The sequence below is a fragment of the Sorex fumeus genome, unplaced genomic scaffold (assembly GCF_029834395.1).
Source record: "Sorex fumeus unplaced genomic scaffold, SorFum_2.1 ptg000227l, whole genome shotgun sequence".
Classification (NCBI taxonomy): domain Eukaryota; kingdom Metazoa; phylum Chordata; class Mammalia; order Eulipotyphla; family Soricidae; genus Sorex; species Sorex fumeus.
In genome coordinates this window covers 293,021-433,529 of record NW_026606284.1, presented here as the reverse complement: position 1 = coordinate 433,529, position 140,509 = coordinate 293,021, and the positions used below count along the sequence as shown (strand labels likewise).

Here is a 140,509-nt window from a genome sequence, read left to right as displayed (position 1 = left end):
AACAGGTTCTTAGGGGAGGGACTGCAAGTTCTTAGGATTTGAGGCTGCATCAGGAGGAACTGCCCCACCCACCAGAGATGGGGGAGGACAGGGAGAGACCATCTCTGAGTGTCCCCCCAGGACGGGCTGCTCACTCCTAACCGAGGCCCCCCTCGCTGGTTGCTGGGCTTGCATCCTCAAAATTATTATTTTGGGACAGCCCGAGCTATAGTGCAGTGGGTAGGGCGTTTGCTTTGCATGCGGCTAACCTGGGTTCGATGCCCGGCATCCCATAGCAATCCCCGAGCACCGCCAGGAGTGATTCTGAGTGCGGAGCCAGGAGTGACCCCTGAGCATTGCCGCGTGTGACCCTCAAAAGCCAAAAAATAAATATTATTTTGGGTAGGTTAGGGATACTCTACCCCAGACACCCCCCCCATCCGTCCGTGCTCAGGGCTGACCCGTGACTCTGTGCTCTCAGGGGTCAAGCCTGGAGGGCTTGGGGCAATCCTATGGGATGCTGGGAATCGAACCCGGGCTGGTCATGTGCAAGGCAAATGCTTTACCTCCTGTATTATCTCTCTGGTCCAAGAACATTATTTTGTGTCTTGGGGCGGGGGGACTACACCTGGCAGAGCTCAGAGCTGACTCCTGTCTCTGCACTCAAGAGTTACTCCTGGGGCTGGAGCGATTGGCACAGCGGGGAGGGCGTTTGCCTTGCACGCAGCCAACATGGCTGACACAGGGTTCGATTCCCAGCATCCCATAGGGTCCCCCGAGCACCGCCCAGGAGCGATTCCTGAGTGCATGAGCCAGGAGGAACCCCTGAGCATCGCCGGGTGTGACCCAAAGAGCAAAAAAAAAAAAATAGTTACTCCTGGCAGTGCTTGGGGGGGCCCTATGGATGCCGAGAATCGAACCCGGATCAGCTGCATGTAAAGCGAGTGTCCGCCCTGGCTATCTTTGGTATATTTTGCTTGCCAAGTCTGGAGAGGTGTGAACTCAGACTTGTAGTCATTGATGTAGTCAGAGGGGAATCCTGCAGGTGTCTGAGACCTGGGTTCCTGGGCTGAGCGGAGAGGGGTGAGTCTGACGGGCTTCCTATCGGAGGTGGCGTCGCCGTGGTGTCCTGAAGGATGACATGACTGGACTGGGGAAGAAGGAGAGTGTTCGGAGCAAAAGGACCAGCTGGAACTGGTGTCTTTTCAGGAAACACAGGAGATTTTGAGCCGCTTGAAAGGGCGTGTTTGGGACCTCAAGAGTGAGGCTTCTGAAACCAGAGGAGGTACAGCGAAGACCAGGAACGGTGACTCAGAGGGGCCCAGTGGCATTTCCTTCCTCAACCAGGGTGTGAGCGCCAACCTCTGATTCATACTTAGCTTTTCCGGGAAACAGTAATAGTTTTCATCATTAACTTCCAGGTAAACAAGTACACATCTCACCGCGGCCGCGCTAGTATTAGGTTTTATTATCTATTCTTATTTTTTTTTTTAAAGCTTTGCCAGTTTCAGTCTGAAACATGGGTCTCTCACAGTATTCAGTGGAAGCGAAGACCAAAGAGTATTTCTCCTTTGCAAAGGAACACAGAGAGAGAGAGAGAAGAGAGAGAGAGAGAGAGAGAGAGAGAGAGTGTGTGTGTGTGTGTGTTGTGCGCGCGTGCCATCTATTTTCATACCTTTTCGCTGCACAAATACCACCTAAGTTCTACACCCTCTGGGGGTTGTGGTCATTTCTAGAGAGCAAAGGGAAAATACGCAAACATTTGTTATTGCTGTTCCGGTGTTTGTTTTTTGGAGTGGGGGATAACCACAGAGGGTCCCTGAGCATCATAACCAGTGGTTGGGCCGTACCTGGCGGTGCTCAGGGCTTTCTCCTGGCTCTGTCCTCAGGAATCACTCCTGGCGGTGCTCTGGGGACCCTAGGGATGCCGGAGATCGAACCTGGGTCGGCTGCGTGCAAGGTAAGTGCCCTCCCTGCTGTGCTAGCACACCCGGCGATGCACAGGGGTTGCTCCTGGCTCTGCACGCAGGAGTTACTCCTGGCGGTGCTCGGGGGACTATATGGGATGCTGGGAATCGAACCTGGGTCGGCCGCGTGCAAGGCAAACGCCCTCCCCGCTGTGCTCTCGCTCCAGCCCCCTTACCTCACTTCTTCTTTATTGTTTTTTGGTGGGGGGTGGCCTCCCAAATGGTGTTCAAGGGCTTCTGGGTCTCCTTCTTGGCCAACTGGGCTGCAGGGTCAATTGAAGATCCCCAAACCGTTGGGGTGTCCGTCCTGCAGTTTGGGGGGTTTTCCTGGGCCTCTTTGGCCATGCAGGGCCACGCTGAGGAAGACCAGGTGGTGCTGGGATCAGCTTGGTACTAGCGCTCAGGCCTCTTTTTTGTGGGGGGGAGGGGGAGGGGGAGGGCAGGAAGCCTCCCAAGTCGTGCTCAGGGATCTGGGCGCCCCCGCTGGTACTCTGGTACTCTGCCGAGCTGTGTGGGGACTCATGTGCTGTGTGGAGGGTCCCTGTGCTCTGGCGACCATCGAGGGTCAGACTTGAACTCGGGGCTTAGGAAGTGCTCCTGCCCCTCCACCAGGCGCCTGCCGGCCCGCTCTCACTCAAGAGTCTGTGAGGTCAGTATGGTGGTCAGCCTCGTTTCCCCGGGAGGCCTTCTGAGTGCAGAGAGGAGACCTGGACGCGCTCATTCCCCCTTCCCTCCCCCTCCCCATCCTCTTCTATTCTTCTTCTTTTCTTTTCTTTTCTCTCCCTTCCTTTCTTCCCTTCCTTCTTCCTTCCTTCCTTCCTCCCCTCCCCCTCCCTCCTTTCTCCTTTCTTTCTCTTTCTTTCTTTCTTCTCTCTTTCTTTCCTTCCCTCCCCTCCCTCCCTGCCTCCCTCCCCTTCCTTCCTTCCTTCCTTCCTTCCTTCCTTCCTTCCTTCCTTCCTCCCTCCCCTCCCTCCCTCCCCTCCCCTCCCTCTTTCTTTCTTTCTTTCTTTCTTTCTTTCTTCTTTCTTTCTCTATTTCCTTCTTTTCTTTCTCCCTTCCCTCCCTTCCTTTCTCTTTCTCTATCTCTCTCTTTCCTTCCTTCCTCCCTCCCTCCCTTCCTTCCTTCCTTCCTTCTTCCTTTCTTTTCTTTCTTTCTCTATTCCCTTCTTCTCTTTCTCCCTTCCTCCCCTTCCTTTCTTTTTCTCTATCTCTTTCCTCCCTTCCTCCCTCCCTTCCTCTCCCTTCCTTCCTTCCTTCCTTCCTTCCTTCCTTCCTTCCCTCCCTTCCCTCCCTCTCTCCTCCCTCTCTCTCTCTCTTTCTCTCTCTTTCTTTCTTTCTTTCTTTCTTTCTTTCTTTCTTTCTTTCTTTCTTTCTTTCCCTCCCTCCCTCCTCCCTCCCTCCCTTCCTTCCTTCCTCCCTTCCCTTTCTTTCTTTCTTTCTTTCTTTCTTTCTTTCTTTCTTCCTTTCTTCTTTCTCTATTTCCTTTCTTCTTTCTCCCTTCCTCCCTTCCTTTCTTTTTCTCGATCTCTTTCCTTCCTTCCTCCCTCCCTTCCTTCTCTTCCTTCCCTTCCTTCCTTCCTTCCTTCCTTCCTTCCTTCCTTCCTTCCTTCCCTCCCCTCCCCTCCCTCCCTCCCTCCCCTCCCTCCCTCCCTCCCTCCCCTCCCTCCCCTCTCTCTCTCTCTCTCTTTCTTTCTTTCTTTCTTTCTTTCTTTCTTTCTTTCTTTCTTTCCCTCCCTCCCTCCCTCCCTCCCTCCCTCCCTTCCTTCCTTCCTTCCTTCTTTTTTTCTTTCTTCCTTTCTTTCTTTCATTTTAGGCCACACTGGCAATGCTCAGGGCTTACTCCTGGCTCTGCGCTCAGGGACCCTCCTGGTGATGCTCAGGGACCCCATGGGTGCCAGGGATCAAACCAGTCTTGAGCGCATGCAAGGCAAAACGCCCTCCCCACTGTCTTATTGCTCTGGCCCCGCAGCTGATTTTATTTCTTTTGTCTGAGTCAGTGTCCCGACGTGCCAGGGGTCCCCTGGCGTGTTTGGGGCTGATGACTGTCCCCCCCTCCCAGCTGATGGATGAAGGAATGGGTCACAGGCTGGCAACCAGTGGCACTTTATTTAAATCTATCAGCATTATTATAGAGAAACAGTGAAGGGTTGAGGACGACTATTACACATAGTGGTTAAACATTAACGTAAATTGGTGTAATTAAAATAACCTAAACTCCCTTTGAGTAGAGAGAAGGACGGTGTGTGTGTGTGTGTGTGTGTGTGTGTGTGTGTGTGTGTGTGTGTGTGGAGAATAAGTGTTAAGTGTTAAAAGTGCTGGGAACTGTGATCCATCATTTAATTTTTAAAAAAAAAATTTTTTGGGAGGGGCTGGAGCAATAGCACAGCGGGGAGGGCATTTGCCTTGCACGCGGCCGACCCGGGTTCAATTCCCAGCATCCCATATGGTCCCCTGAGCACCGCCAGGGGAAATTCCTGAGCGCAGAGCCAGGAGGAACCCCCTGTGCATTGCCGGGTGTGACCCAAAAAGCAAAAAAAAAAATATTTTTTTGGGAGGGTCACACCCAGTGATGCACAGGGGTTACTCCTGTTTCTGCACTCAGGAATCACTCCTGGCAGTGCTCGGGGGATGAGATGGGATGCTGGGAATCCAACCCGGGTCGGCCGCAGTGCAAGGCAAAAGCCCTACCCACTGTGCTATCACTCCAGCTCCAATCCATCATTTCTTAACTGTTTTGGTTTGGGGACCACCTGCAGGGGCCTGACTCCTGGCTCCGTGCTCAGGGATCACAGTCTGGCAAAGTCTTGGAGGACCATATGAGTTGCCGGGGATCGAACCCATGTCCGCCACATGCAAGGCCAGCACCCCACATGCTGGACTATCCCCCTCTGGCCCCTTCAAGGTGTTTTTGTTGTTGTGGGGTCACACCTGGCGATGTTCAGGGCTCACTCCTGGCTCTGCACTCCAGAATAACCTCCTGGCGGTGCTCAGGGGGTGCTGGATGCTGGGGATTGAACCCGAAGCTTGCGAGGCAAACACCCTCCCTGCTGTACTGTCACTCATGCCCCAAGCTCCTAATTATTTTCAACTTTCAGTTTTGGGTGGGCTCTCTCCAACAGTGCTCAGGGAGAAGGAGAACAGTGGGGGCCAGATGGTTCGATGCTCAGGCCCACAGCGGTGCTGGGGGCTCCCTGGGTGACCCCGGGAAGCGCTGGGGTGTCTGTGTGTGGGCACTAGGCGGTGCGGCTCAGACTTGGGGATCCTGGCTCCCTGGCTCCTGTCTCAGTGCTCCCAGAGCACTGTGGCCTGGGGGCGGGGGCCGACTTCGCAGTGTGTGAGCCCTGAGGAGCCCTGGGGTACCCCAGGACGGTGGGGCACCCCCTCTGGCTCTGGGAGACTGTGGCCAGATGGGCCTCGCCTGGGCCCCCCGCCACCACCACCGCCACCACCACCCAGGGGCCCTTTTTTATTTTTATTTCTTGCTGCTTCCTCCTCCTCTTCTGCGGTGGCTGTGCAGGAATGCCCCCGCTCCCCAGCACCCCCAAACATTAACACCTTCAACCACCGGAAGGGCCGGCCCAGCTCCCCAACCCTCACGTCTTTCTCTAAATAAACTCAGTCTGGGGGAGGAGGGGCGGGCTGCGGGAGGGGGAGGAGGAACCTACTGCCTGGCTCTCTCCAGGTTCCTGTGGAGTGTTGGGGGGTCTGTGGTCAGTGGGGGGGGCTCTCGGTCAAGGCCTGAGGCCGAACAGCCTCCCCCCCACCCCGCCCACCTGCCCACCAGCCCCCACACACAACTTCCCTGGTCACCTGCTGCCTTAGACTTGGCCCTCCCCCAACCCCAATGAAGGCATTGTGGTCTTCACCCCGTGTCCAGCTCCGATGGCCTCTGCCCACTCATGCCTCCAGCGGCCACTCCACCTCTGTCCTTTCTCTCAGAGCCGGGGATGGGGGGGGGTTTGTCCCTTCTGGATGTCGCCAACCCAAGCGCTCCTCATGACCCCCACCCTTGGGTGTGTCTCTTGCCCCCACCCCCATGCTGCTGCCCAAGGCGGTCAGGGCCCCTGGACACAGCCACAAGGGGACTTTGGGACAGAGACCCCGGGTTGGGGCATGGTAGCAGCCTCTGTGGGTGGGGGGATGGGTGGTCCAAACTCGCAGCGGTCCTGCTCACCCTCCTTTTCTTTCTTTCTTTCTTTCTTTCTTTCTTTCTTTCTTTCTTTCTTTCTTTCTTTTCTTTCTTTCTTTCCTTTCTTTTTTTTTTTTGGCTTTTTGGGTCACACCCGGCGATGCACAGGGGTTACTCCTGGCTCTGTACTCAGGAGTTACTCCTGGCGGTGCTCAGGGGACCCTATGGGATGCTGGGAATCGAACCCGGGTCGGCCGCGTGCAAGGCAAACGCCCTACCCACTGTGCTATCGCTCCAGTCCTGGTTTCTTTTTCCTTCTTTCTTTCTTTCTTTCTTTCTTTCTTTCTTTCTTTCTTTCTTTCTTTTCTTTCTTTCCTTTCTTTTTTTTTTTTTGGCTTTTTGGGTCACACCCGGTGATGCACAGGGGTTCCTCCTGGCTCTGCACTCAGGAATTACTCCTGGCGGTGCTCAGGGGACCCTATGGGATGCTGGGAATCGAACCCGGGTCAGCCACGTGCAAGGCAAACGCCCTACTCGCTGTGCTATCTCTCCAGCCCCTTTCCTTCCTTTCTTTCCTTCCTTTCCCTCTTGTTTTGGGGTCCCACCCATGGGTGCTCAGGGACTGTTCCCGGCTCTGTACCCAGGGATGGTTCCTGGCCATAACGGGGGACTATGCACAGTGCGTGGGATTGAACTGAGGTTGACCAGGTGCCCTCGAGGTCTGATCGCTGTATTATCACTCTGGCTTCTCTCCTGGAGGGAGGGACCCGGGTTCGATCCCCGGCATCCCATAGGGTCCCCTGAGCACTGCCAGGAGTGATCCCTGAGTGCAGAGCCAGGAGTCGGCCCTGGGTGACTGACCATCGCCGGGTGGTCTCCCCTCTCCCAACCAAATGTTACTGAATTTAGTATATAAAGAATAGCACATAGAGTGTACACCACACACACACACACACACACACACACACACACACTTCTCTCCTTTTTTATTTTTGTTTTTTGCTTTTTTGGGTCACACCTGACATTGCTCCTGACTCTGTGCTCAGGGCTGACTCCTACTTCTGTGCTCAGAACATGGAGATCAAATCCACATCCGCCTTAAGGGCCGTGGCCGTGCTCGCTGGCTGTCCTGTGGCTGCCAGGCCCTCCCTACTTCTCTGTCTTTGTCTTGATTTTTGGGTCACCCTGGTGGCACTCAGGGGCTTCTCCTGGCTCACTGTCGGGGGGTTACTCCTAGCAGAGCTGGGCGTCCTTGGGGGCTGCGGGGATGGTCCCTGGGCCTCCACCCCTGGGGCCACCTGCCCCCACCTCTTCACCTTTCTTGCTTTCAACACAGGAAATTCTAAGGGTTTGCAGAGCTGTGATGAGCAGAACTGTGTGAAATGCCGACCGACCAAGGAGAAAATGAATTTCTGTCACCCCCAAATGACTGAATGTTTATCGCTCCCTAATCTCACTACCAGACGCCCCCTGCCCCACAGTTAGTCTTTTCTTTCTCTTCTTTTTCTTTTTTTTCTTTCTTTCTTTTTTTTCCTTTTTGGTCACACCCGGCAATGCACAGGGGTTACTCCTGGCTCTGCACTCAGGAATGACTCCTGGCGGTGCTCAGGGGGACCCTATGGGATGCTGGGAATCGAACCCGGGTCGGCCGCATGCAAGGCAAACGCCCTACCCGCTGTGCTATCACTCCAGCTCCTTCTTTTTTTTTTTTTTTTTTGTTTCATTTTTGTGACACACCCAGCGATGCTCAGGGCTGACTCCTGACTCTGCACTCAGGAATGACTCCTGGCGGTGCTCAGGGGGACCCTATGGGATGCCGGGGATTGAACCCAGGTTGGCTATGTGTGAGTCAAACACCCTCCCCGCTGTGCTATGGCTCCAGCCCCTCCTTCTTTTTTTGGGGGGGTCGGGGGGAGGGGCACACCCAGGGATGTTCAGGGCTCACTCCTGGCTCTGCACTCAGGGATCCCTCTCAGCGGGCTTGGGGAGATTGAACCCCGGTCTTCTAGGTGCAAGGCAAGCGCCCTCCCCATTAAACTCTCGCCCACACCCCCTTCCTTCGTTGTCAGCAGTTATTGTGCAGAAACTCCTCTTCCAGAGCTTGGTGGGGACACTGCAGGGTGAGAGGCCAGATAACTGTCTAACTGTGGGTCCGTAGGTTGGATGGAGGCTTGAGTGGACGGAAGGTTTAATAAAACGGTGCACACAGGGCCGGAAGGATAGGACAGCACAGTGGGAGGGCGTTGGCCTTGCACACGGCCGACCCGGGTTCGATCCCCAGCACCCCATAGGGTCCCCCAAGCACTGCCAGGAGTGATTCCCGAGCGCAGAGCCAGGAGTCAGCCCTGAGTATCTCGGGTGTGTCTCCCCTCTCAAAAATAAATGACGGTGTGTGAATGCGTCCATGTAGGGCTGGGGGTGCCAGGTAGATAGTGGACAGACAGATGGACGATTGAATAAGTGGATGGGCGCGTTGATGGATGGGTCCACGGATGGGTCCACGGATGGGTGGGTGGGGCCACACTTACAAAACAGAGGGGGCAATCTTGAGGTTCTGTCTGAATTCAGCTCAAGATTGACTCTGGACTTATTTGCAGGTCAGCTTGTGTTTTTTTTTGGGGGGGGGGGTGGTTTCTCTTTGTTTTTGGGTCACAACTGGCGATGTTCAGGGTTGATTCCTGGCTCTGTGCTCAGAGCTGACTCCTGGCTCTGTGCTCAGGGTTGACTCCAGGGATCAAAGACTCGGGGAACCCTGTGGGGTGCCGGGGATGGAACCCCGATTAACTGTGTGCAAAGTTAGCACTTTCCCTGCTGGACTGTCACTCCGGCAAGTTGGGGGAGTTGAATTCCCGGGGCACCTTCTGTCTTCCTAGGCTTCCTGCTTCCTTCTCTCGCTGGGTCCCTCCGTGCCTTATCCTGGACCTCATCCTGACCCGAGCCCTTGGCTGACTGTCTCTGAGGTAAGCACCCCCCTGCGTGGGGCCGGGTCCGAGATCCAGCTCAGCGGCTCAGACACTTCCCTTGCATCTGGCCGACTTGGGTTCGATCCCCCCGTCACCTCCAGGGGGTGATCCCTGAGTGTGAAACTAGGAGGAAGCCCTGAGCACCACTGGGTGTGACCTCATCAAACCAAACCGTGTCCATCCCCTCTCCCCAAACAAAAATCCAAAAATGATGCCTTTAGCAAAAGAAGAAAAAAAAAGCCTCAATTCCCCTGATAATTCAGTGCAATTGTGAACTCTCAGTGATATATATTTTTTAAACACAATGTTATTTATTTATTTATTTATTTTCTTTTTGGGTCACACCTGGCGATGCACAGGGTTTACTCCTGGCTCTGCACTCAGGAATTATGAGCACCTGGCGGTGCTCAGGGGACCCTATGGGATGCTGGGAATCGAACTTGGGTTGGCTGCATGCAAGGCAAACGTCCTTCCCACTGTGCTATCACTCCAGCCCCTCAGTGATATTTGTTTGGGGCTCATGGGTGACTGGCAGGGCTTGAGAGACCCTATGGGTGCTGGGTTTGAACCCTGGTCAGATGTATGCAAAGCAAAACCCCGTGGGTTGCTGGAGCCTGTTGCTACCATATTTGTGTGGGGGGGCTCAGGGCTGACTCCTGGCTCTGTGCTCAGGGATCGCTCCTGACGGGGATCGGGGACCCTATAGGGTGCCGGGGATCGAACCAGATGAGTGCCAAGCAGGCGCCCTCCCCGCTGTCCCCAGGGCTCTCCAGGATGATGCTAGAACCCGCTTAAGGTGGGGGTCCCCATTAAGCTTCCTGCTGGCTTCCTTTCTGCCCTGCTCCGCTCAGCACTGTGCCTGCACCCACCCAGACCCCAACTTTGGTGGGTTTGGGGCCGCACCCAGCAACACTCAGTGGGGACTCCTGGCTCTGCACTCAGGAATCACTCCTGGTGGGGCTTGAGGGACCCTATGGGGTGCCGGGCATTGAACCGGGGTCGGCCGCGTGCAAGGCAAACACCCTCCTCACTTCCCCGCGGTTCTCCACGATGCTACACCCTGCTTCCAGCGGGGGTCTCCATGTCCACTCTCCAGCATCCTCCTACCTTCCTTTCGGCCCTGCCCACCCCTTCAGCGCTCTGCCTGCACCTGTTTTTCCCCTGGGGGTTCTTTCTCCCCCCCCCTTGTTTGTTTTTGGTCCAATCCCGGCAATGCTCAGGGGTGACCCGTGATTCTGTGCTCAACACTCCTGGTGGTTCTTTTATTTTTTTGGCTTTTTGGGTCACACCCGGTGATGCACAGGGGATACTCCTGGCTCAGCACTCAGGAATGACTCCTGGCGGTGCTCAGGGGACCCTCTGGGAAGCCGGAGATCGAACCTGGGTGGGATGCATGCAAGGCAAACGCCCTCTCCACCGTGCTATCGCTCCGGTCCTCCTGGCGAGGTTGGAGGGACTCCCGGTGGGATGCTGGGGGATGGAACCCGGGCCAGGCAAACGCCCTCCCCGCTGTCCTGTCCTTTTTCTTTTATTGGGGGGGAGGGGGTCACACCCAGCGATGCTCGGGGGTTCCTCCTGGCTCTGCGCTCCGCACTCAGGAATCACTCCTGGCGGTGCGCGGGGGGACCCTCTGGGATGCTGGGGATGGAACCCGGGTCGGCCACGTGCAAGGCCACCACGCCCTCCCCGCTGTCCTGTCCTTTTTCTTTTATTGGGGGGGAGGGGGTCACACCCACCGATGCTCAGGGGTTCCTCCTGGCTCTGCACTCCGCACTCGGGAATCACTCCTGGCGGTGCTTGGGGGACCCTCTGGGAAGCCGGAGATGGAACCCGGGTGGGATGCGTGCGAGGCAAACGCCCTCTCCAACGTGCTATCGCTCTGGTCCTCCTGGCGAGGTTTGAGGGACTCCCGGTGGGATGCCTATGGGATGCTGGGGATGGAACCCGGGTCGGCCACGTGCAAGGCCACCACGCCCTCCCCGCTGTCCTGTCCTTTTTCTTCTATTGGGGGGGGGCGGTCACACCCAGCGATGCTCGGGGGTTCCTCCTGGCTCTGCGCTCCGCACTCGGGAATCACTCCTGACGGTGCGCGGGGGGACCCTCTGGGATGCTGGGGATGGAACCCGGGTCGGCCACGTGCAAGGCCACCACGCCCTCCCCGCTGTCCTGTCCTTTTTCTTTTATTGGGGGGGAGGGGGTCACACCCAGCGATGCTCGGGGGTTCCTCCTGGCTCTGCGCTCCGCACTCGGGAATCACTCCTGGCGGTGCGCGGGGGGACCCTCTGGGAAGCCGGAGATGGAACCCGGGTGGGATGCGTGCGAGGCAAACGCCCTCTCCACCGTGCTATCGCTCTGGTCCTCCTGGCGGGGTTTGAGGGACTCCCGGTGGGATGCCTATGGGATGCTGGGGATGGAACCCGGGTCGGCCACGTGCAAGGCCACCACGCCCTCCCCGCTGTCCTGTCCTTTTTCTTTTATGGGGGGGAGGGGGTCACACCCAGCGATGCTCGGGGGCTCCTCCTGGCTCTGCGCTCCGCACTCGGGAATCACTCCTGGCGGTGCTCGAGGGACCCTCTGGGAAGCCGGAGATGGAACCCGGGTGGGATGCGTGCAAGGCAAACGCCCTCTCCACCGTGCTATCGCTCCGGTCCTCCTGGCGGGGTTTGAGGGACTCCCGGTGGGATGCCTATGGGATGCTGGGGATGGAACCCGGGTCGGCCACGTGCAAGGCCACCACGCCCTCCCCGCTGTCCTGTCCTTTTTCTTTTATGGGGGGGAGGGGGTCACACCCAGCGATGCTCGGGGGTTCCTCCTGGCTCTGCGCTCCGCACTCGGGAATCACTCCTGGCGGTGCGCGGGGGGACCCTCTGGGAAGCCGGAGATGGAACCCGGGTGGGATGCGTGCGAGGCAAACGCCCTCTCCACCGTGCTATCGCTCTGGTCCTCCTGGCGGGGTTAGGGGGACTCCCGGTGGGATGCCCATGGGATGCTGGGGATGGAACCCGGGTCGGCCACGTGCAAGGCCACCACGCCCTCCCCGCTGTCCTGTCCTTTTTCTTTTATGGGGGGGAGGGGGTCACACCCAGCGATGCTCGGGGGTTCCTCCTGGCTCTGCGCTCCGCACTCAGGAATCACTCCTGGCGGTGCGCGGGGGGACCCTCTGGGAAGCCGGAGATGGAACCCGGGTGGGATGCGTGCGAGGCAAACGCCCTCTCCACCGTGCTATCGCTCTGGTCCTCCTGGCGGGGTTTGAGGGACTCCCGGTGGGATGCCTATGGGATGCTGGGAATCGAACCCGGGTCGGCCACGTGCAAGGCCACCACGCCCTCCCCGCTGTCCTGTCCTTTTTCTTTTATTGGGGGGGAGGGGGTCACACCCAGCGATGCTCGGGGGTTCCTCCTGGCTCTGCGCTCCGCACTCAGGAATCACTCCTGGCGGTGCGCGGGGGGACCCTCTGGGATGCTGGGGATGGAACCCGGGTCGGCCACGCGCAAGGCCACCACGCCCTCCCCGCCGTCCTGTCCTTTTCTCGGGCCCCGGCTCCGGGCTGCCCTGCCGACCCTCCCCCCGACCCCCCACCCCCCTGTCTCGCAGGCGCGCATGGACGGCGGGGTGGCCCTGCCCCAGGGGGGCGCGCGGGGCGCACAGGCGCGGCGGCAGCGCGAGTTCACGCCCGACGACCAGAAGGACTCGCAGTACTGGGAGAAGCGGCGCAAGAACAACGAGGCGGCCAAGCGCTCGCGGGAGAAGCGGCGGCTGCAGGACGCGGCGCTCGAGGGCCGCCTGGCCGCGCTGCTGCGGGAGAACGAGGCGCTGCGGGCCGAGCTGCGCGCCCTGCGCCCGCGCGCGGGGCTCGGGGCGCACGGCGGGGGCGCGCGCGCGCGGCCGCTGCAGGCGCGCCTCTGGGACCCGCCCTGGCCCGCGGAGCCCGGCGCGGGGGGCGCCGAGCCCCTGGCCCCGCTGCCCGCCGCCTCCCAGGGCTGCCTCTGGCGGGCGGCGGCGTGCCCGCTGGAGGCCGGCGTTCCGGGCTGCTGCAGCTGCCTGCTGGCACACAGATGGGCAGGCCTGGCCTCCCCCCGCCACCGCCCCCCCTGCGCGCCCCCGGGAGGCTGGACGTGGCCCTCCCCGCGACTTTCTTCAGCTGCCAGGTCCTGGACGGGCCCGGGGGCCCGGGACCCCAATTCAGGCCCTGCTGGGGGCTGTGGTCCCCCATCCCCGCGGGCTGTCCCGCCCCCCGGGGCCTCGGAGGTGTTGCTGAGCCCCGCGGTCGACCCCGTGGGGCTGCCCCTCCCCGGAGGGAAGGACCCCGAGGCCCTGGCTCAGCCGTCTCTCCCCCACAAACTGCGCCTCAAGCCCTGCGCCGCGGGCAGAGGGAGCCGAGGGTGGGAGGGGGCGCGGGGCCCCCTCTGAGCGCTGTTCCGGGCAGGGCCAGGCGCCTGGGAGGGGGCCTCGCTTGGTGGGGGTTTGTGCGCGTTCGCTTGTCCAGGCCAGACTGTTTGGACACCTGGGAGGGCTGGTTTCTGTCAGGATCGTTCTAGAGCGCCTGCTGGCTGGAAATCTGGGCCTGGGGCCATCTTCAGCCTCTCGGCCACCCAACTAGCTCTTCACGCTTCCAAGAGCGACCTGGCAAGGCAGGAATGAGGTCTGACCGAAGGAGGTGGTTTGCATTTATCCCTCCCTAACCCCTGAATCCACCATCCCTCCACCCATCCACCCACTCACCCATCCACCCATCCATCCATCCACCCATCCAACCATCCACTCACCCATCCACCCATCCATCCATCCACCCATCCAACCATCCACTCACCCATCTACCCATCCATCTATCCATCCATCCATCCATCCATCCACCCACCCATCCATCCATCCATCCACCCATCCATCCATCCACCCACTCATCCATCCACCCACCCACCCATCCACCCATCCACCCACCCACCCACCCACCCATCCACCGATCCATCCACCCACCCATCCATCCATCCATCCATCCACCCATCCATCCATCCACCCACTCATCCATCCACCCACCCACCCATCCACCCATCCACCCACCCACCCACCCATCCATCCACCCACCCACCCATCCACCCACCCATCCATCCATCCATCCATCCACCCACCCATCCACCCATCCATCCACCCACTCATCCACATCCACCCACCCATCCATCCATCCATCCATCCATCCATCTACCCATCCACCCACCCACCCATCCATCCACCCATCCATCCATCCACCCACCCACCCATCCATCCATCCACCCACCCATCCATCCATCCACCCACCCATCCATCCATCCATCCACCCATTCATCCATCCATCCATCCATCCATCCATCCATCCATCCATCCACCCACCCAATCAAACAGCCACCCACCCTCTCACTCACTAAATCACTCACTCATGTACCCAACTGTATATCATTCATTCCCCCCCCCCCCCCTCACCATTTCTTTACAACTCTTCTGCTCATCCACTGCCCCATGATGGCTGGATTCTCCTCCTTCAGTGCCCCAGTGTGAAGCTACCTTCTCAGCTCTGGGGGTCTTGCCTTCTCCCTACCTTTGGAGACTACCATGGAGACTCACCTCCCAGGAGTGACCTGGTGAAGCCAAAAGGAGGTCTGCCTGGAGGAGGTGTTCCTGTTTGTCCATCCCTCAGCAGCAAACCCCCCAGTTGTGAGGTTTGCTGGAGTGTAGCCGTGTGGCCTCCTGGGGCTGGCTTCCTCATGCATCTTCAGGAAAGGTTGGATTTGATTGGAGAAATGTGAAAAAACATATTCACGGGAGAGGGAAGAAAGCGGCGGTCCCTGTGTCACACCCACAGCTGGGAGATGTGGCTTGGGGCCTCGGCGACGTGTGTGTCCCTGATGTTTGTCTTAGCTCACAGTACCCTGTGGATTCAGGCACAGGAAGGTCTGGCCACCCTCCCTTGGGAGCCCCCCTTCCCTTTATAACACCCGTTGGCCTGCCCCGGAGAAGACTCTGTCTAAAGCCCAGCCTAGCATGCATCTGCCCACGAGTGAAGATTCACTTTCTACTTGGTTCTCTCCAAGGACGAAGAGCTCACTCCCTTCAACTCCTGCTTCCGGCAAACTGCCGCCTCTGTTGCTGGTCTGACAGTCGGGTCTGGGGGCAGGATGGGGGACGCTCCGTCCCTCCTCCACCGTCCACTCTGCTTGGAGTGGTGGCAAGGATTATTTCCGGTTCCTCCTCTCTGATAGCCAGAGGCGGCCACATCTACCTCAGATGGTTATGATGTCGGTGGGCCCCATGGGTGATTTATATGAAGCGGGGAGGAGAAAGACGGTCACTTTCTCCCCAACCGCCTCTGCCACCCGGAACCCCAGGGTTACTGGGTTCTTGTCTCGCCTCCCAGAAAGGATTTTCAGGAGTAGACAAGCAGTGAAACAAATAGATTTTATTGGGAGGATTTTTAGGTGCGGAGCGGGAGAGAGAGAGAGAGAGAGAGAGAGAGAGAGAGAGAGAGAGAGAGAGAGAGAGAGAGAACATGGGCTTCTCCAAGGGCGGAGAGAGCCCTACACACACATACCAGCATTAGACACGAAAGCATGAAAGTCCACATCTCAAGAGGGGAGATGTGGGTGACACATGGGCTCGGGCAGCATATGGCCGCCCTTCCTTCATTCAAGGTGGCCTTTATAGGGTTTCTCCAACCTGCCCCCAACGTGGGGCTTCTTCCTAGGTAAAAGTCCCTTGCTAAGGATTACCAGGGAGTTTGGGAGGGGTAATGGTCTTCTTTGAAATTTCTTCCCAGGCCTTTTGTTCCTGCAGGAGCATCTCTGGGTCTGTTCTGTAGATAGGTGAGGGTCTTTATTTTTTTAATTTTCTTTTCTTTTTGGGTCACACCTGTCGCTGCACAGGGGTTACTTCTGGCTCTGCACTCAGGAGTTACTCTTGGCGGTGCTCAGGGGACCATATGGGATGCTGGGAATCAAACCCGGGTTGGCCGCGTGCAAGGCAAATGCCCGACCCGCTGTGCTATCTCTCCTGCCCCAGGTGAGGGTCTTATCAGGCCTTAGTTCCTGGTTGTTTTTTTTTTTCTGTTTTCTCCTGGGCTGGCTTTTGCCATTCCCTTGAGAGGGGGCCTTCCCTGTCTACCTGTCGACATCAGTTGGAGCAGACGGAATCTCATTCAGGGCATGCAGAATGGCCTGGCTTGTGCCCTTTTGCCTGGGGACACCCGGCGCTCTCTCTCTCTCTCTCTCTCTCTCTCTCTCTCTCTCTCTCTCGGTGAAGCAAGATAGTTCTTTTAATTGAAACTTATTTAGGAAGATGTGAGGGGAGAGAAAGAGAGAGGTGCGTGTTTGAGAGAGAACGCGGACTTCTCCAAGTAGAAATAAAGACAGCAAAGAGACATAGAAACAAGTCGGTGAGAGGCATGTTCAAGGGGAAACACAGACTTGAAGAACAAGCTATGTAATGCCCTTGTCTTCCTTCCTTCCTTCCTCCCTCCTTCCCTCCTTCCCTCCCTCCCTCCCTCCCTTCCTTCCTTCCTTCCTTCCTCCCTCCTTCCCTTCCTTCCTTCCTTCCTTCCTTCCTTCCTTCCTTCCTTCCTCCCTCCCTCCCTCCCTCCCTTCCTTTTCTCTTCTTTTCTTTCTTTGGTTTTTGGACCACACCTCCTGTTGCTGCTCAGAGATTCCTCCTGGCTCCGCACTCAAGAACTACTCCTGGGGACCAGAGTGATAGTACAGCGGGTAGGTCACTTGGCTTGCACGCGGCCGACCCGGGTTCAATCCCCGGCATCCCATAGCATCCCCCAAGCAACCGCCAGAAGTGATTCCTGAGTGCAGAACCAGGAGTAACCCCTAGCATCGCTGGGTGTGGCCCCAACAAAGAAAAAAAAAAAAGAATTACTCCTGGCATTGGATGCAGATCCAATGGGATGTCAGGGATCAAACCCCGACCAACCTCATGCAAGGCAAACACCCTTCTTGCTGTACGATTGCTCTGACCCCGCCAAGAATTGTTTTTGTTTGTTTGTTTGTTTGGGGGACCACATCCGGCGGTGCTCCTGACTCTGTGCTCTGGGATCTCCTGGCGGTGCTTGAGCAGAGGACTCGGAATGGACTGAATTCTAGGAGATCCTGCAACTAGTTTGTTTCTTTGTCTCCCCGTTCCGGTGGCCGTGAATGCCGGAGACGCCCTCCGAGCTCCTGTTCTGGTCCTGCCAGGGGAGTGCAATGAGCAGGACGTGAACCTTTCCGCCTCCTGGGTGCTACCTGGAGCCCAGAGAGAATGAACCCAAGACGCTAAGATTTCTGTCCGGTGCCAAGAATCTCCAGACCTCCCCTGAGTGAACCCCGCTTTCCCTGCACCCTGGATTCCGGAAGTGTGGTCCACCCACCAGCGAGATCACCACCCCCCACCACACCCCCCAACCCTCATCCCCGGTGCATGCAGAATCACAGCTTCTCCCTCCACGCCTGAATCAAGACTTAGGCAGGAAGGAGATTTCCCTCCAGGAACTCTCGTGTTTGTGCTACTTTGATCCGAGCTGAGAAAAAAACTTGGGGTGAAGGGGCCGGGGAGGGGAATACACGGGGTTTAACTGTTGAAGCAGCTGGGATGCTGTGTGTGGGTTCACGGACTATTTATAAACAAGCGTGTGTCACTGTGTCCCAATAAAAGTTTATTTCCCGGAATAGAGGGGGGTCAGATTTCTGGCCACGGCTGCTGATGGCGCATGGAGACCGAGGAGCGGTCAGCTGGGCCCCAGGATCTGTTCTTAGCAGACGTGGGCGCTGCCTTTGGTTAGAATCAACTGTGTGGCCAGCACCTTGTTTGGGGGCCCCCACTCAGCGGTGCTCAGGGCTGACTCCTAGCTCTGTGCTCAGGGATTACTCCTGGCAGTCCTCGGGGGACCCTATGGGACGCTGGGGATCAAACCCAAGTTGATCCTTGCTACCTGCAAGAGAAAAATGCCTTTTTTTTCCTTTTTGGGTCACACCCAGCGATGCACAGGGGGTTCCTCCTGGCTCTGCGCTCAGGAATCACCCCTGGCGGTACTCAGGGGACCCTATGGGATGCTGGGAATCGAACCCGGGTTGGCTGCGTGCAAGGCAAACGCCCTACCCGCTGTGCTATTGCTCCAGCCCCGGGAAAAATGCCTTGACCCGTTGTACTATCTCTCCTGCCCAACACTGAATTTTATTTATGTAATTTTTTTTGGAGGGGGGCTTTGGGCCACACCCGGCAATACTCAGGGGTGTTACTCCTAGCTCTGCACTCAGGAATCACTCCTGGTGGTACACAGGGGACCACATGGGATGCCGGGGATCGAACCCCGGTCCAGCCGCATACAAGGCAAGAGTCCTACCCACTGTACTATCTCTCTGGCCACTGTCACACCCGGCGATGCTCAGGGGTTCCTCCTGGCTCTGCACTCAGGAATCACCCCTGGCGGTGCTCGGGGGACCATATGGGATGCTGGGAATCGAACCCGGGTTGGCCACATGCAAGGCAAACGCCCTACCCGCTGTGCTATCACTCTAGCCTCACCAGACCTTAATTTTTTAAAAAATGCTTTTTGGGGTCACATCTGGTGATGCTCAGGACTAACAACACTCAGGGATCACTCCTGGCAGGGCTTGGAGGACCAGATGGAGTGCCCAGGGTCGTGTTCGCAAGAGCGGAGAAGTGGGGGTGTCTTGGGAGTGGCAGGGGCGAGTGGCCTTTTGCTGTGCCAGCAGGAAGTCTGGGAAGAGCCTGGAAGAGTACCTGTGGGTAGAGACTAGAGGAAGGGAACTGCTTCTGGGCTGGAGGAAGAAGAGGCTGAGGGAAGAACGCAAAGGTCCTGGGGCAGGATCCAGGTTGTTGTATGGTAGAGGCGCCGAGAAGTCCCCAGGACTCGGGTCTTCTCTCTGAGTGAGCTGGGGGTGCTGGGGAGTTTCTGCACTTACTTTGACCATTCCGCCCACCCCCCCCAATCTCCCCCCTCCCGCCCCCCAACCTCTACTGCATCCTGTGGTGTGTGAGGCAGAGTGAAAATAGAGTCACCACACAGGAGCAGGAGGGGGCCCCCCCATCGTCTGAGAGAGCGAGCGAGTGACCACAGTGTCACCGTGAATCATCCCGCCCCACCTTCCGGGTCCCCCTCACCCACCGCCCCCCACTAACCAGAGCCCAGGCGTTCATCCCAGGCTCGCTTCTGCCCTTTCTTTGCAGAGGCGGAAGGAATCGGAGTGGCCGGGTACGGCGCATTCTCCCTCAGCCCTTCCTCGAAAAAGCCGCCTTCCAGGAAAGGAACCGAGTTCAGATGCGAGGGGGCGGGAGGGGACTGGAGGGACGATGAAACCCAGGAAAGAGGCTGAGGGAAGAATGGTCGGTGCAAAGGTCCTGGGGCAGGGGCCAGGTTGGTGGGTCTTTCAGGTGCAAAGGGCTGAATGGCAGGTGGTGTGTGGGGGGGTTGGAGGGGGAACGGTGCAGGGGGCTCTCAGGTCAACCTAGAGCTGCTGATAAACCTCAGATCGAGGCAGTTCCATGCGGTGTAGACAGCAAAGGCTTATACCAACCCACAATTACCTTCAGCCTCAGGGGCTGTCACGTCAAAACCAGGGAGACCATTTCCCGCTCACCTGGCCTGAACTTTTTTTTTCCTGTTTTGTTTTGGACCATACCTGGCTCTGTGCTCAGGACTGACTCCTGGCTCTGTGCTCAGGACTGACTCCTGGCTCTGTGCTCAGGACTGACTCCTGGCTCTGTGCTCAGGACTCACTCCTGGCTCTCTGCTCAGAACTCACTCCTGGCTCTGTGCTCAGGACTCACTCCTGGCTCTGTGCTCAGGACTGACTCCTGCCTGGCTCTATGCTCAGGACTGACTCCTGGCTCTGTGCTCAGGACTCACTCCTGGCTCTCTGCTCAGGACTGACTCCTGCCTGGCTCTGTGCTCAGGACTCACTCCTGGCTCTGTGCTCAGGACTGACTCCTGCCTGGCTCTGTGCTCAGGACTGACTCCTGGCTCTGTGCTCAGGACTGACTCCTGGCTCTCTGCTCAGGACTGACTCCTGGCTCTGTGCTCAGGACTCACTCCTGGCTCTGTGCTCAGGACTGACTCCTGCCTGGCTCTGTGCTCAGGACTCACTCCTGGCTCTGTGCTCAGGACTGACTCCTGGCTCTGTGCTCAGGACTGACTCCTGGCTCTGTGCTCAGGACTGACTCCTGCCTGGCTCTGTGCTCAGGACTGACTCCTGGCTCTGTGCTCAGGACTGACTCCTGGCTCTGTGCTCAGGACTGACTCCTGGCTCTGTGCTCAGGACTGACTCCTGGCTCTGTGCTCAGGACTCACTCCTGCCTGGCTCTGTGCTCAGGACTCACTCCTGGCTCTGTGCTCAGGACTCACTCCTGGCTCTGTGCCCAGGACTGACCCCTGCCTGGCTCTGTGCTCAGGACTGACTCCTGGCTCTGTGCTCAGAGATCACTCCTGGTGGTGCTGGGGGACCCTGTAAGGTGCAGGGGATTGAACCCGGGTTGGGGCTTTGTGCAAGGCAGACGCCCTCCCCGCTGGACTATATCCACCCACCCCCCGCCTCACTCTTCTTTTTTATTGAGTCACTGTGAATTACAGCTACACAGTTATTCATAATTGAGTTTCTGGTGTCCAACACTAATTTCCTTTCACCAGCGTCCACTTCTGTCCACTGTCTCCCCGGGCTCCCTCTCACCCCCCAGCCTGATTCTGGCAGGCACCGTATTCTTTTTTGTTTGTTTGTTTGTTTGTTTCTGGGCCACACCGGCGGTGCTCAGGGGTTCCTCCTGGCTCTGCACTCAGGGATCACTCCTGGCAGTGCTCGGGGACCCTATGGGACGATGGGGATCAAATTCGGGTCGACCACGTGCAAGGCAAACACCTTCCCTGAGGTCTATCGCTCCAGCCCAAACAGGTCTTTTATTCACTTACTTGATTACCACTTCATTTAGTCCTTCTTTCATCATTAATTCATTTGCACTTACACCAATCCACAATTCACAGTTACCTCTCCCTTCACATACTCATTCACCCCAGTTATTCATTATTCACTCATTCACTGTTCCACTCACACATCCATCCATCCATCCATCCATCCATCCATCCATCCATCCATCCACCCACCCACCCACCCACCCATCCATCCATCCATCTACCCACCCACCCATCCACCCACCCACCCATCCATCCACCCACTCATCCATCCATCCATCCATCCATCCATCCATCCACCCACCCACCCACCCATCCACCCATCCATCCATCCATCCATCCACCCACCCATCCACCCATCCATCCATCCATCCATCCATCCATCCATCCATCCACCCACCCATCCATCCACCCACCCACCCATCCATCCATCCACCCACCCACCCACCCACCCACCCATCCATCCATCCATCCATCCATCCATCCATCCACCCACCCATCCACCCACCCATCCACCCATCCATCCATCCATCCATCCATCCATCCATCCACCCACCCATCCACCCATCCATCCATCCATCCATCCATCCATCCATCCATCCACTCATTCATTCTCTTTTTCACTTATGCACCCACTCAGCCATCATCCATTCATTCTCCCAACTTTGCAAAGAGATTGAAAAAAACCAGTTCCAGGGCTCCAAGAAGGCACTAGCCTTGCATGTGGCTGACCTGCATCCGATCCCTGGTATTTTCTAGGGTCCCTTGAGCCCCTCTAGGAGTGATCCTTGAGCACAGAGCTGGGAGTCAGTCCTGAGCACTGATGGGTGTGGCTGCAAAACAAAATAGATGGGAAAAAAAAAACACCAATTTTTTGTCCTTTGGAACCTGGGCATTTGAAAAACATAGCTAAAGAATCAAACAAGCCAGTCACAGCGGGGAGGGCGTTTGCCTGGCACGCGGCCGACCCGGGTTCGATTCCCAGCATCCCATATGGTCCCCTGAGCACCGCTAGGAGTAATTCCTGAGTGCAGAGCCAGGAGGAACCCCTGTGCATCGCCGGTGTGACCCCAAAAGCAAGCAAAAAAAAAAAGCCAGTCAGATTTGTTCAGATGCTTCCCTGGGGAGTGAGCAAATGAGCCAGGAGCTGTGACACCGAGGGTCCGAGGATGGGGGGTGGGGGAACAGAGTCAGCGAGGGAAGACCCCTCTGAGGAACTGACATTCGAGCTGAGATCAGGGAAGCATGAGCGCGCGTAGGAAGGCACTGCAGGGCAGTTGTACCCACACAGAGTCTCCATAGGCCGGTTAGAGGCGACCCGGAGGCTAGAGGCAGGGGTGTTGGAGGGGGGCTGGAGTTTCCTGGGGCTGTCAGTGACAACACTTGGTGGTCACATAACACTGCGAAGCCACTGAAATCACACACTTCAAGAGACGGCTCAACCGGGAGCGCACGGGCCTTGCTCGTGGCGGGCCCACCACGTTCCGTCCCTGGCCCCGCACGAATCCCTGAGCACTGCCAGGAGAGTCCCTGAGCACGGAGAGGGGAGGGGCTGCCAAGCACCATCAGGTGGGGCTTGGAAGTCAAAAGCCAACTAACAATTAAATACGAAGAAGTGGCCAGCAAACTAAGTCGCCAACACACGTTTCTGCTGCTGTAAAGGTTGCTCTGGCCGTTTTATTTATTTATTTTTGCTTTTTTTTTTTTTTATCATACCTGGCGATGCACAGGGGTTACTCCTGGCTCTGCACTCAGGAGTTACTCCTGGCGGTGCTCAGGGGACCAGATGGGATGCTGGGAATCGAACCTGGGTCGGCCGCGTGCAAGGCAAACGCCCTCCCCGCTGTGCTATCGCTCCAGCCCCGCTCTGGCCTTGGTTTAAAATGAAGGCTCCCAAGTTCCTTGAACAGAGCCAGGCAGCTCAAATTCTGGTGCCCTATAGGGTCCCCCCGGACTTCTCCCAGAGTGACCCCTGAGCACAGAGCCAGAAGTAAATCCTGGGCTTACAGCCGGGTGTACCCCCTTGCCCCCCCAGGAAAGCTCAGGGAACTGCCAGCCAAGATCTTGGGTATGTGGAAGAACTAAAGGTCCCCCGACCTGAATTCATTCACGTTCTGATTTTTTTGGGTTTTTCTTTGGCCACACCCAGTGATGCTCAGGGATCACTCCTGGAAGGGCCGGAAGGGCGCTGTGGGATGCCGGGGTGCAAACTAGGTTGGGGACCCGGAGCGCTAGGAAGGCAGGCAAGGTTCTTGCCTTGCACGCAGCAACCTGGGTTCGATCCTCAGGCTCCCACAGGGTCCCCGGCGCCCCGCCAGGAGTGATTCCTGAGTGCAGAGCTGGGAGTAACCCCTGAGCCCTGAGCATCGCAGGGTGTGACCCCAAATGGCCCAAACAAAACAAAACAGACCGAAAAATCCCAACCCGACCAACGAGAAGGGGCCTTGTGCCGTGCAAGTGTGTCACCTACTGAACTGCTGCTCCAGCCCCCAGCCTGCATTCGCGGGGGGCTGTGGGGGGCTTCAAGGGGGGGCTGATGGTGTGGGAGCCCACACCCCTTTGTGGAAGCTAAAAGCTCAAAGAGGTACGAGATAAGGGCATCCCTTCCCCCACCGACAAGCCTGGGTAGGTGGCAGGGTGTGTGTGGGGGCGGGTCCATGCAGAGCCCATCCTCAGGGCCCCCTCCTCCCCACAGGCCTGCTGGCGGGCCCCCCAGCCCCCTTCCCCCACCCCCTGCTTCCTACTGTAAATTCTGAGAAATCTGCACCCACAGGGCTGCCCCTGGCCACTCGTTTCCTGTCTTGGACCTGGCAGGAGGGGGCGGCAGGAAGGGGAGGGCAGGCTAGGCCACCCCTCTCCCGGAGGAGGACCCTACCCTGCTTCTGAGGCTGGCCTCTCTGCGCTCTGGGCCTCAGTTTCTCTTTCTGTCAAATGGGGTTGGGGTGGGGCACATCCCCCCCTCCCGAGTCAGAGAGAGGCAGAGGAGCTGGGAAGACCCTCAACAGGATGCCTGAGCCCCCCCTTCCCGCCTTCTCCTGGCTGGCTTCTCCCACCCTCTGCCGTCAGCCCCCCCTCCGAGATTGTGCTCTGGAAGGACCCCAAAAAATCACTCCAGTTCTCCAGGAGAGAGAGGCAGGCGAAGAGGGAGCTCAGGAGAGGCTTTGAGGGGCTGGAGCAATAGCACAGCGGGGAGGGCGTTTGCCTTGCACGCGGCCGACCCGGGTTCGATTCCCGGCATCCCATATGGTCCCCCGAGCACTGCCAGGAGTAATTCTGAATGCAGAGCCAGGAATAATCCCTGTGCATCGCTGGGTGTGACCCAAAAAGAAAAAAAAAAAGAGGCTTTGAACCTCCACTCCACCACCGACATGCAGAGCCACCTGGAATACTGCTTTGCATGATCCTGGGACTCAGTTTCCTCATTTGAGCCCTGCTACTTTGGGGCGCTTAGCCTCTCCCATGAGCAACCTTTCTGGGGCTTTTAGAAGTTACCCCCCCCCACAGCAGAGAGGTTCCCTGATGCAGGTGGGGATTCAGTGATGTTAGGTGGGATCGAAGCCCACAGCCCCCATTCCGGGCGGACATCAGGAATGGCTGTATCCAGGGAAAGACCTGGAAGAAACAGGACCCAGGAGAGACCAAAGGGGTCAGGGGTGTGCAGGGCCTCTGAGCAACTCTGGGGTGGACCTGGCGTTGAACCAGCCCACCCAAATGACTGAAAGTTACCAGGAGTGGCCCTGCCCCCTTCTTGAACTCTGAGGGCCCCCTCCAAAGACAAAAGAGTTGGGGTAGGGAAGGAGCTTCTTGAGTGTTTGTGCAGAGGGTCTGGACAGGAGAAGGTGTGCTGAGCTGGAGGACAGGGGAGAAGGCACCGAAGGAAGGGGTGGGTAACCCCAGGAAGGGGCACCCCAAGGTTCTTGTTCCTCGAGCACCCTAAGCTAGGAATGTGCCCAAGTTGGGTGGGTAATTCGGAAGGGGGGCGAAGGTTTGGAGCTGGGGGCAACCTTTGCTGGTCTAGAAAGAGGTTCCCAGGTGAAACTAATATCCAAGGCCAGGGAAAACTGGCCCCTGGTTGTCAACGGTGTGTGAGACAGAGGGCAGTTAAGATAGAGGAGGGTCGGGGAGGAAGCGATAGCACAGCGGGTAGGGCGTTTGCCTTGCATGCGACCGACCCAGGTTCGATTCCCAGCATCCCATAGGGTCCCCCCGAGCACCACCAGGAGTCATTCCTGAGTGCATGAGCCAGGAGTAGCACCTGTGCGTCACCGGGTGTGACCCCAAAGCACTGTCACTGTCCTCCTGTTGTTCATCGATCTTCTCAATCAGGCCCAGGAGCGTCTCCATTGTGAGACTTGTTGTTACTGTGCTTGGCATATCGAATACGTCGCGGGGAGCTTGCCAGGCTCTGCCGCGCGGGCGAGATCCTCTCGGTAGCTGGCCGGGATAGCACAGCGGGGAGGGCGTTTGCCTTGCACGTGGCAGACCTGGGTTCGATCCCCAGCATCCCATAGGGTCCCCCCCAGCACCGCCGGGAGTGATTCCTGAGTAGGAGAGCCAGGAGTAAATCCTGAGCATCGCCGCCGGGTGTGATCCAAAAAGAAAAAAAAAAAAAAGAAAAAGCCCTGAGGCTGGAGCCATAGCACAGCGGGGAGGGCGTTTGCCTTGCACACGGCCCACCTGGGTTCAATTCCCAGCATCCCATAGGGTCCCCTGAGCACCGCCAGGAGTAATTCCTGAGTGAAGAGCCAGGAGTAACCCCTGAGCATCGCGGGGTGTGACCCAAAAAAGCAAAAAAAAAAATTTTTTTTTAAAAAAGAAAAAAAATAAAGAAAGAAATTCCAGGGGTTCGCCAGCCACCCCTGGGCCAGGCGGTGGGATTTCTATGCCGCCTGGTTTCCGGTGGCATCTGACAAGGCCTATCCCACATCCCTCTGGGGCAAGCCCTGACACCACCCTGTGGGGGCCCCCTAGAGCTCTGGCGGCCTTTCCTGCAGGTGCATCTCAATTCAATTCCAGCAGCTGAGTCGGACTTCAGCTCTTTTTTTTTTTTTTTGGCTTTTTGGGTCACACCCGGCGATGCACAGGGGTTCCTCCTGGCTCTGCACTCAGGAATCACTCCTGGTAGTGCTGGGGGACCAGATGGGATGCTGGGAATCGAACCCGGGTCGGCCGCATGCAAGGCAAACGCCCTCCCCCCTGTGCTATCTCTCCAGCCTCCTAGCCTTTTTTTTTTTTTTGCATTTTTGGGTCACACCCGGCAATGCACAGGGGTTCCTCCTGGCTCTGCACTCAGGAGTCACTCCTGGCGGTGCTCAGGGGACCCTATGGGATGCTGGGAATCGAACCCGGGTCGGCCGCGTGCAAGGCAAACGCCCTCCCCGCTGAACTGTCCCTCTGCCCCCCAAACCTCAGCCCCTTGCGCTAGGAGGTGCTGCCCCCTGGTGGGAAGAACAAAAATTTCTCTGCCCCACTAGGCTGGTAGCGGGTTCCAGAGCCTCCCCAGATGCCTTAGTTAGGGGACAGGGGCCCTGTGTGACTGTCTCTCTGCACCGGGGTCCTGCACTGATGCAGGTACGTGAACGCCCCTTTGCACACGGCCCTACACTGGTGCATGTGCGTGGCCCTTTGGCGCTTGCCTGGGCTGCACCGCCGGGTAGGGTCCCCGCTGCTGGAAGTGCAGGGCCCCGGGCAGCCAAGGTGAGCGGGTGGCCGTGGCTGGGAGGTCTTAGTAGTAGCCCTGACCACCTCTGCCTTGCCTGACCCCCCATCTTCGCTCTGGAGTTCTGGGCCCAAGAACCCTGACCCTTCCCCACTGTGACCGTGACCCCCCGGCTTCCCCTCTCTTCCCCGGGGTGGGGGCTCCAGGCACTCTTCTCCTTGCCAGGTTTGCCCGCGGGTTAAAGTTTTTCGGCAGTGCCGGGGATCCGATGGGGCTTGGCTGCGTGCAAGACCAGCGCCTTAACCCCTGTGCTGTCTCTCTGGCCCTGGTCTGTTTTGGGGGTCTTTGTTTGTTTTATGGTTTGGTTTTGGGTCACACTTGGTGGTGCTTAAGGGTAACTCCTGACTCTTCAACTCAGGAATCACTCCTGGCAGTGCTCCCATGTGCTACCATGTGGGATGGTAGGGATTGAACCTGGTTTGGTTGCGTGCAAGGCAAATGCCCTACCTGTTGTACTATCGCTCCAGCTCCGTTTTTGTTTTTTTTTATATTTAAAAATTCTTGGTGGGGCTGGAGCGGGGAGGGCGTTTGCCTTGCGTGCGGTTGACCAGAGTTCAATTCCCAGCATCCCATATGGTCCCCCGAGCACCGCCAGGAGTGATTCCTGAGTGCATGAGCCAGGACTATCCCCTGTGCAACGCTGGGTGTGACCGCCCCCAAAAAATTCTTGGTTATTGGGTCACAGAGATAGGACTGTGGGGAGGGCACTCGTCTTGCACGTGACAGACCAGGGTTTGACCCCCCCCCCCCCAATGCACCCCATGGGATCCCCTGAGCCCTGATGGGACAGATTACTGAGCAGAGTCAGGAGTCAGCCCTGAGCAGTGCCGGTGTGGCCCATAAACCAAAAACACAGGAAATATCTTCATGAAATGCTTATAAGTTCTAAGCCCACAGTAACGGATTTCTCAAACAACCTCGATTGCATCTCACTCAAAGCAGAGTGATCCTCAGGCTAATTTCTAGTCCTTTCCAGAAGGCACGTCTCAATCCCAGGAGGAATTCGTGTCAAATGCAGGAGGACGGGCATCCTGTTCTACTCTGATGAACTGTCGCGGGTGGACAGGTCTGGGGACCACTCTGTAGGGAGTTCAGGGAGTCAGGGAGATCAAGAGTCCTGCTTTTATTTGTATTTTGTTGTATGTGGTGAGTGAGCTCTTGGGCACATAGCTTTCGCAAGACATTTCCTAGAAAATATTTACAGGGTTAAGAAAGGCATTTTACAAGAACAGGACGGTTGGCCAATAGGAACTAAAAAACAGTACGTGACATTCTTGATGTCAGCCAGTGGCTTAGCGAGGAGCCTTCTGAAAAGCCCCTGCTAGTCTGTTACCTCCCCCATCCGTCCGATGACCACCCTTATCTGGCGTTGTCCCAAAGCTATGAGGAACAGAGCTTACGCTCAATGTATATAAGTGCTGTTGAATTTATGATAAAACAGCTCCGGCTCACTAGATTCTAATCCTGCTGCCTCTCTCACCCTCTCCCTGTTACCCACGTTGACTAGTCCCGTGGGACGGGATGGGTGGCGCTCAACGTGGGGCAGGGCACTGCTGAGAAGTGGCCACAATCACAGGAGTCACGAAGACTTCGGGAAAGGTGAGCGGTGGATTTCTTCATTTTCAACCTGTCAGAAAGGGACTAGGTGGTCAAAGAGTTGACCGATTCTTTTGTCGTAATATTGAATGTGGTCTACCGAGAGAGAGAGAGAGAGAGAGAGAGAGAGAGAGAGAGTAAAGTGGAAATCTGCCACACAGGCAGGGGGATGGCTGGGGGGGGGTATACTGGGGTTCTTGGTGGTGGAAAATGTTCACTGGTGAAGGGATGGGTGTTTGATCATTGTATGACCGACCTTAAATTGAAAGGCTTTGTGACTGTTCTCACGGTGATTCAATAAATAAAACTTGGGGGGAAAACAAGAGTTGACTGATTAAGCAATTGTTTCTTCTCCCGCATTTACGGGGTGACTTTCCTTCATTTCCTATACTTGTATCTTGCCACAAGATTTGAGTATTCTTCTTATTTTTTTCTTAGCATTTTAAAAAAATTTTTATTAGTGAAACACCATGAGGTACAGTTGTAGACTTACAAAGTTTTGTGCATGAGTTTCGATTATACAATGATCAAATACCCATCCCTCCACCAGTGCCCATTTTCCACCACCATGGATCCCAGTGTCCCTCCCACCCCCCATCCCCCCATCCCATCCTGCCTCTGTGGCAGGGCATTCCGTTTTGTTCTCTCTCTCTCCTTTTGGGTGTTGTGGTCTGCAAAAGGGGCATTGAGTGGCCATCATGTTCGGTCTAGAGTCTACTTTCAACATGCCTCTCCCATCCTGGGAGGATCCTCCAAACACCCTTTATTTGGTGCTCCCTTCTCTATCTGAGCTGCCCTTTCCCCTAGCATGCCCAGCTGGCCTCTAAGCCATGGGAGTAATCCTCCTGGTACTTATCTCGGCTATTCTTGGGTATTAATCTCCTATTTTTCTTAGCATTTTTTTTTTATTATTCTCACTACATGCCTTTTTGAATGCTGTTTTTCCTAGGCAACGACTGATCCCCTGTGGGCATGGTTTGGGCACTTATGCCATTAGGGCTCCTGCCACTAGAAGACTCTCGTTAAAGGATAAGGGGTCACAGTTTCAAATCCCAGATAAACTTGCGTCCCCCGCAGAAGAAAAACTGTGCATCGAGTAGGTACTTGTCACTAAGCATTCCATTCACCACGATTATAAGGAATTGTTGTTGGCTGCTTTTCTGAACCCATCCTCTCTTCCTTCTCACCTTTGCGTCTCCTTTTAGACTTTTTCCCTTTGATCATGGGTCAGGAATTATTGGTTAGAGAGAAGTTCGCTATTGATCTAAAGGAGGCACTTAAAACTAGGGGGGTTAAAGTCAAATAGAAGGGCTTAATCCAGTTTTTTACATCCCTTTATGATGTCTGCCCATGACGTCTGCCCCCAAGAGGGCACCATCGATGTAAAGCGTTGGAAAAGAGTAGGTGATGCTCTTCAGGATTTTTACAACACGTTTGGTCCTGGTAAAGTTCCTATCACATGTTTAAATTACTGGTCTCTGACCAACGAAGTCCTCTCTATTAAACAATGTCACCCAGGTGCTGAAGAGATAGCACAGTGGGTAGGGCGTTTGCCTTGCATGCGGCCAACCCGGGTTCGATTCCCAGCATCCCATAGGGTCCCCTGAGCACCGCCAGGGGTAATTCCTGAGCGCAGAGCCAGGAGTAATCCCTGTGCATTGCCGGGTGTGACCCAAAAAGCAAAAAAAAATAATAATAATAAATAAAAATTAAAAAATCTTTGGACAGGGTGGCTCTGGCCATCTGATGCCAGTCATTAGGAGTTCGCGATAAATCTCTTAAGGCCTCGAGAATGGAGAGAGTGAAGGGGGCCACAGGGCCATAGTGAGTCCCAGCAGCTTTTTAACTCTTTTAGGGTTTTAAACCCCAAACAATGATATTCTCTTTGAGCTACCTCATACCTGTCCTCGCCCTCCCCTTCCTGCTTGATAATTTCTTTTACAGGAGAAACATCGAGGGTGGAAGCCCTTGGTTGGTTGAGGCAAGATTTGCTGTCGGTTTTTCCCTGCCGTGTTGCGACCAATTTAGGGGTATTATCTGGCGCGGCAGGTGAGCCCGTTAATTCGTTAATTCGCAATCAAGGCTCCGAAGTTCAGCTACCAGAGTGTCATGTTCCTTTTTTTAACTGAATCGCCTCTCGAAGTGCCTTTATGTGGGACGAGAGACTTCTTTTGGTCTGCTGAAGGTTAGTAAAGCTAAGGCATCTGGGGAGGTGCTGAAACCCACTTCCAGCCTAGTGGGGCAGAGAAACTTTTTGTTCTTCCCACCAGGGAGCAGCACCTCCTAGCGCAAGGGGCTGAGGTTTGGGGGGCAGAGCGACAGTTCAGCGGGGAGGGCGTTTGCCTTGCAGGCCGCTGACCCATGATCCTTGGCATCCCATAGGGTCCCCTGAGCACCGCCAGGAGTGATTCCTGAGTACAGAGGCAGGAGTCAGCCCTGAGCATCACAGGGTGTGACCCAAAAAGCAAAAAAAAAAAAAAAAAAAAAAAAAAAGGGAAAGGGAGGGTTTAGGGGGCTGGAGAGATGGCACAGCGGGTAGGGTGTTTGCCTTGCACACGGTCGACCCGGGTTCGATTCCCAGCTTCCCATACGGTCCCCTGAGCACCGCCAGGAGTAACTCCTGAGTGCAGGGCCAGGAGTAACCCCTGTGCATCGCCGGGTGTGACCCAAAAAGCCAAAAAAATAAAAATAAAAAAATAATAATAAATTCTTGGGGCTGGAGAGATAGCACAGCGGGCAGGGCGTTTGCCTTGCACACGGTAAACCCGGGTTCGATTCCCAGCATCCCATAGGGTCCCCTGAGCACCGCCAGGAGTAACTCCTGAGTGCAGAGCCAGGAGTAATTCCTCAGTGCAGAGCCAAGTGTGATCCAAAAAAGCAAAAAAAAAAAAAAGGGGGGGCGGGGAGGGAGCTGAGGTCCGACTCAGCTGCTAGAATTTAATTAAGATGCGCCCCAGCAAAGGCCGTCAGAGCTCTAAGGGGTCCCCACAGGGTGGTGTCAGGGCTTGCCCCAGAGGGAAGTGGGATAGGCCTTGTCATGTGCCACCGGAAACCAGGCGGCATAGACATCCCACCCCCTGGCCCAGGGATGGCTGGCAAACCCCCGGAGTTTGTTCCTTTCTTTTTATTTATTTATTTATTTATTTATTGCTTTTTTGGGTCACACCCGGCAATGCATAGGGGTTACTCCTGGCTCTTCACTCAGGAATTACTCCTGGTGGTGCTGGGGGACCCTATGGGATGCTGGGAATCGAACCCAGGTGGGTTACATGCAAGGCAAACGCCCTCCCCCCTGTGCTATGGCTCCAGCCTCAGGGCTTATTCTTTTTTTTTTTTTTTTTTGCTTTTTTGGGTCACACCCGGCGATGCTCAGGATTTACTCCTGGCTCTGCTACTCAGGAATCACTCCCGGAGGTGCTGGGGGGGACCCTATGGGATGCTGGGGATCGAACCCGGGTCGGCCACGTGCAAGGCAAACACCCTACCCGCTGTGCTATCGCTCCAGCCCCTTAAATTTTTTTTAAATTTTTTTTTATTGAATTACTATGAGGGCATTACATAGTGATTCATGATTGCGTTTCACAACAGTTCATTTGTGCTGCCGATTATAAGAAACCCTTTTGCCTCTTCATTCTGGCCACCTCACATTCTCCTACTGGCCTTATTTGGCAGGATAACCCTGTTTCCTGGGTCCATGCCCTCGCCACTCCTCGAAGGATTGTGGTGCCTTATTATGTTTTAATAGCAGAAATAATTATCCAGGCATGTGACTTCAGCAGAAAACACTTTGGCAAAGATCCTGACTAACGGATTCAACCCTATCCTAAGGACCAGCTTGTCGCCCAAATGATCGGTCCCATATGCTTATATTGGCCACAGATGCATATGTTCATTACATGGATGGCCTATTACTAGGAACCGAGGGTGAAACTGCCCTTCTTCAATGTTGTTATAACTGTCACTGTCACTGTCCTCTCGTTGTTCATCGATTTTGGTTATTCCAAAATGAGGATCTGCGGCCCATTGCCTGTGCTTCTTTTTGCCGGCCCCGTACATAATCATTACCCCGCCAATAAGTTGTTATAATTTTTGAAAATGACGCCATTTATTTTTCCTTCTGTTTGCATACCTCACCCTACCCCTGAGGCTGCTACTATATTTACTGATGGATCTTCCACTGGAACAGCCGCGCTTGTGATCTGTTCCTTCCCTACCTCATATAAGTCAGTTAACTTGCGGAGTTATGTACCGTTCTTGCTGCTTTTTCCCATTGTAGTGATTTTTTCCTTTAATTTTTATACAAATATCGCATATGTTGCTTATTCCATCCCGTTGTTAGAAACTGTTAGTTATCTCAAACCCTCCTCTGATGCAGTTCGCTTGTTTGTGCAAATTCAAGAATCAATTAGCGTTAGAAAGTTTTCCTTTTACGTAGGACATCTTAGAGCTCACTCCAGCCTCCCGGCCCCCTTGCACAAGGAAATATTCTGACTGATCAGGCTACTAGATTTGCAGGAATGATACCACCACTGGCCCAACAAGCACACTCATTGCACCATCTCAATGCCAATACCTTGAGACAAATGTTTTCCTTAAGTCGAGAACAGGCTAGACAAATCGTTAAACAGTGTTCGGCCTGTGCGACCTCTTTGCCACACCTGGGGGTTAATCCCTGTGGCTTTTTTTTCTTTTTGGGTCACACCCGGCGATGCTCAGGGGTTACTCCTGGCTCTGCACTCAGGAATGACTCCTGGCGGTGCTCGGGGGACCATATGGGATGCTGGGAATTGAACCGGGGTCGGCCGCGTGCGAGGCAAACGCCCTACCCGCTGTGCTATCGCTCCAGCCCCCAAACCCTGTGGTTTAGTATCTAATGAAATTTGGCAGATGGATGTGACTCATGTCTCTGAATTTGGCAAATTGAAGTACCGACATGTCACCGTGGACAACTTTAGCGGATTTATCTATGGTTCGCTGCAAGCGGGAGAATCAGGAAAGAATATTCTTGTGCATACCCTTTCCTGCTTAGCTGTCATGGGAAGACCCAAAATCATTAAAACTGATAATGGACCCGGTTATACAGGAAAAGTTTTTCAGAGATTTTGCTCCTCTTTTGGAATCACTCACCGAACAGGTATGCCTTACAACCCCCGGGGTCAAGGGATTGTGGAAAGAGCACATCCCACTGTAAAAAAAACATGCTTCACAAATTAAAGAGGGGCAGCTCTACCCTGTTAAAGGGGAACCTCGTAATATCTTAGCACATGGTCTTTTCATTATTAATTTCCTAAACTTGGATTCTCAAGGACGATCCTTGGCGGATAGGCTTTGGCATCCCACCACAGAAGAGTGCTATGCCTCTGCCTTATGGAAAGACCCACTGACTGCCCAGTGGAACCGCCCCGACCCTGTACTTATATGGGGACGTGGGTCTGTGTGCATCTTTGATCTTAAAGAAGGAGCTGCTTCACACTTTACAATCGCCAGAATCTGGAAAACACCTGAGTGCCCGAGAACAGATCACTGTTTAAAGAAACTTTGGTACATTTACACAATGGAGTACTACGTAGCTGTTAGAAAAGATGAAGTCATGAAATTTACATACAAGTGGTACTACATGGAAAGTATCATGTTAAGCGAAAAGACTCAGAAAGAAAGGGATAGACATAGAAAGATTGCATTCATCTGGGGAACATAAAGTAACAAAATAGGAGACTAACACCCAAGAATGGTAGAGATTAGTACCAGGAATTTTACTCCATGGCTTGGAGGCCAGCCACACGTGCTAGGGGAAAAGGGAGCTCAGATAGAGAAGGGAGCACCAAATAAAGGTGTTGGGAGGAGCCTCCCAGGATGGGAGAAGCATGCTGAAAGTAGACTATAGACCAAACATGATTGTCACCCATTGCCTCTTTTGCAAACCACAACACCCAAAATGAGAGAGAGAACAAAAGGGAATGCACTGCCACAGAGGCAGGGGGGATGGGAGGGGATGGGGGGTGGGAGGGATACAGGGATCCGTGGTGGTGGGAAATGGGCACTGGTGGAGGGATGGGCATTTGATCATTGTATAATTGAAACCCAAGCACAAAAATGTGTAAGTCTGTAACTGTACCTCATGATGTCTCACTATCAAAAATTAAAAAAAAAAAAGGAGCTGCTAGATGGCTTCCTGAAAGATTAGTGAAGCATTTTAATGATATACCTGCTTCCAGGGATCCGGAAAGCCCTGAAACCTGTTCTCCTTCCTTCCTAAGTGAAACTGACAAAAATGGCCAAGAAGAAATCACTGACCCAAATTTTGTTCTTCTAGCCACTGGCCTTCATAACCCTGATGTGACTGGAGAACGATTCAAGGATCTAATTCGCACGTGCCTCTCAATCGCACCTGGGTGATATCCAACCCTGAAACAGGAAATTCTTTTGTGTTAGTCACCCAACTTGCTCCCAAGAACCCCTGGTTTCCTCCTTTGACCTTTGACTTGTGTTCTTTAGCCCGGGATTCTTGGACTCCTTCGGAGACCGGATTCTCTAGGCAAGATTCTTTTTTTTTGTTTTTTTTGTTTTTGTTTTTAGTCTTTAGGCTTTTTTATTAAAAAAAAAACCTGTCAGTTATATGTTCCAATTCAAAATGTCATATACATTCACTTTAGTGTGAGAATTCAAGAGATATTTTCATGAGTAAATTACATTTCACCATTTTTAGGGGTGGGGGAGATAGGGTAGGGTCAGCGGTGACCTAGGTCCAGCCCTGAACAGGGCAGGGCTGGATAAGCACCTCGTCCTCAGGCCCTAGCACTGCCCGCTGACCTGGTTGGCTGAGTGTCACTGGAAGGTCCCAGGCCCTCTGAGCACTGCTCAGAAAGCATTCCACTCCCCCTCCATTTTTATTTTTCCCACAAGCTTTAATTCAAATCAATATACTTAAAAATTTTTAAGTGCCCTTTTTTGGGAAAAAAGAACTGGCATGGACCCTTTTTCAGCTCAGTGACCAGTTCCTATTTGGAATGGAGAGTGTTATCACGAGGAAAATTAGTCTCTGCCGAGTGGGAGGGACCGGGCGCGAGGCCAGTACTGCACCCCAGGGTCGGGGGCACACTGGGGCTGCCTCAACCCACACGTCTAGGCAAGATACTTACCCTGATTGTAGATTTAGAGAATTTTGTGTATGTTACTACTGTGCTGCTTGGGGCTGTGAGACTTCTTATACTGGCAAAAATTGGAAAGCCTCTGGTCCATTGGACTTGATTATCTGCACAAAGTCTGGTGAGCACAGTACCATTTCTTTCACAGAAGCAGGGAGAAAGGCGACAGGGTGGGAGTTAGGGAAAAGTTGGGGCTTGCGCCTTTACCGTGCAGCCAAATCTCATGCTGGTATTCTTTTCGTTCTACAACTAAAAGAACACTCCTTCCTGTCTCCAATGCCCATCGGCCCAAACCCTGTTCTTAACCCCCTGCCTAAACCTGTATTTGAAGACTCCGCGTCTCATACAGTATACCTGGCAGGAATTTCATCCGTTACTGTCTCTATTCTACATGTTCCCATGTCAGCTGAACAGACTTTACTTGGAATCATTGACAGCACCTTTTTGACCTTAACTCAATCCCAACCTGATTTGACATGATCCTGTTGGTTGTGTTATAGTGCCCAACCTCCTTTTTATGAAGGAGTTGCATACTTAGGAAGTCATACCCTCTCTGCTACTCATACAGGCTGTCAGTGGTCACAAAATAAATTGCTTTATTGTCTAAAATTACAGGATGGGCTGGAGCGATAGCACAGCGGTAGGGAGTTTGCCTTGCGCGCAGCCAGCCTGGCCGAGCCGGGTTCGATTCCTCCGCCCCTCTCAGAGAGCCCAGCAAGCTACCGAGAGTATCTGCCCGCATGGCAGAGCCTGGCAAGCTACCCGTGACATACTTGATATGCCAAACACGGTAACAACAAGTCTCATGATGGAGATGTTACTGGGCCCGTTCGAGCAAATCGATGAATAACGGGAGGACCGTGACCGTGACCGTGACTTTATAGGATGTGTTGGGACTGGGTTATTGCTTAGGGACTGTTCCTCATTCTCATCAAAGTCTTTGCAACACCACTGTCCCTTTCCCCAGTCATGATTATTCCTCTATACTACGTTCCAATAATACATGGTGGGCCTGCAATGATGACCTTACCCCTTGTGGAGCCCGACGATTGATCCGGAATAATTCTACCATCTATTGTGTTATGATACAATTGATTCCTGCAGCCTGGCACCCTAGCAATGATTTGAATATTGTCAGAAAGAAGCAAGAACCTGTCACTACCATTACCATGGCGGTGCTTCTTGGTTTTGGCATAGCAGGCATCAGTGCGGTTATCACCTCTCTTGTGTTATCTAACAAATATTATTCTGATTTAAGAATATCCCTGGTCGGGGCGGGGAGGGAAACTCAACCCGCTCCCCTCCAAAGGGCCCTGGCAAGGACAGCCAGGTGTGGGGGCAGGAGACTCTGTGCTGTTCTCTTCCGGGAGCTGGGTTTTATAGTCTCTGGGTCTTGGCCGTTGATGGGATTACACGGTGCCAGGGGGCCAGTTGTTGGGTGTGACCCCTGCCTACTGGAATATGGAGGATCTGGGTGGAGGATGCTCAGCCCCGATCCGAGCAGGCTTGGAGATCTTCAGCCCCGGGACCCGCATGCCTTTGTTCCTTTGCCGGTACCTTCATGTGTGTGGAGAGTGGATGGACATCTTATTATCTTATTATCTCATTCTTACTTTGGACAAACTGGCAGGTTACTGAATGTAACCTGCCCACATGGCAGAGTCTGGCAAACTCCCCGTGGCGTACCCAATATGCCAAATACCAGTAACAATGATGAGTCTTATTCTCCTCACCCTGAAAGAGCCTTGAATATGGCATTTTAAAAAAAATATCTCAGGGCTAGGACGAAGGAGACGTTACTGGGGCCTGCTCGAGGCAATCGACGAACAACAGAATGGTCTTGATCGTGATTGTGAAGAATACCCACAGATGAGGACATCGAGATAATGGAAGCGGCCATCTCCCTTCTGCAGGATTCCATGACCTCCCTGGCTGAAATGTTGTTGCAGAATCAGAGAGGTCTTGACTCGCTGCTCCTCCGGCAAGGAGGACTATGTACTTCTCTGAAAGAAGAGTGCTGTTTCTACATGGACCACTCGGGGCGGGTGAAGGACTCTATGGCTTAAGTGCGGGAGGGCCTGGAGAAAAGCAAGAGGCAACGGGACCAGGAACAAAGCTGGTTTCAAACTTGGTTTTCTACTTCCCCTTGGCTAACCACTCTGTTACCTACTATCCTTGGTCCTCTGATCGGGCTCTTACTGTTAACTTCCTTTGGACCATGGGCTTCTTGGTGCCTGACTACTTCCATCAAGCAACAATTGGACTCCTTGTAGGCTAAACCCATACAGGTCCATTACCACTGACTGGACCTGGCAGATAGGGGATACAGCGAGGACCTCAGTGCTTCACCGGGTCCCCTATGTCCTTAACAGGTCATGTGCCCGCTGGCACCTGGGACCAGCAACCACCTCCTGGGCTAGGGCACCTTCAAAGCACGGAATGGAGTTATCTGCAGGCAAGGGGAACCCCTGAGCAGGTTCCAAGCCCTTGCCGAAGAACATGCCTATCTGCAGAGAGGTTAGACCCTGGAAATTCCTCCCCTCTATGAAGAGGGTCTAGTTTGTCGACCGGCCCCCAGTAGGGCCGTAAAGGGGGATAGGCCTCTATTCTCCTTTGCTGGTTAATGCCCTTTCAAAAACAACTTTACCTTCCTTAAAATAAAGAAAGGGAAGAGATGTGGTGAGCGGGCTCTTGGGTACATAGTTCTCGCAAGAGATTGCCTATAAAATATTTACAGGGTTAAGAAAGGCATTTTACAAGAACAGGATGGTTGGCCAATAGGAACTAAAAAACAGTACGTGACATTCTTGATGTCAGCCAGTGGCTTAGCGAGGAGCCTTCTGAAAAGCCCCTGCTAGTCTGTTATCTCCCCCATCCGTCCGATGACCACCCTTATCTGGCGTTGTCCCAAAGCTACGAGGAACAGAGCTTAAGCTCAAGGTATATAAGTGCTGTTGAACTTACAATAAAGCAGCTCCGGCTCACTAGACTCTAATTCTGCTGCCTGTCTGTTTCTTTCACTCTCTCACCCTCTCCCTGTTACCCACGTTGACTAATCCTGCGGGACGGGACAGTTATATTTAAATTTTTTAGCTTCAAATTTTATTTGACGCTTTACTAAAAGTAAACTTTTATCATTATTATTATTATTTTTAATAGGGGATTCCACGACACAAGACATCTGCTGACCACAAACTTTAGCTTAAGAGTATCCCTTTTTTAAAAAAAAAATTTTTTTTTTTTTTTTTTTGCTTTTTGGGGTCGCACCCGGCGATGCACAGGGATTACTCCTGGTTCTGCACTCAGGAGTCTCTCCTGGCGGTGCTCAGGGGACCATATGGGATGCTGGGAATCGAACCCGGGTCGGCCGCGTGCAAGGCAAACGCCCTACCTGCCGTGCTATCTCCCCAGCCCCTAAAAAAAAAAAAAAAATTTTTTTATTAGTGAAACACCATGAGGTACAGTTGTAGATTTACAAATTTTTGTGCTTGGGCTTCGATTATACAATGACCAAGTACCCATCCCTCCACCAGTGCCCACTCTCCACCACCACTGATCCCAGTATCCCTCCCACCCCCCATCCTCCCCATCCCCCCCTGCCTCTGTGGCAGGGCATTCTCTTTTGTTCTCTCTCTCCTTTTGGGTGTTGTAGTCTGCAAAAGAGGCACTGAGTGGCAATCATGTTCAGTCCATAGTCTACTTTCAGCATGCATCTCCCCTCCTGGAAGGGTATCCAACAGAGACAGCAGGATACGGCTCCCCGTTTTGGCTGAGCCTAACTCCTCCTAAGAAAGGTAGAGAACCCTGGGGCTTCTCCTCCTCAAACCAGAGACTTTCTTTGCAGATGCTCCATTCAGAGTATCCGATACTCGGATACTGAGCAAGCTGGAGCCCGGGGCCCGAACCCGTGGAGGGAGCAAGGAAGCTCCAGGACTGGGTCCTTGGACCTGAGACTCAATCGGCTTCTCGGGCCAAGGGAGTGGGAAGGAGGCGGGGGATGGAGACACGTGCTCCGAACAACATCCAATCAGAGCCTGACGGAGGGGGGCGTGTCCCGAGAACTATCCAATCCGGTCGGGGGTGGGCGGGCCTTGCAGGAAGCGTGAGCGTTGCTTTGGTCCCTTCCCTTCGGGTCCCTCCGACTTCCGGGATCCGGCTGCCAGGAGAGCGGAACCTGCACAGGGATGCGCGGGTGAGTGTGCACGCCCCTGCCCGAAGCCGGCACGAAGCATGTCTCAGCGACCCTCGCTCCCGTGCCGACCTGCGTTTCCGCTCAATTAGGCCAGGAGGGATCCCGGTGCCCTGTCTTGTTCATCCATGTGTGGGTCCCCGGCTCCAACTTCCGGAGCCTCATTCCCTTATTGGCCGGGGAGTGGAGTCCCCGCCTCTACCCTCCTTGGCTCGGTTCTCTGATTGGCCGCGCAGTGGCGTCCAGCCTCCACCTCCCTAGGCTCCGTTCTCTGATTGGCCGCGGAGTGGCGTCCCGCCTCCACCTCCCTAGGCTCCGTTCTCTGATTGGCCGCCGAGTGGCGTCCCGCCTCCACCTTCCTAGGCTCCGTTCTCCGATTGGCCGCCGAGTGGCGTCCCGCCTCCACCTTCCTAGGCTCCGTTCTCTGATTGGCCGCGGAGTGGCGTCCCGCCTCCACCTTCCTACGCTCGGTTCTCTGATTGGCCGCGGAGTGGCGTCCCGCCTCCACCTTCCTGGCTCGGGTCTCTGATTGGCCGCGGAGTGGCGTCCCGCCTCCACCTTCCTAGGCTCGGTTCTCTGATTGGCCACGGAGTGGAGTCCGCTCTCCTAGTCTGGTCCGTCCTGGGCAGCGCTGCGTGCCTTATCTCTGTTCCGCCAAGGGTCGAGTGACCTATGCGGTCCCCTCGTGGACGTCCCGGGAATCCCTGGAGGTGGGGACCGGGGCGAAACTTGACCCCAGATGCCCCGATCAGGTCGGGGCGGCCCGACTGCGTTGTTGGGGTTGCAACTGTTGCACTCGAATAGTGTATACAGTGATTGAGTGCTGGGGTTTCTTTTATTTTGGGAGGGCGATGCACACCGGCCGTGCTCAGGGCTGACTCCTGGCTCTGTGCTCAGGCATCACCCTTGGTGGGCTACTGTCCTTACCGATTTCTTTTTCTGGTTTTGGGGCCACACCTGGTGATGCTCAGGGATCACTCCTGACACAGTGCTCAGGGAACCCATGGGGTGCCTGGGATCTAATCCGTGTCATACGCCAGCAAGCAGAGCCAGTGCTCCTCTCCCCGACTTTCTCTCCGCCCCACTTCTTTCCCGATTCCTGTTGTGCCTGGTGAGAGGCGACTCTGTTAAACGGCCCCGTCTTACATCTTGGTCCCGGTGCTGCAGTTTCTGGTGCTTGTGGGGAGTCCAGACTCTCTGCTGGGTCTGGATTGCTGGAGGTCAGACTTTCCAGCCCTTTTCTTTTTTTTTTGCCTTTTGGGTCACACCCGGCGATGCACAGGGGTTACTCCTGGCTCTGAACTCAGGAATCACTCCTGGCGGTGCTCAGGGGACCATATGGGATGTTGGGACTCGAACCCGGGTCGGCCGCGTGCAAGGCAAACGCCCTACCTGCTGTGCTATCTCTCCAGCCCCCCAGCACTTTCTGACCTGCATGACCATGAATAAAAGTCAGAGGCATTCTTTATTAATCACTTTTTGTTATTGTTGTTTATATTTTGGGCTACACCTAGCACTACTCAGGGATTATTCCTGACTTTGTGCTCAGGGATCACTCCTGAATTTGCTCAGAGGACCCTCTGGAGTGCTGGGAATTGAACCCAAGTTAGTTGCATGCAAGGCAAGTGCCCTCTCTGCCTTGCATGCAGCTGAAGTGCCCTGTCTGCCTTCTGTCATTTCTTTTGCTTTTTGGGTCACACCCGGCGATGCTCAGGGGTTCCTCCTGGCTCTGCACTCAGGAATTACTCCTGGCGGTGCTTGGGGGACCCTATGGGATGCCGGGGATTGAACCCAGGTCGGCCACGTGCAAGGCAAACGCCCTATCTGCTGTATTATCACTCTGGGTTCCTGCCTTCTGTCATTTCATCCCCATAAAATTGAACTTCTTAAATATCTTAGTTTTGTCTGCAGATTAGTTCTGAAGAACCCATGCATGCTCAGGAGTAACTGCATGCGTACTAACATACATTATTTTTCTTGCAGTGAGCCTGGAAGCTCCTTCCCCCCCGCCACGCCCCAGCCGCTTCTTCATATGCTCAGACCTGCTGTGCCCTGACTTCTGACTTGCTCAAGAAAGATGGTGTGTTTGAGCTCATTCCTTGATGATGATGATGATGGTGTCGTCTTTGGGCCTCACCCAGTTGTGTTCAGCGCTAAGTCCGGACTCCATACTAGGGGGTCACTCCTGGCAAGGCTCTAAGTCACTGTCTCCATGGTCGGTTGGTAGGTGGGTGACTCCGGGCACTCTTCCCCCGACCAGCACCAGTCCTGGTGCTCTGTGCTGAGCTTCCGACCATATCCTGGCCCCGGCTAGCAGGGCTGTGAGTGGTTTCAGCTCTGTACAGGCCGTGATGCCCACCTTGGCTCAGCCTGTGTCACCCTAAGGTCCTCCCTGTGGACCAGCCAGTGGAAAGGGGCTGACCTCACCCCCCGCAGCCCCGTCTGCTGGGTGAGGATTGCAGTGGGCACTTGGGATTGTTTCGTTCACGGCACAAATGTGGTCTGGTGGCCTGTGTATTTGGATGATGTCAAATCTTTCATTGCCGTTGTTTTTTTGGGGTCACAACCGACAGTGCTCAGAGGTCACTCCTGGCATGGCTGGGGGCCCACAGGGGATGCTGAGATCGAACCCAGCGTGCTCCCCATTATCCTGACCCCCCCTTCCCCTCCTTTGCAGTTTCTATATTGCAGATAGTGGGGGAAATTACCACCCCTCCAGTCTTCTCTGGGGTGGGGTTCACCACCGTGGTGACTCCCACTCCCCCAACCCTTCCAGGCTCCAAGGCTGAGATTTGATGGCAGCCAGATAGGCTACAGCGATGACAGCCAGAGGCGAGGGGCGTGGGGTCTGTGCTCAAGGTCAAGTCCAGGTGTTTCCCTTGGAAATGGTCCCTGCCCTGCCTTTGGGGGCTCTTACGGGGACTCCTTGATGCAGACAGGAAGAATGAATCATTGACCCTTGGTGATCCACTATTTTTGGTTTGGGGACCACAACCGACAGTGTTCAGGCTCATGGCTGGTGGTTCTTGGGGGAGCCTATGGAATGTCAGGGATCCTGTGTGTGCCAGGCCGGCAACCTTCCCCCTGTGCCCTTGCTCCGACCCCATAGGCAAGTCTCTTGACGAACCTTTGTTGGCCATTTAGTCCTGCATCCACAAACAGCCCTTTTCCCCTCAAGCCTTTAGGGAATCTTGCGGGGTCACCAGGAGCAGCTGTCTGAGCAGCGAGTCTCCTGGGGTCTGAGGAGTGGCCCAGAAGCTTCTTCTTAGGCATCGGCTTATCACAGGAACCTTGGTCTTGGTCTTTGTAATGTGAAGTGGGTTTTCCCCACATGATGCATCGAGGTCCTTCCCACCAATTTTGGGGCGTGAAAGGGAAAGGCTGGTCTTTGAGCAGGCTGATGCTGGTTTGTCACGCTCCCCGGTCACCCCCTACACCTTTTTTGTTTATTGGGTCACACTTGGTGCTGCTCAGGGCTTATTCCTGGCTCTGTCCTTGGGGGATCACTCCCGGAGGTGGTGGGGAACTCCAGGGGGTGCCGGGGATCAAATTCGAGTCAGCCACATGCAAGGCAAGTGTCGTCCCTGCTGTGCTCTGCTCCAGCCCCGTCCCTCTGTCACTCTTTCGACAGACCCCTTGGAGTTGTCCATACGTGTCTGTGCCGGGCGCTGTGGTGGCTCGTGGCTCCCAACATTTGCCACTGACCATTGCATTCTGCACACATCCTGGTGTTCCCCGCAGGGGCCCTGGGGGTTTCAGGTAGATCCCAGGACCTTACTGTCACCCGCTGAGTGCCCCTGCCCCCTGGGGGGTGGGTGCAGAGGGGCCCTGGCTGATTGGCATCTGTGTGTGTTTCAGGAGTCGGTCTCCTTTGAGGACGTAGCCTTGAACTTCACCCGGGCCGAGTGGGCTTTGCTGGATCCTGCCCAGAGGCGCCTGTACAGAGACGTGATGCTGGAGGCCTGCAGGCACCTGGCCTTCGTGGGTGAGGCTGAGGCGTGACCCCTCCCCGCAGCTCAGGGCACAGAGCCCGCTGCCTGCGCTCCTGATGGGGCCACGGAATGGGGCTGCCGGGAAGGAGCGGCCTGTCTCTGGGCACCCTGGCCCAGGCACGGGACTTTCCTGGGCAGGCAGCCGGGTTCACGCCTTAACTGCCTTTTCTCTGATTCGGGGCCACACTGTGATGGAGCGGGGTGTCAGGGCCACTGCTAACACCTCTGGCCCTAGCTGTGACCCTAACGGTGCTGGTTGGTCCCCCCAGTGTTCAGGGCCTCAGGGCTGCACCCGGGGTCCAGCTGCAGGGAGGTGGTGCCCAGGATTATATTCTGGGCCATGGGCATGCCAGGCATTGTGCTACCTTGGAGCTTCTTCTTTGGGGCATATGGTCCACACCCAGAGGTTCTCGGGGCTGACCCCTAACTCTGTGCTCAGGGACACTCTTGTCCATGCTCAGGGGATGCTGTGGGTTGCGGGAATCTGACTGGCCTCATTCAAGGCAGCTGCTTCCATTTCTGTGGAAGCAAACTGGCAGCATAAGGCCTATTCCACTTCTTTTTTGTTCCCACAAAGAATCTTTTTTCTTTGGTTTACACACCTGGCGATGCTCAGGGCTGATGCCTGGCATAATTCGGAGGAGCCTATCGGGTGCCAGGGAGTGACCAGGTCAGCTGTGTCCAAGGCAAGCGCCCTCCCCGCTGTCCTATTGCTCTTCCCCTCCCCAGAGTCTCCCTGCGGGACTGAATTGTCTTCCTGCTTGTTCCAGAGGGTTTTGTTCGTGGAAAAGCCAGTGGTCCTCTTGGAGGTATCTTGGAAAATAAGTTGTTCCGTGAAGACAGCACGGTGGGGTTCATGGGCAGCGATTCCTGCGATGGGTTTGGAGAGAGGCGGATGTTCCCTGACACTGGTGACCAGCAGCAAACGCAGAAGCGGAGACAGACGTGAGTAGCGTGACCAGGGGAGGGCGGGAGGGTGAGGGGGTGACCATCTTGGGAATCTCCGCTGACTGCAAAATGCAAAACCAGTGTGTAAAACTAGTGCAGGGACTGAATAGTGTCGGCCTTTATGCTATTAATAGGGGACCTCCATTTTTATTTGGGGGGGGGCTGTCACCCTGGGAGTACTCAGGGTTGACCTTTGGCTCTCTGCTCAGCAATCCCTCCTTGTGGGCCTCCACAACCACCCTTTGTGGTGCAAGCAATTGAACCCGAGTCAGCTGCATGCAAGGCGAGTTCTTTGCTGGCAATGCTGCCACGCCTGCACCAGCTTCTTGAATGGTTCCCACCAAGCACCCTTTGTGGTGGGAAGTCCCTTCTTGCCCAAATCCCCCATGCCACCCCACCTTTTATAGGTAAAAAATGGCTTGTGAGATATTGATGAGTAAATATATATATATATATATATTTGCTGTATTGGGTCACACCCGGCAATTTACAGGGGTTCCTCCTGGCTCTGCACTCAGGAATCACTCCTGGCGGTCCTCGGGGGACCATATGAGATGCTGGGAATCGAACCCAGGTTGGCTGCGTGCAAGGCAAACGCCCTACCTGCTCTACTGTCGCTCCAGCCCCTTAAGCATTTATTTATTTAATTATTTATTTTTAATGTTTGGGCTGGAGCGATAGGACAGCGGTAGGGCGTTCGCCTTACAAGCGGCCAACATGGCCGACCCGAGTTCGATTCCTCCGCCCCTCTCGGAGAGCCCGGCAAGCTACCGAGAGTATTCGATATGCCAGACACAGGAACAACAAAGTCTCCAATGGAGACGTTACTGGGCCCGCTCGAGCAAATCGACGATCAACGGGAGGGCCTTTACCTTTACCTTTTTTACCTTATTTTTAATTTTTAAAAAATTTTTATTAGTGAGACACCATGAGGTACAGTTGCAGACTTACACATTTTTGTGCTTGGGTTTCAATTATACAATGATCAAGTACCCATCCCTCCACCAGTGCCCATTTCCCACCACCACGGATCCCAGTATCCCTCCCACCCCCCATCCCCCCCATCCCTTAAGCGTTTATTAAGAGAAATGTTCAATATAGTCTGAAGCTAGAGCACTTGTGGCTAGGGTTCCATCCCTGGCACCACATTTTTTTTTTTTTTTGCTTTTTGGGTTACATGCACAGGGGTTACTCCTGGCTCATGCACTCAGGAATTCCTCCTGGTGGTGCTTGGGGGACCATATGGGATGCTGGGAATTGAACCCGGGTTGGCAGCGTGCAAGGCAAACGCCCTCCCCGCTGTGCTATCGCTCCAGCCCCATGATGGCTCCATTTTTGTATACGTAAATGAAATACTGCTTTTCTTTTTCCTTTATGTCCTTTGTATAGTTTATTTTATTTTATTTATTTTTTTCTTTTTGGGTCACACCCGGCGATGCACAGGGGTTCCTCCTGGCTCTGCGCTCAGGAATTACCCCTGGCGGTGCTCAGGGGACCCTATGGGATGCTGGGAATCGAACCCGGGTCGGCCGCGTGCAAGGCAAACGCCCTCCCCGCTGTGCTATTGCTCCAGCCCCAGGTATAGTTTATTTCAAAGCAATCTCCTTTTTGTATAGACACTGGAAGACAGTGACTGCTCTGCTTTCGTAACATGGGAGGGAATGCACTCCAAATAATATTTCCTCCTGGGCATCTGTCATAATTACTTGATTTAAGCCTAGTTGCCTTTAGATTGCTCTTAGTTCCTGACACCCTAAAAGGCGGGTTGCACCAAGGGACTTGGATGGACCCAGGGCAAGCCGTAAGCTACCCTGGTTTCGAGAAAGGGACAGCCTAAGCGCCATAAGTAGTATGATACATTAAGAGCACGGGCGTGGAACAAACTCTGACGTGACCTAACAAGAAGTAACTGAATTAGGGCCCTCTTCGGCTTAGGAAAAACTAACCCGGCCTAAGGACTGTAGTCTGGGATATGTAGCAAGATGTCCCCAGGGAAACCACCCTTAAGCTCCGTCTAGGGTATAGGTAAAAGCCGATATCTCTCACTGGGCTCATACAAAATGATTGGGAATACTAGGCCCTCCCGTTGATCGTCGATTTGCTCGAGCGGGCCCAGTAACGTCTCCATTGGAGACTTTGTTGTTACTGTGTCTGGCATATCGAATACTCTCGGTAGCTTGCCGGGCTCTCCGAGAGGGGCGGAGGAATCGAACTCGGGTCAGCCATGTTGGCTGCGTGCAAGGCAGATGCCCTACCCGCTGTGCTATTGCTCCAGCCCTATCAAGTAAATTTAATAGGATTGTTTCAGTGGATTACCAGCAAAGGAGAGGAGAAAGCAGTGCACCCTTGGATGGATCCCACCCTTGTCGGGTCTCCTACGAGGAATCCAGAGTGGGTTCTCATGTGCTAGAGACCCCGGGTGCTTCCCTGACCTTGGGTGCATCTCCTAGAGGGACTTGCCCTGGAGTTTCTTTGCGTCGGTGCGTTGTTTCTGTGAATGTTCAGCCACACCGATGTGTAGTTGCTGCCCCAACCCTACGCTGATTTTCCATGGTAACGCGGAGAGATTAGAATTAACAGCCACGGATTACCAACTATGATTTACCAGCCATGGCCTCGTCCCTTCCGCCATTGGCCGGAGGGACAGTCATCGGCCCTGAAAACACCCGGAGACCCTCATCACCGAGGGACGGTAACAATGACATCCCCACAGCCTTGACTCAGAGTGAACCCTAAGTCCAGAGTTAGGAGTAAACCCTGAGCACCGTGGTGTCGCCCAAAAACAGGGGGAAAAAAGTTAACCCCAAACCAAAAGACAGAAATAAGAAGATCACTCATGACCAAGGGTGGTGATTGATTGATTGATATTCATTTATTTTGTTTTTGCGTGGTACCAGGCCTGACTCCTGGTCCTGTGCTCAGAGATCACTCCTGGAGGGGCTCGGGGGGCCGGATGGGGTGCAGGGGACGGATCCTGGGCAGCCTCATGCACGGTCCCTGTCCTCCCGCCGTCCTGTGGCTGTGGCAGTCAGGCTGGTCTTGCTTTTCTGCTTTGGCAGACGCTTCTTGCCGGACAGTCTCGGTGACAGTCACGGAGCTCCCGTGGAAGCCGGAGGAACCCCGAGACAGACCCGAAGCCTCCCTGCGCCCCAGAGTCCTGTTCCCGCCTCTTCTGCGGAATGTTCTCCCCCCAAGCACCCCCCAGCACCTTCCCACGGCTCTCCTCCAGGTGAACAAACTCAGGGGGTCATCTGCTGCCCAGCCACTCAGGGGACCCCCTCTCCCAACCCGGGTGCCCACAGGCGACGCCGTCGGCGGGGCACCGGCACCCGAAGACGGACGTCCCACAAGTGCAAAGTGTGTGGGGAGACCTTCCCTGTCGCCAGCCTGCTGACGCATCACGTCAGGGAGCACCACAAGGAGACGCCGTTCGTGTGTGAGCTCTGCGGGAAGGGCTTCCGCCTCCCCACGTACCTGCAGGTTCACGCCAAGACCCACACTGACCTGGAGAAGCCCTTGAAGTGCCCCGAGTGCCCCCAGAGGTTCAAGTATCCCTGCAAGCTGCGTGCCCACGCTCTGGTGCACTCGGGCGTCAGGCCTTTCGCCTGCCAGCAGTGCGGGAAAAGCTTCAGGACTGGCTCGAAACTGCGTCGGCACAGCCGGACCCACACCGGGGAGAGGCCATACGAGTGCCCCGAGTGCGGGAAGGCGTTCCGGGAGAGCCACTCGCTGGCACTGCACCAGCGCATCCACACAGGCGAGCGACCCTACACGTGCTCGCAGTGCGGGAAAGGTTTTCGAAGCCTGGACATCCTCCAGGGCCACCTGGTGACGCACACGGCCCAGAGTCCCTTCCAGTGTCCCGAGTGCGGCAAGACCTACCGCGACCGCTCCTACTTCTACGGCCACCTGCAGAGCCACCGGGAGTCCCAGCCCCTCACCTGCGGGGAGTGTGGCCGAGTCTTCAGCCACCCCAAGCACTTCCGCCGGCACGTCAGGAGCCACCAGGAGGAGAAGCCGTTTGTGTGCCACTGCGGGCAGGGGTTTGGCCAGGCTGCAGCCCTGCACAAGCACGTCCGCCGGACCCACCCTGGGGAGAAGCGCTGAACCCATCTCCCACCCTGTGCTGGGACTGTCACCTGGTCTCCCACCAGCCTGCGGGAAAGAGACCTCGGTGGTGCAGAGAGCCTGTTGGGTGCAATCCCCTGCCTCAGTTTCTCTCACCCCCCTAAAAGTCTGGGTAAATGTTGGATAACTGTTGGGCAGTCAGTCTCCTGCCCCTGCGCCTGGCTGTTCCTCACCGGGGTCCCTTGGAGGGGAGCGGGTTGAGTTTTCCTCCCCACCCCGACCAGGGCTCCAGCAGCCGAAGACCTCCAGGACCAGCCACCACCATGCTGAGACCACTCTCCGCACACATGAAGGTACTGGCAGAGGGACAAAGCCACGCGGGTTCCGGGGCCGAGATCTCCAAGCCTACTCGAATTGGAGTCGAGCATCCTTCACCCAGATCCTCCAAATTCCAGTAGGCGGGGGTCACACCCACCACCTGGCCCCCTGGCGCCGTGTAATCCCATCAGCGGCCAAGACTCAGAGACTACAAAATGCAGCTCCTGGAACCGCGCGGCCGCATTTGCGGCCACGCGTCATCTTATCAGAACATCTGGACAAACTTGCAGGCTATCGAATATAGCCTGCCCACAGGGCAGAGTCTGGCAAACTCCCCGTGGTGCACCAAATATGCCAAATACCAGTAACAATGATGGGTCTCATTCTCCTAAAAAGCCTTGAATATAATCTCAGGGCTAGGATAAAAGAGAGTTACTGGGGCCTGCTCGAGGCAATCGACGATTAACAGGATGATGAATGAATGAATGAACTGTTGGGTTGTTCTTGCCCCTCCCGCAAGGGAGCTTAGGCTTATCGAGTTACTCCCACAACAGTGCCCCTGAGGCACAACCAAGCACTCATTCATCAAGCACTAATAATCCTATATTGCTTTTGTCTCTCCTTTTTGTCACTTACATGGCTTTTAGCAAGTGTCCTTTTGGTGTAGACACAGGGAGACGGTTGATGCCGTGCTTCTGTGTGAGTTCATGAGGCAGCGCGCGGGTGCTGTGACTTGTGTGCACATTAGGTGGCCAAGGGCCGCCTCCCACCCTCCCAGCAGAGACAGAGACGGGGACCACAGCCTGATGGGGAAAATGTCTCATTTAATGCAGAGCTGCTAGCATACTTTTAGAACATCTGAATGGTTCAGAGGTGTAGGACGGCATGTCCGTGTGATTTATAGAGGGAGAACATTCCAGCTGAGGCAACCTCTGGGCGAGATAAACTCAAGGAGACACTCTGTCTCCCAGGCATATCTATACTGCTTCTCTCTGTCCCTCTAGTCGTATATGTCACACAAGTGAAACAGTCAAACAGTTCTACTTCTTACCAATACCTGCAGTCATTCGGATAAATACAATAAGAGATAAAGATCCCAACACTTAGTTCTCTGGGCTCTGAGAGGAAGCCAGGCTTTTACCATAAATCCCAGACTAAGTCCTCAGGCCAGTTCAGCTTGTCCTTCCCCACTGGGGGTCCTGTCTCTTAGGTGGTAAGAGCTTGCATCAAGACCATGCATTTATGCTTTCTGTAATGTCCCATTTCGATGCCGGGGTAGCTTTGCCACTCACCCCGGGTCCATCCCAGTCCCACGGCGGGATCTCACATTTGGGTGTTACAGCAACTGAAGTCCCAGTCAAGTGATTATGACAAAGTAAAGGTAAAGGTAAAGGTAAAGGCCCTCCCGTTGATCGTCGATTTGCTCGAGCGGGCCCAGTAACGTCTCCATTGGAGACTTTGTTGTTACTGTGTCTGGCATATCGAATACTCTCGGTAGCTTGCCGGGCTCTCCGAGAGGGGCGGAGGAATCGAACTCGGGTCGGCCATGTTGGCCGCTTGTAAGGCGAACGCCCTACCCGCTGTGCTATCGCTCCAGCCCGGCAAGCTACCGAGAGTATTCGATATGCCAAACACAGTAACAACAAAGTCTCCAATGGAGACGTTACTGGGCCCGCTCGAGCAAATGACAAAGTAGGAGTAGATATATTTCAGAGTCAATCAACTCTTAAATATTTGGAGCATACCATTAAAGGTCTTTCTGTTTAAAGCGAAGAACATTGCTGTACAGTAAACTATGAAAAGGCTACCGCAGGAATAGAAAAGCAAGTAGTTCACTGCAAATACAAAATCCAGAATTAACCAGGAAGTTTTGTCTTATAAGTAACCAAGATTGGTTTGGGGAACTGTGACAATGAGAGGTGAAATACAAAGGAAAGGTACAGATGAATTCAGGGAATTAGGATGCTCTCAAGATTACTGTCACTTGTGTCACATGGGAGTTGACTCTGAATAATATTTACTCCTGGGCAGCCATTGTATTTACCTGACCTAAGCCTCAGTTGCCCTTACTTCCTAACACCTCCCAAAAGGAGGATTCCAGTGAGGGAAAAGTACGGATCCAGGGAAAGCTGGAAGCGACCCTGGTATTGAAAAGGGGACAAGCTCTAAGGGCTATAAGAGGTATAATAAGTTCAGAGCACGGTCCTGGAACAACTCTGTCATGACCCAAAAAGAAATAACTGTATAAGGACCCTGCTGGGGTTAGGACCCTGACCTGAGGACTGTAGTCTGCGATATGTAGTGAGATGTCCCCAAGAAGAGCCACCCTTGAAGCTCAATATCTCTCTAAAATGACCAGAAATATAAGAAGTAAATGTACTATGATTGGTTAAATGGATTGCTAGCTGAGGAAAGGAGAAAGCAATACACCCTAGGGGGAATCCCACCCTTGAGCAGATCTCCTAGTAATCTGGAGTGCTGAACACTCAGATGAGATTTTGTCTTTGAGTTAATCTCCTAGAATTTAAACTCCTGAAGGAGTGGTTTTACCTCTGTTGTTATGACAAATGTCCAGCCCCACCTATGTGTACCCCACCTTTCATGATTTCTGTGTAACTATGCTGTAAGGGGTGAGAGGGTTAGAAGACCTTGAGGTCTACGAGGAGACTAGAGTGATGGAACTATGATGACCAGAACTACGACTGTAATTGTGCCGTAAGAGGAGAGATTGTTGTCAGCCAGAACAAACAGTTGGCAACCAAACAGTCAAGTCCCTCGAGCCCACGTCTTTGAAAACTCGCAGGTAAACCTTTTTTTTTTTTTCCCCCAAATTCTGCTGTGGCCACATCATATGATGCTCAGGAATGACTCCAGGAATCACTCCAGATGGTGCTCAGGGGACCCTGTGGGATGCCGGGATCGAACCTGGGTCAGCCACATGCTAGGCCAGTGCCCTTAATCTTGCTGCTGTGAAGTCATTTGTGTCTCTTGAAAAGCCTTATCCTTAGAGGGAGTCTACTGGGGAATTATATTCAGGTGACGTTATGTTTCTTGATTTTTGTATCTTTGTTTGGGGGCCACTCTCCCACTGCTCCGGGCAGCTTCCTGGTTCTGCTCTCAGGGATCAATCCTGCAGGCCTCAGGGGACCTTGTGATATGTCCCAGGTCCCACCCGGGTCATGGCCAGCACCTTCCTCTTTCCTCTGACTCCAGCTCTGAAGTTTTATTTTAGCTAATGTGGAGTGATAGCACAGCGGGTAAGGCTTTTGCCTTGCAAGTGGCCAGTATAGCCGCCCCGAGTTCGATTCCTCCGCCCCTCTCGGAGAGCCCGGCAAGCTACCGAGAGTATCTCGCCCGCACGGCAGAGCCTGGCAAGCTCCCCGTGATGTATTCGAGATGCCAAACACAGTAACAACAAGTCTCATGATGGAGGCATTACTGGGCCCGCTCGAGCAAATCGATGAACAACGGGAGGACCGTGACCGTGACCGTGACCGTGAGTGATTTCCACTACTGTCCCAGGGAGGGTTTACCAGCACAAGGTGCTGCACTCAGGGATCACTCCGATGGTGCTTGGGGACCCTACAGGGTGCTGCAGATCGACCTGGGTTGGCCGTATGCAAGCTGGGCTCCCTGCCCACTGTCTTATTGCTCTGGGGACACTGATGGAAGCAAAGCTGGCACTGACCACAGTGAAGATGCCCGCAGCACAGCTGACCTCAAAGCGGCCCTGAAAGGCCAGGCTTATGCTCTGACAAGGGTCCTGGGTGTGAAAAATCGCCAGCAGCGGAGGCAGGGAGAGGGGTGGCGGGCTTGGTCTCGATCAGTGCACTGTTAGGATCCCTTCACAGAGCTGGGCTTCGAAGAAGCTTATTTTTCTTCATGAAGAATATTTATTGGGGCTGGAGGGATAGCACAGCGGGTAGGGCGTTTGCCTTGCACGCGGCCGACCCGGGATCGATTCCCAGCATCCCATATGGTCCCCCGGGGCACCGCCAGGGGTAATTCCTGAGTGCATGAGCCAGGAGGAACCCCTGTGCATTGCCGGGTGTGACCCAAAAAGAAAAAAAAAAGTTCTGGAAATAGGGGCCAAAGTGATAGTACAGCGGGTAGGGCGTTTGCCTTGCACGCGGCCGACCTGGAATCGATTCCCAGCATCCCATATGGTCCCCGGGGCACCGCCAGGGGTAATTCCTGAGCACAGAGCCAGGAGTAACCCCTGTGCATTGCCGGGTGTGACCCAAAAAGCAAAAAAAGAAAAAAAATTTTGTTAATGTCAGAGTGTCACATTAGCTTGGTCACTTTGGTAAACAAAGGTGGCGGGTCATTTGGACAATAACCCTCTTTGCTGCTTAAACCTGTGTATCTGCATTTCCTGCTGTGTCAACGTTTGGAGCCGTTACTGACGCTACAATAAATGTCCGTCCATAATGAAGGTCAGTGTTTTCATTTCCCAGTCGAAGCATTTTGGTTTATTTTCCCACCCCTGCACCTGGGGGAAGAGAACCCCCCTCCCTCTGGAGCTAGAGAGACCCCTTCATTGCCCCTACGCGTGCCGAGATTTCGTGTGTGAGAAACGGAGTTGGTCGCTGTGCCAAGGGGACGACTTGCTCTCTCGGCAAGTGTGGTCGGAGTTTCTTGGTGTGAGAGTCAGTGCAGCGGGGAGGGCGCTGGCCTGGCACGCGGCCACCACAGGCTCGATCCCGGGCATCTCATGGACCCCTCTTCCAGAGCAACTGGAAGTGACCCCAGAGCCGAAAGGCAGAGTCCCCCAGCCTCTGTGCTGTGTGCATCTTCTCCAAAGAACGTGCTGCCTGTCCACCCATTCCATGTAGCCCTTGAAACTGTAATAAACCTCTTTCATTTTTTTTCCTGGATGTTGGCTAACTCAGGTGAGTTGCAGTGAAATGAGGGCCACATTGAGTTACATACAGGCTTGTAGGGTCTGGGAAAACCTGAGCCCAGACCCGATGATTAGGGTGGATTGGCCTGACTGCAGTCATTGAGTGCTAGGGTTTCTCATTTTGTCAAGGGGGAGTTGCATACCTGATGTTTCCAGGGCTGACTCCTGGCTCTGTGCTCAGGGGTCCCTCCTGGGTGGATGGGGCCCTATAGGATGATGGGGATTATTAAATTGGGGTCAGCCACATGCAGGGCAGGTTCCCTAAACACTGTACTATCATCCCTGCTCCCTGGAGTTTCTGAAAACAACTTTGAGGGTTTTTTTTGGGGGGGGTGGGGAAACCCACACTTGGAAATTCTCAGGGACCACTCCTGATAGTGGTCAGGGAGCCCTATGGGTGCCGGGGATCTAACTTGGAATGGCCGCCTGCCAGGCCAGGGCTCCTCCTGCAGGCCTTTCTCTCGGGTCCCCACTCTTTCCCGATTCCTGTTGTGCCTAGTGAGAGGCAACTCAGGGTCTGTTAAACGGCTCCATCTCACATCTGGGTCCCGGTGCTGCTGTTTCTGGTGCTTGTGGGGAGTCCGGACTCTGCTGGAGGTCAGACCTTCCAGCACTTTCTAACCTGCAGCCATTTGGTAAAAGCCAGAGGCACTCAGTGTAATAAATCCTATTTTTGGTTTGTTTTAGGTTACACCCAGCATTTCTCAGGTATTATTCCTGGCTTTGTGCTCAGGGTCACTCCTGTCTTTGCTCAGGGGACCTTAGAGGTTGCTGGGAATTGCACCAGAGTCAGTTGCATGCAAGGCCAGTGCTCTTCCCGCTGGCCTTTCTCTCCAGTCCCCGCTCTTTCCCGATTCCTGTTGTGCCTAGTGAGAGGCGACTCTGGGTCTGTTAAACGGCCCCATCTCACATCTGGGTCCCGGTGCTGCTCTTTCTGGTACTTGTGGGGAGTCCAGACTCTGCTGGGTCTGGGTTGCTGGAGGTCAGACCTTCCAGCACTTTCTAATCCGCAGCCATTTGGTAAAAGCCACAGGCACTCTTAGTCGGATAAACTTTCTGTTTTGTTTTAGGTTACACCCAGCAGGGCTCAGGCATTATTCCCGAGCACTGAGCACTGCCCTGTGTGACCTCCCCGCCTCCCCCAGAGAACTCTGAGAAGGGTCCTAGGTTCCCACTCCGCCCGGCTCCCAACCCAGAACCTTGTGTGAGGAAGCTGCGCTTCTTCACATTCTGATTCACACCTGGAGACCAGGAGCCGGAGTGATTTTCTCCCTAGTGGGTGGGCCAGTCTAGATGATCCCAGGCACCCTGATTAGATTTTATTTATTTATTTATTTATTTATTTTTTGGGGGGGCACATCTGGTTCTGCGCTCAGGGATCGGATCATTCCTGGTGTGGATCTCGTGGGGAGGGTGCCGGGGGTCGAACCCAGGTCAGCCGTGTGCAAGGCAAAGGCCGCCTTGCCTTGCTCTGGGATCTCAGCAGAGAGCCTGTTTGGGTGTGTTCCTGGGCCTGATAGGATGTGAGCCAATGAGAGTGGAAGGGTGGGGCGCCCGGTCCTCTAGGATGCACCTGATTGGCCCTTTTCATCCCACCCGCCCTCACCGTCATCCAATCAGAGGTCGAGGATGGGCGGCTGGGGGCGGGGAGATAACCGCGGGAGGAAGGAGGCCCCGCCCCGAACCTGCTCTGGGCTCCCTGAGCTCTGCCCAGCGTGGCCCCTGGACCCGCGGGACCGTCAGCTCCTGGGCAGAGGCGCTGAGCCAGACAGATCCCAGGTCAGGAAGCGCTGCAGGGAGCAAGAAGACGGGCTAGGAGTTCGCCCAGGTGGCCAGAAAGGAGTCATCGGGGACCCAGGTGAGGGTGGAGGCTGGGAGCAGGGGAGGGGGGGAGGGGGAGGGTTGAGTGACGTCACACCCGAGGCTTCTGGACCGACCACTTTCTTTCTTTTTTTTTTTTTCTTTTCTTTTTGGGTCGCACCCAGAGATGCTCAGGGGTTAGTTAGTCCTGGCGGTGCTCCGGGGACTATATGGGATGCCGGGGATTGAACCTGGGTCTGCCACGTGTAAGGCAATGCCCTACCTGCTGTAATATCGCTCCAGCCCCTTGAATTGTCTTTTTTTTTTTTTTTTGCTTTTTGGGTCACAGCCGGCAATGCACAGGGGTTATTTCTGGCTCATGCACTCAGGAGTTACTCCTGGCGGTGCTCGGGGGACCCTATGGGATGCTGGGAATCGAACCCGGGTCGGCCGCGTGCAAGGCAAATGCCCTACCCGCTGTGCTCTCTCTCCAGCCCCATGAACTATCTTATTTTTTTATCTTGGGGGGACACCGGGCAATGCTTAGCTTCCTTCGGGCACTGTGGTCCGGTATCACTTGTGGCAGGGTTCTGGATTCAGGTCCAGGCTGTCTATCCAGGATCAGGGACCCAGTAGGGTGTTGGGGTGCTAGGGTCATCTGCTTGCAAGACAAGTGCCTTAAATCGCCTTATGATCCTTTCAGGAACCCCAAACGCGAATAACTTTTTTTTGTTGTTTTGTTTTGTTTTTATGATTTTAGGCCACAGCTAGCAAATGCACAGGGTTTACTACTGACCCCGCACTCAGGAATCACTCCTGGCGGTGCTCAGGCACCTTATGGGATGCCTGGAATCAAACAGGGTGGTCACACCTTCCCCGCCTACGATCTCTCAGGCCTCAGTGAAATTTTCAAGCATCCGAACTTTGCAGATCCGTTCAGAAGAACCCACCCTGTCTCTAGAGTGAATCTGCGGTGGTACTAACGTACTGGTTATTTTTCTTGCAGCGAGTCTGGAAGCTTCCCCAAGCAGCTTCTTCTCATGCACAGATCCGCTGTGCCCTGACTTCTCACCTGCTCAAGTAAGATGGTGAGTTTGGCCTCATTTCTTTATTTATTATTATTATTATTATTAAAAGGTAAAGGTAAAGGCCCTCCCGTTGATCGTCGATTTGCTCGAGCGGGCCCAGTAACGTCTCCATTGGAGACTTTGTTGTTACTGTGTCTGGCATATCGAATACTCTCGGTAGCTTGCCGGGCTCTCCGAGAGGGGCGGAGGAATCGAACTCGGGTCGGCCATGTTGGCCGCTTGTAAGGCGAACGCCCTACCGCTGTGCTATCGCTCCAGCCCCTTGTGTTATTATTATTATTATTATTATTTTGTCTTCGAGCCTCACGCGGTGGTGCTCAGGGCTGACTCCAGGCTGTGTGATCAGGGCTGACCCCTGGCGGAACCTGGGACCCCTATGGGATAGTAGAGATGGAATTTGCTCTTACCACGAGCAAGGCAGATGCCCTCCCCACTGTCCTCAATGTCCTTCCCCTCATTTCCCAGAGAGGACAAGGCCTGAGGAGAATGAATGGGGTCTGTGCTCAAGATCAAATACAGATATTTTACCCAGAAGCTATTTCTGCCCTACCTTGGGGGTGGGGGGGGTTGGTTTTTTTTTTTAATTTTTAAAATTTTTCTGATTTTGGTCACACCTGCGATGCTCAGGAGTTACTCCTGGCTCAGCAATTCCTCCTGGCAGTCTTTGGGGGACCATATGGGATGCTGGGGGATCAAACCTGGGTCGACTGCGTGCAGGGCAAGCTCCCGACGTGCTGTGCTGTCGCTCCAGCCCCTTTCGGGGAGTTCTTATGGGGGCATTCAGGATGCAAACATGAAGGATGAATCATTGATCTTTGGGGGTTTATTTACTTTTTGTCTTGGTGCTACACCCAGCAGTTTTGAGGGCTGACCCCTGGCTCTGAGCTCAGGGATCACGCCTGGGGGTCCTGGGGGACCTTATGGGATGTCGGGAATCGAACCTGGGTTGGAGGATGCAATGCCAGCGCCCGTCCCACTGTGCCATTGCCCCTGCCCCATAGGCAAGTCTTCCTGGAGGCCTTTGTTAGGCCCCTTGATGCTGCACTGACAGACAGCAGGATCTCTCCCGGCTCTGAGGGAATCCTACAGGTCTCTCGGGCGCTGCTGTCTGAGCAGCGAGTCTCCTGGGGTCTGAGGAGTGGCCCAGAAGCTTCTTCTTAGGCATCAGCGTATCACAGGAACCTTGGTCTTGGTCTTTGTAATGTGAAGTGGGTTTTCCACAGGGTGCGGTGGTCTCCCACCAATTCTTGGGGGTGCAGGGGAAAGGCTGCACTCCAAGCAGGCTGCTGACGGTTTCTGCATTTATTTGAACAAGGATTCCCTTTGTCACTCCCTGCTTTTGTTTTTGGGATCCGACGCAGAGATGCTCTCTCTGTGTTCGGGGATCACTCCTAGGAGTGCTTGGGGACCTCAAGGGGTGCCGGGGTTCGAATCCAAGTCCGCCGAGTGCAAGGCAATTGTTTTCCCTGCTGTGCTTTCGCTCCAGCCCTGTCCCTTTGTCCCTCTTTTCGACAGACCCCTCAGAGTTGTCCATTCATGTCTGAGCCGGGCGCTGTTGTGACTCATGGCTCCCAGCACTTGCCAATGACCATTGCGTTCCGCACACATCCTGGTGTTTCCCGCAGGGGCCCTGGGGGTTTAAACTAGTTCTCAAGACCCTACTGTCCCTTCTGAGTCCCCCTGGGTGTAAAGAGGGGCCTGGCTGATTGGCATCTGTGTGCATTTCAGGAGTCGGTCTCCTTTGAGGACGTGGCCGTGAACTTCACGCGGGCCGAGTGGGCTTTGCTGGATCCGGCCCAGAGGCGCCTGTACAGAGACGTGATGCTGGAGGCCTGCAGGCACCTGGCCTTCGTGGGTGAGGCTGAGGCGCGATCCTTCCCCGCAGCTCAGGGCACGGAGCCCGCTGCCTGCGTTCCCGTTGGGGCCACGGAATGGGGCTTGTTGGGAAGGAGGGGCCTGTCTCTGGGCACCCTGGCCCAGGCGCAGGGTTTTCCCAGGCAGTCAAATAGCAGTTCATGCATTAACTGCCTTTTCTCTGATTCAGGGATGAAGTCGGGTGTCAGGGTCACTGCCAGCACCTCTGGCTCTAGCTGTGACCCTAACGGTGCTGGTTGGTCCTCCCAGTGTTCAGGGCCCCGGGGCCGTACCTGGCAGTACTGGGTGAGGGAGGTGGTGCCCAGGATTATATTCTAGGCCCCAAGCATGCCAGGCCTTGTGCTACTTTGGAGCTTCTTCCTGGGGGCACGGGGCCCATACTCGGAGGTGCTCGGGTTGACCCCTGACTCTGTTCTTGTCCGTGCTCAGGGGACGCCATGGGGTGTAGATGTGTGACCCACCTCATTCAAGGCAGCTACTTTCATTTCTGTTGAAGAAAACCAGCAGCATAAGGCCTATCCCAGTTCTTTTTTTGTCCTCACAAAGAATCTTTTTCTTTGGTTTTCAAACCTGGCGATGCTCAGGGCTGATGCCTAGCGTTGCTCAGAGGAGCCTGTCGGGTTCTGGGGAAGTGAACCCGGGTTCCGCTGTATCCCAGGCAAGCGCCCTCCCCGCTGTTCTATCACTCTGCCCTTCCCTAGAGTCTCCCTGTGGGACTGAATTTTCTTCCTGCTTGTTCCAGAGGGTGCTTTTAGAGGTGTCTTGAAGAATAAGTTGTTCAGTGAAGACAGCACCGTGGGGTTGATCAACAGTGATGCCTGGACTGCTTTTGGAGAGAAGGGCATGTTCCCTGATGCTGGTGACCGGCAGAAAACGCAGAAACGTCAACAGCAGTGAGTAGCATGTCTAGGGAAAAGCGGGAGCAGTTGGTGTTGGCGGGGGAGTATGTGAGGGGGGAGGGAACGTCTTGGGAATCTCCCAGATCTAGTGTGTCAAACTAGTACAGGGACTGAATTAGTGTCGCCGTCACACTTTCTCTCGTGGGCCTCGTTCATTTACCACACCCGGAGGTGAGCAGGGCTGAGTCCTGGCTCTGTGCTCAGGAATCCCTCCCTGCCGGCCTTGGGGTGCCAGGGATTGACTGTCAGTCGGCGTCATGCAAGGGGAGGGTCCTGCGGACAAGGCTGGCAGCCCTCGCTGGCTTCTTACGTGGTTTCCACTCAGGACCCTTCTGGGTGAGAAGTCCCTTCTCCAACTCCCCCCATGCCACCCCACCCTTTGTGGGCTTAAAAGAGGGGCCTGCGTATAAAGCTTTGATGAAAGATGAATCAAACATTTATTAAGAGAAATATTCAGAAAGCCCTACAGTCAGTGAAGCCATAACACAGTCGTTAGGTTCAATCTACAGCACGGGTTTGGGCCCCCAAGGCATTGCTTGGGAGTGATTCCTGAGTCCACAGTCAGGAGTAAACCTCGAGCCCTGTGGAGTGTGGCCCCAAAGTAGGACAAAAAAATGAATCAGCCCCGAACCAAAAGACCGAAACAGAAAGATCACTCATGACCAAGGGTGGTGGTGATTGATTGTTGATATTCATTTATTATTTTGTGTTTGAGAATTTCCAGGATTCCTGATCCTGTGCTCAGGCATCACTTCTGGTGGGGCTCAGGGGACCTGATGGGGTGCAGGGGACGGATCCTGGGCCATCTCACTCACCGTCCCCGCCCTCCCACTGTCCTGTGGCTGCGGGAGTCGGGCTGGTCTTGCTTTTCTGCTCAGTGTGTGTGTGTGTGTGTCTTTGGCAGACGCCTCTTGCCGGACAGTCTTGGTGACAGTCATGGAGCTCCCCAGGGAGCCGCAAGAACCCCGAGGCAGACTCGAAGCCTCCCTGCACCCCAAAGTCCTGTCGCTGCCTCTTCTGTGGAATGTTCTTCCCCCCGGCAGCCCCCAGCACCTCCTCACGGCTCTCCTCCGAGTGACCTGGCTCAGGGGGGCATCTGCTACCCGGCCACCCGGGGGACCCCCTCTCCCAAGTCGGGTGCCGTCGGGCGACACCCTCAGGGGGCCTCTGTCACTCCAAGTCCGACTTCGCACGAATGCAAAGTGTGTGGGGAGACCTTCCGTGTCGCCAGCCTGCTGACGCGTCACATCAAGGAGCACCACGAAGAGACACCGTACGAGTGTGAGCTCTGCGGGAAGGGCTTCCGCCTCCCCACGTACCTGCAGGCTCACGCCAAGACCCACGAGAAGCTTTACAAGTGCCCCGAGTGCCCGAAGGTCTTCTCTGCCTCCAATCAACTGCGTGCCCACGCTCAGCTACACTCGGGTGTCAGCCCTTTCGCCTGCCAGCAGTGTGGGAAAGGCTTCACGTCCAGCTGGAAGCTGCGCCGGCACAGCCGGACCCACACCGGGGAGAGGCCGTACGAGTGTCCCGAGTGCGGGAAGGCGTTCCGGGAGAGCCACTCGCTGGCACTGCACCAGCGCATCCACACGGGCGAGCGGCCCTACATGTGCCCGCAGTGTGGCAAAGGTTTCCGCTGCCTGGACACCCTCCAGGTCCACCAGGTGACACACACGACCCAGAGTCCCTTCCAGTGCCCCGAGTGCGGCAAGGCCTACCGCTGCCGCTCCTACTTCTACGGCCACCTGAAGACGCACCAGGCGGACCAGCCCCTCACCTGCGGGGAGTGTGGCACAGTCTTCAGCCACCCCAAGCACTTCCGCCGGCACGTCAGGAGCCACCAGGAGGAGAAGCCGTTTGTGTGCCACTGCGGGCAGGGGTTTGGCCGGGCTACAGTCCTGCACAGGCACGTTCGCCTGACCCACGCTGGGGAGAAGCTCTGAACCCATCTCCCACCCTATTCCGGGATTGTCACTCTGTCTCCCACCAGCCTGCGGGAAAGAAACCTCGATGGTGCAGAGACCCTGTTGGGTGCAATCCCCTGCCTCAATTTCCCTCCAAAACCTCCGGGGAAAGCCATTTCTTTTTCAAATCAGTTGGGTCTTACACTGATGATGCTCAGGAATACCTGGAGGTTCTGCCCCCAGGAATCGGTTCCTGGTGGTTCTCAGGGGACCCTGTGGGATGCTGGGATCGAACCTGGGTCGGCCACATGCAAGGCCCGCAACCTCCCCACTGTGCTGTGGTTGCCCCCCCCCCCCCCCCCGATATTGTAATCTCGCTGCTGTGAAGTCATTTGTTTTGTTTTGTTTTGTTTTCTTTTCTTTTTGGGTCACACCCGGCGATGCACAGGGGTTACTCCTGGCTCTGCGCTCAGGAGTTACTCCTGGCGGTGCTCAGGGGACCATATGGGATGCTGGGAATCGAACTTGGGTCGGCCGCGTGCAAGGCAAACGCCCTCCCCGCTGTGCTGTTCCTCCAGCCCCCATTTGTTCTTTGTGAATCTTGTCCTAGGAGGGAATCTAGTGGGGGAATAAAATTCAAGTGACGTCATGTTTCTTGTATTTATGTATTTATGCTTGTTTGAAGGCCACATCCAGTGCTGCTCTGGGTCTATTCCTGTCTCTGCTCTCAAGGATCAGCCCTGCAGGCCTCAGGGAACCCTGTGATATAATCCCGGGTCCCACCTGGGTCAGCTGCTGCATGGCCTGCACCCAACTCTTTACTATGGCTCCGGCTCTGAAGTCCTATTTTTATTTTAGCCGCTGTGTGATTTCCACGACTGTTGGGTTGGGCTTACAAGCATCAAATATTTCAGAGAGTTATTTTATTTTATTTTTTTAATAAAAGGTAAAGGCCCTCCCGTTGATCGTCGATGTGCTCGAGCGGGCCCAGTAACGTCTCCATTGGAGACTTTGTTGTTACTGTGTCTGGCATATCGAATACTCTCGGTAGCTTGCCGGGCTCTCCGAGAGGGGCGGAGGAATCGAACTCGGGTCGGCCATGTTGGCCGCTTGTAAGGCAAACGCCCTACCTCTGTGCTATCGCACTCGGGTTGGTATGGACTCGGGTTGGTACTCAGGGCTTAGTCCTGGTTCTGCACTCAGGGATCACTCTGATGGTGCTTGGGGTCCCTACAGGGTGTTTGTTTCTGTTATGTCCCGGGGAGGGAGTTTCACTCGCACATTGACCAGACCATACGAGAGGATGCAAATGCAAGGTCCCTTTATTGCTAGCTCGAGCTAGGGTCCGAGTCTCACCCAACGCAGTGGAGTCTTGACAAGGACCCCGACTCCAAATTCTAAGCAGTGTATATAGGGTTTGGTTACATAGCAGCATTTTTTCTAGGAACTAGCAATATGTTTCCAATTCTGGACCCTGTCTGGTCCCATGACTCCAGGGACCAACATTATGTTTCCAATTCTTGGTCCCTGTCCAGTCCGTGTGATTCCACTCCCTCGGCCCTCTCTACTTACCTGGGTGCCACTGTCTATGTCCCCTGCTCCAATAGGCTGCTGCCACGGGGCGGTTTATCTGCCCAGGGTGATATTGTTTTCTGAGAATTCGGGACTTTCTCATAGGGGAAACTGGAACTTAGGCCCGCTGACTCTCAGCCTTAAAGTGGCCTGTCCAAAAATGTGTAGCCGAAGTGACATCTGCACTTGTTTGTTCATTGCAGCACTCTTTACAGTAGCCAGAAACTGGAAGAGACCTGAGTGCCCAAGAACAGATGACTGGTTAAAGAAACTTTGGTACATCTACACAATGGAGTACTATGTAGCTCTTAGAAAAGATGAAGTCATGAAATTTACATACAAGTGGTACAATATGGAAAGTATCATGCTAAGCGAAATGAGTCAGAAAGAGAGGGATAGACATAGAAAGATTGCATTCATCTGGGGGATATAAAGTAACAAAGTAAGAGATTAATACCCAAGAATAGCTGAGATCAGCACCAGGAGGATTACTCCATAACTTAGAGGCCAGCCGGGTATCCTAGAGGAAAGGGCAGTTCAGATAGAGAAGGGAGCACCAAATAAAGGATGTTTGGAGGATCCTCCCAGGAGGGGAGATGCATGTCGAAAGTAGACTATGGACTGAACATGTTTGCCACTCAATGCCTCTTTTGCAGACCACAACACCCAAAAGGAGAGAGAGAACACAGGGGATTGCCCTGTCACAGAGGCAGGGGGGGATGGGGGGATGGGGGTGGGGGGATATTGTCCATGGTGGTGGAAAATGGGCACTGGTGGAGGGATGGGTATTTGATCGTGGTATGACCGAGATCCAAGCACAAAAATTTGTAAATCTACAACTGTACCTCATGGTGTTTCACTAATAATAATAATAAAAAAAATAAAGTGGCCTGTCATGGCTCTACTTTGGCCTCACCTTCCCCACTAAATTTCTTTCTTTTTTCTTTTCTTTTTCTTTTTTTTGCTTTCTGGGTCACACCCAGCGATGCACAGGGGTTACTCCTGGTTCATGCACTCAGGAATTACTCCTGGCGGTGCTCGGGGGACCCTATGGGATGCTGGGAATCGAACCCAGGTCGGCAGCGTGCAAGACAAGCGCCCTCCCCGGTGTGCTATCACTCCAGTCCCCCCCAAATTTCTTTTAGCTACAATGAGGAATCTTCCTCATGCTGGCTGTCGACTACCTGATAGTGCTGTCGCAGGACCATTAGCTGCCATTAACCCTGTCTTTAATAAAAGCGATAAGCTTATTTAGTATGCAAGGGCCAAAAGTTAGAATAAAAAGTAATGTGAGTAGGGGCCCCTCAAGGGTGGAGATCAGGGTGGTACATAACTTTAGGAAACACAGCAACAAAAATACAATATTCTTGAGACTCAATGAACACTTGTGAGCTTAGTCAAGGGGTGAGGCCTGTTCTTGAGCAAATCCAACCACCCCCCTTTTGAAGGAATTGCCCAGGAGCTGTTTGTGTGGTTATGGCGACTGGTAATAGCCCACAGGTAACACCTGGCCATGGGAACTTTCCCCACACATGTTCCCTTTCCTGAAACGGCCTGCATAGTGAGGCCTACCTTCCCTTTTCCCCAGTTACATTGGGTCGGGTTCTTTTCCAGGGAAACATTAAATGTAGTATTCAGTTCGACTGCTTCAAAAAGCAGGGGGGTCTAAGATAAGATAACACAAGGCCCTTTCCAGCGAGGCTTCAGGGTTCTACTGTTATGCCTCTGGACCCATACCCAGTTTCCCAGTTCCCAATCCTGAGTGGGACCCTTCTGGCGGCTCTGCTCATTCTGGTCCTGGTATAGTTCCTAATATCTGGCCATATGTCCTGGTGGACTCAGAGAGAGCTGTTACGGCCACCAGGAGCTCTCCTGATTTCACCCAGGGAACCGGCCAAGGGCCTATAGGAAATACAGGTGAGGAAGATACATATAAGATTTCAGAAAGGGGGACTGGAGCGATAGCACAGCGGGTAGGGCTTTTTCCTTGCACGCGGCCGACCTGGGTTCGATTCCCAGCATCCCATATGGTCCCCCGAGCACGGCCAGAAGTAATTCTGAGGGCATGAACCAGGAGTAACCCCTGTGCATCGCCGGGTGTGACCCAAAAAGCAAAAAAAAAAAAAGATTTCAAAAAGGGTTAAGTTTAACATGTAAGGAGTATTCTAGGCCCAAAATGGGGACCAGGGTGACAAGTTGACTTTCCTAGCTCTTCCTTGATAACGATACCTGTAGCACTATCTTTTTTTTTTTTTTTCTCCTATAGCACTCTCTTTACCGTTCAGGAGGACTGGAATTGTCAAAGTAGGAAGTGGACAAGCAAGCCAAATATTGTTGGGTCCAATATAGGGGCTTTTCTAGCAGACCTGTGGTATAATCGCTGGGAGACCACTCTATAGTTTTGGTTACAAGAGGCTCGGTAGGTCCCTGAACAAACACGTGTCCTCGCGTGGGCCCTAGCTGGCACAGATCAATGTTAATTCTGCCTGTCTCAGAAAGTACTCAGTGCCAAAAACTGGGGCACGTAGAAGCTCTCTCCACAACTGTCACTATGAGCATGCAGAAACAGAATAACCCATGACCTGTCCATGGTTCCTTTAAGTCTCTTTCTTCAGTCTTATCATGAAGGGTTGGGGAGTCCTCTCCCGTTGTCCGGACGCGTCACTGGTCCATGTCATTCTGCCTCCAATGAAGGGAGGCAGCTTTCTCATGTGAAGCGTCGACCCAGATTTTGATTCCATCCACCTTTGGAGCAGTTGATGTCGTCAGGATCACGGTATCAGGACCTTTCCACCGAGGCTAGCGGGTGACAGTCTGGTGCCACCTGACCCAGACCATGATCCAGTGCGTATAGATGAGGAGTTACTAGTTCCCCTTCACTCTGGCAGTGTGCTCCAAGCCCTGCATGGAGCTGGACCTTGATACCTGTAGGGCCAGTAATGACTGGAGAAGAGAGAGATCATACATTCCGGCCTACATGTCCTCTGTCAAGGATATAAGTTGGAGTCGTGGCAGTAAACCCAAAAGAATTTCAGAGGGAGCAGAGTTCCTCTGTAAAGGGGGTTCACATTCCCAACCGGGCAATTGGAAGGAATTTCTACCTACATCATATTCCCCTAGAGAATTCACCACCTTAAATCTATTTTTTTTTTTTGCTTTTTGAGTCACACCTGGTGATGCACAGGGGTTACTCCTGGCTCTGCACTCAGGAGTTACTCCTGGCGGTGCTCAGGGGACCCTTTGGGATGCTGGGAATCGAACCCGGATCGGCCGCGTGCAAGGCAAACGCCCTACCTGCTGTGCTATCTCTCCAGCCCCCACCACCTTAAATCTTTAAAGGGAAAGTGTTTGAAGTTCCATTTTTCTGGAGCTGCTGCCTGCTGACACAGGGGTGCTGACCCGGCCTACACAGGCGTGAAATCTCAAGCTACCTCAGTTTTTAATGGGCCCTGACAATGAATGGGTCGGGTTGGTTCCTGAAATTATCCACATCTGAAAGAAAAGATCAGATCAGACAGATAGGCTGAGAAATATTGATTAGACCCTGAAGGTGTAGGAGGTCCTCTCTGGCTTACCGAGGTCAAAATGATTGGCTGTTTTAGAGAACACAAAAATCAACACAACACAAAAGAAACCAAGGCAGCATACCCAGTCTTATCATAAAAATGAAAAGTAGTAACTCCCTCACCCATGAATTTGGTTGACAGGAAAATGACTTCCTGTGTCCAGATCTTTCTAATTTACACAGAAACACCAAGCCACCTCTCTAACTTATTCAGTGCAGACCAGAAAAGCTTCTGCCCATCTATTGAAGCTATCAATAAGAACCAATAGAGGGGCTGGGGCAACAGCACAGCGGGTAGGGCGTTTGTCTTGCATGTGGCTGACCCGGGTTCAATTCCCAGCATCCCATATGGTCCCCTGAGCACCGCCAGGGGTAATTCCTGAGCGCAGAGCCAGGAGTAACCCCTGTGTATTGACGGGTGTGACCTAAAAAAAAAAAAAAAAAAACAATGGATTTAAGGTGGTTTTATACCTTAAACATTTGAGCATTTGATCCTTTACATGAAGTCAAGCTGCCAGTCCTCTCCTGGATAAGTCCCTGATATTGAACAGGTGGTGTTAGGAGGGGAAACCCAAGATTTTCACTGGGTTAATTAATAGTACAGAAAGCACAGTTTTGAGTTACTGTATTGGTCCAGGGGTTAGCGATTTTCCTGGTTTGGTAACCGGTCCATCAACTTTCCTTTGGAGACCTTGCTCTACTGCCCATTCTTCATTCTTCCTCTTCTGCAGAGTGTTCTGGCTTAGAGGAAATATTGTCTAAAAAAAAAAAAAAAACCAAGCACACTGTCCTCCCGTTGTTCATCGATTTGCTCGAGCGGGCCCAGTAACGTCTCCATTTTGAGACTTGTTGTTACTGTGTTTGGCATATGAATACGTCAGGGGTAGCTTGCCAGGCTTTGCTGTGTGAGTGAGATACTCTTGGTAGCTTGCCAGGCTCTCCGAGAAGGGTGGAGAAATTGAACCCGGCTCAGCCAGGCAGGCCACACACAGGGCAAACACCCTACCTCTGTGCTATCGCTCCAGCCCTAGTGGGGTATTAATTCCATGATGGAACAGGAATCAAGAACTGTTGGGGGAAAAAAAAATCTCTCCAAGTGACTATATGCATTTAACTAAGAATGAATACTTAGAACCAGTTGATGTCCACTTTCAGTATTTCAGCCAATTTACAGGTTGGGGGAAAGCAATTAATCCTGCACTTTGAGCTAAAGTCCCCCTGGCAAAGCTCTGGTTTCTGCTTCTCTGGTCAGTCTGGTGGCAGCTTGTGCAACATTGAGTTTCTTTGTAGACTAGACAGCTTGCTTACTAAATTACCCAATTATTCAGTCACCTTTGTAGAACTAGAATCTGATTTGCACAAAGGAGGCTAATTCTAGAAACGTGATTTTCTCTCCTCCATTTTAAATTTGCCGGACAACAAACCTGGCTTGTTCTTTTGCACAAACACAGCATGATTGACTCCGTTTGGACACCCCGTTATTTACTGAGAAGTCCTAGGGATTGGTTAAAGACAGAGCAGGAGACACACCAATAACGGCATTTAATGTTATACCTCACGTCAGGGCTACCCAGGCTCGGCCACAAGATGTGACCATCAGGTCCCACGATGAACTAGAGCCTTCAGGTCGAACTGGACGTGGCCTCTGGCCTCTCGCCCTCCGTAGGAGTGTCCTGGCAGTCAGGAGTCCATCCCATCCCTTCTTCAGGCTTGGGAGAGAACTTGGCCTCCAGCTTTTGAATGAGGGGGCCCAGCTTGAGACAATCATTGCAGTATACAGGGTCCTCATTTTCCATGGCCCAGACAGTGTCCAGTCCTTCCTTGAGTCGGCCTGCCTTGAGGGTCTCCCTGAGGTTTGTAGGGTACTTGAAACAGCAACGGTTAGATACCTGCTCCTGTCATTTAGACCAATCCCCCGTCTTTCCCTGGAAGAGGACCTTCGGGGTCTCACAGCTGGTTTTCCTGTCAGCACGAGGGGTAGGTCCTATTGCAGAGAGGAAAAACGTTTGTGTGGGTTTATGCAACCAAACATAGGGCCATGGAGCATTGAAAGGAATAAGCTGGAGGTACAAAGGGGAGAAAAGCGAGTATTTCACTTTACTCACAATGAGATGTGCCCGTTTGCTGTGGGTCCTAGTCAAAAGAAGCATTAACTTCTGTAGTGATAGAATATACAGTTTAACAACATCATGTCTTACTCTTTTAGTTCCATGTTGAAAGCCTTGATTTCCAATTGTCTAAGAGCACTGTAAGAGGAGTCTGGACAGTAGAACAGTTCTGCAGATATAATCTAAAGAGTTCTTATAACAAAATAGTTTGATCACAGTTTCTGTCTTAAAACACAACACAGGGCTGGAGCGATAGCACAGCGGCTAGGGCGTTTGCCTTGCATGCGGCCGACCCGGGTTCGATTCCCAGCATCCCATATGGTCTCCTGAGCACCACCAGGAGTAACTCCCGAGTGCAGAGCCGGGAATAACCCCTGTAAATTGCCAGGTGTGACCCACTTAATCACTTAATCACTTAACTTCCCGTTAGTCGTCGATTTGCTCGAGCGGGCGCCAGTAACATCTCCATTTGTCCCTGTCGCGTGCTAGTGTAGCCCAATGGCATCTCTTCGCTCCGGGAACATGAAGGGCCTCAAACCGATCGTTCAAGATCTTGACGAAGAAGTCTGATCATCTGGAAGGTGGGCGGCCACGCGGTCTTTTGACATCCCGTGGAATCCAGTCGGTAACAGCTCTAGTCCAGCGGTCGTCTTTAAATCTCATTACGTGACCAGCCCATCTGATTTTCGACACCTTGGCAAATGAGACAGCGTCCCTGATCCTTGATCGTTGACGGATGTCAGAACTCCGGATTCGTTCTCTCATTTGAGTGAAACGTGATGAGAGGTGTGACCCAAAAAGCAAAAAAAAAAAAAAAAAAACCAAAAAAAAAACACGTCTTTATATACTCAATCCTTCTACACATTCCTTTTCATCCTGTCCTGTTCCTCAAAATCATTTTCACTCTAACAGGATTCCTTTCCCCTTTTTCCACTAATGACATCTCCGTCCATCATCCTTTGTACTTAAAATACACACTTATATTCCTTCCTTATTGTCATATCACAAGTTTTAACCTTGTTATTTTACTGAACTTAATATAGCTTGATCTACTAATAAATTTAGAAAGGAGTTTCCTAATTTACCATGACTGAGCTGTACTCTGCAGTACACGTTCAAAAGTGGGGCTGGAGTGATAGCACAGTGGGGAGGGCGTTTGCCTTGCATGCGGCCGACCCGGGTTCGATTCCGAGCATCCCAGATGGTCCCCTGAGCTACTGCCAGGAGCAGTTCCTGAGTGCAGAGCCAGGAGTAACCCTTGTGCATCGCCAGGTGTGACCCAAAAAGAAAAAAAAAAGTATTACATTAGTCCTATAGATATTCAAAAGGTTTACAATGCTCTCACAATTAAAGATTTTATAACAATTCTAAATCCTAGGAAAATACAGATAAAAGGGGTTAAAAGACTGACAAGATTCATATAATTCATTTACCTATTTATTCCTTCAATCTTGCCCACTTTATCACTTCCACTGGACGGCATTTTGTATTTTATTCTATTACTTTGACCTCAATTTTTATTTTTCCCCAGTACACAACTCAAAGAGTCACATATGCAGTTTAAGCTTGTGTTAATTTTTTGAACAATCCTCGAAAATAAGATAATATGGAGAAAGGGAACAAAGTTTTAGACTGTCTATATTTATCCTACTACGAAGGTCAAATATTCCTGGTAGGTTTCTGTTTTATCTCCTATTTTTTTCTCATAATTCTTTTTTATTTTATTTTATTTTTTGGCTTTTTGAGTCACACCCGGCGATGCTCAGGGGTTACTCCTGGCTTTGCACTCAGGAATCGCTCCTGGCGGTGCTCGGGGGACCCTATGGGATGCTGGGAATCGAACCTGGGTCGGCCGCGTGCAAGGCAAACGCCCTACCCGCTGTGCTATGGCTCCAGCCCCTCCTCATAATTCTTGAGACAAAACTCTTCTGTTGGAATACTTTAAACTTTAACTTCCTTTTTTCACCACAAATACATATTTCATTTTCTGGATATACTCTATTCAAAATGCATTCAAAAGTTTTAACAGTTAGATATCATTCTCAGCTCTCCTTTGCCTCAGCGGAGAAGGGAGAGCAGGGTGGGGGTGGGGCATCTGTCTGGTCAGCTGCAAGGTCACCACAGCCCAAGGGGGCAGTTTTCAGCCACTTGGATCTGAAGCTGGTCTGAAACTTCAGCAAGAAAACATGATATAGGGCTGGAACAATAGCACAGCAGGTAAGATGTTGGCCTTGTATGTGGCCAACCTGGGTTCGATTCCCAGCATCCCATACGGTCCCCTGAGTACCACCAGGGGTAATTCCTGAGTGCAGAGCCAGGAGTAATCCCTGTGCATCGCCAGGTGTGACCCCCCCCCTTCAAAAAAACCTGGTATCTTTAAAACTTTTACAAAGGCACAATGCTGTGGTTTCAGACTATCAGGCTGACATCTGAGGTTAACCCAGTATAACTATTTGCTAAGTAGCTCTAGAAATTTTTAGTTACCAGAGGGTCTAGAGCAATAGCACAGAGGGTAGGGCGTTTGCCTTGCATGTGGCTGACCCGGGTTCAATTCCCAGCATCCCATATGGTCCCCCGAGCACCGCCAGGAGTGATTCCTGAGTGCAAGAGCCAGGAGTAACCCCTGAGCATCGCCAGGTTGCCTTGCATGAGTCTGACCTGGGTTCGATTCCCAGCATCCCATATGGTCCCCTGAGCACCGGCAGGAATTATTCCTGAGTACAAAGCCAGGAGTAACCCTGTGCACTGCCAGGTGTGACCCAAAAAGCAAAAAAAAAAAAAAAAATTTAGTTACCAGAAGTCTCAGGGATCAAATAAAATACTGGCAGGATAAGTTTTGCAACAAATTTTATGACTCTAGAAATTCATATTTTAAACCAAACCAGTATTCTTTGAACCTGTTTTTAGGTACCACAATTATTTCAGCTCATTTTAACAGGGCTGGAGCAATAGCACAGCGGTCAATCAGCCTAATCAGTGGCTGAATAAATAGCGGTACTCCTACATTAAAAAAAAAAAGTGGAGTTCATGCACATTTCAATCAGCCTAATCAGTGGCTGAATAAAATAGCAGTACTCCTACATTTAAAAAAAATAGCACAGGGGCTGGAGCAATAGCACAGCGGGTAGGGCATTTGCCTTGCACACGGCCAACTCAGGTTCGATTCCCAGCATCCCATATGGTGCCCTGAGCACCGCCAGGGTTGATTCCTAAGTGCAGAGCCAGGAGTAAACCCTGTGCATCGCCGGGTGTGACCCAAAAAGAAAAAAGAAATTAGCACAGCAGGTAGGATGTTTGCCTTGCATGTAGCCGACCCAGGTTTGAGACCTGGGTTCAATTCCTCCTTCCCTCTCAGAGAGCCCGGCAAGCTACCGAGAGTATCTCGCCCGCACGGCAGAGCTTGGCAAGTCCCCATGGCGTATTCGATATGCCAAAAACAGTAACACAAGTGTCACAATGAAGACATTATTGGTGCCAGCTCGAGCAAATCTATGAACAATGGGAGGACAGTGTTACAGTGACACGGTGCTCATTCTAACAATTCAATGCAGATGCAAACAAATGCATATTGACATAAGAAAACACTTGAACTGCCAACGCTTATAAAAAAATATGAGAAAGCTCTGTTTTCATGACTTCTGTACCTCTGTTGTTTGTAAAAACAGTCTAATATCTCATTAAGATTCGGAGAGGCTTGTAAGATAAAGCCTTGCATTCTCTGAACTCTGATCTCACTTTAGTTTCAGGCTCTGGTTCTGCAGCTCTTTTCTAGATAGTACAGTTTCCAAAGCTCAAACAATTTCAATTGTTAATAACCATTAATGTTTTTCCAATTAGAAATTAGATTGACTGGTGGAGGGATGGGCATCTGATCATTGTATAATCAAACCCAAGCACAAAAAATTGTAAATCTACAACTGTACCTCATGGTGTGTCACTAATAAAAAAAAATTAAAAAAAAAAAGAAATTAGATTGAGAACTTCACTTTCTCTGTCCAAAAAACACCGAAACCTTTAAAATTGCTCGGATGCATATCACTCTTGTGATGATGCTTCTTGCCCAAGTTTAAGGATTTCTACTGATTTACACAGACAGACAATGGACTGACTATAAATACCACATGTACATGTGCACATATTTACAGTTGATCGATCGATCTGACTCTTCAAGAAAGGACTTACAGTCCCTCTCTGACTTAATTTTAAAAGTTCTTAATTATCGCAAATCATAAGATTTTTTTTTTTTACACCAGACACTTTAACAACTTCACAATTCAAAGATGCTTTCAGGCACAGGAAGAGGCTGTTGATATTCACCAAATTTTATTATTTATTTATTTGCTTTTTGGGTCACGCCCGGCGATGCTCAGGGGTTACTCCTGGCGTTGCACTCAGGAATCACTCCTGAATACTCAGGGGACCATATGAGATGCTGGGAATCGAACATGGGTGACTGCGTGCAAGGCAAACGCCCTACCCGTTGTGTTATCGTTCCAGCCCCATAGTACTCACCAAACTTTAAATAGCAGCATAAGAGCTGCTATTTGGTCAACGTTTAGGAAAGCAGGAGATGTAACCTAATTTTCATCTGCACACAGTTTCACAACACACTTGTTTTTAACCAGGCAGGGGTCTCTCAACCAGTTCCTGCCAGACCAGGATGTAAGGTATCTGATCCGGCTGTCCTCCTGGTCCTGGAAAGAAACTTATACCTTTAGTTTTTCAGAACAGTCCCCAGATCAAAAGTACCTTGAGTGGGTCAGCCAGTATTGAAGGCTACAGAACAAGCCAATTCTGCAGAACAAAAAGTTGTTTTTTTTTTTCTTTTTGGATTATACCCAGCGATGCTCAGGGGTTACTCCCCAGCCCCGAGGATTCTGAGTAGTGTCCTAGGTTTCCACGTGGCCCCACTCCCAACCCAGAACAATGTGTGAGGAAGCTGTGATTCTTCACGTTCTGATTCGCACCTGGAGACCAGGAGCGGGAGGATTTTCTCCCTCACAGGCTGGGGCATTTAGATTCTCTTCATGTGCCACTGACCAGCTGAGCAGGGAACTCTTTGATTTGATTTTGTTTTTTGGGGTCACACCTGATTCTGCGCTCAGGAATCGGATCACTCCTGGCGTGGATGGATCTCCTGCGGAGGGTGCCGGGGCTGGAGCCCAGGTCCGCTGTGTGCAAGGCAGAGGCCGCCTTGTGTGTGTGTGCAAGGCAAAGGCTGCGTGCAAAAGCCGTGTGCAAGGCAAAGGCCGCCTTGTGCGTGTGTGCAAGGCAAAGACTGCGTGCAAAAGCCGTGTGCAAGGCAAAGGCCGCCTTGTGTGCGTGTGTGTGCAAGGCAAAGGCTGCGTGCAAGGCGCAAAAGCCGTGTGCAAGGCAAAGGCCGCCTTGTGTGCGTGTGTGTGCAAGGCAAAGGCTGCGTGCGAGGTGCAAAAGCCATGTGCAAGGTAAAGGCCACCTTGTGCGTGTGTGTGCAAGGCAAAGGCTGCGTGCAAGGCGCAAAAGCCGTGTGCAAGGCAAAGGCCGCCTTGTGTGCGTGTGTGTGCAAGGCAAAGGCTGCGTGCGAGGTGCAAAAGCCATGTGCAAGGTAAAGGCCGCCTTGTGCGTGTGTGTGTGCAAGGCAAAGGCTGCGTGCGAGGTGCAAAAGCCGTGTGCGAGGCAAAGGCCGCCTTGTGTGCGTGTGTGTGCAAGGCAAAGGCTGCGTGCGAGGTGCAAAAGCCGTGTGCGAGGCAAAGGCCGCCTTGTGTGTGTGTGTGCAAGGCATAGGCTGCGTGCAAGGTGCAAAAGCCGTGTGCGAGGCAAAGGCCGCCTTGTGCGTGTGTGTGTGCAAGGCAAAGGCTGCGTGCGAGGTGCAAAAGCCGTGTGCAAGGCAAAGGCCGCCTTGTGCGTGTGTGTGTGCAAGGCAAAGGCTGCGTGCGAGGTGCAAAAGCCATGTGCAAGGCAAAGGCCGCCTTGTGTGCGTGTGTGTGCAAGGCAAAGGCTGCGTGCGAGGTGCAAAAGCCGTGTGCGAGGCAAAGGCCGCCTTGTGTGTGTGTGCAAGGCAAAAACTGCGTGCAAAAGCCGTGTGCAAGGCAAAGGCCGCCTTGTGTGTGTGTGCAAGGCAAAGACTGCGTGCAAAAGCCGTGTGCAAGGCAAAGGCCGCCTTGTGTGCGTGTGTGTGCAAGGCAAACGCTGCGTGCGAGGTGCAAAAGCCGTGTGCGAGGCAAAGGCCGCCTTGGGTGCGTGCAAGGCAAAGGCCGCCTTTGCACAAGCCTCTAGGCGAGCCTGTTTGTCCCTTTTCCAGGGCCTGGCGCTGGCTTGGAAGGACAGAAGCCGGCGGAGCGGAAGGGCGGAGCGCCGGGCCGCCGGGATGCACCTGATTGGCCCGTTTCACCTCGCCCTCCCTCCCCGCCATCCAATCAGGGGCCGAGGACGGGCGGCGGGGGGCGGGGCGCCGTCCTCGGGCGGAAGGAGGCTCCGGCCCGGACCCTGCTCGCGGCTGCCCGAGCACTGGCCAGCGCGCAGCTGGCTGGACCCGCGGGGCCGGCAGCTCCCGGGCTGGGAGGGGCGCCGAGAGCCGGACAGATTGCAGGCCGGGGAGCAGGAGGACGGGCTCGGAACCGGACCCGGCGGCCCGGAGAAGTCATCCGGAACCGGTGAGGGCTGGGGGGGGGGGGCGGGATGAGTGACGTCAGGCCCGGGGCGTCTGGGCCGGACCCGAGGCCGGTTTCCTAAGGGTCCTCTTTGCTTTTTTTTTTTTGTCTTGGGGGTCCCCGCCAGCGATGGCGAGGGCTTGCTTCTCCCTGGCTCTGCAACCCGGGATCGCGCTTTGCAGGGCCTCGACCACCCAGTGGGTGCTGCGGGTCGAACGCGGGTCCTTCGTCTGCATCCAAGCACCTTGAACCCGGTTCGGGTGGGTGCCCTGCAAGGGGAACGACTTTTGCTTTGCTTTTGGCCCACACCGGTGATGCTCAGGGGTTGCCCTTGGCTTTGTACTCAAGAATGACTCCTGGGGGGCGGGGGGCGTTTGCCTGGCACGGGGCCGACCCGGGTTCGATTCCCAGCATCCCATAGGGTCCCCCTGAGCACCGCCAGGAGTGATTCCTCAGTGCATGAGCCAGGAATAACCCTTGTGCATCGCCGGGTGTGACCCAAAAAGCAAAAAAAAAAAAAAAAAAAGAATTACTCCTGGGGGGCTGGAGCAATAGCACAGCGGTAGGGCGTTTGCCTTGCACGCAGCTGACCTGGGTTCGATCCCTGGCATCCCATAGGGTCCCCCTGAGCACCGCCAGGAGTCATTCCTGAGTGCACGAGCCAGGAGTAACCCCTGTGCATCGCCGGGTGTGACCGAAAAAAGCACTGTCACTGTTAACTGTCCTCCCATTGTTCATCGATTTGCTCCAGCGGGCCCAGTCACGTCTCCATTGTGTTTTGTGTTTGGCATCTCCTTGTTAATGTGTTTGGCATCTCGAAGACGTCATGGGGGAACTTGCCAGGCATTGCCGTGCGGGCGAGATACTCTCGGTGGCTTGCCAGGCTCTCTGAGAGGGGCCAAGGAATCGAAGTAGAGTTGGCCATGTTGGCTGCTTGCAAGGCAAACACCCTACCCGCTGTGCTATCATGCTATCACTCCAAAAAAAAAAAAAAAAAGAATTACTCCTGGTGGTGGTGCTCAGGTGGATGACCTTATAGGATGTGGGAATCAAACTGGTGGCCACGCCCTCCTCGCTGTACCAATGCTCAGGCCTCGTGAGCTTTTAGGCCTGGGAACTTTGTCGGGCAGATCAGTTCTGAAGAACCCATTCACATTCTGGAATGAATCGGCCGTGCTTGCTGCTAACATACTCGTTATTTTTCTTGCAGTGAGTCTGAAAGCTTCTCCAAGCAGCTTCTTCCTATGCCCAGATCCGCTGTGCCCTGACTTCTCACCTGCTCAGAAAGATGGTGAGTTTGGGCTCCTTTCTTTCTTCTTCTTCTTCTTCTAATAATTGTGTCTTCTTGCCCTCACGCGGCGGTGCTCAGGGCTGACTCCAGGCTCTGTGATCAGGGATCACCCCTGGCGGTATTGGGGGGTTCACATGTGATGCTGGAGATAAAATTGATTTGGGCATGTATAAGGCAAGTGCCTCCCCACTGTCCTTTCTGCCCTTCCCCTCCTGTCCCAGCTTCTGTGCTGCAGTGAGTGGCTGAGATTTCCATGCCAGTCAGCCTATGGGTGGGTTTCACCTGTGTGGTGACCCCCCACCATGCCAATCCTTCCAGGTTCTGATGCAGCCAAATGAGGAGAAGGGAGGCAGAGAGGAGGCCTGAAGAGAACGGGTAGAGTCTGTGCTCAAGGTTAAGTCCAGAGGTTTTACCCAGAAGTTGTTCCTGTCCTGCCTTTGGGGGTTCTGATGGGGGCTTTCATAATGCATAAAAAAAAAGATTAACCACTGGCCCTTTGTGGTTTGTTTATATTTGGTTTGGGGGCGACATCCAGCACTTTTGGGGGCTGACTGCTGGCTCTGAGCTCAGGGATCAGAACTGGGGGTCCTGGGAGACCTTATGGGATGTCAGGGATCGAACCTGGGTTGGAGCACGCAGTGCCAGCGCCCGTCCCACTGTGCCCTTGCTCCTGCCCCATAGGCAAGTCTTCCTGGAGGCCTTTGTTAGGCCCCTTGATGCTGCACTGACAGACAGCAGGGTCTCTCCCGGCCCTGAGGGAATCCTGCAGGTCGCCCGGGCGCGCTGTCTGAGCAGCGAGTCTCCTGGGGTCTGAGGAGTGGCCCAGAAGCTTCTTCTTAGGCATCAGCCTATCACAGGAACCTTGGTCTTGGTCTTTGTAATGTGAAGTGGGTTTTCCACGGGGTGCGGTGGTCTCCCACCAATTCTTGGGGGGTGCAGGGGAAAGGCTGCTCTCCAAGCAGGCTGCTGACGGTTTCTGCATTTATTTGAGCGAGGATTCCCTTTGTCACTCCCCGCTTTTGTTTTTGGGATCAAACGCAGAGATGCTCTCTCTGTGTTGTCCATCCGCGTCTGCTTGGGGCCCTGTCGTGGCTCGTGGCTTCCAGAACTTGCTACTGACATTTGCATCCCACAGAGCTCATGATATTCCCAAAGGGGCCTTAGGGCTTAAACTAGATGCCAGGACCCTATTGTCACCCCCTGCATCCAACTGCACCCCCAGGGATGAAGAGGAGCCCAGGCTGACTGGCAACTGTGTGTGTTTCAGGAGTCGGTATCCTTGGAGGACGTGGCCGTGAGCCTGACCCAGGCTGAGTGGGATTTGCTGGATCCTGCCCAGAGGCTCCTGTACAGAGACGTGATGCTAGAGGCCTGCATGCACCTGGTCTTCGTGGGTGAGGCTGAGGCGCGACCCCTCCCCGCAGCTCAGGGCACGGAGCCCGCTGCCCGCGTTCCCGACGGGGCCACGGAACAGGGCTGCCGGGAAGGAGGGGCCTGTCTCTGGGCACCCTGGCCCAGGCAAGGGGCTTTCCTAGGCAGGGAGACAACTTAACTGCCTTTTCTCTGGTTCAGGGCCACACCGCAGGATGGAGCAGGGTGTCAGGGCCACTGCCTGGCTCTTGCTGTGACCCTAATGGTGCTGGTTGGTCTCTCCAGTGTTCGGGGCGCCCTGGCTGCACTCAGTAGTGCTGGGTGAGGAAGATGGTGCCCAGGATTATATTCTGGGCCACGGCATGCCAGGCATTGTGCTACCTTGAGCTTCTTCCTGGGGGCCCGGGGCCCACACCCGGAGGTTCTTGGGGCTGACTCTGTGCTCAGAGACATGCTCAGGGTACACTGTGGGGTGCGGGGATCTGACCGGCCTCATTCAAGGCAGCTGCTTCCATTTCTGTTGAAGCAGACCAGCGGTATAGGGCCTATTCCAGTTCTTTTTCATTCCCACAAAGAATCGTTTTTCTTTCCGGGCATTCCCAGCGATACTTAGGGCTAACATCCTGGCGTTGCTTGGGGAACCCTATGGGATGCTGAGGGTCGTACGTACCCAGGTTAACTGTGTCCAAGGCAAGCGCCCTCCCCGCTGTCCTATTACCCTGCCTCTCCCCAGTCTCTCTGCGGGACTAACGCATCTTCCTGCTTGTTCCAGAGGTTTTTGCTCGTGGAAAAGCCAGTGGTGCTGTAGGGGGTGACGTTAAATTATTGATCATTGAAGACAGCACCGAGAACCTCATTCGCCACGATCCCTCCAATGGTTTTGGAGAGAAGCGGATGTTTCCTGACGCTGGTGACGAGAAAGATACGCAGAAGCAGGAACAGGAGTGAGTGGTGTGGCCAGGGGACGGGGGGGAGGTGCCGGGGCTGGTGGTCTCTGGAATCTCTGCTGACTGCAAATGGATAATCAGTGTGAAAAAACTAGTGCAGGGACTGAATAGTGTCACCTTCACACTCTCCCTCATGGGCCTCCTTCACTTACCACATCTGTGATACGCATGGCGAACTCCTGGCTCTGTGCTCAGGAATCCCTCCCAGCCATCCTGTGGGGTGTCAGGGATTGACCTGAGTCAGCCTCATTCAGGGGAGGGTCCTGTGGCCTGGCTGGCAGCCTCCCCTGGCTTCTTAAGTGGTTTCCACTCAGGACCCTTCTCGGTGAGAAGTCCCTTCTCCAACTCCCCCCCATGCCACCCCACCCTTTGTGGGCTTAAAACGGGGGCCTTCATGTAAGGCTTTGATGCAAGGTAAAGGTAAAGGTAAAGGCCCTCCCGTTGATCGTCGATTTTGCTCGAGCGGGCCCAGTAACGTCTCCATTGGAGACTTTGTTGTTACTGTGTCTGGCATATCGAATACTCTCGGTAGCTTGCCGGGCTCTCCGAGAGGGGCGGAGGAATCGAACTCGGGTCGGCCATGTTGGCCGCTTGTAAGGCGAACGCCCTACCCGCTGTGCTATGGCTCCAGCCCCTGATGCAAGGTAAATCGAACATTTATTAAGAGAAATATTCAGAAAGCCCTACCGTCAGGCTATAATGAAGCTATAGCATAGTGGCTACAGTTTAATCCCAGGTACCTGTTGGGCCCCCAAGGCCTTGCCTGGGAGTGATTCCCTGAGTGCACAGCCAGGAGTCCACCCCTCGTACCACAGGGTGGTGTGGCCCCAAAAACAGGGTTTGGGGGAAGCCAACCCAAGACAGGAAAATCCAAACAGAAATAGTATCCCTCATGACCAATGGTAGTGATTGATTAATACTCATTTATTGTTCTTTGAGAGTTTCCAGGACTCCTGGTCCTGTGCCACGGATCACTCTGGGTGGGACTCAGGGGACCTGATGGGGTGCGGGGGACAGATTCTGGGCAGCCTCATGCAGGGTCCCCGCCCTCACGCTGTCCTATGGCCGTGGCATTCGGCCTGCTCTTGCTTTTCTGTTCAGTGTGTGTTATCTTTGGCAGATGCATATCACTGGACAGTCTCGGTGACAGCCACAAAGCTCCCGAGGGTGCTGGAGAGACCCGGAGGAGTACTCAAAGATTCTCTGAACCCCAAAGTCCTGTTGCCGCCTCTCCTGTGGAATGTTCTTCCCCCCAGCAACCCCCGTCACCGCCCCGCGACTCTCCTCCAGACCTGGCTCAGGGGGCCGTCTGCTGCCCAGCCGGCCAGGAGACCCCCTCTCTCAACCCGGATACCCCTCAGCGACGCCGTCGGCGACCCAATATCCCGAGACCGAAACCAACGTCCCACGACTGCAAAGTGTGTGGGGAGACCTTCAGTGTCGCCAACCTACTGACGCGTCACATCCGGGAGAACCACAAGGAGACGCCGTACGTGTGCGAGCTCTGCGGGAAGGGCTTCCGCTTCCCCTCGTACCTGCAGGCTCACACGGAGACCCACACTGACATCGAGAAGCCCTTTAAGTGCCCCGAGTGCCCCCAGAGTTTCAGGTACCCCTGTAAGCTGCGCGCCCACGCCAGGGTACACATGGAGGTCAAGCCCTTTGGCTGTAAGGAGTGTGGGAAAAGCTTCATGTCTAGCTGGAAGCTGCGTCGGCACAGCTGGATCCACTCCGGGGAGAGGCCCTACGACTGCCCCGAGTGCGGGAAGGCGTTCCACGAGAGCTACTTGCTAGCCAAGCACATGCGTATTCACACGGGCGAGCTGCCTTACACCTGCACACAGTGCGGGAGAGGTTTCCGCTGGCTTGACAGCCTCCAGATCCACCAGGTGACACACACGAGCCTGAGTCCCTTCCAGTGCCCCGAGTGCGGCAAGGCCTACCGCTGCCGCTCCTACTTCAGAGTCCACCTAAAGACCCACCAGGCCGCCCAGCCCCTCAAATGAGGGGAGGGGGGCAGAGTCTTCAGCCACCCCAAGGTCTTCCGCCAGCACTCTTAGGGGGCACCATGAGGGGCAGCCGTTCGTGTGCCACTGCGAGCAGGGGTTCGACCGGACTGCAGCCCTGCACCGGCACGTCCGCCGGACCCACACGCCGGGGAGAAGCTCTGAACCCATCTCCTGCCCTATTCCGGGATTGTCACCCTGTCCCCCACCAGCCTGCGGGGAAAGAGACCTCGGGGGTGCAGAGAGCATTTGGGTCGAACCCCGTACCTCAATTTCTCTCACCCCCCAAAAGTCAGGGTAAAGCTATTTCTTTTTTAAATTAATTGAGGCTACAACTGATGAGTGATGGTCAGGACGGACTTGAGGTTCTGCTCCCAGGAATCACTCGTGGTGGTTCTCATGGGACCCTCTGGGATGCTGGGATCGAACATGGGTCAGCCACATGCAAGGCCTGCCCCCTCCCCTCTGTGCTATGCTCTTCCCCCGGATACTGTAGTCTTGCTTTTGTGACGTCCCTGGTGTCTGTGGATCCTGTCCTAGGAGGGAACTTTTGGGGAATTACGTTCAAGTGACAGTATGTTTCACGTGTCTTTGGAGGCCACACCTTGTGCTGCTCTGGGCAGATTCCTGGCTCTGCAATCAGAGGTCAGTCCTGTTGGGCTCAGGGGTCCCATGCTATGTCCTGGTCCCCCTGAATCAGCTACTGCATGGCCAGCGCCCTCCTCTTCACCATGGCTCCGGCTCTGAAGTTCTATTTTATTTTAGCTGCTATCTGATTTCCACTACTGTTCCAGGTAGGGTTTACAAGCATCAAGGTAAAAGGTAAAGGCCCTCCCGTTGATCGTCGATTTGCTCGAGCGGGCCCAGTAACGTCTCCATTGGAGACTTTGTTGTTACTGTGTCTGGCATATCGAATACTCTCGGTAGCTTGCCGGGCTCTCCGAGAGGGGCGGAGGAATCGAACTCGGGTTGGCCATGTTGGACAAGCATCAAATCTTTCAAAAATTTTTTTTTTTTTCGTTTTGACCGGACATGGGTTGGTCCTCAGGGCTTCCTCCTGGTCCTGCACTCAGGGATCACTCCAACGGTGCTTGGGGACCCCCTGGGGTACTGTGTATTGAACCTGGGTTGTCCGCATGCAAGCTGGGCTCTCTGCCCACTGTCTTCTTTCTCTGGCGACACTGATGGAGGCAAAGCCGGCACTGACCACGGTGGTGATGCCTGCAGCACAGCTGACCCCCAACCGGCCCTGAGAGGCCAGGCTGTCACTCTGCTGCGTTACCGGACTTGGAGAAACGCACGGGTAGTGAAGGCAGGGAGAGGGGTGGCAGGGACTCGTGTTGATCCAACACACCGAATGGGATCCCTTCGCAGATCTGGGTTTCAAAGAAGCTCGTTTTTCTTCATTCAGCATCTTTGTTAAGTAGAGTGTCATGTTAGCTTGGTCGCTATGGTAACGGACATCGGTAGGCTGGTCAATTGGACAATAATTCTCGTAGCAACTTATAGACCTGTGCATCTACTTACCCTACTGTGTCAATGTTTAGAGACGTTAGTGACTCTCCAATAAATGTCCATTCATAATGTCAGTGTTTTTCGAGTGACATCATCTTTGTTCATTCTCCCGCCGCCCTTGGATATGGGAGAAGAGAATCTCCTTCCGCAGCTAGAGAGATCCCCTTTATTGCTGCTATGAGTGTGTAGAGCCTGGCAAGCTCCCCTGTGGCGTATTCGATACGCCAGAAACAGTAACAATAATGGGTCTCATTCCCCTGATCCTGAAAGAACCTCCAATACAGCACCGTTGGGAAGGACGAGAAAGGAGAGGCTGCTAAAATCTTAGGGCTGGGACGAATGGAGATGTGACTGGTGCCCGCTCGAGCAAATCGATGATCAACAGTGACACAGTGACGTGAGTTGAGAGCTGCGAAGGTTCCCCGTGTGAGAAATGGGGTGGGTTGCTGTGCCATGGGGACAACTTGCTCTCTCGGCAAGCGCGGTAGGAGATTCTTGGTCAGAGAGTGCAGCAGGGAGGATGTGGCCCGTCACGAGGCCAGACCGGGTTCCTGACCTCTTACAGGACGCCCCTAAGCAACAGGATGTGACCCCATAACCAAAAGGCAGAGTCCCCCAGCCTCTGTTCTCTGTGGGTCTCCATCAAAGAACTTGCTGCCTGTCCACCATTCCCAGTAGCCCGAGGAACTGTAAGAAACCTCTCTCAGTTTTTCCTGGATGTTGGCTAACTCAGGTGAGTTGCAGTGAAATGGTGGCCACATTGAGTTGCACATAGGTTTGTGGGTGTGGGAGGTCCTGGGGAAATTTAAGCCCAGACCTGCTGACTAGGGTGAGGCGGCATGACTCAGTCATTGAGTGCTGGATTTTCTTACTTGCTTTTTTTTTGGGGGGGGGTGTAGTTTCACACCCTCTGTTTTCAGGGCTGACACCGGCTCTGTGCTCAGTGATCACTCCTGTTGGGATTGGGGAGGCCCTATGGGATGCCGGGGATTGAATTGGGGTCAGCCACATGCAGGGCAGGTCCCTAACCACTGTACTATCATCCCTGCCACCTGGGCTTTCTGAAAACAACTTCGAGTATTTTTTAGGGGAGGGGGGGTTGGTTGTGGGGAACCCACACCAGGCAATGCTCAGGGATCACCCCTGGCGGGTCAAGGAACCCTGTTGGTGCCGGGGATCTAACTCGGAATGGTCGCCTGCAAGGCCACTGCTCCTCCCGCTGGCCTTTCTCACCGGTCCCCGCTCTTCCCCCAATTCGATAGCACAGCGGGTAGGGCGTTCACCTTACAAGCGGCCAACATGGCCGACCCGAGTTCGATTCCTCCGCCCCTCTGGAGAGCCCGGCAAGCTACCAAGAGTATTCGATATGCCAGACACAGTAACAACAAAGTCTCCAATGGAGACGTTACTGGGCCCGCTCGAGCAAATCGACGATCAACGGGAGGGCCTTTACCTTTTACCTTTACCAAGTGAGGTGTAACCCTGGGTCCGTTAAACGGCCCCATCGCACACGTTGGTCCTGGTGCTGCTGTTTCTGGTGCTTTGGGGGAATCCAGAGACTGCTGGAAATGGGAGTGACCTGGGCATGACCAGCAAGGGGGAGTAGTGACAGGTGAGGAAAGACTTTTACTGTTGTGTGCTCTGGCATCAGAGGTGGTGGGAAAGGCATTAAAGGGACCCTCATAAACCTGAGCTCTGCAGCGCGTGTGGCCTCCATTCCAAAAGCAAACACCCACAGAGTGGCCTAATCTCTTTTTATTTTTTATTAGTGAAACACCTTGAGGTACAGTTGTAGATTTACAAATTTTTGTGCTTGGATCTCGGTCACACCATGCTCAAACACCCATCCCTCCACCAGTGCCCATCTTCCACCACCAGGATAATATCCCTCCCCCCCATCCCCCCCAGCCCCCCCTGCCACTGTGGCAGGGCATTCCCCTTTGTTCTCTCTCTCCTTTTGGGTGTTGTGATCAGCAAAAGAGGCACTGAGTGGCAAACACGTTCAGTCCATAGTCTACTTTCAACCTGCATCTCCCTTCCTGGGAGGATCCTCCAAACACCCTCCATTTGGTGCTCCCTTCTCTATCTGAACTGTCCCCTCCCCTAGAATACCCGGCTGGCCTCTAGGCTATGGAGTAATCCTCCTGGTACTGATCTCAGCTATTCTTGGGTATTAATCTCATATTGTGTTATTTTATATCCCCCAGATGAATGCAATCTTTCTATGTCTATCCCTCTCTTTCTGACTCATTTCGCTTAGCATGATACTTTCCATGTTGTACCACTTGTATGTAAATTTCATGACTTCATCTTTTCTAAGAGCTACATAGTACTCCATTGTGTAGATGTACCAAAGTTTCTTTAACCAGTCATCTGTTCTTGGGCATTCAGGTTTCTTCCAGTTTCTGGCTATTGTAAAGAGTGCTGCAATGAACAAACAAGTGCAGATGTCACTTCGGCTACACATTTTTGTGAGTGGCCTAATTTCTATCTTGCTTCCTGTGCCCTGTTGGTTCTGGGTTGCTGGAGCTCTGACCTCCGAGCACTTTCTCATCTGCAGCCATTTGGTAAAAGCCAGAGACACTCTGAGTTGGATAAACTATTTTGTTTTATTTATTTATTTTTAATTTTTATTAGTGAGACATCATGAGGTACAGTTGCAGGCTTACACATTTTTGTGCTTGGGTTTCAATTATGCAACGATCAAAAAAAAATATGGAACGCTTCCCGAATTTGCGTGTCATCCTTGTGCAGGGTCCATGCTAATCTTCTCTGTATTGTTCCAATTTTAGTATATGTGCTGCCGAAGCGAGCACTAAACTATTTTGTTTTAGATTATACCTAACAGTGAATAGGTATTTTGATTTTGTGCAGAGCGATTACTCCTGACTTTGCTCGGGGACCTTAGAGGGTGCTGGGGATTGACCCAGAGTCAGTTGTATGCAAGGCAAGCGCCCTGTCAGCTGTACTACCTATTGGGCACCACCGATGACTTCATATTTACCAAATATGTTTAGGAAGAGCAGCGTGCTACGGTATTCTCTGCAAGCAACCCTCTGCTCCCAGTTATTTAATTCGGGGCCAGAGCAATAGTGAGATGGGGGCGGGAGGTGCTTGCCCTGCATGCAGCGGACATGGTTCGATGCCTGGAATCCCTTTCGGTCCCTTGGTCCCCTCCCAGAGTGATTCCTGAGAGCAGAGCTAGGAGTAAGCCCTGAGCAGAGCCCAGTGTGGCAACCCCGTTTCTCCCAGCGCATTCTGAGAAGTGTCCCGCCCCCAACCCAGAGCAATGTGTGAGGAAACTGTGATTCTTCATGTTCTGATTCGCACCCGGAGACCAGGAACTGGCAAGATTTTCTCCCTAATGGGCTGGGCGACTGGATTCTCCCAGGCACCACTAATTTGATTTTATTTTGTTTGTTTTTTTTTTTTTTGGGCCACACCTGGTTGTGCGGTCAGGGATAGATCACTCCTGGTGTGTGGCTCTCATGGGGAGGATCCCGGGGCTCGAACCTAGCTCAGCTGTTTGCAAGGCAAAGGCCGCCTTGCCATGCTGTGGGGTCTCACCTGTTGGGGACTGGCCTTGGCATGCTCTGCTTGTTTCCCCTGAAAAGGGAATGAGCAGGGGAAAAAGCTTGGCACATGGGAGCGTCATGCCACCTGATTCGCCCTGGCCGGGCCAGAAACCACATCCTCATTCCTGTCCTGTTTTGCTGAGAAAGTTCAAGGAACTGGCCACGTAAGCCAGTGAAAAACAGAATAACGATTAGCAGAGCTTGCCCAGCTTTTCATCTTTGCCTTTTCCACGAATTGTTTACTGTGTACTATATAAATCAATGAGCTTGGCACAAAAGTCGCTATATGTTTCATACCGCCCTCCCTGCTCCATCTCTGCAGCTCTCGTTTCCTCTTTCAGGTCAACCATTCCACTAGCCCTGTGGGTCGCATCACTCAGCCTCTAGGCCAGCCTGTTTGCAGGTTGTCCTGGGCCTTAACGCTGAGTTGGAAGAAGGTGAGCCCGTGGGAGCCAAAGGGTGGAGCATCAGGTCCTCTAGGGTGCACCTGATTGGCCCTTTTCATCCCACCCGCCCTCACCGGCATCCAATCAGAGGTCGAGGATGGGCGGTGGGGGCGGGGAGATAACCAGGGGTGGAAGGAGGCTCCAGCCCCAACCTGTTCTGGGCTCCCTGAGCTCTGCCCAGCGTGCCCAGCATGGTCCCTGGACCCGCGGGACCGTCAGCTCCTGGGCAGGGGCGCTAAGCGAAGACGGCCTAGGAATTAAGACCAGGCGGCCAGGAAGAAGACATCTGGACCAGGTGATGGTGGAGACTGGGAGTGGGGAGTGGGGGGGCAGGATGAGTGACGTCATACCCAAGTCTAGGCCTGAGAACTGAACTGTTTAATGAACTTTATTTTTTATTTTTTTATTTTTTTGCTTTTTGGGTCACACCTGGCAATGCACAGGGGTTACTCCTGGCTCTACCCTCAGGAATCACTCCTGGCGGTGCTCAGGGGACCATATGGGATGCTGGGAATCGAACCCGGGTCGGCCGCCGTGCAAGGCAAACGCCCTACCCGCTGTGCTATCGCTCCAGCCCCTTCTTCTGGTACTTTTTTTTCTTCTTTTTGGGTCACACCTGGCAATGCACAGGGGTTACTCCTGGCTCTACCCTCAGGAATGACTCCTGGCGGTGCTCAGGGGACCATATGGGATGCTGGGACTCGAACCCGGGTCGGCCGCATGCAAGGCAAACGCCCTACCCGCCGTGCTATCACTCCAGCCCCCCTGGGGTCACTTCTGAACGCCAATAAGATGTAGCCCACCCCAAATTTATTATTTTTTTTTCTTTTTGGGTCACACCCGGCGATGCTCAGGGGTTACTCCTGGCGGTGATCAGGGGACCATATGGGACACTGGGAATCGAACCTGGGTCGGCCACGTTGGCTGCGTGCAAGGCAAACGCCCTACCCGTTGTGCTATTACTCCAGCCCCTGAACTTTATTGTTTTTATTTATTTTTTTTCCCCCAGCGGTGGTCAGATGTTGGGGACGGGCCCAGGCACTCCCTCCCTTTTCCCCTGGCAACTGGAACTGGCTGTGGAGGAACTTGGCGTGAGGGTGGGTATAGCCCTGGTGGCTATTCTTGAGAGGAAACTGAAGGGAAGACCGGTCCATATCCTCCTTGGCCTGGTCGGAAACCACATCCCCATTCCTGCTTCTTAGAGCTGAGATAAGGAACAGAAAATAAGTAAAACTTGCGAAACCAGAATTGCTTACACAGCCTAAACAGAATTACTTACATAGCCTTTATTTATTTATTTATTTTTTGCTTTTTGGGTCACACCCGGCGATGCACAGGGGTTCCTCCTGGCTCTGCACTCAGAAATCACTCCTGGTGGTACCCAGGGGACCATATGGGATGCTGGGAATCGAACCCGGCTCGGCTGCGTGCAAGGCAAACGCCCTACCCGCTGTGCTATCGCTCCAGCCCATGACATAGCCTTTTAAACCTGCTGACTGTTACTTGTTTAAGACTATCTAAACCAGTTAAGATTATAATAAACTCACTGTATGCTTCATAGAATCCTCCCTAGCACATCTGTAGTTCTTATTCCCTCTCTCCTGCTGGAGTTCGACTATCTGCGTGGGTCATGGCAGTCAGAGCTTGTAGTCCGGGATCACTCCGGCAGGGCCTTGAGGATCCAGTGGGTGCTGGGGATCGAACCCGGGTCATTTGTCTGCATACAAGCACCTTAACCCGTTTCTGGACCCCTAAAAGTGAACAACTTTTGTTTCCTTTGGGCCACACTGGTAATGCTCAGAGGTTACTCTTGGCTCTGCAACTCAAGAATTACTCCTGGGGGTGCTCAGGTGATCTTATAGGGCGTGGGACTCTAATCGGTGGCTGCCACGCCGGCTACGGCGTTGCCCGCGTAGCAACATGCTGCCAGGGGGCTCAGGCAAGGGCCTGGGTCCCTGGGAATGGGAGGTTCGCGGCCCACGGGTCTATGCCTCCGGTAGCCCCCTCTTCTGTTTTTGAAAGCGCCTCTGGCATGCAGTCCTCCCTTACCATTCTGTGGGAATAGGAGCCTGCCTGTTAGTTATTCCTGATGATTAATCACATAGCTTGGATTAAGATGTTTTGATTAACCTTTAGTCTTGGAATTATGTTTGCTAGTAAAATAGAGTTAATATTAGTTTCTGTAAAGTCCTGATTTTATTAGGTTATGGGTAGGCGTTTTTAGGGAAGTAAAAACTTAAATGTCAGTGAAAGCAGACAATAGAGGAATAGTAAGGAACATAATATTTCACCCAGATATTTTATTGGGACAAGCGGATGTTCTGTCCTAATCTTAAAGCGGAACGTGTACGTGCCCCTTGATGTTTTGGGAACGTGACCCATGGTCTGATGTAATGTGTGCCTTGCCACGTTGTTTCTGTAACTGTATAAGAAGAAGAACTCTGGATGCAATAAACCGCGGCAGCACTCAACCTCTCTTGTGTTGGTGTCTGTCTGTCCAACGCGCCGAATCTCCTGCTTTCCTGTGCACCTTCGCCTGGTCTCCCCTCAGCCTGGTGGTCTTCGACCGAGTGGTCTGCGGCAGGTGGCTGTGCCCTCCTCGCGGGACCGTGTGACTTTTGAGCATTTGAAGTGTGTTTGCAGATCAGTTCTAAAGAACGCACCACTCTCTGGAGTGAATCTTCCGTGGTACTAACATACTCATTATTTTTCTTTGCAGCAAGTCTGGAAGCTTCTCCATGCAGATTCTTCATATGCCCAGATCCATTGTGCCCTGACTTCTGACCTGCTCAGAAAAGATGGTGTGTTTGGGCTCATTTCTTTCTTTATTATTAAAATTTTTAAATTATTTTGGTGTCAGCTGATGGTGCTCAAGGCTCACTCCAGGCTCGGGGATTAGGGATCATCCCTGGCCTTACCAGGGGACCATATGGGATGCTGGAGATGGAATTGGTCTGGCTTCATGCAAGGCTAGTGCCTCCCCACAGAACTATCTACCCTTCCCCTCCTTTCCCAGCTTCTGTACTGTGGTGAGTGGCTGAGTTTTCCTTGCCAGTCAGCCTATGGGTGGGTTTCAGCTCTGTGCTGATCCCCCCACGTCAACCTTTCCAGGTTCTGATGCCGAGGTCTGATGGCAGCCAGATGAGGAGAAGGCAGGCAGAGAGGACAAGGTCTGAGGAGAATGGGTAGAGTCTGTGCTCAAGGTTGAGTCCAGAGGTTTTACCCAGAATTTGTCCCTGCCCTGTTTTTGGTGTTCTTTTTTTTTTTTTTTAAATTTTTATTAGTGAAACACCATGAGGTACAGTTGTAGACTTACAAAGTTTTGTGCATGAGTTTCGATTATACAATGATCAAATACCCATCCCTCCACCAGTGCCCATTTTCCACCACCATGGATCCCAGTATCCCTCCCACCCCCCATCCCCCCATCCCACCCTGCCTCTGTGGCAGGGCAGTCCCTTTTGTTCTCTCTCTCCTTTTGGGTGTTGTGGTCTGCAAAAGAGGCATTGAGTGGCAATCATGTTCGGTCTATAGTCTACTTTCAGCATGCTTCTCCCATCCTGGGAGGATCCTCCAAACACGCCTTGGGGGGTTCTTATGGGGGCTTTCGTGATGCAGACAGAAAAGATGAATCATTGGCGCTTTGTGTTGATTTTGTTTGGGGACCATACCCAGCAGTTTTGAGGGCTGACTCCTGGCTCTGGGCTCAGGGATCACGGCTGGGGGTCCTGGGGGACCTTATGGGATGTCGGGGATCGAACCTGGGTTGGAGCACGCAAAGCCAGCATCCTTCCCACTGTGCCATTGCTCCTGCCCCATAGGCAGGTCTTCCTGGAGGCCTTTGTTAGGTCCCTTGATGCTGCATTGACAGACAGCAGGATTTCTCCCGGCCCTGAGGGAATCCTGCAGGTTGCCCGGGCGCCTCTGTCTGAGCAGCGAGTCTCCTGGGGTCTGAGGAGTGGCCCAGAAGCTTCTTCTTAGGCATCAGCCTATCACAGGAACCTTGGTCTTGGTCTTTGTAATGTGAAGTGGGTTTTCCACGGGGTGCGGTGGTCTCCCACCAATTCTTGGGGGTGCAGGGGAAAGGCTGCTCTCCAAGCAGGCTGCTGACGGCTTCTGCATTTATTTGAGCGAGGATTCCCTTTGTCACTCCCTGCTTTTGTTTTTGGGATCCGACGCAGAGATGCTCAGGGCTTACTCCTCTCTCTGTGTTCAGGGATCACTCCTAGCAGTGGTAGGGACCTTAAGGGATGCCAGAGATCAACTCCGAGTCCGCCGATGCAAGGCAATTGTTGTCCCTGCTGTGCTTTTGCTCCAGGCCCATTCCTTTGTCCCTCTTTTCAGACAGAACCCTCATAGTTGTCCATCCGTGTCTGCGCTGGGCGCTGTCGTGGCTTGGGGCTCCCATCACTTGCAGCTAACATTTGTATTCCACACACCTCGTGATATTTCCAGAGGGGCCCTGGGGGTTTAAAGTAGATGCCAGGGTCCTGATTGTCGCCCCCTGAATGCCCAGGCCAGGCCCCCCAGGGCTGCAGAGGGGGCCTGGCTGATTGGCATCTGTGTGTGTTTCAGGAGTCGGTCTCCTTTGAGGACGTGGCCTTGAACTTCACCCGGGCCGAGTGGGCTTTGCTGGATCCTGCCCAGAGGCGCCTGTACAGAGACGTGATGCTGGAGGCCTGCAGGCACCTGGCCTTCGTGGGTGAGGCTGAGACGCGACCCTTCCCCGCAGCTCAGGGCACGGAGCCCGCTGCCCGTGTTCCTGACGGGGCCGTGGAATGGGGCTGCCAGGAAGGAGGGGCCTATCTCTGGGCACCCTGGCCCAGGAGCAGGGTTTTCCTGGGCAGGCAGATGGGTTTATGCCTTAACTGCTTTTTCTCTGATTCAGGGCCACACCAGGATGGAGCGGGGTGTCAGGGTCACTGCCAGCACCTCTGGTCTTTCTATGACCCATTGGTGCTGGTTGGTCCCCCCAGTGTTTGGGGACCCCAGGGCTGCACCCGGCAGTGCCGGGTGAGGGAGGTGGCACCCAGTATTATATTCTAGGCCAGGAGCATGCCAGGCATTGTGTTACATTGGTGCTTCTTCCTGGGGGCACGGGGCCCCCACCCGGAGGTGCTCGGGCTGACCCCTGACTCCGTGCTCAGGTCCTTTCTTGTCCATGCTCTGTGGACTCCATGGGGAGCGGGGATGTGACTTGCTGTCAGGATCCTGGCTAGTCGACCCTGGCAAACTGGAGTATGATCCCCCAAGCCGCCGGACTTACTTCCTATAAAGAGGGAGTGGGAAGGGGAGAAGTCTCTGCCCTGGCCTCCTGCGCACTGCAGGCCCCCAGTGCCACCGAGAAAGAACCACGCAGAGAGCGGGGGGAAAGTTGGAGGTCAAGCAGTTCCCCGTTTATAAGCTCTCACGCAGGGATATTTATACATACATCTCCGAGCACAGTACAGATGTTAGTTAATGATTTACATTTCCCGCCTTCAGGAAGGGAACACTCTCCCTCGTGGGCCGCCTTCATTTACCGCACCTGTGATAACGCATGGCGGACTCCTGGCTCTGTGCTCAGGAATCCCTCCCACCTGTGGGGTGTCAGGGATTGACCTGAGGGCTGGGTGCATTAACATGGGTAGATGGTAAGGGTGCGTCCTAATCCCGTTATCCTCTCAACCAGAGTGCCTTTCTGAGTGGAGTGCCAGCCCTAAGGCCCTGGACCCCTGTGAACAGACCCAGCTCCTGTTTCCAAGGGCAGGGGATTTGGTCAGGGTCTCAGGACCCAACAACTTGCCTCCTTCAAGTCAGCTGCTTCCATTTCTGTTGACACAAACCTGCGGCCTAAGTCCTATTCCAGTTCTTTTTGTTCCCACAGAGAATCTTTTTTCTTTCGGGTCACACCTGGCGAAGCTTAGCCCAACTACAAGCATTGCTCTTGGAACCCTATGGGGTCCCGAGGATTTAACCCAGGTTAGCTGTGTCCAAGGCAGGCATCCTGTCCCACCGTCCTATCTCTCTGCCTCTCCCCAGAGTCTCCCTGTGGGACTGAATTGTCTTCCTGCTTGTTCCAGAGGGTTTCGCTCGGGGAAAAGCCAGTGGTCCTCTTGGAGGTGTCTTGGGGAAGAAGTTGTCCCGTGAAGACAGCACCGTGGGGTTCATGAGCAATGATTCCTGCAATGGTTTTGGAGAGAAGCGGGTGTTCCCTGACACTTGTGACCAGCAACAAAATCAGAAGCGGCGACAGAAGTGAGTGGCTTGGCCAGGGGAGGGCGGGAGTGGTTTGGTTTTGTTCGAGGGGACATCTCAGGAGTGTCCAATATCTTCAGATGAAAACCAACGGGTCAGACTAGTGCAGGACTGAGCAGTGTCGCCTTTACAGTCTCCCTCGTGGGCCTCCTTCATTTACCTCACCCGTGATGCGCATGGCGGACTCCTGGCTCTGTGCTCAGGAATTCCTCCCAGCCATCCTGTGGGGTGTCAGGGATTGACCTGAGTCAGCCTCATTCAGGGGAGGGTCCTGTGGCGTGGTTGGCAGCCTCTGCTGGCTTCTTTTTTTTTAAATTTTTATTAGTGAAACACCATGAGGTACAGTTGTAGATTTACAATTTTTTGTGCTTGGGTTTCGATTATACAATGATCAAATACCCATCCCTCCACCAGTGCCCATTTTCCACCACCATGGATCCCAATATCCCTCCCACCCCCATTCCCCCATCCCCCCCTGCCTCTGTGGCAGGGCATTCCCTTTTGTTCTCTCTCTCCTTTTGGGTGTTGTGGTCTGCAAAAGAGGCATTGAGTGGCAAACATGTTCAGTCCATAGTCTACTTTCGACATGCATCTCCCCTCCTGGGAGGATCCTCCAAACACCCTTTATTTGGTGCTCCCTTCTCTATCTGAACTGCCCTTTCCCCTAGAATGCCCGGCTGGCCTCTAAGCTATGGAGTAATCCTCCTGGTGCTGATCTCAGCTATTCTTGGGTATTAATCTCATATTTTGTTACTTTATATCCCCCAGATGAATGCAATCTTTCTATGTCTATCCCTCTCTTTCTGACTCATTTCGCTTAGCATGATACTTTCCATGTGGTACCACTTGTATGTAAATTTCATGACTTCATCTTTTCTAACATCTGCTGGCTTCTTAAGTGGTGTCAATTCAGAACCTTTCTCAGTGAGAAGTCCCTTCTCCAACACCCCCCCATGCCACCCCACCCTTTGTGGACTTAAAACAGGGCCCTGCGTGTAAGGTTTTGATGAAAGATGAATCAAGCTTTTATTAAGAGGAATATTCAAAAAGCCCTACAGGAAGGCCTGAAGCCATAGCATAGTGACTGGAGTTTAATCCCACGTACCTGTGGGGACCCCACGGCCTTGCCTGGGAGTGATCCCTGAGTGCACAACCAGGAGCCCACCCCTAGTACCACAGGGTGTGGCCCCAAAACAGGGATTGGAGGAAACCAACACAAAACAGGAAATCAAAACAGAAATAATATCCGTCATGACGGTAGTGGTAGTGATCGTTGATACTCATTTATTGTTCTTTGTTTGAGCATTTCCTGGACTCCTGATCCTGTGCTCAGGGATCACTCCTGATGGGACTTGGGGAACATGATTGAATGCAAGGGACGGATCCTGGGCAGCCTCATGCATGGTCCCCGCCCTCCCACTGTCCTGTGGCAGCGGCAGTCGGGCTGGTCTTGCTTTTTTTGCTGAGCGTGTGTCGTCTTTGGCAGACGCCTCTTGCCGGATGGTCTTGGTGACAATCACGGATCTCCTACAGGAGCTGGAGGAACCCCGAGGCGGACTCAACGATACTCTGGACCCCAAAGTCCAGTTGCCGCCTCTTCTGCAAAATGTTCTTCCCCTGAGCACCCCCCAGCTCCTCCCCACAGCTCCCCTCCAGGTGACCTGGCTCAGGGGGGCGTCTGCTGCCCAGATGCCCAGGGGACCCCCTCTCCCAACCCAGGGTCTCTCAGGCGACGCCCTCGGCGGGGCGCTGGCACCCGAAGACGGACGTCCCATGAGTGCAAAGTGTGTGGGGAGACCTTCAGTCTCGCCAACCTGCTGATGTGTCACATCAGGGAGAACCACGAGGAGACGCCCTATGTGTGTGAGCTCTGCGGGAAGGGCTTCCGCTACCCCACGTACCTTCAGGCTCATGTCGAGACCCATGCTGACCTCAAGAAGCCCTTTAAGTGCCCCGAGTGCCCCCAGAGGTTCAGGTACCCCTGTAAGCTACGTGAACACGCTCAGGTGCACTCGGGCATCAAGCCGTTCGCCTGCGAGCAGTGTGGGAAAAGCTTCAGGTCTCGCTGGAAGCTGCGTCGGCACAGCTGGATCCACACCGGGGAGAGGCCGTATGACTGCCCCGAGTGCGGGAAGGCATTCCAGGACAGTGGTGCAAGGACCAAGCACATGCGTATCCACACGGGCGAGCGGCCCTACACGTGCTCGCAGTGCGGGAAAGGTTTCCGCTGCCTGGACACCCTCCAGGTCCACCGGGTGACGCACACGGATCAGAGTCCCTTCCAGTGCCCCGAGTGCGGCAAGGCCTACCGCTGCCGCTCCTACTTCTATGGCCACCTGCTGTCCCACCAGAAGGCCCAGCCCCTCACCTGCGGGGAGTGTGGCCGAGTCTTCAGCCACCCCAAGCACTACCGCCGGCACGTCAGGGGTCACCACAAGGAGCAGCCCTTCGTGTGCCACTGCGGGCAGGGGTTCGACCGGGCTAAATCCCTGCAAGCACACGTCCGCCGGACCCATGCCAAGGAGAAGCGCTGAACTCCTCTCCCGCCCTAGCGATGATTGTCAGCCTGCGAGGAAAGAAACCTCTGGGGTGCAGAGAGCGAGTGCAGTGCAATCCTATGCCTCTATTTTTCTCACTCTCCCAAATCTCAGGGTAAATCCATCCTTTTTTTTTTTTGCTTTTTGGGTCACACCCAGCGATGCACAGGGGTTACTCCTGGTTCATGCACTCAGGAATTACTCCTGGCCGTGCTCGGGGGACCATATGGGATGCTGGGAATCGAACCCTGGTCGGCCGTGTGCAAGGCAAATGCCCTACCCGCTGTGCTATCACTCCAGCCCCCATCTTTTTTTTTTTTAATGGTGTTGGGGCTAGAACTGATGATGTTCAGGAATGTTTCGAGGTTCTGCTCCCAGGAATCAGTCCTGGTGGTTCTCAGGGACCCTGTGGAATGCCGCAATCGAACAGGGTCAGTTACATACAAGGCCAGTGTCCGCCCCGCTGTGCTATGAGTGCCCCCTGGATACTGTAATCTCGTGCTGTAGAGTCATATGTGCCTTGTGGAGCCTGTTGCAGGAGGGAGCCGAGTGGGGGATTATATCTGAGTTATGTTTCTTGTCTGTATTTGGGGGCCACACCTGGTGTTGCTCCTGGCAGATTCCTGGGTCTCCTCTCAGGGATCAATCCAGCGGGCCTCAGGGGACCCTGTGATATGTCCTGGTCCCCCTGGGTCAGCTGCTGCATGGCCAGCGCCCTCCTCTTTACTATGGCTCCGAAGTTCTGTTTTATTTTAGCCACTGTGATTTCCACTACTGTTCCAGGTAGGGTTTATAAGCATCAGGTATTTCAGAGATTTTCTTTGTTTTTTTTTTTTTTTTTTGACGGACACAGGTTGGTCCTCAAGGCTTCCTCCTGGTCCTGCACTCAGGGATCACTCCAGCGGTGCTTGGGGACCCTCTGGGGTGCTGTGTATTGAACCCGGGTTGGCTGCATGCAAGCTGGGCTCCCTGCCCACTCTTCTTATTGCTCTGGTGACACTGATGGAGAAAAAACTGGCACTGATCATGGCGATGTTGCCCACGGGTCAGCCGACCTCAAAGCAGACGTGAGTTGCTAGGCCATGGGACGGGCTCTGCTGAAGGACCAGGACGCAGAGAAACAGTGGCAGTGGAGGCAGGCAGACAGGTGATGGAGGTTGGTGTTGATTCAACACCCTGAGTGGAATCTCTTCACTCCTCTCTGCTTTGATAAAGCTCATTTTTATTTTTTTTGTTTTTATTTATTTTTTTCTTTCTTTTGGGTCATACCTTGGCGATGTACATGGGATTTTCCTGGTTCATGCACTCAGGAATACTCTGTCGGTGCTCAGGTGACCCTATGGGATGCTGGGAATTGAACCCGGGTCTGCCACGTGCAAGGCAAACTCTACCCACTTTGCTATCACTCTCACCTAAAAAAGCTTTTTTTTTATTCATTCAGAATCTTTGTTACATCAGATGGTCACATTAGCTTGGTCACTGTGGTAAACAAAGGTGGCTGGTCAGTCGGACAATGATCCTCTTAGCACCTTAGACCTGTGCATCTGTTTACCCTACCGTGTCAACGTTTACTGTGTCATTACTGACTCTACAATAAATGTTCGTGCATAATGAATGTCAGCGTTTTCATTTCTCTTGGGAGCATCGTGGTTTATTCTCCCGCTCCCGGATGTGGGAGAAGAGAATCTCTCTCCCTCTGGAGATAGAGAGACTCCTTCACATACCATCACTGTTGAACACAGTGAAGTTTCCATGTTTGAGAAATGGAGTTGGTCCCTGTGCCATGGGGACGACTTGCTCTCTCGGCAAGTGTGGTAGGAGTTTCCTCATTGGAGGACAGTGTAGTGGGGAGGGTGCAGGCCTGGCACGTGGCCACCTGGGTTCGATCCCAGGTATCTCACAGGAACCCCTGAGCAACTGGATTTGACCCTAAACCAAAAGGTAGCCTCTGTCCTCTGTGGGTCTCCACCAAAAAACTTGCATCTTCCTGACCACCATTGCATGCTTCCCTGGGAAGTATGATAAACCTCTTTCAGTTTTTCCTGGATGTTGGCTAATGCAGGTGAGTATTGCAGTGAAATGATGGCCACATTGAGTTACACATAGATTTGTAGGATGTGAGGTCCTGGGGAAACCTGAGCCCAGACCCTCCGACTAGGGTGGGGCAGACTGACCTCAGTTGTTGAGTGCTGGGGTTTCTTATTTTTTTTGGAGGGGGAGTGTACATCCCGTTTCTCAGGGCTGACTCCTTGCTCTGTGCTCCTGGTTCACTCCTCTGGTATCGTGGGACCCTATGGGATGCTGGGGATTGAATTGGGGTCAGCCACATGTAGGGCAGGTTCCCTAACCACTGTACTATTGTCCCTGCTCCTCGGTTTTTTTTTTTTTCTTTTTGCGTCAAACCCGGCAATGCTCAGGGGTTACTCCTGGCTTTGCACTCAGGAATCAATCCTGGCAATGCTCAGGGGACCATATGGGATGCTGGGAATCGAACCCAGGTCGGCCGCGTGCAAGGCAAACGCCCTACCCGCTGTGCTATTCCTTCAGCCCTTCCCCGGGGTTTTTGAAAACAACTTTGAGGGTTTTTTTTTTTTCGGGGGTTGTGGGCGACCCAAACCTGGCGATGCTCAGGGATCACTCCTGACAGTGGCCAGGGAACCTATGGGTGCCGGGGATCTAACTCGGAATGGTCACCTGGAAGGCCAGTGCTCCTCCTGCTGACCTTTCTCTCGGGTCCCCGCTCTTTCCCGATTCCTGTTGTGCCTAGTGAGAGGCGACTCAGGGTCTGTTAAACGGCTCCATCTCACATCTGGGTCCCGGTGCTGCTGTTTCAGGTGCTTGTGGGGAGTCCAGACTCTGCTGGAGGTCAGACCTTCCAGCACTTTCTAACCTGCAGCCATTTGGTAAAAGCCAGAGGCACTCAGTGTAATAAATGCTATTTTTGGTTTGTCTTAGGTTACACCCAGCAGTTCTCAGGTATTATTCCTGGCTTTGTGCTCAGGGTCACTCCTGTCTTTGCTCAGGGGACCTTAGAGGTTGCTGGGAATTGCACCAGAATCAGTTGCATGCAAGGCAAGCATCCTATCAGTTGTACTAGCTCTCAGGCACCACTGATGAATTCATGTTTACCGAGTTGGTTTAAGGTGAAGAGCATTGTATTACCGTATTCTCTGCAAGAAACCCTCTGCTTGCAGTATTTAAAATTTAGGTCTGGGGCAATAGTGAATGGCGGTATGTGTGTGTGTGTGGGGGGATGATTTCCCTGCATGCAGCAGACCTGGGTTCGATGCGTGGAATCCCATATGGTCCCTTGGTCACCTCCAAGATAGATTCCTGTGAGCAGAGCTAGGAGTAAGCTCTGAGCACTGCCCACTGTGCCCCTGCTGTCCCCCAGAGAATTCTGAGAAGTGTCCCTGGTTCCCACTTGGCCCCGCTCCCAACCCAGAACAGTGTGTGTGAGGAAGCTGTGATTCTTCACGTTCTGATTCGAACTTGGAGACTAGGAGCTGGAAGGATTTTCTCCCCGGTCTAGATTCTCCCAGGCACCACTGATTAAGTGAGCAGGGACTCTTTGATTTGATTTTGTTTTTTGGGCCATACCTGGTTCTGGGCTCAGGGATCATTCCTGATGTGGATCTCGTGGGGAGGGTGCTGGGACTCGAACCCATGTCAGCTGTGTGCAAGGCAAAGGCCGCCTTGCCTTGCTCTGGGATCTCATCTGAGAGCCTGTTTGGGTGTGTTCCTGGGCCTTATAGGATGTGAGCCAATGAGAGTGGAAGGGTGGGGCACCCGGTCCTCTAGGATGCACCTGATTGGCCCTTTTCGTCCCACCCGCCCTCACCGTCATCCAATCAGAGGTAGAGGATGGGCGGTGGGGGCGGGGAGATTACCGTGGGCAGAAGGAGGCCCAGCCCTGAACCTGCTCTGGGCTCCCTGAGCTCTGCCCAGTGTGGCCCCTGGACCCGAGGGGCCGTCAGCTCCTGGGCAGAGGCGCTAAGCCAGACAGATTCTAGATCAGGAAGCATTGCAGGGGGCGCAAAGACGGCCTAGGATTTTTTTTTTTTAATGTAGGAGTACTACTATTTATTCAGCCACTGATTAGCTGATTGAATTGGGCATGAACTCCACCTTGCTTTTTTTTTTTTATAATTTTATTTATTTGTTTATTTTTCTTCTTACATTTATTTATTGAATCACTGTGGAAAAAGCTACAAAGCTTTCAGGTTTAAGCCTCGGTCATACAATGATCAAACACCTCTCCCTTCACCGGTACTCATTTTCCACCACCAAGAATCCCAATATACCCCCCTTCCGCCCCTCCCAGTGCCTGTGAGGCAGATGATTTCCACTTAACTCTTCTCTACATTGATTACATTCATTATTTCGACAAAAGATGCACCATAATTGTTCAGAATTTCCCCCCCCCCCCAACAATCAGAATTGCTGAAAAGGCATTGTGAAATACTTCGTTTTCTAAAGCCAGTTATGAGAATCATATAATGATTTTGGATTTCTGCCAAGAGCCAGATAATTGCAAGATTGGTTTCTGTGCATCTGGTGTTATGGCCGTGCTGGAGAGCTGCTCGTGGGGGGCAACTTGTGACCTCAGTAGGGCGTGAAGGACGAGCCAGTACTGACCCCTTCCCATGAGACTGCAGTTGTCCCGTCACCGCTGCCTCATACCTGGCTTTCCAATAAGCTCTGAGGCGGCAGCCACCTTGCTACCAGCGGGGAGGAAAGGCAGAAGGGAGCAACACCCTTTCCCTTCCGGGGAGGCCTGGTGCTGTAGTTTAACGCATGGTCCATTCACTTTTCTGCTGCAAGCTGTTGGGCTCTGGATTAAGTCCTTTTGCGTCTGGAGCCATGGCCGTGCCGGAGAGCCGCTTGTGGGGGGGCAACTTGTGACCTTGGTAGGGCATAAAGGATGAGCCAGTACTGCCCCCCTTCCCATGAGACTGCAGTTTCCCCATCACCACCAACTCATACCTGGCTTTCCAATAAGCTCTGAGGTGGTGGCCACCTTGTATGCGGTCCAGATGCATTTCTGCCAAAAGCCGCTGGGTTTCGTGATTTGTTTCTGAGTCTCTGGGATCATGACCATTAATCAGCTTGATCAGGAGCCAGAGCTGTTTGTAGGCAGTGACTCAGGGTCTCGCTGGGATGGGAAGGAAAGGGCCGGTTCCACCCCTATCTGGTGAGGCCCCACGTGTCTCGTCACTGCAGGCCCAAACCTGACTGTCCAGTGGCCTCTGGAGGATGGCATTCACCGGGCCGCCAAGGGGAACAGGCCAAGGTATGAAACTTATTCCCACCTGGGGTGGCCCAGAGCCAGTAACCTACTGCACGAACAGGACATATTTCTGCCCAAAGCCTTTGGGTTTCGAGATTCATTTCTGAGTCTCTGGGATCATGGCCGTTAAGCAGTTCAATCAGGAACCGGAGAGGCCATGCCTCCAATTATATAGCTGAGCTGGAGGTAGTTTGTGGGTGTGTCTCCCACATACCTAAGCCTGGCAATATGCCAAACACAGTAACAACAAGTCTCAAAAAAATGGAGACGTTACTGGGCCCACTAGAGCAAATCAATGAACAACGGGAGGACAGTGTTTTTGGGGGTCACATCCAGGTATCCTCAGGGGTTACTCCTGGCTCTGCACTCAGGAATTACTCATGGCGGTGCTCAGGAGATCATCTGGGATGCCGAGGATTTAACCTGGACTGGCTGCATTTAAGGCAAATGCCCTCCCCTCTGTAATATCGCTTGGCCCCTTGGACGGTCTTATTTTTTGTCTGATTTTTTGGTGTTGACTTATATTTCATTTGGGGACCACACCCATCAGTTTTGAGGGCTGACTCCTGGCTCTATGCAAAGGGATCATGGCTGGGTGTCCTTGGGGGGACCCTATGGGATGTTGGGGATAGAACCTGGGTTGGAGTGTGCGAGGTGGTGCTCCCTGCCTGCTCTGTTATCCCACAGTGTCAGAGAGCAGCACCCCACCTGCTGGCCCCTTAGGCTTTTTTTTTTTTTTTTTTTTTTTGCTTTTTGGGTCACACCCGGCGATGCACAGGGGTTATTCCTGGCTCATGCACTCAGGAATTACTCCTGGTGGTGCTCGGGGGACCATATGGGATGCTGGGAATCAAACCCAGGTCGGCCGTGTGCAAGGCAAACACTCTACCCGCTGTGCTATCACTCCAGCCCCAGGTTTCTCTTTTTAGGATGTTTTTGTTGGGACAGGGGATCCTGCAGTGACACCAGCCCTGATCTCCAGCCCGTGAGGAATCTCAAGGGTTGCAGGAACCAGGCAGGAGCAGGAGTTTGAGCAGCTGGGGGTCCTGGGGTCCGAGGAATGGCCCAGAAGCTTGTTCTTAGCAGTCAGCATATCACAGAAACCTTGTTCTTGGTCTTCGTAATGTGAAGTGAGCTTTTCTACGCGACACACTCTCTATTGCTCCTGCCAGTTCTGGGAGGGTGACCTGGGAAAGCTGGAATCTGGGCAGACAGCAAGAGGTTTCTGCCTTCTCCGAAGGTGGGTTCCCTTTGTTATTTGCGCACTGCTTTTGTTTTGGGGTCACAGCCAACTTTGCTCAGGGCTTGCTCGTGGGTCTGCCCTAGGGATCACTCCTGGAGGAACTTGGAAGAATCTATGGGATGCCGGGGATCAAATCTAGCTAAGCCACGTGCAAAGGCAATCACGGTCCCCGGTGGGCTATAGCTCCAGCCCCCTCCCTTTGTGACTCTTTTCTGAGCAGACCCATTCCCACTTGTCCATGGGTGTCTGGGTGGGGCGTTGTCTGGAAGATGGGAATATGACTCCCAGCAGTGCCACAGACCATTGCATTCCACACACATTGTAATATTCCCAGGGACCTGGGGTTTGAATTAGATGTTCCCCCTCCTGCCTCCAGTCCTCCTGTTCCTGGGGATGGAGAGGGCCTGGCTGATTGGCATCTGTGTGTGTTTCAGGAGTCGGTATCCTTGGAGGACGCGGCCTTGAACTTCACCCGGGCCAAGTGGGCTTTGCTGAATCCTGCCCATCAGAGACGTGATGCTGGAGGCCTGCAGGCACTTGGCCTTCGTGGGTGAGGCTGAAGCGCGACCCCTCCCCACAGCTCAGGGCACGGAGCCCGTTGCCCGCGCTCCTGATGGGGCCACAGAACGGGGCTGCTGGGAAGGAGGGGCCTGTCTCTGGGCACCCTGGCCCAGGTGCGGGGCTTTCCCAGGCAGGCAGATGGGTTCACCCCTTCACTGCCTTTTTTCTGATTTGGGATCATGCTGGGGGTGTCAGGGCCACTGCCAGCACCTCTGGCTCTAGCTGTGACCCTAATGGTGCTGGTTGATCCCCCACAGTGTTTGGGGCCCCCAGGTTATACCTGGCAGTGCCGGGTGAGGGAGGTGGTGCCCAGGATTATATTCTGGGCCACGAGCATGCCAGGCATTGTGCTACCTTGGAGCTTCTTCCCGGGGGCATGGCGCCCATGGCCAGAGGTTCTCGGCCTGACCCCGACTCTGTGCTCAGGGACACTTTTTTTTTTATTAGTGAAACACCATGAGGTACAGTTGTAGATTTACAATTTTTTGTGCTTTGGTTTCAATTATACAATGATCAGATACCCATCCCTCCACCAGTGCCCATTTTCCACCACCATGGATAATATCCCTCCCATCCCCATCCTCCCCAACCCACCCTGCCTCTTGTGGCAGGGCATTCCCTTTTGTTCTCTCTCTCCTTTTGGGTGTTGTAGTCTGCAAAAGAGGCATTGAGTGGCAATCATGTTCAGTCCATAGTCTACTTTCATCATGCATCTCCCCTCCTGGGAGGATCCTCCAAACACCCTTTATTTGGTGCTCCCTTCTCTATCTGAGCTGCTCAGGGACACTCTTGTCCCTCCTCAGGGGACTCCGTGGGGTGTGGGAATCCAATCTGCCTGGTTCAAGGCAGCTGCTTCCACCTCTGTTGAAGCAAACCAGGGGCATAAGGCCTATTGTTCTTTTTGTTCCCACAAAGAATCTTTTTTCTTTGGTTTTCAAACCTGGCGGTGCTTGGGACTGATGCCTGGTATTGCTCAGAGGAGCCTGTCGGGTGCCGGGGAGCAAACCTGGGTCCGCTGTGTCCAAGGCAAGTGCTCTCCCCACCGTCCTATCGCTCTGCCCTCCCCGGAGTCTCCCCGCTGAACTGAAGTGTCTTCCTGCTCGTTCCAAAGAATTGTGCTGTTGGAAAAGCCAGTGGTGCTCTTGGACGTGTCTTGAAGTTGTTCGGTGAAGATGGCACTGAGAAGTTCCTCAGCAATGATTCCTGCGATGGTTTTGGAGAGAAGCGGATGTTCCCTGTCGCAGGTGACCGGCAGCAAACGCAGAAGCGGCCACAGAAGTGAGTGGAGTGACCGGGGGTGGGGGTGGGGGAGGAGAAGAGACGGGGGGGGGGGAGTTGTTGGCTGGGGGGAGACATCTTGGGAGTCTCCGATAGCCTCAGAATGAAAACTAGTGTCTCAAACTAGTGCAGCACTGAATAGTGTCTCCTCCATGCTGTCAATTGTGGGCCTCCTTCACTTACCACACCCGTGATGTGCAGGGCTGACTCCTGACTCTGTGCTCAGGAATCCTTCCCGGCCGGCCTCTGGGGTTTGGAACGACCCTGAGTCAGCCTCATGCAAGGGGAGGGTCCTGCGGACAAGGTTGGCAGCCCCCGCTGGCTTCCTAAGTGGTTTCCACTCAGGACCCTTCTCGGTGAGAAGTCCCTTCTCCAACTCCCCCCATGCCACCCCACCCTTTGTGGGCTTAAAACAGGGGCCTGCATGTAGGTTTTGATGAAAGATGAATCAAGCTTTTATTTATTTATTTATTTTGCTTTTTGGGTCACACCTGGCGATGCACAGGGGGTTACTCCTGGCTCTACACTCAGGAGTTACTCCTGGCGGTGCTCAGGGGACCATATGGGATGCTGGGAATCGAACCCGGGTCGGCCACATGCAAGGCAAATGCCCTACCCGCTGTGCTATCTCTCCAGCCCCCAAATCAAGCTTGTAAAAGGTAAAAGGTAAAGGCCCTCCCGTTGATCGTCGATTTGCTCGAGCGGGCCCAGTAACGTCTCCATTGGAGACTTTGTTGTTACTGTGTTTGGCATATCGAATACTCTCGGTAGCTTGCCGGGCTCTCCGAAATCAAGCTTGTATTAAGAGGAATATTCAAAAAGCCCTACAGTCAGGCCTGCTGAAGCTGTAACACAGTGACTAGATTTTAATTTCTGGCACCAGATTTGGGAGCCCAAGGCCTTGCCTGGGAGTGATTCCCTGAGTGCACAGCCAGGAGTCCACCCCGAACACCACAGGGTGTGGCCCCAAAACAGGGACTGGGCGAAACCAACCCAAGACAGGAAAATCCAAACAGAAATAATATCCATCATGACCAATGGTAGTGATTGATACTCATTTATTGTTCTGTGTTTGAGGGATAACACCTGGGGAGGGGGGTGTCAGGAGACCTGATGGGGTTCAGGGGATAGATCCTGGGCAGCCTCAGGCATGGTCCCCGCCCTCCCGCTGTCCTGTGTCCGTGGCAGTCGAGCTAATCTTGCTTTTCTGCTTAGTGTGTGTTGTCTTTGTCAGACGCCTCTTGCCGGACAGTTTCGGTGACAGTCACAGAGCTCCCGCAGGATCCGGAAGAACCCCGAGATGGACTCAAAGATTCTCAGGACCCCAAAGTCCTATTGCTGCTTCTGTGGAATGTTCTTCCCCCCTGCAACCCCCAGCTCCTCCCCACGGCTCTCCTCCAGGTGACCTGGCTCAGGGGGCCATCTGCAATCCGGCCACCCAGCAAATCCCCTCTCACAACCCGGGTGCCCTCAAGGGATGCCCTCGGCAGGGCGCTGGTACCCGGAGATGGACATCCCACGAATGCAAAGTGTGTGAGGAGACCTTGCCAACCTGATGATATGTCACATCAGGGAGCACCATGAGGAGACGTCGTACGTGTGTGAGCTCTGCGGGAAGGTCTTCCGCTTCCCCTCATACCTGTGGGCTCATGCCAAGACCCACATTGACCTTGAGAAGCCCTTTTTTTTGGGAGGGGTCACACCCAGCGATGCACAGGGGTTACTCCTGGCTCATGCACTCAGGAATTACTCCTGGCTGTGCTCGGGGGACCAATGGGATGCTGGGAATCGAACCCAGGTCGGCTGCGTGCACGGCAAATGCCCTACCCGCTGTGCTATCACTCCAGCCCCTTGAGAAGCCCTTTAAGTGCCCCGAGTGCCCCCAGAGGTTCACGTATCCTATAAGCTATGCACCCATGCTCTGGTGCTCTCAGGCGTCAGACGTTTTGCCTGTGAGCAGTGCGGGAAAAGCTTCAGCAGTCGCTGGAATCTGCGTGAGCACAGTCGGATCCACACCGAGGAGAGGCCGTACGACTGCCCGGAGTGCGGCAAGGCCTACCTCTGCTGCTCCTACTTCTCTGGCCACCTGCAGACACACCAGGCGGCCCAGCCCCTTACCTGTGGGGAGCGTCGCAGAGTCTTCAGCCACCCCAAGCACTTCCGCCGGCACATCAGGGGTCACCGCGAGGAGCAGCCTTTCGTGTGACACTTGCGGGCAGGCGTTTGGTTGGTCTTCAGCCCTGCACCAGCACATCCGCTGGACCCATGCTGAAGAGAAGCGCTGAACCCATCTCCCGCCTGTGCTGGCATTGAACCCCTGTCTCCCACCAGCCTGCGGGGAATGAAACTGCAGGGGTGCAGAGAGTGGGTGGGGTACAACCCGGTGCCTCAATTTCTCTCACTCCCCTCCAAAAAAAAAACAAACTCAGGGTAAAGTCATTTTTTTTTTGTAAAATGGTATTGGGGCTGCAACTGATGATGCCAGGAATGACTCAAGGTTCTGCTCCCAGGAATCAGTCCTGGTGGTTCTCAGGGGACCCTGTGGTGGGATGCTGTGATGGAACCTGGGTCAGCCACATGCAAGGCCAACAACCTCCCGTTGTGCTATGGTTGCCCCCTGGATGCTGTAATCTCACTGCTGTGAATCCTGTGCCTTGTAGCTCCTGTCCTAGGAGGGACCCTACTGGGAATGATATTCGAGTGACATTATGTTTCTGGTATTTATGTTTGTTTGGGAGCCATACCCAATGCTTCTTCACACAGCTCCATGGCTCTGCAATCAGGGGAACACTCTTGCGGACTTTAGGAGACCCTGTGATATGTCCCGGGTCCCACCCGGGTCAGCTGCTGCATGGCCAGCGCCCTCCTCTTTACTACAGCTCCAGCTCTGTGTTGTATTTTAGCCACTGTGTGATTTCCACTACAGTTCCAGGTAGGGTTTAGAAGCATCAAATATTTCAGATTTGTTTGTTTGTTTGGGCTGGAGCGATAGCACAGCGGGTAGGGCGTTCGCCTTACAAGCAGCCAACATGGCCGACCCGAGTTCGATTCCTCTGCCCCTCTCGGAGAGCCCGGCAAGCTACCGAGAGTATTCGATATGCCAGACACAGTAACAACAAAGTCTCCAATGGAGACGTTACTGGGCCCGCTCGAGCAAATCGACGATCAACGGGACGGCCTTGTTTGTTTTATGAAAATGGGTTGGTATTCAGGGCTTCCTCCTAGTACTGCACTCAAGGATCACTCTTTTTTTTTTCCTTTTATTGTCACTAGGGCTGGAGCGATAGCACAGTGGTAGGGCGTTTGCCTTGCACGCAGCCAGCCTGGCCAAGCCGGGTTCGATTCCTCCGGCCCTCTCCTAGAGCCCAGCAAGCTACCGAGAGAGTATCTCGCCCGCACGACAAAGCCTGGCGAGCTACCTGTGACGTATTCGATATGCCAAACACAGCAACAAGAAGTCTCAAAATGGAGACGTTACTGGGCCCGCTCAAGCAAAAATCGATGAACAACGGGAGGACAGGTGTTTGTTTGTTTGTCACTAGTTTCATTTTTTTCCCTTAAATTTTTATTAGTGAAACACCAGGAGGTACAGTTGTAGACTTACAAATTTTTGTGCTTGGGTTTCAGTTACACAATGATCGAATACCCCTCCCTCCACCAGTGCCCATTCTCCACCACCACCAGTCCCATTATCCCTCCCACCCCCCATTCCCCCATCCCACCCTGCCTCTGTGGCAGGGCATTTTAGGGATCACTCTTTTTTTTTTCTTTTTGGGTCACACCCAGCAATGCACAGGGGTTCCTCCTGGCTCTGCGCTCAGGAATTACCCCTGACGGTGCTCAGGAGACCATATGGGATGCTGGGAATCGAACCCGGGTTGGCCGCATGCAAGTCAAATGCCCTTCCCACTGTGCTATTGCTCCAGTCCCAGGGATCACTCTTAAGGTGCTCGGGGACCTTACGGGGGTGCTGCGGATCGAACCCGGGTTGGCCAAATCCAAGCTGGGCTCCCTGCCCCAATGTCTTATTGCTCTGAGGACACCGAAGTAGACAGTGCCGGCACTGACCACGGTGACTATACCCGCAGTTCTGCCGACCACCAGGCGGCCCTGAGAGGCCAGGACGACCCTCTGCCCCGGGGCCGTGATACTCAGGGGAGAAATGGTGGTAATGGAGGCAGGGAGAGGGGTGGCGGGGGTTGGTTTTGATCAACGCACTGGGTGGGATCCCTTTGCAGATCTGGGCTTCGAAGAAGCTCGTTTTTCTTCACGTAGAATCCTTGTCACGTCAGAGTATCACGTTAGCTGGGTCACTATGGGAAACACTGGTGGCTGGTCATTTGGACAATAATAATCCTCTTTGCTGCTCAGACCTGTGCATCTGCTTACGGTACTGTGTCAACGTGTAGAGTCGTTGCTGACTCTACAATAAGTGTCCGTTCATAATGAAGGTCAGTGGTTTCGTTTCCCTTGGAAGCATCTTGGTTTATCCTCCCACTCCTTCGTATGGGAGAAGAGAATCTCCCTCTCTCCGAAGCTGGATCGACCCCTTTATTGCTGCTCTGTCTTTTGAGAGCTGCGAAGCTTCCATGTGTGAGAGATGGAGTTGGTCACTGTGCCATGGGGACGCATTGCTCTCTCGGCAAGTGTGGTAGGAGTTTCTTGGTCGGAGAGACAGTGCAGCGGGGAGGGTGCTGACCTGGCACACGGCCACCTCAGGTTTAATCCCTGGCATCTCACAAGTACCCTCCTAAACCCATAGTATCCTCCAGGAGCAACAGGATGTGACCCCAGAACCAAAAGACACAGTTCCCCAGCCTCTGTTCTCTGTGGGTCTCCACCCAAGTACTTGCTGCCTGTCCACCATTCCCTGTATCCCTGGGAAGGGTGATCAAGCTTTTTCAGTTTTTCCTGGATGTTGGCTAACTGAGGTGGGTGTTGCAGTGAAATAATGGCCACACTGAGGTACACATAGGTTTGTGGGGGTGGGACATCCTGGGAAAACCTGAGCCCAGACCCGGCGATTAGGGTAGGGCGGCCTGACTGTTGTCATTGAGTGCTGGTGTTTCTTATTTTTTGGAGGGGGCGTGTACATTGGTTCCTCAGGGCTGACTCCTGGCTCTGTGCTTAGGGTTCCATTGGCATGGGGGGTCCCTATGAGATGTTGGGGATTGAACTGAGGTCAGCCATGTGTAGGGCAGGTTCCCTAAATCACCTGTGTATCGTCCCTACTCCCTGGCGTTTCTGAAAACAACTTCGAGATTTTTGGGGAGGGGCGCAGGGGGTGCTGTTGGTCTTCAACACACCTGACAATGCTCAGGGATCACTCCTGACAGTGGACAGAGAACCGTTTCGTTGCCCGGGATCTATTTTGGTATGGCCACCTGCAAGGCCAGTGCTCCTCCCACTGGCCTTTCTCTCCGGTCCCCGCTCTTTCCGGATTCCTGCTGTGCCTAGTGAGAGGCGACCCTGGGTCTGTTAAACGGCCTCATCTCACACCTTGTCCCGTGCTGCTGTTTCTGGTGCTTGGCCGAGTCCAGAGACTGCTGGAACTGGGAGTGACCCGGGCGTGTCCAGCAAGGGGGAGTAGTGACAGGTGGAAAAAGGCTTTTACTGTTGTTTTGTGCTCTGGTGTCAGCGGTGGTGGGGAAAAGCATTAAGGTGTCCCTCATAAACCTGAGCTCCGTGGGGTGTGGCCTCCAAATCCAAAAGCAAACACCCCCAAAAGTGGTTTAATTCTTATTTTGCTTCCTGCTCCCTGCTGTTTCTGGGTTGCTGGAGGTCTGACCTTCCAGCACTTTCTAACCTGCAGTCATTTAAGTGTCCGGAGGCACTTTTTTTTTTTGCTTTTTGGGTCACACCCAAGAATGCAGGGGTTACTCCTGGCTCTGCACTCAGGAGTTACTCCTGGCGGTGCTCAGGGGACCCTATGGGATGCTGGGAATCAAACCCGGGTCGGCCGCGTGCAAGACAAACGCCCTACCTGTTGTGCTATCGCTCCGGCCCCAGAGGCACTCTTTTATTTATTTATTTTGCCTCTGGGTCACACCCAGCAATGCACAGGGGTTATTCCTGGCTCTGCGCTCAGGAATTACTCCTGGCAGTGCTCAGGGGACCATATGGGATGCTGGGAATCGAACTCTCAGGTCGTCCGCGTGCAAGGCAAACGCCCTCCCCGCTGTGCAATTGCTCCAGCTCCTCCAGAGGCACTCTTAATTGGCTTTGTTTTAGGTTACACCCAATAGTGCTCAGGTAGTATTCCTGTCTTTGTGCTCAGGGATCACTCCTGACTCTGCTCAGGGGACTTTATTGAGTGCTGGGCATTGAACCAGAGTCAGTTTGCATGCAGGACAAGTGCCCTATCAGCTGTATTAGGTACCACTGATGAATTCATGTTTACCAAGTTGGGTTAAGTGAAGAGCAGTGTGCTACTATATTCTCTGCAAGCAACCCTCTGCTCCCAGTTATTTAATTGAGGGCTGGAGCAATTGTGAGCTGGGGTCGGGGGGTGCTAGCCCTGTTCGCAGTGGACCTGTGTTCGATGCGTGGAATCCCATATGGTCCCTTGGTCCGCTCCAAGATTGATTCCTGAGAGCAGAGCTAAGAGTGAGTCCTAAGCACTGCCCTGTGTGAACCCCCCCCCATCTCCAGAGAATTCTGAGAAGTGTCCTAGGTTCCTTTTTTTTAAAAAAAATTTTATTAGTGAAACACCATGAGGTACAGTTGTAGATTTACAAATTTTTGTGCTTGGGTTTCTATTATACAATGATCAAATACCCATCCCTTCACCAGTGCCCATTTCCCACCACCATGGATCCCAGCATCCCTCCCACCGCCCATACCCCCCATCCCACTCTGCCTCTGTGGCAGGGCATTCCCTTTTGTCCTCTCTCTCCTTTTGGGTGTTGTGGTCTGCAAAAGAGGCATTGAGTGGCAATCATGTTCAGTCCATAGTCTACTTTCAGCATGCATCTCCCCTCCTGGGGAGTACTATGTAGCTGTTAGAAAAGATGAAGTCATGAAATTTACATACAAGTGGTACTACACGGAAAGTATCATCCTAGGTTCCTTCTTGGCCTGGCTCCGGACCTAGAACAATGTGTGAGGAAACTGTGACTCTCCCCGTTCTGATTCGTACTTGGAGACGAGTTTTCTCCCTAACGGGCTGAGGCGTCTAGATTCTCCCAGGCTGCATTGATTATCGAGCAGGGACTCTTTGATTTTATTCTGCTTTTTGGGCCGCCCCTGATTCTGCGGGACATACCGCTCCTGGCAGGGATCTATCTCGCGGGGAGGGTGCTGGGGCACTGAACCCAGGTCAGCTGTGTGCCAGGCAAAGTCCACCTGGCCATGCTCTGGGATCTCCCCAGCCTCTGAGCCCGTTGAAATGTTTTTCTGGACCTTCTGCGGGACCTGGAAGGATGTGAGCCTGGGAGCCCAATTCTGGGAGCGCCTGGTTGCCTAAGACGCGCCTGATTGGGCCTTTTCATCACATCCGCCCTCGCCGTCATCCAATCAGAGGCAGGGGATGGGCGACGGGGGGGGCGGGGAAATAACTGCGGGCGGAAGGAGGTAGCAGCCCGAACCTGCCCTTGGCTGCCCGAGCTCTGCCCGGCGCGGTCGCTGGACCCGCGGCGCCTGCAGAGTCCAGGTCAGGAGGCGCTGCAGGGAGCGCGAGGTCGGCCCAGGAATTAGGCCAGGCAGCCAGGAAGAAGTCGTCGGGACCAGGTAAGGGTGGAGGCTGGGAGTGGGGGGGCGGGGGAGGGGGAGGGATGAGTGACGTCATGCCCGAGGCATTTGAACTGTGTCACTGTCGCTGTCACTGTCCTCCCGCTGCTCATCGATTTGCTCCAGCGAGCGAGGAGAGCCCGGCAAGCTGCAAGAGAGGGTCTCGGGGGCCGCACGGCAAAGCCTGGCAAGCTCCCCGTGACCGTATTGGATTTGTGAAACACAGTAACAACAAAGTAACAACACAAAGTCTCACGATGGAAACAGTTACTGGGCCCCGCTGGAGCAAATAGATGAACTGTTTATTTTTTTTTTAATTTTTATTTTTTGCTTTTTGGGCCACACCCGGCGATGCTCAGGGGTTAATTCTGGCTTTGCACTCCTGGTGGTGCTCGGGGGACCCTATGGGATGCTGGGAATCGAACCCGGGTCGGCCAAGTGCAAGGCAAACGCCCTACCCGCTGTGCTATTGCTCTAGCCCCAACAACTGAACTGTTTCATGAACTTTCTTTTTAATGAACCTTTTTTTTTTCCCCCTTGGGGTCAATGCCAGTGGTGGTCAGAGGTTTTCCCTGACTCTGTAATCCGGGACGACTCGGCAGGGACTTCAGTGGGTGCTGGGGATTGAACCCGGGTCATTTGTCTGAATACAAGCACGTTAACCTGTTTTCAGGCCCTAAAAGTGAACAATTTTTGTTTCGTTCTTGGGCCACACCGGTAATGCTCAGGGTTTGCTCCTGGCTCTGTCTCAGGAATTACTCTTGATGGTGCTCAGGTGACCTTGTAGAATCAAACTGGTGGCCATGCCCTCCTCACTGTACTATTGCGCAGGTCTCACGAACCTTTAAGCATCTGAACTTTGTCTGCAGATCAGTTCTGAAGAACCCACCCACTGTGGAGTGAATCTGGCATGGTACTAACATACTCGTTATTTTTCTTGCAGCGAGTCTGGAAGCTTCTTCAAGCAGCTTTTTCATATCCCTAGATCTACTCTGCCCTGACTTCTGATTTGCTCAAAAAGATGGTGAGTTTGGGCTAATTTCTTTCTTTCCTTTTTTTTTTCCCTTTTTTTGGGTCACACCCAGCAATGCACAGGGGTTCCTCCTGGCTCTTCACTCAGGAATTACCCCTGGCGGTGCTTGGGGACCATATGCAATGCTGGGAATCGAACCCAGGTCGGCCTCGTGCAAGGCAAACGCCCTACCCGCGGTGCTATTGCTCCAGCTCTCTTTTTTTCTTATTATTATCGTAATTGTGTCTTTAGGGTGTCAATTAGCAGTACTCAGGGCTCACTCCAGGCTCTGTGATTAGGGATCACCCATTGGCAGTACCAGGGCCTCCGATGGGGTCCTGGAGATGTAACTGTTTTGACTGTGTGCACGGCAAGTGCCTCCCCACTGTGATTTCTGCCCTTCCCGTCCTTTCCTACCTTCTGTACTGGGGTTAGTGGCTGAGATTTCCATGCTAGTCAGCCGGTGAGTGGGTTTCACCTGTGTGGTGACCCCCCCACCCCCATGTCAACGCTTCCAGGTTCTGATGCCGGGGTCTCACGGCAGCTAGATGAGAAGGCCTGAGGAACATGGGTGGAGTCTGTGTTCAAGGTTAAATCCAGATGATTTACCCGGAACTTGTTTCTGCCCTACTTTTGGGGGTTCTTATGGGAGCTTTCGTGATGCAGACAGAAAGGATGAATCATTGGCGCTTTGTGCCTGATTTGTATTTGGTTTGGGGCCATGCCCAGCAGAGTTTAGGGCTTGAGGTCAGTGGGCCCACAGGTGACTTATATGAAGTGGGGAGAAAGATGGTGACTGTCTCTCCCATTCACCTCTGCCACCCAGGACCCAGGGTTCCTGGGTTCCTGTCTTGCCCCCCAGGAAGGAATTTAAGAGTAGAGGGGAAGGGAAATGACACAGGTTTTATTTGAAGGGTTTTTTTTTTAAATAATTTTTTTTCTTTCTTTCTTTTTTTTTTTTTTTGCTTTTTGAGTCACACCTGGTGATACACAGGGGTTCCTCCTGGCTCTCCGCTCAGGAATACCCCTGGCAGTGCTCAGGGGACCATATGGGATGCTGGGAATCGAACCCGGGTTGGCCACATGCAAGGCAAACGCCCTACCTGCTGTGCTATCTCTCCAGCCCTGGAGGTTTTTTTTTTTTTTTTTTTTTAATAATTTTTTCTTCTTCTTTTTTTTTTTTTTGCTTTTTGAGTCACACCTGGTGATACACAGGGGTTCCTCCTGGCTCTCCGCTCAGGAATACCCCTGGCGGTGCTCAGGGGACCATATGGGATGCTGGGAATCGAACCCGGGTCGGCCGCGTGCAAGGCAAATACCCTACCCGTTGTGCTATTGCTCCAGCCCCTATTTGGAGGTTTTAAAAGGGAGGAGGGCGAGAAAGTGGGAGAGAGTGGGGAGTACCGTGCTCAAGAGAGAATCCATGGGCCAAGAGAGCCCCTACACACATCCCAGCGTTATACACGAAAGCATGAAAGCCCACATCTCAAGAGGGAAGATGCAGGTGACTCATGTGCTTGGCCACGTGGGCCCAGGCAGCAGCACAGGCATTTACAGGCACCTTTGTTCAAGGTGGCCTTTATTTTTTTATGTAGGAGTACTGCTATTTATTCAGCCACTGATTAGCTGATTGAATTGGGCATGAACTCCACCTTACTTTTTTTTTCCATAATTTTATTCATTTTTCTTCTTATATTTGTTTATTGAATCACTGTGGAAAAAGCTACAAAGCTTTCAGGTTTAAGTCTCGGTCACACAATGATCAAACACCTCTCCCCTCACCAGTACTCATTTTTCACCACCAAGAACCCCAATATACCCCCCTCCCACCCCTCCCAATGCCTGTGAGGCAGATGATTTCCACTTAACTCTTCTCTACATTGATTACACTCATTATTTCGACAAAAGATGCACCATTATTGTTTAGAATTTCCCTCCTCCCCCTCCGCCCAACAATCAGAATTGCTGACAAGGCATTGTGAAATACTTTGTTTTCTATAGCTGGTTATGAGAATCATATAATCTCGCGTGGCCGCAATAGCAGTCTTGCGATTTTGGATTTCTGCAAAGAGCCAGATAATTACAAGATTGGTTTCTGTGTGTCTGGTGTTATGGCTGTGTCGGAGAGCCGGTCGTGGGGGACAACTCGTGACCTCAGTAGGGCTTGAAGGACGAGCCGGTACCGGGCCCCCTTCCCATGAGATGCAGTTGCCCCGTCACCGCTGGCTCATACCTGGCTTTCCAATAAGCTCTGAGGCGGTGGCCACCTTGCTGCCAGTGGGAGAAAGGTGGAAGGGAGCAACACCCTTTCCCTCCCGGGGAGGCATGGTGCCGTAGTTTAAGTCATGGTCTATTCACTTTTCTGCCGGAAGCTGCCGGGCTCTGAATTAAGTCCTTTTGCCTCTGGAGCCATGGCCATGCTGGAGAGCCAATTTCCCCCACAACGATCAGAATTGCTGACGAGGCATTGTGAAACACTTTGTTTTCTATAGCTGGTTATGAGAATCATATAATGATTTTGGATTTCTGCAAAGAGCCAGATAATTACAAGATTGGTTTCTGTGCGTCTGGTATTATGGCTGTGCCAGAGAGCCGCTCGTGGGGGGCAACTCGTGACCTTAGTAGGGTGTGAAGGACGAGCCGGTACCAAGCCCCCTTCCCATGAGATGCAGTTGCCTTTTCACGGTACCAGGCCCCCTTCCCATGAGATTGCAGTTGCCCTTTCACGGTACCGGGCCCCCTTCCCATGAGACTGCAGTTGCCCCGTCACCGCCGACTCATACCTGGCTTTCCAATAAGCTCTGAGGCTGCGGTCAAAAGGTGGCCTTTATAGGGTTTCTCCCACCTGGCCCCACCTGGAGCTTTCACCTAGGTTAAAGTCCATTGATAAGAAGGTCGCCAAGGGGGTTGAGGAGTGGTGATGGTCTTCTTGAAAATTTCTTTCCTGGCCTTTTGTTTCTGCAAGAGCTTCTCTGGGTCTGTTGCTCTAGATAGGTGAGGGTCTCATAAGGCCTTCGTTCCTGTTTTTCTGCGAGGCTGGCCTTTGTACCTTCAGAGCCCTCACTTCCCAGGAAATTTACTGTCATCATCTGGGGAGGGGCCTTCCCTCTCTGCCTGACCTCCTACATCAGGCTGACTGCTGGCTCTGAGCTCAGGACTCAGAGCTGAGGGTCCTGGGGGGCCTTATGGGATGTCTGGGATGGTACCGGGGTTGGAACATGCAATGTCTGTGTCCATAGGCAAGTCTTCCTGGAGGCCTTTGTTAGGTCTTTGCTAGGCAGATAGCAGGATCTCTCCTGCCTTTAGGGGAATCCTGAGACTGGGAGCCGCTGTCCGAGCGGCCTAGGGTCTGAGGAGTGGCCAAGAAGCTTCTTCTAGTCATCAGCATATCACAGGAACCTTGGTCTTTTTTTTTGGGGGGGGGGGACCCACACCTGGAGATGCACAGAGGTGACTCCTGGCTCTGCACTCAGGAATCACTCCTGGTGGTGCTCAGGGGACCATATGGGATGCTGGGAATCGAGCCCGGGTTGGCCACGTGCAAGGCAAACGCCCCACCCACTGTGCTATCACTCCAGCCCCCAGGAACCTTGGTCTTGGTCTTTGCGATGTGAAGTGGGTTTTCCCACAGGATGCTCTGTGACCCCCTCCCCAATTCTTGGTGGCAAAAGGGAAAGCTGGTCTCCAAGCAGACCGCTGAAGGTGCTGCATTATTCGAATGAAGATTCCCTCTGTCACTCCCCACTTTTGTTTTTGGGATGCTCAGGGCTTACTCCTCGCTCTGTTTTCAGTTATAGCTCCTATCAGTGCTCGGGGACTTTAAGGGATGTCGGAGATCAAATCCAGGTCTGCTGCGAGCAAGGCAAGAGTTTTTGCTCCAGCCCCGTCCCTTTGTCCCTCTTTTCGACAGACCCCTCAGAGTTGTCCATACGTGTCCATATGTGCCGGGCGCTGTCGTGGCTCGTGGCTCCCGACACTTGCCACTTGATCACTGCATTCCGCACGCATCCTGGTGTTTCCCGCAGGGGCCCTGGGGGTTTCAGGTAGATCCCAGGACCCTACTGTCCCCACTGAGTCCCCCTGGCCCCCGGGGGTGCAGAGGGGGCCTGGCTGGTTGGCATCTGTGTGTGTTTCAGGAGTCGGTATCCTTGGAAGACGTGGCTGTGACCTTCACCCGGGCCGAGTGGGCTTTACTGAATCCTGCCCAGAGGCGCCTGTACAGAGACGTGATGCTGGAGGCCCGCAGGCACCTGGCCTTCGTGGGTGAGGCTGAGGCGCGACCCCTCCCCACAGCTCAGGGCACAGAGCCCGCTGCCCATGTTCCCTGAGGGACCACGGAACGGCGCTGCCAGGAAGAAGGGGCCTGTCTCTGGGCACCCTGGCCCAGGCGCGGGGCTTTCCCCAGGCAGGCAGACGGGTTCACGCGTTAACTGCCTTTTCTCTGATTCGGGGCCACACCAGAATGGAGCAGGGTGTCACAGCCACTGCCAGCACCTCTGGCTCTTGCAGTGACCCTAATGGTGCTGGTTGTCCCCCACAGTATTCAAGGACCCCAGGGCTGCACCCGGCAGTGCTGGGTGAGGGAGGTGGTGCCCAGGATTATATTCTGGGCCACGAGCATGCCAGGCATTGTGCTACCTTGGAGCTTCTTCCAGGGGGGAATGGGGCCCACACCCAGAGGAGCTTGGGGCTGACCCCTGACTCTGTGCTCAAGGCACGCTGTGGAGTGCGGGGATCTGACCCGCCTGGTTCAAGGCAGCTGCTTCCTCTTCTGTTAAAGCAAACCGGCGGCATCAGGCCTATTCCAGTTCTTTTTTGTTCCTGCAGAGAATCTTTTTTTCTTTGGTTAACAGACCTGGCGAGGCTCAGGGCTGTTGCCTGACATTGCTTGGAGGAGCCTATTGGGTGCTGGGGAGTAACTAGGGTTAACTGTGTCCCAGGCAGACGCCATCCCCACCATCCTACCGATCTGCCCCTCCCGAGTCTCCCTCTGGGACTGAATTGTCTCCCTGCTTGTTCCAGAGGGTTTCTCTCAAGGAAAAGCGAGTGGTGCTCTCGGATGCGTCTTGAAGAATAAGCTGTTGAGTGAAGACATCACCGCGCGGTTCATAAGCAAAGGATCCTGGAATGGATTTGGAGAGAAGCGGATGTTCCCCGAGGCAGGTGACCAGCTGCCCACGAAGAAGAAGCAGCAGCGGCAGAAGTGAGTGGCCTGGTGGGGGCGGGGCGGAGGGTGCAGGCTGTGGGTACCGCTCAGGAGTCTCCAATAGCCTCAGAATAAAAATCAGTGTGTCCAACTAGTGCAGGACTGAGTAGTGTCACCTCCACAGTCTCCTTCATTTACCACACCCGTGACGGGCAGGGCTGACTCCTGGCTCTGCACTCAGGAATCCCTCCCGGCCGGACAGTGGGGTCCAGATTTTTTTTAAAATTATATTTATTTATTTTTTAATAGTGAGGCACCATGAGGTACAGTTGTAGACTTACACATTTTTGTGCTTGGGTTTCGATTATACAATGATCAAACACCCATCCCTCCACCAGTGCCCATTTCCCACCACCTCGGATCCCAGCATCCCCTTCCCCCCCCCAGCCCCTATCCCACCCTGCCTCTGTGGCAGGGCATTTCCCTCTCTCTCCTTTTGAGTGCCATGGTCGGCAAAAGAGGCATTGAGTGGCAATCATGCTTGGTCGACAGTCTACCCTCAGCATGCTCTCCCATCGTGGGCGGATCCTCCCAACACCCTTTATTTGGTGTTCCCTTCTCTTTCTGAGCTCCCCCTTCCCCTAACATGTGTGGTTGTCCTCCGGGTCATTGAGTAAAATGCCTGGTACTAATCTCGGCCAATCTTGAGTGTTAGTCTCCTATTTTGTTACTTTATGTTCCCCAGAAGAATGCAATCTTTCTATGTCTATCCCTTTCTTTCTGAGTCATTTCGCTTAACATGATACTTTCCATGTGGTACCACTTCAGATTTTTTTTTTTAATTGAATCACCGTGAGAAAAGTTACAAGGCTTTCAAGTTGAAGTCTCGGTGATACAATGATCAAACACCCTTCCCTTCACCAGTCTTTAGTTTTCACCACCAAGAACCCCAGTATACACTCCCCCCACCCCTCCCGATGCCTGTGAGGCAGATGATTTCAACTTAACTCTCTCTCTCTACCTTGACGACATTCATTATTTCGACAAAAGATGCACCGTTATTTTTTAATTTTTTATTTTTTTGCTTTCTGGATCACACCCGGCGATGCACAGGGATTACTCCTGGCTCTGCACTCAGGAATCACTCCTGGCGGTGCTCAGGGGACCCTATGGGATGCTGGGGATCGAACCCGGGTCGGACGCGTGCAAAGCAAACGCCCTCCCCGCTGTGCTATCTCTCCAGCCCCAAGATGCACCATTATTGTTTGGAATTTCCCCCCAACAATCAGAACTGCTGAAAAGGCATTGTGAAATAATGTGTTTTCTATAAGTGGTTATGAAAACCATATGAGGTCGCGCGGCCGCTGTTGGATTTGGATTTCTTATATTTTACTAATTAAGTCTGGAGGGATTTCTGCCAAAGGCCGGATAATTATGAGATTGGTTTCTGTGCATCTGGTGCCATGCCAGAGAGCCGCTCGTGGGGGGCAACTTGTGACCTCGGTCGGGCGTGAAGGATGAGCTGGTTTCTCCACCCTTCCCATGAGGTTGCAGTTGCCCCGTCACCGCTGGCTCATGCCTGGCTTTCCAGTAAGCTCTGAGGCGGCGGCCACCATGCTGCCGGGAGTGAAAAAGGCGGAAGAGGCAGAGGGAGGCCCTTTCCCTCCCGGGGAGGGGCATGGCACCGGAGTTTAATGCATAGTCCATTCACATTTCTGCCGCAAGCTGCTGGGCTCTGGATTAACTCCTTGTGCCTCTGCTGCCATGGCCGTGCCTGGGGTCCGGATGGACCCTGAGTCAGCCTCATGCGAGGGGAGGGTCCTGTGACCCTCCACTGGATTCTTAAGTGGTTTCCACTCAGGACCCTTCTGGGTGAGAGAAGTCCCTTCTCCAACTCCCCCCATGCCACCCCACCCTTTGTGGGCTTAAAACAGGGCCCTGCATGTAAGCTTTGATGAAAGATGAATCAAACATTTATTAAGAGAAATATTCAGAAAGCCCTACAGTCAGTGAAGCCATAACACAGTGGTTAGGTTCAATCTACAGCACGGGTTTGGGCCCCCAAGGCATTGCTTGGGAGTGATTCCTGAGTCCACAGCCAGGAGTAAACCTCGAGCTCTGTGGAGTGTGGCCCCAAAGTAGGACAAAAAAAAAAAATCAACCCCAAACCAAAAAACCAAAACAGAAAAAACCAAAACACTCATGATCAAGGGTGGTGAATGATTGTTGATATTCATTTATTGTTCTGTGTTTGAGCATTGCCAGGACTCCTGGTCCTGTGCTCAGGGATCACACCTGGGAGGGGGGTCGGGGGACCTGGTGGGGTGCAGGGACGGATCCTGGGCCATCTCACGCACGGTCCCCGCCCTCCCACTGTCCTGTGGCCGCGGCAGTCGGGCTGGTCTTGCTTTTCTGCTCAGTGTGTGTGTGTGTCTTTGGCAGACGCCTCTTGCCGGACAGTCTTGGTGACAGTCATGGAGCTCCCCAGGGAGCCGCAAGAACCCCGAGGCAGACTCGAAGCCTCCCTGCACCCCAAAGTCCTGTCGCTGCCTCTTCTGTGGAATGTTCTTCCCCCCGGCAGCCCCCAGCACCTCCTCACGGCTCTCCTCCGAGTGACCTGGCTCAGGGGGGCATCTGCAACCCGGCCACCCAGGGGACCCCCTCTCCCAAGTCGGGTGCCCTCGGGCGACACCCTCAGGGGGCCTCTGTCACTCCAAGTCCGACTTCGCACGAATGCAAAGTGTGTGGGGAGACCTTCCGTGTCTCCATCCTCCTGACGCGTCACATCCGGGAGCACCACAAGGAGACGCTGTACATGTGTGAGGTCTGTGGGAAGGGCTTCCGCTACCTCAAGAACTTGAAGACTCACGCCAAGGCCCACACTGACCCCGAGAAGCGCTTTAAGTGCCCCGAGTGTCCCCAGGCGTTTAGGTACCCCTCCAGGCTGCGCGCCCACGCCCTGGTGCACTTGGGGGTCAGTGCTCTCACCTGCGAGCATTGCGGGTTAAGCTTCGTGTCTCGCTGGAAACTGCATCGGCACAGCCGGACCCACACCAAGAAGAGGAGGACGTTCGACTGTCCCGAGTGCGGAAAGGTGTTCCGGACTAGCAGCGCGAGGTCCAAGCACATGCCCGTCCACACGGGCAAGCGGCCCTACTCCTGCCCACAGTGCGGGAAAGGTTTCCCCGTTCTGAAAGACCTCAAGCGCCACCTGGTGACACACATGACCCAGAGTCCCTTCCAGTGCCCCGAATGCGGCAAGTCCTACCGCTGCCGCTCCTACCTATCCGGCCACCTGCAGACACACCACATGGCCCAGCCCTTCACCTGCCAGCAGTGTGGCACAGTCTTCAGCCACCCCAGGATCTTCCGCCGGCACCTCAGGAAGCATCTCGAGAAACAGACATTCGTGTGCCACTGCGGGCAGGGGTTTGAACAGGCCGAATCCCTCCAAACGCACGTTCGCCAGGCCCACGCCGGCGGGGAGAAGCGCTGAACCCATCATCGCCCGCCCTCTGCCGGGATGGCCACCCTGTCTCCCACCAGCCTGCAGGGAAAGAACCCTCGGGGGTGCCGAGTGCATGTGGGATGCAACCCCGTGCCTCGGTGTCTCACCCCCCAAAAACTCACGGTAAAGCCATTTCTTTTTAAAATCATGTGGGGACTCCAACTGATGGTGCTAAGGAATATTTGAGGTGCAGTTCCAAGGAATCAGTCCTGGTGGTTCTCAGGGGACCCTTGGGATGCCGGGATCGAACCCGGGTCAGCCACCTGTAAGGCCATTGCCCTCCCCGCTGTGCGATGGTCACCCCCCAGATACTGGAATCTCGCTGCTGTGAAGTCCTTGGTTCCTTGTGGATCTTGTCCTAGGAGGAGGCCTAGTGGGGAATTAATATTCCAGTGACGCTGTTGCTTGTGTTTTTATGTTTGTACGGCCATACCCGGTGCTGCTCTGGGCAGATTCCTGACTCTGCTCTCAAGGATCAATCCCTCGGGCCTCAGGGGACACTGTGATATGGCCTGGGTTCCACCCTGGTCAGCTGCTGCATGGCCAGCGCCCTCTGCTTTACCATGGCTCCGGCTCTGAAGTTCTATTTTATTTTAACCTCTTTGTGATTTCCATGACTGTTCCAGGTAGGGTTTACAAGCATCAAATATTTCAGAGATTTTCTTGGATTTGATTCAAACACACACTGTCCCCCCATTGTTCATCGATTTGCTCGAGTGGGCCCAGTAGCGCCTCCATTTTTTTATTTTTTTTTTTGAGATTTGTTGTTACTGTGTTCAGCATATTGAATACATCACGGGTAGCTTGCCAGGCCTTTGCCATGCGGGTGAGATACTCTCAGTAGCTTGCCGGGCTCTCCGAGAGGGGTGGAGGAATCGAACCTGGCTCGGCCGGGCAAGCTGCGCGCAAGGCAAATGCCCTAATCCACACAGTTGGTATTCAGGGCTTCCTCCTGGTCCTGCACTCAGGGATCACTCTGACGGTGTGCTTGGTAACCCTACAGGGTGCTGTGTTTCAAACCCAGTTGGCCGCATGCAAGCTGGGCTCCCTGCCCACTGTCTTACTGCCCTGGTGACACTGATACAGGCTAAGCCAACGCTGACCATGGTGATGGTGTCCGCCATGCAGCACACCCCCAAGAGGCCCTGAGAAGCCAGGCCAACGCTCTGTCTTGGGACCCGGGCGCGGAAAAACTCCGGCAGAGGAGGCAGGCAGAGGGGTGGCGGGGATTTGTGTTGACTCAACGCACTGAGTGGGATCCCTTCGCAGATCTGGGCTTTGAAGAGGCTCATTTTTCTTCATGCAGAATCTTGGTTACATCAGACGGTCACGGTATATTTGGTCACTCTGGTAAACATCGGTGCCTGGTCAATTGGACGATAATATTCTTAGCCGCTTAGACCTGTGCATCTGTGTACCCTACAGTGTCAATGTTTAGAGCCATTAGTGACTCTACAATAAATATCTGTTCGTGATGAATGTCAAGTTTTTTCTTTTCCCAGGGGAAGCATCTTGGTTTATTCTCCTGCCCCTGGATATGGGAGAAGAGAATCTCCCTCCCTCCGGAGCTAGAGAGACCCCTTCATTGTGCTATGTGTGTTGAACGCAGCGAAGTTTCCATGTGTGAGAAATGGAGTGGGTCCCTGTGTCATGGGTATGCATCGCTCTCTCGGTTAGTGTGGTAGGAGTTTCTTGGTCGGAGAGACAGTGCAGCGGGGAGGGTGTTGGCCTGGCACGCAGCCACCTCTGGTGAGATCCCAGGCATTTCATGGGCAATCAGATGTGACCTCCAAAACCATAAAGGCAGAGTCCCCCAGCTTCTGTTCTCTGTTGGTCTCCCCCAAAGTACTTGCTGCCTGTCCACCGTTCCATGTATCCCTGGGAAGTGTAATGAACCTCCTTCAGTTTTTCCTGGATGTTGGCTAACTCAGGTGAGTTGCAGTGAAATAAGGGCCACATTGAGTTACATATAGGTTTGTAGGGTGGGAGGTCCTGGGAAAACCTGAACCCAGACCCTCTGATTAGGGTGGGGTGGCCTGACCGCAGCCATTGAGTGCTGGGGTTTCTTATTTGGAGGGGGCGTATACATCTGGTTTCTCAGGGTTGAGTCCTGGCATCATGGGGCCTTATGGGATGCTGGGGATTGAATTGGGGTCATCCGCATGTAGGGCAGGTTCCCTAACCACCTTAGTATTGTCCCTGCTCCCTGGTGTTTCTGAGAACAATTTTGAGGTTTTTGTTGGGGTGTTGGGCGGGGTGCTGTTGGCTGTTGGTCTCCACCACACCTGGCAATGCTCAGGGATCACTCCTGACAGTGGTCAGGGAATCCTATGGGTGCCGGGGATCTAACTCCAGAACGGCTACCCACAAGGCCACTGCTCCCCCTGTTGGCCTTTTTTTCTGGTTCCCCTTCTTTCCAGATTCCTCTGGTGACTAGTTGTAGGCGACCCTGGGTCTGTTAAATGGCTCGGGCTCCCATCTGGATCCCAGTGCTGCTGTTTCTGGTGCTGGCCGAGTCCAGAGACTGTGCTGGAGCTGGGAGTGACCCGGGAGTGTCCAGCAAGGGGGCCAGGGAAAGGCTTTTACTGTTGTGTGCTCTGGTGTCAGAGGTGGTGGGGAGGCATTAAAGTGTCCCTCCTGAGCTCCACATGGTATGGCCTCCAAATCCAAAAGCAAACCCCTAGGGGCCGGAGTGATAGCACAGCGGGTAGGGCGTTTGCCTTGCATGTGGCCGACCTGGGTTTGATCCCTGGCATCCCATATGGTCCCCCACGCACCACCAGGAATAATTCCTGAGTGCAGAGCCAGGAATAACCCCTGAGCATCGCTGGGTATGACCAAAAAGCAAAAAAACAAAACAAAAAACCAAAACGCAACCCCCTAAAAGTGGCCTAATATCTAGTTTGCCACCTGCTCTCTGCTGGTTCTGGGTTGCTGGAGGTCTGACTTTCCAGCACTTTCTAATCTGCAGACATTTGGTAAAAGCCAGAGGCTTTTGTTTTTTTCCTTTTTGGGTCACACCCGGCGATGGGCCTGGGTTACTCCTAGCTCTGCACTCAGGAATTACTCCTGGCGGTGCTCCGGGGACCACATGGGATGTTGGGAATCGAACCCAGGTTGACTGTGTGTAGGGCAAAAGCTCTACCCACTGTGCTCTTGCTCCAACCACGCCAGAAACACTCTTAATTGGATAAACAAGTTTTTTGGTTTTGTTTTAGGTTATACTTGGCAGTGCTCAGGTATTATTCCTGTCTTTGTGCTCAGGGATCATTCCTGACACTGCTCAGGGTCCCTAGGGACTGTTGGGGATTGAACTAGAGTCAGTTTAATGCAAGGCAAGTGACCTTTCATCTGTACTACCTCTTGGGCACCACTGGTGAATTCATATTTACCAAGTTTGTTTAAGGTTGGGGTTGGAGTGATAGCACAGTGGGTAGGGCATTTGCCTTGCAAGCGGCCGAGTTCAATTCCTCCGCCCCTCTCCAAGAGCCCAGCAAGCTACCGAGAGTATCTCGCCCCCATGGCAAGGCCTGGCAAGCTTGCCGTGATGCATTCGATATGCCAAACACAGTAACAGTTGTCACAGTGGAGATATTACTGGGCCCGCTCGAGCAAATCGATGAACAACGGGAGGACAGTGACAGTGACAGTTTAAGGTTGAAGAGCAGTGTGCTACCCTATTCTCTGCAAGCAACCTTTTGCTCCCAGTTATTTAAATCCAGGGCCGCACATCCAAAAGAACAAAAGCAACCGATGTTGGCGCAGATGTGGAGAGAAAGGGACCCTCCTTCATTGCTGGTAAGAATGCTGACTGGTTCAGCCCTTTTGGAAAACAGTATGGACGATTCTCAAAAAATTAGAAATTGATCTCCCATTTGACCCAGCAATATCACTCCTGGGAATATATCCCAGAGAGGCAAAAAAGTATAATCGGAATGACATCTGCGGGGCTGGAGAGATAGCACAGCGGGTAGGGCGTTTGCCTTGCACACGGCCGACCCAGGTTCGATTCCCAGCATCCCATATGGTCCCCTGAGCACCGCCAGGAGTAACTCCTGAGTGCAGAGCCAGGAGTAAACCCTGTGCATCGCCAGGTGTGACCCAAAAAGAAAAAAAAAAGAAATGACATCTGCACTTCTATGTTCATTGCTGCACTGTTCACAATAGCCAAAATCTGGCAAAAATTCGAGTGCCCAAGAACAGATGACTGGTCAAAGAAACTTTGGTACATCTACACCTTGGAGTACTATGCAGCTGTTAGGAAAGATGAAGTGATGAAATTTACATGCAAGTGGTACTACATGGAAAGTATCATGCTAAGCGAAATGAGTCAGAAAGAGTGGGACAGACATAGAAAGATTGCATTCATCTGTGGAATATAAAGTAACAAAATAGGAGACTAACACCCAAGAATAGCCGAGATAAGTACCAGGAGGTTCACTCCATGACTTGGAAGCCAGCCGCACATGATAGGGGGAAAGGCAGCTCAGATAGAGAAGGGAGCACCAAGTAAAAGGTGTTGGGAGGATGCTCCCAGGATGGGAGATGGATGCATGCTGAAAGTAGACTATAGACCAAACATGACTGTCACTCAATGCCTCTTTTGCAAATCACAGCACCCAAAAGGAGAGAGAGAACAAAAGGGAATGCCCTGCCACAGAGGCAGGGTGGGATGGGGAAGGGATACTGGGATCGCTGGTGGTGGAGAATGGGTACTGGTGGAGGGATGGGTACTCGATCATTGTATAACTGAAACCCATACACAAAAATCTAAGTCTACAACTGTACCTCATGGTGTTTCAGTGTAGCACTGTAGCACTGTCCTCCTGTTGTTCATCAATTTGCTCGAGCGGGCCCAGTAACATCTCCATTGTGAGACTTGTTGTTACTGTGGTTTTTTTTTTTTTTTGGGGCATATTGAATATGTTAAGGTAGCTTGCCAGGCTTTGCTGTGTGGGCGAGATACTCTCTGTAGCTTGCCGGATTCTCTGAAGGTGGTGGAGGAATTGAACTCAGGTGGGCTGGGCCGGCTTCACACAAGGCAAACGCCCTACCGCTGTGCTATCGCTCCAGTGTCTCACTAATAAAAAAAAAATAAATAAAAAACAAAACCCAGGGCTGGAGTAATAGTGAGTTGGGGCGAGGGTGTGCTTGCCCTGAACGTAGCGGACCTGGGTTCGATGCGTGGAATCCCATATAGTCCCTGGGTCCCCTCCAAGAGTGATTCCTCAGAGCTGAGCTAGGAGTAAGCCCTGAGCACTGTCCGGTATGACCGTCTCTTCCCCAGAGAACTCGGAGAAGTGTCCTAGATTCTCACTTGGCCCCGCTCCCAACTCAGAACTGTGTGTGAGGAAGCTGTGATTCTTCACCTTCTGGATATTCACACCAGGATTCCAGGAGCTTCAGGGAATTTTCCTCCCTCTTGGGCTGGGCGTCTAGGTTCTCCCAAGCACCGCTGATTAAGTGAGCAGGGACTCTGATTTTATTTTATTTTATTTTATTTTTTGGCCACACCTGGTTCTGCGCTCAGGGATTACTCCTGGTATGGATCTCGTCGGGAGGTTGCTGAAGGTCGAACCCAGGTTAGCTGTGTGCAAGGGAAAGGCCACCTTGCCGTGCTGTGGGATCTCACCAGCTCTAGGAGAGCCTGTTTGGATGTTTTCCTGGACCTTATGCTTTATGCCTTAAGGCTTACTCACGATTCCTTACCCTACCTGATATCAGAAAGGCCTTCGAAGAACTTGAGCACGTGAGAGTGGAAGGGTGGAGGAACAGGTAATCTAAGATGCATCTGATTGGCCCTTTTCATCCCACCCGCCCTCACCGTCATCCAATCAGAGGTAGAGGATGGGCGGCTGGAGGCGGGGAAATAACTGTGGGTGGAAGGAGGCCCCAGCCCCCAACCTGCCCTTGGCTCCCTGAGCTCTGAACCGGCAGCTCCTGGGCAGAGGCGCTAAGCCAGACAGATTTTCAGATCAGGAAGCACTGCAGGGAGCGTGAAGACGGACTAGGAATTATACCAGGCGGCCAGGAAGAAGCAATCGAGACCAGGGACTGGAGCGTGTAGGGCGTTTGCCTTACGGCTGACCCGGGTTCGATTCCCAGCATCCTATATGGTCCCCTGAGCCCCCACCCCCCAGGAGTAATTCCTGAGTGCAAAGCCAGGAGCAACCCCTGTGTAACGCCGGGTGTGACCCAAAAAGCAAAATAAATAAAAAAAGAAGTAATCAGGGACCAGGTGAGGATGGAGACGGGGAGTGTGGGAAGGGGGAGGGGAGGGATGAGTGACGTCATACCTGAGGCATCTGGACCCGACAACTGGACTGTTCAATGAAGTTTCTTTTTTTTTTTTTTTTTGCTTTTTGGGTCACACCCGGCAATGCACAGGGGTTGCTCCTGGCTCTGCACTCAGGAATTATCCCTGGCGGTGCTCAGGGGACCATATGGGATGCTGGGAATTGAACCCGGGTCGGCCGCGTGCAAGGCAAACGCCCTACCCGCTGTGCTATTGCTCCAGCCCCGAAGTTTCTTTCATTTTTTGCTTTTTATTATTATTATTTTTTTGGTTCACACCAAGCGATGCTTAGGCATTACTCCTGGCTCCGCCCTCAGAAATTACTCCTGGCGGTGCTTTGGGGACCATCTGAGATGGTGGGGATTGAACCTGGGTCAGCTGCGTGTGAGGCGAAAGCCCTACCTGCTGTGCTATTGCTTTGGCCCCTTAATGAACTTTCTTGGTTGTTTTTTTTTTTTTCCCTTGGGGTCACACCCAGCAATGCTCAGAACTTCTCCCTGACTCTGTAGTCCGGGATCATTCCTGGCAGGGCTATGGGGACCCAGTGGGGTGATGAGGATTGAACTTGCATCATTTGTCTGCAAGACAAGTCCTTTAACTCGTTTTGGGACCCCTAAAAGTGAACAACTTTTTTGTTGTTTTGTTTTGGGCCACGTCAAGGGTAGCTTGCCAGGCTCTGCCAAACACAGTAACAACAAGTCTCATGATGGAGACGTTACTGGGCCCGCTCGAGCAAATCGATGAACAACGGGAGGACCATGACCATGTTTTGAGCCACACATGGTAGTGCGTAGGGGTTACTCTTGACTCTGCACTCAGGAATTACTCCAGGTGGTGCTCAGGTGAGCTATAGTATGTGGGAATCAAACCCATGGCCACACCCTCCTCGTTCTACTATCCCTCAAGCCTCATGATGCTTTTTTTTTTCTTTTTGGGTCACACCCGGCGATGCACAGGGGTTACTCCTGGCTCTGCACTCAGGAATCACGGTACTGGGGGACCACATGGGATGCTGGGAATCGAACCCAGTTTGGCCGTGTGCAAGGCAAACACCCTACCCACTGTGCTATTCCTCCAGACCCAATGTCAGAACTTTTAAGCATCTGAACTTTTTCTGCAGATCAGTTCTGAAGAACCCACCCACTCTGGAGTGACTCTGCCATGGTACTAACATCACGATCACGATCACGATCATGATCATCTTGTTGTTCGTCGATTGCCTCGAGCAGGCCCCAGTAACGTCTCCTTCGTCCTAGCCCTGAGATTTTTTTTTTAAAAGTGCCATATTCAAGGCTCTTTCAGACTTAGGAGAATGAGATCCATCATTGTTACTGGTATTTGGCATATTGGGTATACCACGGGGAGTTTGCCAGACTCTGCCGTGTGGGCAGGTCACATTCGGTAGCCAGCCAGTTTGTCCAAAGTAGGAATGAGATGATAAGATGTCGCGCAGCCGCATTCGCGGCCGCGTGCTTCCAGGAGCTGAGTGTGATAATCTCTGGATCCTGGCCGTTGTTGGGGTTACACGGCAGTTGGTGGGTGTAACTGTCTAGCTACTGGTGGGTCCAGTCCCAAACCATACAGGCTTGGAGATCTCAGCCCCGGGTCCCACACACCTGGGTTCCTCTGCCAGTTCTTTTATGCGTGAGGCTCATCCAAGTGTGTGGAGAGTGGTCCCAGCATGGCCTTGGCTGGGACCCGGAGGTCTTCAGTATGGTACTAACATACTGGTTATTTTTCTTGCAGCAAGTCTGGAAGTTTCCCCAGGCAGCTTCTTCATATGCTCAGATCCTCTGTGCCCTGACCTGCTCAAGAAAGATATGACTTTGGGCTCATTTCTTTATTATTACTGTTGTAATTGTGTCTTTGGGGCCTCACATGGCGGTGCTCAGGGCTGACTCCAGGCTCTGTGATCAGGAATCACCTGCTGGCGGTGCTGAGGCGCCCATATGGGATGCTGAAGATGGAACTTGGTTTGGCCTCATGCAAGGGAAGTGTCCTCCCCACTGTCCTATCTACTCGGCCAAACCGTGTTCGATTCCCTCCTTTCCCAGCTTCTATACTGCGATCAGTGGCTGAGATTTCCATGCCAGTCAGCCTATGAGTGGGTTCCACCTCTGTGATGACCCCCCACTTGAACCCTTTGAGTTCTGATGCCGAGGTCTGATGGCAGCCAGATGAGGAGAAGGCAGGCAGAGAGGACAAGGTCTGAGGAGAGTGGGTGGAGTCTGTGCTCAAGGTTAAGTCCAGAGGTTTTACCCAGAAGTTGTTCCTGCCCTACCTTTGGGGGTCCTTATGGGGGCTTTCATGATGCAGACAGGAAGGATAAATCATTGGTGCTTTGTTGTTGATTTAGATTTGGTTTTGGGGTGTTTTGTGAATAGTCTTCAGTTGGGGGCGCTGAGGAAGAGACGTGATGAGAGAAATGAGAGTTGCTGGAGAGGCACCTTGCTCGCTCTGGCAGAGAAGTGGTGAAGAAATGTCCCATGGCCTTTTTTATTTACTATCAACGTGTACACACCTAATGCACTCAGTACAGAGAAGCCATTAAAGGGGAAAAAGGGTTGCAGGAGGGACATCAAGTCATCAAGGCGACATTGTTCTGTTACGCCTGCAAGAACAGTCAGTGGTCTCCTAAGTACCAGGAGGTTCACTCCATGGCTTGGAGGCCAGCCGCACAAGCTAGGGGAAAAGGCAGCTCAGATAGAAAAGGGAGCACCAGGGAAAGGGTGTTAGGAGGATCCTCCCAGGATGGGAGATGCGTGATGAGAGTAGACTCTAGACCGAACATGATTGCCACTCAATGCCTCTTTTGCAGACCACAACACCCAAAAGGAGAGAGAGAGAACAAAAGGGGATGCCCTGCCACAAAGGCAGGGGGGGATGGGGGAGTGGGAGGGGTACTGGGATCAGTGGTGGTGGAAAATGGGCACTGATGGAGGGATGGGTACTCGATCATTGTATATTGAAACCCAAGCACAAGAATTTGTAAGTCTACAACTGTATCGCAAGGTGTTTCACTAACAAAAATTAAAAAAAAAAAAAACAGCACAGCAAAGAAGTTAAAAAAAAAGAAAAAAGAAAAGTGGTCTCAGCCTCCTGAGGGGAATGCTAGGCCAAGTAATCTGGCACCATGAGTTACCCCCTGGCACCCTGGTACATTTGGTCCTGCGGGCAAGGCTGGCAGCCCCTGGCATCTGGAGTGATAAGGGAATGTGAGACAGTGTCTGCTTTCCAAAGATGAGCTGGGTTAAGGATCTGTGAGAAAGAGAAGATTGCCTTTGACCACATTTCTCAATTTAGGTGTTCTCTGGTGCATGCCGTGCCAATAGTTCAGGCGCGCTCCGGCCGCGCTGTGCAGGCTGACATCCCTGACTGCACCGCCTCCGTTCAGCAGAACACCACCCTGCAGGGCACCATAGCGTCAAGCTGGGGCCACAACTGTTTCTGCTTGTCAAAGCAGCACTTCCTCCAAGATCTGGGTGGAAAGTTGGCGCTCTGGTTAATAGTGTATTCCAGGAAAACAAGATCTAATATGGAGGTGATGCATAAGTAAGTGGCCCAAACTAACATGATTCTTATTTGGCCTGGCAGTCCATTTTAGGTATAAAATATACCAGAAGGACAGAAGGAAGTGATAAAAATCGCCACTTCCCTACTCTGTCCCATGCATCATAAATCTAAGAAAGTGAAACACAAATTTCAAGATGGTCTTGAAAATGGAACCTCCATTTCTCAAAGTTTAAATAAAAACTATCAACTGCTAAAAAAAAAAAAAGAGAAGATTGCTTCTGATGTAGGCAGGCAGATAGGGAAGGCCCCTTCCCAAGGCCCTGGCAGGAAATCTTCTGGGAAGCAATAGCCCTGACTGACCTCATGGAGAACTAACTGGCACCAGTCAACCAGTCTGTGACAGACCCTGCGGAGGCTGGACAGGGGTGACAGCAGAAGAAATAGCGACCAATTAAGGACCAGAAAGAGATTCACCAGAAACACCAAAGCTGTTCCTTTGACACCTGACCAACCCCTCCACCAGAAGCACCTGCAGAAACAAAAGTCAGGAAAGGAATTTCAAAGAAGACCATCACCACCAGCAACCCCCTTGGTAATCTCCCTAGCAATGAACTTTTTGCTTTTTTTGTGTGCATGCATCACACCATGCCATGCACAGGGGTTACTCCTGGCTTTGCACTCTGGAATTACTCCTGGCGGTGCTCGGGGGAGCATATGGGATGCTGGGAGTCGAACTCGGGTTGGCCACGTGCAAGGCAAACACCCTAACCGCTGTGCTATCGCTCCAGCCCCCACAACGGACTTTTACCTAGGTGAAGCCTCACATGGGGGCAGGTTGGAAGAAATCCTACAAAGACCACCTTGAACAAAGAAAACACATACATATGTTGCTCAAGCCCATGTGCTGATTCTGCCTCTGTGACCGAGCACATGAAGTGCCCGAGCACATGTGTTGCCCACATCTCCCCTCTTGCGATGTATACTTTCATGCTTAATGCTGGGATGTGTGTAGGGACTCTCTCCACCCTTGGAGAAGCCCGGGTTCTCTCTCTTTTGTTTTCCTTTTTTTTTTTTGGGTCACACCCGGCGATGCACAGGGGTTCCTCCTGGCTCTGCACTCGGGAGTTACTCCTGGCGGTGCTCAGGGGACCATATGGGATGCTGGGAATCGAACCCGGGTCTGCCGCGTGCAAGGCAAATGCCTTACCCGCTGTGCTATCTCTCTAGCTCCCGGGTTCTCTCTTGAGCACGTGACTCTCCACTCTCTCCCACTTTCTCTTCCTCTTTCCCTCCAAAACCTCCAAATAAAAGCTGCAATTTCACTGGCAATTACAGGAAAGAACTGGAATAGCAGCACATGCAGAAGCAGGGACAGAAGTGAGTGGCTTGGCCAGGGGAGGGCAGAAGCAGGATTGTGTTAGTGGGAGAGGGTGTCGGGGGAAACATCTTGGGAGTCTCCACTATCCTCAGAATGAAAACCAGTGTGTCAAACTAGTGCAGGGACTGAATCGTGCCGCCTTCACACTCTCCCTCATGGGTCTCCTTCATTTACCACACCCGTTGATGCACAGAGTCTCCTGCCCCCGCGCCTGGCTGTCCTCGCCGGGGCCCCTTGGAGGGAGCGGGTTGAGTTTCCCTCCCCGCCCCGACCAGGGCTCCAGCAGCCGAAGACCTCCAGAACCAGCCACCACCATGTTGATACCACTCTCCACACGCATGAAGGTACCAGCAGAAGAACAAAGTCATGTGGGTCCCGGGGCTGAGATCTCCAAGCCTGCTTGGATTGAGGCTGAGCATCCTCCACCCAGATCCTCCAAATTCCAGTAGGCAGGGGTCACACCCACCAACTGGCCCCCTGGCGCCATGTAATCCCATCAACGGCCAAGACTCAGAGACTATAAAACCCAGCTCCCGGAAGCCAATATGTTTTTATCTCATTCTTACTTTGGACTAAATGGCAGGCTACCGAATGTAACCTGCCCATACGGCAGAGTCTGGCAAACTCCCCGTGGCGTACCCAATATGTCAAATACCAGTAACAATGATGGGTCTCATTCTCCAACCCTGGAAGAGCCTTGAATATGGCACTTTTTAAAAAATCTCAGGGCTAGGACGAAGGAGACGTTACTGGTGCCTGCTCGAGGCAATCTACGAACAACAGGATGGTCGTGATCATGATCATTGATGTACAGGGCTGACTTCTGACTCTGCGCTCAGGAATCCCTCCTGGCCGGCCTATGAGGTCCGGATAGACCCTGAGTCAGCCTCATGCCAGGGGAGCGTCCTGTGGGCAAGGCTGGCAGCCTCTGCTGGCTTCTTAAGTGGTTTTACATAAATGTCCATTCATAATGAATGTCAGTGTTTTCATTTCCTGAGCTCCACAGGGTGTGGTCTCCAAATCCAAGAGCAAACAACCCCCCCCCCCCGAAAAATGGCCTAATTCCTTTCTTCCTGCTCCCTGCTGTTTTTGGGGTGCTGGAGGTCTGACTTTCCAGCACTTTCTAATCTGCAGCCATTTGGTAAAAGCCAGAGGCCACTCTTAGTTGGATAAACTTTGTTCTGTTTTAGTTTACACCTAGGAGTGCTCAGGTATTTTGATTTTGTGCAGAGAGATTACTCGTGACTTTGCTAAGGGGACCTTAGGGGGTGCTGAGGATTGATCCAGAATCAGTTGCGTGCAAGGCAAGCACCTTATCAGCTGTACTACCTATTGGGCACCCCTGATGCCCTGATGATGTCATGTTTAACAAGTTGGTTTAAAATGAAGAAGCAGCGTGCTACCGTATTCTCTGCAAGCAACGCTCTGCTCCCAGTTATTTAATTCAGGGCCAGAGCAATAGTGAGATGGGGGTGGGAGGTGCTTGCCCTGCATGCAGCGGACATGGTTTGATGCCTGGAATCCCTTACGGTCCCTTGGTCCCCTCCAAGAGTGATTCTTGAGAGCAGAGCTAGGAGTAAGCCCTGAGCAGAGCCCAGTGTGGCAACCCTGTTTCTCCCAGCGCATTCTGAGAAGTGTCCCGCCCCCAACCCAGAGCAATGTGTGAGGAAACTGTGATTCTTCATGTTCTGATTCGCACCCGGAGACCAGGAACTGGCAAGATTTTCTCCCTAACGGGCTGGGTGACTAGATTCTCCCAGGCACCACTGATTAAAGTGACCAGGGAACTCTTTGATTTTATTTTGTTTTGGGGGCCACACCTGGTTGTGCGGTCAAGGATAGATCACTCCTGGTGTGGATCTCGTGAGGAGGATCCCGGGGCTCAAACCCAGGTCAGCTCAAAGGTCGCCTTGCCATGCTGTGGCATCTCACCTCTTCGGGACTGGCCTTGACATCCCCTACTTGTTTTCCCTGAGAAGGGAATGAGCAGGGGAAAAACCTGGTACGTGGGAGCGTCATGCCCTGGTGGTGGACCTAGGTAAGGGGGTCCCGAAGGGAAAGCGGCACCTGATTCGCCCTGGCCGGTCCAGAAACCACAGCCTCATTCCTGTCCTGCTTTGCTGAGAAAGTTCAAGGAACTGGCCCCATAAGCAACTGAAAAACAGAATAACGGTTAGAATAGCTTGCCCAGCTTGTAACCTTTGGTTTTCCCACGAATTGTTCACTGCATATTCTATTAATGAACTTTGCACTAAAGTTGCCCTATGGGGCTGGAGAGATAGCACAGCGGGTAGGGCATTTACCTTGCACGCGGCAGACCCGGGTTCGATTCCCAGCATCCCATATGGTCCCCCAAGCACCGCCAGGAGTAACTCCTGAGTGCAGAGCCAGGAGTAAACCCTGTGCATTGCCAGGTGTGATCCAAAAAGCAAATAAATAAATAAATAAATAATAATAACAAAGTCGCTCTATGCTTCATATAGTCCCCCCGCCCTGTCTTTGCATCTCTCATTCCCTCTCTTGGGTTAACACTCCACCAGCTCCGCGGGTCGCATCACTCTAGAAGACCCTGTTTGGGTGTGTTCCTGGGCCTTATGCTGACTTGGAAGGATGTGAGCCAGAGGGAGCTGGAGGATGGAGCGCCAGGTGTTCTAGGACCCATCTGATTGGCTCTTTTCGTCTCTCCAGCCCTCACCATCATCCAATCAGAGGTAGAGAATGAGTGGCTGGTGCCCCAGTCCTGAACCTGCTCTGGGCTCCCTGAACTCTGCCTAGCCTGGTCGCTGGACCCGCGGGGCCGGCCGTCAGCTCCTGGGCAGAGGCGCTAAGCCAGACAGATTCCAGATCAGGAAGCGCTGCAGCGAGCAAGAAGATGGGCTAGGAATTAGACCAGGCAGCCAGGAAGAAGTCATCAGGACCAGGTGAGGGTGGAGACTGCTGGGAGTGAGGAAAAGGGGAGGGGAGGGATGAGTGACGTCATACCCGAGGCATCTGGGCCAGACAACTGAACTGGTAAATGAACTTTCTTTTCCTTTTTTTTTCATGGGATCACAGCCACTGGTGGTCAGATGTTGGGGACCAGCCCAGGCACTCCCTCCCTTTGGGACTGGCTGTGGAGGAACTTGGTGTGAGGGTGGGTATATCCCTGGTGGCTAGCCTTGAGAGGAGGCAGAAGGGCCACCAGGTCTTGCGCCCAGCCTGGAGAAGTAGCCCAAGGGAAGACTGGCCTGTATCAGCCTTGGCCGGGTCCGAAACCACATTCTCATGCCTCTTCTTAGAGCTAAGGAACAGAAAATAGTAATGTTGCGATGAATAAAACGTCAGAGGGGGCTGGAGTAATAGGACAGCAGGTAGGGCGTTTGCCTTGCACGCGGCCGACCCGGGTTCCATTCCCAGCATCCCATATGGTCCCCTGAGCACTGCCAGGAGGAATTCCTGAGTGTATGAGCCATGAGAGTAACCCCTGTGCATCGCCAGGTGTGACCCAAAAAGAAAAAAAAGTCAGAGGAAGATATGAAGCTGGATACGCAGGCTCTACAATTACATCTCCCACGTTCTTTTTTTTTTTTTCACATCTCCCACATTCTTGTGGTTGGTTACACATATAGCCAAGAGAAGGCTCCTATTGATACTTGAAGGTCAAACCAGATTGAGGATGTGTAAGAGAGGGGGAGACTGCTGTCTTGTACTGCCAAGATAATGTATGACCAGGCAGGCATGTGAGGACATGCCGTGCTTCTCCAGATCATCCGGACTCACAAATTTTAGCTTGCCCACTTCATGTAAAAGTGGGGCCTGCTTTTCCTGCTTGTAGGACAGCTTCCAGAGGCTCGTCCTAATGTCCTGGCTTAGCGCCAACATGTCCCCCTTTTTTGTTTAGGGCAAAGTTTAGCCATCATAGCAAATTGGTCCACCTGTTTATGCTGGCTTCTAGTTTTGTACTGCTTAAACTTCTAATTCGGGGCTGAGATCTCCAAGTCTGCTCGAATCGGGTCTGAGCATTCTCCACCCAGATCCTCCATCTTCCAGTAGGCAGGGGTCACACCCACCAACTGGCCCCCTGGTGCTGTGTAATCCCATCAATGGCCAAGACCCAGAGACTATAAAACCCAGCTCCCGGAAGCGACATCTTATTATCTCATTCTTACTCTGGACAAAATGGCAGGCTACCGAATGTAACCTGCCCACATGGCAGAGTCTGGCAAACTCCCCGTGGCGTACCCAATATGCCAAATACCAGTAACAATGATGGGTCTCATTCTCCTAACCCTGGAAGAGCCTTGAATATGGCGCTTTTTAAAAAGTCTCAGGGCTAGGACAAAGGAGACATTACTGGGGCCTGCTCGAGGCAATCGACGAACAACAGGATGGTCGTGATTTGTGAAACTTCTAATAAAATATCAAACACATAATGGCCAGTACAAGTAGCAGAACACCGATTCCTACAGATCCCCCCCATCAATTTCTACAGAGTTGAGGGAACTTAGGTCACCAGAAATTCCTTGTCATATTTCTGGAGGTCCCAGGTTAGGAAGATGGTCTTTATTTTTTATTTTCTTTTATTTTTTTTGCACTACATTGTTTTATTGATCATCCCTTCTTACATAATGGCTGTCAACACAAACAAGCAACTAGAATTATTTCAGAAAGCAAAGAATAGAAAATGATGATATAACACTTGTTTAACACAGACAGAATATACTTTAATACCACTGATTCTATCCTTGACATAGATTATTTTATTTTGACCACAGTTCCCATAAGAATTTGCTTCTCTGGCAGCTGTCAATATGACTGGCACATTCTGATCTTCTAGCTAGAGATTTGATGTGAGTTCTAGAAACTCACTGTAAAATCCTCTCTTCAAAGAATGAAAATACTTTTATTAAAAGCACTTTCTCTAAGGGGGATAAATGCCAATCTAATGGTTTTGTGAATGCTCTTCAAACATTCCTATTTAGGGATTTTTAATCTTTTTAGGCCTTCTCTTTTGTTATTAAACTCCTATCTATCCTATATTTTTTAATGTAGGGGTACTGCAATTTATTCAGCCACTGATTAGCTGATTGAATTGGGCATGAACTCCACCTTACTTTATTTTCATAATTTTATTTTTTTCTTCTTATATTTATTTATTGAATCACTGTGGGAAAAGTTACTAAGCTTTCAGGTTTAAGTCTCAGTCATACAATGATCAAACACCTCTCCCTTCACCAGTACTCATTTTTCACCACCAAGAACCCCAATATACCCCCCTCCCACCCCTCCCAATGCCTGTGAGGCAGATGTTTTCCACTTAACTCTTCTCTACATTGATTACATTCATTATTTCGACAAAAGATGCACCATTATTGTTTAGAACTCCCCCCCACCCCAACAATCAGAATTGCTAAAAAGGCATTGTGAAATACTTTGTTTTCTATAGCTGGTTATGAGAATCATAATGTATTGCAGCTGCACGATTTTGGATTTCTGCCAAGAGCAGTTTATTACAAGATTGGTTTCTGTGCGTCTGGTGTTATGGCTGTGCCTGAGAGCCGCTCGTGGGGGGCAACTCGTGACCTCGGTAAGGCGTGAAGGATGAGCCGGTACCTCCCCCCTTCCCATGAGACTGCAGTTGCCCAGTCACTGCCGGCTCATACCTGGCTTTCCAATAAGCTCTGAGGTGGCGGCCACCTTGCTGCGGGGGTGGGGGAGTGGGAGAAAGGCGGAAGGGAGCAACACCCTTTCCCTCCCGGGGAGGCATGGCACCGTATTTTAACTCATGGTCCATTCACTTTTCTGCCACAAGCGGTCGGGCTCTGGATTAAGTCCTTTTGCCACTGGAGTCATGGCCATGTATGCGGTCCAGATGCATTTCTGCCAAAAGCCGCTGGGTTTCGTGATTTGTTTCTGAGTCTCTGGGATCATGGTCATTAATCAGCTTGATCAGGAGCCAGAGAGGCTGTTTGTAGGGGGCAACTTGGGGTCTCACTGGGATGGAGAGGAAAGGGCCGGTTCCACCCCCATCTGGTGAGGTCCCGCATGTCTCGTCACAGCAGGCCCAAACCTGTCGGTCCAGTGACCTCTGGAGGATGATGGTCACCGGGCCGCCAAGGGGAATAGGCCAAGGCATGAAACCTATTTCCACCTGGAGTGGCCCAGCCCCAGTAACTTACTGCAGGAACAGGACGCATTTCTGCCAAAAGCCTTTGGGTTCTGAGGTTCGTTTCTGAGTCTCTGGGATCATGGCCATTACGCAGTTCAATCAGGAACCAGAGAGGCCATGGCTCCAATTACATAGCTGAGCCGGAGGTGGTTTGTGGGTGTGTCTCCCACATACCTAACTTTTGGCCGTTTACTTTCTTGGTAAACTTTGCCCCAAGTTTTTGGGGTCTGGCCAAAGGCACAGCAACAATTTTGGGGTATCTGAAAGTCTGACGGTGCCATCAGGCTGCTGATGAACTTGCCTCACAGGTATGAAAGATGGTCTTTTAAGGTACTGTGACTTTTACTTTGTAAATCTCAAATCTTAGCAGTAATATTTTTATGTGCTAAAAGATGTTTTCTACAAATTGTCTACTGTTGCCTTTTCAGCAGATCTGAGTGTTGGGGTAAAATCTCAAATAATGATGGTGGGTCTGGTGTCAAAATATTGAATCTGATCAAAGTAGAGAGAGAGTAATCTGGAAATCATCTGCCCCACAGGTAGGGAGAGGGTGTGGGATGGGGGTATACTGGGGTTGTTAAGGGTGGAGAATGGTCACTGGTGAAGGTACAGGTGTTTCATTGTATGATTGAGACTAAGACCTGAAAGCTTTGTAACAGCTCTCACGGTGATTCAGTAAATAAAATTATAAAAAAAAAATGAAAAAAATTGAGATGGAGTTCATGCACAATTCAACCAGCTAATCAGTGACTGAATAAATAACAGTACTCTTACATTAAAAAAAAAGATATTTTCTAACCTTTTCTGAAGGAAATTCAGTTTCATTATATGGTATACAAGTTACACAAAATGAAGTAATATTCCAATCACATTTCAGAGACTTTTAGCGGTGGAGACTAGCTAACCAGTCTCCAAACAAATCAACAATTTGTGTAACATCAGCCAATTCAACCTGCATCTCAGAGTCAATTTGTCTTTTGTTGTTGTTGTTTGAGTCACACCCGGCGATGCTCAGGGGTTACTCCTGGCTCATACACTCAGGAAGTATCCAGGGTGGTGCTCTGTGGACCATATGAATGCTGGGAATTGAACCCGGTCAACCACATGCAAGGCAAACGCCCTACGCAAACGCCCTACCCGCCGTGCTATTGCTCCAGCCCCGAGTCAATTTGTCTTTGAGCAGTCCATAATTTCTCGAAATTTTCCTTCCACATTCTGCAATCTGTGTTCCTTGCTTCAGGGCTACACTGGCCACAGCCGTCGTTGCTGTCACTGCGATGATCCCCATGAAAGCAGCAATGAGCAGACCCAGGAATCTCTTGGTTCGTTGGGAGAGATGGGCAAGTAGTTGGCAATGTGCTCACATTGTTGGATTCTCTTCCTATGGTTGAGGAAGAGTCACTGGCATCCAGACACTTACTTGGGCTCTGAGAAAATATAAACTCCCCCTTCTAGGAGTCTCATAGAAGGGTTAGTACAAGTATGCATGGAGCACTCTGCAGAAAATAACTCCTTCATGTATATGTCAATTTTTCCTTTCAAGATTACATAACAAAGATGCATACAAGCTAAGACCGGATGGGTTAAATTTCTATGGAAATGCATCACATCAATAGTGCAATCAATACAATCACACGTCACAATTCTGTGATGAAAGTAGAGCGAGAGTGATGTGAAAATCATCTGCCCCACAGGTAGGGGGAGGGTGTGGGATGTGGGATGTGGGTATACTGGGGTTTTTGGTGGTGGAGAATGGGCACTGGTGAAGGTACGGGTGCTTCAATTGTATGACTGAGACTTAAGACTTAAACCCGAAAGCTTTGTAACTGCTCTCACGGTGATTCAATAAATAAAATTGTAAAAAATGAAAAAAAAATAGTGCCATTCTTACTTTGACTGCCTTGCTAAGATGCAAGCTCATATAGAGTGGAACCAATTTTCCAAAAATGAATTTATTTTGCAGATACTGGATGAAACGGTGCTGGAGGAGCAAATCCTTCATATTCCCAATACAGAGTGTCATATGATACAGCATTCATATATTGTTCACCTTTTTTTTTTATGTAGGAGTACTGCTATTTATTCAGCCACTGAGTAACTGAATTGGGCATGAACTCCACCTTACTTTTTTTTTCATAATTTTATTTATTTTTCTTCTTATATTTATTTATTGAATCACTGTGGGAAAAGTTACAAAGCTTT

The 140,509-nt window shown here is 53.1% G+C and overlaps 4 protein-coding genes, 1 long non-coding RNA gene and 1 other non-coding gene across 6 annotated transcripts; 5 read left to right on the top strand and 1 right to left on the bottom strand.

Moving 5' to 3' along the window:
* Positions 1 to 12,638: 12,638 nt before the first annotated feature.
* Positions 12,639 to 13,448, top strand: NFILZ (NFIL3 like basic leucine zipper). The gene is given in 3 exon segments (XM_056108643.1): positions 12,639 to 13,140; positions 13,143 to 13,270; positions 13,272 to 13,448. Coding segments are annotated over 3 exon segments (807 nt in total).
* A 28,179-nt stretch (positions 13,449 to 41,627) lies between these two features.
* On the top strand, positions 41,628 to 48,660 carry LOC130017874 (zinc finger protein 239-like). Its single transcript, XM_056108641.1, has 4 exons — positions 41,628 to 41,693; positions 43,472 to 43,598; positions 44,376 to 44,550; positions 47,856 to 48,660. Exons 1-4 carry the CDS (start codon positions 41,691 to 41,693, stop codon positions 48,658 to 48,660), a joined length of 1,110 nt encoding a protein of 369 aa, XP_055964616.1. The 5' UTR covers positions 41,628 to 41,690.
* Positions 44,528 to 96,026, top strand: LOC130017873 (zinc finger protein 77-like). The gene is made up of 6 exons (XM_056108640.1): positions 44,528 to 44,550; positions 56,649 to 56,730; positions 58,459 to 58,585; positions 78,717 to 78,888; positions 80,012 to 81,691; positions 95,991 to 96,026. The coding sequence occupies exons 2-5, from the start codon at positions 56,728 to 56,730 to the stop codon at positions 80,895 to 80,897; spliced, it is 1,188 nt and encodes a 395-aa protein (XP_055964615.1). The 5' UTR covers positions 44,528 to 44,550; positions 56,649 to 56,727; the 3' UTR covers positions 80,898 to 81,691; positions 95,991 to 96,026.
* LOC130017855 (uncharacterized) lies at positions 75,134 to 77,867 on the top strand. Its single transcript, XR_008791458.1, has 3 exons — positions 75,134 to 75,285; positions 76,493 to 76,573; positions 77,841 to 77,867. It is a non-coding gene; the product is annotated as an uncharacterized LOC130017855 (long non-coding RNA).
* On the bottom strand, positions 85,122 to 85,228 carry LOC130017876 (U6 spliceosomal RNA). The gene has a single exon (XR_008791459.1). It is a non-coding gene; the product is annotated as a U6 spliceosomal RNA (small nuclear RNA).
* On the top strand, positions 89,162 to 120,961 carry LOC130017872 (zinc finger protein 77-like). The gene is made up of 4 exons (XM_056108639.1): positions 89,162 to 89,234; positions 91,009 to 91,135; positions 117,342 to 117,522; positions 119,908 to 120,961. Exons 1-4 carry the CDS (start codon positions 89,232 to 89,234, stop codon positions 120,959 to 120,961), a joined length of 1,365 nt encoding a protein of 454 aa, XP_055964614.1. The 5' UTR covers positions 89,162 to 89,231.
* Positions 120,962 to 140,509: the final 19,548 nt, after the last annotated feature.

What these genes read in the sequence shown, in the direction of transcription:
- LOC130017874 (XM_056108641.1), top strand. An exon ending in CAGGCACCTGGCCTTCGTGG is followed by an intron (nt 43,599 to 44,375) that starts GTGAGGCTGAGG and finishes TGCTTGTTCCAG; the next exon opens with AGGGTTTTGTTCGTGGAAAA. An exon ending in ACGCAGAAGCGGAGACAGAC is followed by an intron (nt 44,551 to 47,855) that starts GTGAGTAGCGTG and finishes GGGTGCCCACAG; the next exon opens with GCGACGCCGTCGGCGGGGCA.
- LOC130017873 (XM_056108640.1), top strand. An exon ending in CAGGCACCTGGCCTTCGTGG is followed by an intron (nt 58,586 to 78,716) that starts GTGAGGCTGAGG and finishes TGCTTGTTCCAG; the next exon opens with AGGTTTTTGCTCGTGGAAAA. An exon ending in ACGCAGAAGCAGGAACAGGA is followed by an intron (nt 78,889 to 80,011) that starts GTGAGTGGTGTG and finishes TATCTTTGGCAG; the next exon opens with ATGCATATCACTGGACAGTC.
- LOC130017872 (XM_056108639.1), top strand. An exon ending in CAGGCACCTGGCCTTCGTGG is followed by an intron (nt 91,136 to 117,341) that starts GTGAGGCTGAGA and finishes TGCTTGTTCCAG; the next exon opens with AGGGTTTCTCTCAAGGAAAA. An exon ending in AAGAAGCAGCAGCGGCAGAA is followed by an intron (nt 117,523 to 119,907) that starts GTGAGTGGCCTG and finishes TGTCTTTGGCAG; the next exon opens with ACGCCTCTTGCCGGACAGTC.